The 144179-nt window shown below is 42.5% G+C and overlaps 1 protein-coding gene across 3 annotated transcripts; it reads right to left on the bottom strand.

The window, feature by feature from the left end:
* Window positions 1-24052: 24052 nt before the first annotated feature.
* Window positions 24053-75659, bottom strand: gnmt (glycine N-methyltransferase). Of its 3 annotated transcripts, none has more exons than XM_063040638.1 (6): window positions 75342-75659; window positions 48936-49063; window positions 46380-46493; window positions 45655-45797; window positions 39731-39841; window positions 24053-34621 (listed from the first exon to the last, which is right to left on the bottom strand). In XM_063040638.1, the coding sequence occupies exons 1-6, from the start codon at window positions 75545-75547 to the stop codon at window positions 34523-34525; spliced, it is 801 nt and encodes a 266-aa protein (XP_062896708.1). In that variant the 5' UTR covers window positions 75548-75659; the 3' UTR covers window positions 24053-34522. The 3 variants fall into 3 exon arrangements, with proteins under 3 accessions (XP_062896708.1, XP_062896709.1, XP_062896707.1); XM_063040637.1 differs by having other exon boundaries at window positions 24065-34621; window positions 39720-39841; window positions 75342-75657; XM_063040639.1 differs by lacking the exon at window positions 46380-46493 and having other exon boundaries at window positions 24060-34621; window positions 39720-39841.
* Between the last annotated feature and the right edge of the window lie 68520 nt (window positions 75660-144179).

Consider the following 144179-nt stretch of genomic DNA (forward strand, 5'->3'; position numbering starts at 1 on the left):
AAAGGAACAAATCCCCTTATCTTCTTCTCTCAGTCGAAGGTTCAGATGATCGTTTACGCAGTCATACTTGAGCCGTAAATCTTCCTTCCAAAGGCAAACCAACAATATGCAATAATGAACAACTCTCCTTGTCTTCTTTAATTAGTCCCTCAATGAAATATACAAATGACCTTCATAAATCTTCTTTCCAAAATGCCAATAATATACAGATAGCCGAACAACCTTTCAGATAGTTCATTCAGCAGCGGCGTCAGTAACAGCGGCGGGTATAGCCTGAACAAAATACAGTGCAACTTTTGGATCAAAGAAAGTACGAGGAGGAGAATTAGCAGGAAAAACTTTAAGTCTTGTTGGGTACCTCAAAGAGGGAAAGAGTTTTTATCATATGCCTGTTTCATTACCAGGGCAAATTTTGATCTTTGTTCCATTATCTCCCTTGGATAATCTTCGTAAAAACGGAGCTCAGACTCCATAAGTCTAAAAACTCTCTGTTTTCTTGCCTGTTGCATTATTTGATCTTTAATTTTAAAGTGATGAAAACAAACCAGAACAGATCTTGGTTTACTAGAATCCTTCAATTTCGAAGTAAACGCCCTGTGTGTCCTTTCTATAGCAGGCAGCTTTGATAAAATAGTAGGAAATAAAGTGTGGAAAGCTTACCCAAGTAAGCAGTTAAATCTCCATCTTTAGCTCCTTCTTGCAGCCCAACAATTGGTATATTCTTTCGGTGAGACCTAGTTTCCAGGTCTATAATCTTATTTTGATATCTTTCCAAATGAGTTGTAGCTTCAGACAACTTTTGCTTAATTATCTTCAATTTCTCTTCATGTGTAATAACTTGAGTTTCCAGGTCTTTAAGTTTTCCCAGAAATGACTTCATTTCATTACTATTCTTTTCCAGTTGGTCTTTAATTGATCCATTCTGATCCTTAATTGAATTCAGTGTCCGAACGATATCTTCAGCCCACGATGGCATTTCATCAGATCTTTACTTTTGCACCTTGCCTTTCCCATTACCTTTATCACTAGGTTCAGGTACATTCTTCCCTCTTCTCGTAGACATAGACATATTGTTCCCCCTCAAGAATCAGCAAATAAAAATTTTAAATTCAAAGTTTAAACTAGGGGGAGAGAAAAAAAACTAAGAGCAGCACAAAATTACTGCTACTCCATTTGCAGACAGGGGCAGTCTCGCAGATTGTCATCCATCATGTAATGCCATCCAGGCAGCATTTGATCAGTCCGAATTTCATTCCGCAGCACACCAATTACTCCAAACACATGTCCAAGGTCATCAAGAACTTCCTTCAGTAAAACAACAACAAGGAGTAGTACAACAGCTGCAATGTCCTCTACAGTGTTCTGACCTCTGGATCATCAAGGCTATCTAGTATTACCAGGATGGTCAGCAGCAAGCAAGACAGCCAAAGTCTGTAGAAGATCTGTCAAAAAGTTCTCCAAGATATTTGGAAAAGCCTATTAGTCTATTTTCCTGTAAAATTGCACAGAAGTGTACCGGAGAGAATTAATACAGTTTTAAAGGTTGTGTGTTGGTCACACCAAATATTTATAGGATAATCCCTCAAACTGAGCCCATCCTAATGTGTCCGCTCTGAATTGTCTCCAATAAAGTATTTGCTTCCTTTATATAGGCAGAACAAAGCTTCACCGTAGACTACGCTACCATGTCAGGAATCCTTTGCACAGGTACAGAATAAATCTCTCAGATAGAAGATCTCCAAGGTCATGCCTTCTTGTGCTACACTTCCTGACTGCAAGTGCTTCTCTCTTAGGACTGAATACAGCACGGCTAATCTCACATAAGGGGTTAAACAGGAAAGTCAATGTTTTGGTTCACAGGGCAGTGTAGCAGTTAGCACGATGACATCACAGCTTGGGGCGTCAGAGTTCAGAGTTCAATCCATTTGGCCCATCAAGTCCACTCTACCATTCCATCATGGCTGATTTATTATCCCTCTCGACCCCATTCTCCTGACTTCTCTCTGTAACCTTTGACATTCTGACTAACCAAGATCCTATCAATTTCAGAATTAAATATAATCAATAATTTGCTCTCCAGAGCAATACATGGCAATGAATTTCATGGATTCATCACCCTCTCACTAAATAGATTCCTTCTTAACTCTGTTGTAAATGGATATCCCTCTATTCTGAAGGTTTTCCCTTGGGTCCTAGACCTTTCCCACCATAGAAATCATCCTCTGCACATCCACTCTGTTTAGCTCATTCAATAGTCAATATATTTCAATGAGATTCCCTCTTATTCTTCTGACCTCTATTGAGTACAGGCCAGTGTCATCAAATGCTTCTCATATGTTAACCCTTTCATTCCTGGAATCATCCTTATTAACTTCTGGAATCATCTCCAATGGCAACATATCTTTTGTTAGATAAAGAGCCCAAAACTGCTCAAGTGCAGTCTGATCAAAACTCTATAAAGACTCAGCATCACATCCCTGCACTTATATTCTAGTCATCTCCAAATGAATACAAACCATTGCAGTTGCCTCCTTACCATCAATGCAAACTGCAAGTTAATCTTCAGGGAATCCTGCCTGAGCACTCTCAAGTTCCCTTGCACCTCTGATTTTTGGATTTACTCTCCATTTGGAAAAATGTCTTCTCATTTATTCCTTCTAACAAAGTGAATGGTCATACACTTCCCTATACTTTATATCATCTGCCAGTTCCTTGCCCTGTTGTGTTCTTTATATTCATACGTATCATGGGTTACTAATAAAGAACCATATTCTGGAAGAATAGAACTTATATTTAACAACAACCTCCATGTTTTTACAATACCATGTTTCTCGATCTTTCTGTCATTCGTGCGCACGCTCAGAACTCTCTCCAATCATGTTCTTACACGCCATATCACCACATCTTCCTTTCCTTAAAAAGAAAAACAATTAGCAACATTGACCGGAGCAAATGCATAATTTAGCATGTCTCTATTAGTCTCTCTGGGGGTTTATGAACATGAGTAGACCTTCTAAGTGGTTCACACAGTTCTTGTGTTTCGTTGTTCTTTCCATGTGCTGTCTGGTCTGCATCAGTTAACTGAAACTCTGAAGTTGGCTTTTTCATGAGGTCCTTGCAATTTCTTCTTAACGCTGCTCCTTCTTCTCTTTGAACCATGTATGATCTGGGTTGTACTTCAAGTACTGTAGCTTTCTGTGTCCACGTGCTCATTTTGTCTTGTATCCTTACTTCATCTTTTTGGTGCAGTTCAGGTAATGGATGAGAACATCTGTCAAAGTACATTTTCTGCTTTGCTCTGTATTCATCTTTCCATCTTTTCACTTGTTCACCTCCCTCTGTTCTCAGAAGGCTCTCATTTATTGGCAGATTGGATCTCAAACTGCATCTTATCAAGACTGAAAATCCACATTCAAATGGAGTACTGCGATAGGCTAACAAAGCTTTATAAAAATTACCTCAACTATCTTTTGCTTTGTGCATCAGTTTCTTGATCATTCCTACCGGCTTCTCAACTAATCCATTGAATTGAGGGGAAAATGGACTCAATGTTGTATGAGCAAAGCCCCATTCATGAGCAAAATGTCTCATGCATTCACCATTGAATTGTGGACTTCAGGTACACCATGTCTGGAAAAACTGATTTCATGCATGTAATTACATTCTCTGCTGTTGTTCTGCTCAAACCACACACTTCAGGATACAATGAGTAGTAATCTGTTACTAATAGATAATCTTTGTTGTCAGTTACAAAAACATCAACACCTACCTTCTGGTAAGGTCTCTGAGGACTAGGATGTGGATGCAATGGCTCCTTAGGGTTGTTATGTTGGTATTTAAAGCATATTTGACAAGAAGACACCAATTCTGCAATTTCTTGATTCTTCCTGGGCCAAAACATCACATACTTTCCATTTAAACAAAAGCGCCTCATAGCCATAAGAGAGGAATGTGCAGATCAGATGTCTTCAAAATGATATCTTTAATTCCAACAATACCAAATAGGGCAGTCAAAGGATTAGGCTTAAAATTTACTTTAAAGAATACAGCAAAAGTTTGAAATATTTCCTTCCAATATTTTCCAAAACTTGGACAAGTCCAAAACTTATAAATAAGTGAAGCTTCTCCATTGTTACACCTATCACAATAGGGAGATGTATCTCTATAAAAATGAGATAATTTATCCTTGGTCATATAAGCCCTATGAACCACTTTAAATTGTAGGAGGGAATGACCAGCACATAGCGATGAAGTATTAACCAATTTAAAAATCTCATTCCACGTTTCTTCTGAAATTGAGGATGCTGTTCCACCTAATCATGCTCAGTGGTTACGAGATGTTATGGCATGTCTAAATTTAGAAAAGATTCGTTGTTCAATTTCTGAATCTAACCAAGATTTTCAAAATTTTGTGGGGGCTGTTTTTAAATTATTTTCATAATCTTTGTCTTCTTGTTAAAGTACCGAAGTTGGTTAATAGTACATTTTACTATCTGATGAGTTTCTTTCTTCTTTTTTTTCCCAAACAGCTTCAGCTTTGGTAGTTGGTGTAGATCTTTTTTTTCTTAATAAAATTGTTTATATTCTAATATACAAGCTAACCTAATCCCTATGAATATAGAGTAAGGAGTTCATTAATGTGATTCAATATACTGTATCTGGTATTATTATATTTTGTCTTTTGTTTTATAATATGTATTCTCTTGAACTCTGTATTCTTCTATATATAGAAATCAAAATCGATAAAATATTGAAAAAGAGAACATCACTTACCTTCTGTTACATTTTTCAATACTTAGTTGGCCTTCATAAATTTTCCCAAGCATTTCTTTTCAGAAAGTTTTGGGAATCACAATTCTGCTACCTTTGTACAATATCCCATCCACAACAGAAAGTTCTCATCTGTGGTTCCAATATTCTTGTACTTCTGAGGTACTGTTATGTTTATAATCTGGCCATCCATCCATCACTACTTGTATTACCTAACTGAGAATTTTGTCCTTCTCTGTTTCAAGACGCAGCAGTTCCAACTTTTCGGGAGCAACAGGTACAGTCTCTATGATCCTATCAACAAATGCCTGAACATCAATTGCGTCCCTCTGACTGTCTTTTGTTGTTGGATCCACAGATCTGGAAAGTGTGTCAACCGTCTATATAAATTTTCCAGGTGTGTATGATACCTGCAATACATATCTTTGCAATTTGATCACCGTTTGCTGAATTTGCAAAGGACAGTCACTTAAAAGTTTGTGAAACAATGCAATCAGAGGCTTATAATCAGTTACAACGTCAATAGATTGCCCTGACACAAACTGATGAAATCTCTTGCAAGCAGTCATACTGCTGAGCAATTCTTTTTCAATTTGGGCAAACGCTGTTTCTGGATCAGATAATGAACGAGGTGCATGTGCCACTGGTGGCCGTTCCTGATCATGTTTCTGGAGTAATTCTGCCCCTAAGCCTGCTGAGATGCATCACATGAGATTTTGATGGGTCTCTCAGCATCATAGAATTTCAACACAGGTTCTTTAGTGAGCACTTTCTTGAGATTTTGCCATGCCTTCTCCTGTTCATGATTCCAGCTCCATTTGCTTCTCTTTTCTGTTAGCTGCCTCAATGGAGCAAGCTGTTCCGAAAGATTGGGTATGAATTTTCCCATGTAGGCTCCCAGGAACCTTTAAACATCCTTTTTACATTGCTGTCTTGGCATGTTCTCAATAGCAGAAACCTTCAATGTATCAGGACGCACACACTATTTGCTGATGGTATCACCCACAAAGGTAAGTTCAGTCACTCCTAGCTGACATTTGTCTTTATTCAACTTGAGGTTTGCCTTGCGTGTTGCCTCAAAGACTTGTCTGAGTCTGGCGTCATGCCCTTGTTCAGATGATCCCCAAACAAAAGTATCGTCCATGGAAGTATCCATGCCCTCAATGTGCTCATATAGCATGTGAATGGTTTATGGTACACTTCAGGAGCTGATGCAATTCCAAACGGAAGCCAAAGAAAACAGTATCTGGCAAAAAGAGTGTTAAAAGTAACAACTTTGAACTCAGTTCATCTAGTTTAAGTTGCCAGAATCCAGAGGATGCATCTAATTTACTAAAGTATTTTGCATTCGCAAACTGTGACATAATTTCTGCATGAGTAGGCAATTTGAAATGCTCTCTTTTACTGGCTCGATTCAAGTCTCTTGGATCTAAGCAGATCCTCAGTTTTCCATTTTTCTTATCAACAATGACAAGGGAATTGACCCATCAATTTTTTTTATGACTCCGAACCATTCTGTTCTGTCAAGCTCTGTTTTCAGTTGATGACCTAATGCAAAAGGCACTTTTCTACATGGCTGTACCACGGGTGGCACTGTGTTGTCAATTTTAATCGTGTGCTCTCCTGGAAGACAACCAAGCCCTTTTAACATGTCCTCATACTCTTTCATCAAATCACTGTATTCTGACTCTGTGTCACCATCCAGGTCTAGGTTTCACCAAATTCAGTCTCTCACAGGCAGATAAACCCAGTATTGACCATACATTCTTTGGCACCACCACAAATGAAAGCGTGTGCACAATATATTTGTGTGATATTTTTGCCACACGTGGTCCTTTAACTGGAATGTCTGCACCTGAATACCCAGTCACTTTTATATTTGTCTTATGTAACTTTGGTCTTAGCTTTAATGCATTAAACTCAGATTCTGCAAGAACATTTACTTGTGCTGTAGTATCAGGTTTAAACATAATATTGTTTTGGTTCACTTGCAATGGAATAGTCCAGTCATTGTTACTTAGTTTGTTTTCATAAAGCACATCTACGAGGAGCGATTGATAAGTTCATGGCCTAAGGTAGAAGGAGTCAATTTTAGAAAACCTAGCACATCTATTTTTCAACATAGTCCCCTCCTACATTTACACACTTAGTCCAGTGGTTGCGGAGCATGCGGATCCTTTCTTTGTAGAAGTTGGTGTTTGGACATCCTGAAGTGGGCCACAGCAGGGGTGATTGATAAGTTTGTTGCCTCAGGAGGGAGGAGATGAGTTATACGTTGCTTGTTACATGCACGTGCAGTTCAACTCTTTGAGCGATTATGCAGAAAGTTTGAACTTAATAACTCATCTCCTTCTACCTTAGGCCACGAGCTTATCAATCACCCCTGCTGTGGACTTCAACTTCTACAAAGAAAGGATCCATATGATCCACGACTGCTGGACTAAATGTGTAAATGTAGGAGGGGACTATATTGAAAAATAAACGTGCTAGGTTTTCTAAAATTGACTCCTTCTACCTTAAGCTACAAACTTATCAATCACCCCTCGTATATAAAACTCAAGTTCATTTTCAAGCATTGCATTTACTTGTTTTATTTTCTTTCTACTTCTGCAACTGCGTGAAAAATGATTACACTTACCGGAGTCATTGCACTTTTTCCCCATACACTGGACACTGTTTTGGCCGATGCTGCCACGTACAGTGATCACATAGCTTTTTTTTCTCAGATGGCGTCTTGCTCTCTGTCAGTTTTGTTGTCATTTTATTATTTTGTCTAATATGTTTGTGCTTCCTCACAGTGTCTATGTTGCAATTCTCAATGAAAAGTTCTTTAGTCTGTGACGTCACAGTTTCCGAAGCTTTGCAGAGCATCAAAGGTTTTGCCAAGTCTAAGTCTTGTTCTCTTAACAGTCTTTCTCTCAGACCATTATACAGAATGCCACAAACAACTCTGTCTTTAATGAGAGAGTCTTTCAGTTCTCCAAACTCACATGTTTTACTCTGGTGTCTCAGCTCAGTAACATATTGATCAACAGTTTCAGCAGCTCTCTGCATACATGTAAAACATCTGTGCCACTCGTACGTCACATTATGCTCTGGTATACAAAATGCTTCAAATTTGTCCATTATCGATTTTAACTTTAAATTATCTGCATTTTCAAAAATAAAATGATTATATACCTCAATTGCGTTGTCACCTATTACGTGGAGTAGAAGCGCAGCTTTCGTTTTTTCCAGTTTTCAATCCACAGCAATCACCGATAAATACAATTCAAAATATTGCTTAAATTTTCTCCAGTTCTCAGCTACATTCCCAGACAATTGAAGTGCTTAAGGAGGCTGCAAACCTTCCATTTGTAAAACTGCTAGCAAACACCAAAACAGTTCAAACTCTTTTTTCAGAAAATTATCTTCGATTCTCCCGTGTTAGGAAACGTATTATTCTTACAAACCAACTTCCGACACCATGTTGTGTTTTTTATATTCATACGTATCATGGGTTACTAATAAAGAACCATATTCTGGAAGAATGAACTTTTATTTAACAACAACCACCACGTTTTTACAATACCATGTTTCTCGATCTTTCTATCATTCCTGCGCATGCTCAGAACTCTCTCCAATCACGTTCTTACACGTCATATCACCACATGCCCATTCTCCTAATCTGTCCAATTCCTTCTGCAGACTCCCTGCTACCTCATCACTACCTGCCCGTCCTCCTTTCATTCTATGATTTGCAAACTTGGCCATAAAGCCATCAATTCCCTCATCCAACCTGTTGACATATGATGTGAAAATATGCCTAGTCCTGGTGAATTATAGATCATTACATTTTCCAGTTTCCAAAGCAAATAATCCTTAGTATTAGCAATGACAATTGCTTCTGCCACCTGATACTCTCGCATTTCTGGCATTCTGCTAGTGTCTTCCAGAGTGAAGACAAATGCAAAGTATTTAGTAGGTATGTCTGCTATTTCTTCATTATCCAATACGACTTCTCCAGAGTAATTTTCCAACGGTCCAATATCCATTTTCACCTTTTTTTCCCTCTTTATACATCTGAAAATAACTTTGGTATCCTATTTGTTATTTTTGGCTAGCTTAACTTTATATTTCATCTTTCTCTCCTTATGGTATTTATAGTTGCCTTTGATTGGTTTTTAAAAGCTTTCTAATTCTCCAAACTTTCACTAATTTTGTGCTAAATTATAGGGCCTAAGTTTTGAATTTATTCTATCTCTGACTTCCCTTGGCACCTTCAGTTGCAACATCCTTTCTTCAGAATGCTTCTTGTTCGTGATGCACCTTCTGAATTTCCACAAGAAACACCTGGTATTGCTGTTCCGCCATCAGCCATGCCAGTGTCCATTTCAAATTAACTTCTGCTACCTCGTAACTGATGCCTCTGTGATTCTGTTTACTCCAATGTATTCCTGATATACCTGGATTTATCTTCTTCCACTCAAACTGCAGGGTAAATTCTATCAAATTATGATCTCTGCCTCCCAAGGGTTCCATTGCCTTTAATCCCTAATCAAATCTGGTTTGTTACACATCACCTAATCCCGAATTGCCTTTCTCCCAATGGGTTAAATTATAAGATGCTCTAACAAACCATCTTGTAGGCATTCTACAAATTCCATCTCTTTGTATCCAGCACCAAACTAATGTTTCCAATTTAAACGACATATTCAAACCCCGTGTCATAGCATTGCCCTTATTACATACCTTTATATTTCCATTTGAAATTTATATTCCACATCTTGAAATTTATATTCCACATCCTGACTACTGTTTTGGGGCCTGTGTACAAGTCCCATTAATGTCTTTTAACACTTCCACTTTGTTTTCTCTCCTGCACACAAATTTTTGCCAAATCCTTCTGTATATTTAGTGGAGTCACCCAGGTCAGAGATCCCTGCATATAGAAGATCTTCTCTTCCTTACTTCAGTTCCGGAGTCAGTTCGCAGACTAATCATCATCTGCAACCAGCTTGTGTTGGCATTGAGACAAAGCCATGCTTTTCCATAACAGCCCTGACTGATTTAACATTCTCTTCATTTCTTTCTGCTCCACACAATTCTGATTACTTACCTCAGCTCCTCTCATCCAGATACCCTTCTGATGAGCTGAACACGCTGGCGGTCAGGTTCTGGAGGGGATTAGACATGTAACAAATAATTGAGTGAAACAGACTGGGAAAGTCAATTAAAATATCAGTCTATGTTAACTGCATTATCCATCAATAACTGGGGGAGATCTTGGTCATCAGGTGACGTCATACAGAGTTTTGAGAGAAACATTGACAAATTCCTTTCCTCCTACAGATGCTACTTCACCTGCTGTGGTACTTCAGTATGCAGTTCACATGAGTTCTCTGATGCAGAATCATCCTGTGAAAAAAAGAAACTAGGAAAACTAAGAGGTATTGTGCTTTTAAGTTCATGAGGCAAAGCAGTAATGAAACATTTATAAATTCAAAGGATACATCACAGTGAAGTCAAGGAAGGCATTTGGAGTGCTGGTGTTTTACTGGCACAGCTTCAAAAGACATGGGTTTGCAGAACCTAGCTATTCTCTGCCCCACTGCTCAGTGGATTGAGGCTGAAATTCAGAGACAAACTTTACGTGTGTGCTGCTGTTGAATATGCATGGAATTTTAATACTGGAACATAATGTGTTCAGCAAATCAATCTCTTGCCAAATCTTTTGAAACTAATCTACAGACACCTCATATCACTGTACTCCAGGTTAGCAAATTCAACCCATCCACAAAGATGTTTTTTTTTAATCCAGTGCCCTTTAATTCAGGCAGAGATGTTCGATGCTGGAGGAAAGGACAGCTGAAATGTTATGGAAATGCTTTTTAGTTGCATTCCTGTGATGGACCTTTTGGAATTAACTCTCTGTGTGACGATTCCATTCGTGTAAGATATCCCAACAGATATCAGAAAGGTATTAAGACCACAAGACCATAAAGTATAGGAGCAGGATTAGGTTATTTTCCCCATCAAGTCTGCTCCACCATTTCATTACAGCTGATCCCATTTCCCTCGGCCTCAATCTCCTGTCTTCTCCCTGTATCCCTTCATGCCCTGATCAATCAAGAATCTATCAACCTCTGCCTTAAAGATACATATAGTCTTGGCCTCCACAGCTGCCTGTGGCAAAGAATTAAACAGATTCACCACTCTCTAGCTGGTTATTCCTCCTTATCTCCATTCTAAATGGACGTCCCTCTATTCTGATGGTATGTTTCTGTTCTTAGACTTCCCCTAACATAGGAAACATACTCTCCACATATATTCTATCGAGGCTTTTCAACATTTGATAGGTATCAGTGAGGTCTTCTCTCATTCTTCTGAATTCCACTGAGTAGACCCCAGTGTCGTAAAACACTTCTCACTTCTTCAGCATTTCAATCCCAGAATAATTATTGTGAATCTCCTTTGAATGCTCCCCAATGTCAGCACGTCATTGCTTAGGTAAGGGAACCAAAACTGCTCACAATACTCTAAGCAAGTTCTCTGTAGACTCTCTAGTTCCTCAAAGCTACCTGCCCTTGCACCTACCTTTGCATCGTCTGCAAACCTGGCCACAAACCAATCAATTCCATGATCCAAATCACTGAGATATAAAATAAAAAGTAGTCCCAACATGGACCTTTTGGAACACCTCTAGCCACCAGCAGCCAACCAGTAAATATCCCCTTTATTCCCACTCTACTTCCTGCCAATCAGTCAATGCTCTATTCATATTAGTATCTTTCCTGTAATACTATGGTCTCTTAACTTGTTAAGCAAACACGTGTGGTACCTTGTCAAAGGCCTTCTGAAAATCCATATACACAACACCCACTGATTCTCCTTTTTTCTATCCTGCTTGTTATTTCTTCAAAGAATTCCAACAGATATGTCAGGCAAAATTTTCCCTTAAGGAAACCATGCTGACTACAGCCTATTTTATCATGTGCCTCCAGGTAACCCAAAACTACGTCCATAATAATCGACTCCAACATCTTCCCAACCACTGAGTTCAGACTAACTGGCCTATAATTTCCTTTCTCCTGCCTCTCTCCCTCCTTGAAGAGTGGAATGACATTTGCAATTTTCCAGGCTTGCAGAACCATGCCAGAATCAATTCATTTTTAAAAGATCATTACCAATGGCTACACAATCTCACCAGCCACCTCAGAGTGGAGACCATCTGGTCCAGGGAACTGATTTAGTTGTTGACATGAAACGTGGAATAGGCTGTTCTGGCCCTTTGACACAAACTGAATAGCAATTCCACAAATTAATCCTAGCCTATTCGTGGGACAATTAACATGCTGAGCTTTGGACATTAGAGCACCCGGAAGAAACCCACAGGGTCACGGGGAGAAGGTACATATTCCTTACGGGCAGCAATGGGAACTGAACCCAAATCACTGATACTGTGAAGCATTGCGTAACCACTCCACTACCATGCTGTTACCTCACACCTTTCAGTTCCTCAATCTTCATCTCACTAGCAATCGCAACAACACTCACTTCGGCCCAGAGTGAAGACTGTTGCAAAAAATTTCGGGATCCTCTTTAATATTACTGGTCAGCTTACCTTTTCCTTCAGTAGATCTTTTTTAGTTGCCTTCTTTTGGCTTTTCAGAGCTTCCCAATCGTCTAACTTCCCACTAGTTTTTGCTGTTACATTCCCCCACTTTTGCTTTTCTCTTAGCGTGGACTTCTTGTGTCAGCCAAGTTTGTAAGACGAAATTGCAGCACAGTTGTAGATCGATAGGTATGATGTTGTAAGGTAGTGGAAGGTTTGTTAATGCTGCACATTGGGGTTTAAGGTAGAGTTGTCGGGGGGTGGGAACCAGAGTGCCAGAATAGTTAGTGAAGCAGTTCGGGGGCAGATGTTGGTAAGACCTCAGACAAAGTTAGGAATCAAAAGATTGACCCTGGTACAACAAAATAAAATTTTCTGGAAGTAATTCAGAAGGCACATGGGTAAATTAAACCCAAAGATAATATGTTAGAAAGCTCCACCAGTTGAGGGACGAATGTGAGGTTTACTTATCATTTTAGAAAAAGAGAACTTGGGAAAAATGTGGTCTGCGAGAACGAGGCATGACCGACACAGAAGCGATCAAGTGAAAGAAATGTAGCAAACTACCAGAAACTCAGGATATAAACTGATAAAAGTGGAATTAGTAGTTAGTATCTCTACCCTACTTACTGGAAATCCTCAGGGTGAAATAATTTCTGTGTGAAATATGTTCAGTAGTGTTGTAACTGAGAAATGTTTTGAAATGTCAATATGGTATTGAGTTATATTGAAATAGAATGTGTATTGCGGATTGTAATTCTGTTGTTTATAGGAGGGGATTTTTATATAAGTTCTGTGAATCGACTTTCTCTCAATGATCCACTACTTCATTTAACGAAATAAGATGGTGGGGCACCCAACATCGAAGAGGCAGCATAAGAATAAAATGTTTCAGGACACAGAGGACTTAATACTGTTGGATGCATGGGTTTATTTTTCATTTGAAGGATCTGAATTTGATTTTCTAGAACTGGTTATTTTTGCAAAGACTTTGATAAGTGACTAAGTGAGATTTACTTTGTTTAAAAGTTGTGATGTTTAAGAATTTGTTGTGAAAGGGGTTAAGGGGTTAAGTTGTGTGTGTGTATAAAACTACCAGTGTTTTAAGTAACTAGGGTTAAATAAAAAGGAAAAGTTAGACTGTAATGTTTAAATAGGGAATGACACTATATCTAAATAGTTAGAGAAATTGGAGTACAGTACTAAAGATTAAACCAACAAATCTCACTGATTCTAACTGAACAGGAATTTGGTTTTTGTTTGAAATTTGATATTGGGAACTTAAGACAGAATGTTGGAAATTTGAATTGTTCTTACTCATGTAAATATTTTTTAATTTTTTTTATATAAACAAACTTACCAACAGAAGTGTGTGTTTTCCAATAACTGCCTCCTTCCCATACCTAGAACTTCTGATGTCCTATTAGCACCAAGTGTAGCACTATGTAATTTGATTTTCACATAAGGAGTGCGGTGACCAGTTAATGATACAAGCCAAGCGCAGGTCTTCCCAAAGAGGAAGAAGTATTTGAAAGGAAAAAATGACACAGCCATAAGCAATAAGAGAAATCAAAGCCAACATGAAAGTCAAAGAGCATATAATAGAGCAAAAATTAGTGGAAAGTCAGAGAATTGGGAAGTTTTTAAAATCCAACAGCTGGCAACTGAAAAAGATATTAATATGGTAAGAATGGAATAAAAAAGTAAGCTAGCTAATAATATTATAGAGGCAAATCAGAAGTTCCTATATATATAGTGTCAAAGAGAGGTGAGAGTGAATATCACACCGCTAGAAGACAATGTAGAAGAGCGAGTAGTGGCAGACAATGAAATAGCGAATGAACTGAGTGAGAATATTACATCAGTCTTCTCTGTGGAAGACACAAACAGTATGGTGGAAGACAACAGGAATTCTGCAGATGCTGGAAATTCAAGCAACACACATCAAAGTTGCTGGTGAACGCAGCAGGCCAGGCAGCATCTGTAGGAAGAGGTGCAGTCGACGTTTCAGGCCGAGACCCTTCGTCAGGACTAACTGAAGGACATGTCAGAATGGGAATGGGATGTGGAATTAAAATGTGTGGCCACTGGGAGATCCTGCTTTCTCTGGCGGACAGAGCGTAGATGTTCAGCAAAGCGGTCTCCCAGTCTGCGTCGGGTCTCGCCAATATATAAAAGGCCACATAGGGAGCACCGGACGCAGTATATCACCCCAGTCGACTCACAGGTGAAGTGTTGGCTCACCTGGAAGGACTGTTTGGGGCCCTGAATGGTGGTAAGGGAGGAAGTGTAAGGGCATGTGTAGCACTTGTTCCGCTTACACGGATAGGTGCCAGGAGGGAGATCAGTGGGGAGGGATGGGGGGGACGAATGGACAAGGGAGTTGCGTAGGGAGCGATCCCTGCGGAATGCAGAGGGGGGGGGGAGGGAAAGATGTGCTTAGTGGTGGGATCCCGTTGGAGGTGGCGGAAGTTACGGAGAATAATATGTTGGACCCGGAGGCTGGTGGGGTGGTAGGTGAGGACCAGGGGAACCCTATTCCTAGTGGGGTGGCGGGAGGATGGAGTGAGAGCAGATGTACGTGAAATGGGGGAGATGCGTTTAAGAGCAGAGTTGATAGTGGAGGAAGGGAAGCCCCTTTCTTTAAAAAAGGAAGACATCTCCCTCGTCCTGGAATGAAAAGCCTCATCCTGAGAGCAGATGCGGCGGAGACGGAGGAATTGCGAGAAGGGGGTGGCGTTTTTGCAAGAGACGGTGAGAAGAGGAATAGTCCAGATAGCTGTGAGAGTCAGTAGGCTTATAGTAGAATGGTACACAGTATGGTGGAAGTTCTAGGTGTCTGGTGCATGAAGTGTGTGAAGTTATCCTAACTGGGGAAAAGGCTCTTGAGAAACGAAAAGCTCTGAAGGTAGATAAGTCACCTGGTGCAGTTGGTGTACACCCTAAAGTTTGAAAGAGGTGGCTGAAAGAGATGGTAGAGGCATCCGTAATGATCTTTCAAGAATCACTAGATACCGGAATGGTTCCGGAAGACTGAAAAATTGCCAATGTCACTCCGTTCTTCAAGATGGGAGAGAAGCAGAATAAAGGAAGATATTGACCAGTTAGTCTGTCCTCAGTGGCTGGAAAGATGTTGAAGTTGATTACTAAGGATGTTGCCTCAGGGTAACTGGAGGCATATGATACAATAGACCGTAATCAACATGATTTCGTCAAGGGAAAATCTTGCCTGACGAATTTGATGCAATTCTTTGAATAAGTAACAAGCAGGATAGACAAAGGAGAATCAGTTGAAGTTATGGCCTTGGATATTCCGAAAGCCTTTGACAAGGTGCCACACATGAGGTTGCTTTACAAGCTACGAGCTCATGGTATTACAGGAAAGTTTCTAGCATAGATAATGTAGTGGCTAATTGGCAGGAGGCAAAGAGTGGAAATTAAGGCAGCCTTTTCTGACTAGCTGCCAGTGGCTAGTGTTCTGCAGGTGTCTGTGTTGGGGCTGATTACTTTTACATTATATGTCAATGATTTGGATGATGGAATTGATGGCTTTGTTGCAAAGTTTTTTGACGATATGAAGACAGTTTTGAGGAAATTGGGACCCTATAGAGGACTTATACAGATTAGGAGAATGGGGAACAAAATGACAGATGGAACAGTAATATTGTGAATTATATGATCATGCACTTTGGTAGAATAAATGAAAGGGTTGCCTATTTTCCAAACGGAGAGAAAAACAGGGTGCAAGTAGACCTGGGAATCCTTCTGCAGTATTCCCAAATGGTTAATTTGCAGGTTGAGTCTGTGGTGAGGAAGGCAAATGCAATTTTAGCATTTCAAGAGGACCAAAATATAAAAGCAAGGTTGTAATTTTGAAACTTTATGAAGTACTGGTGAGGCCTCACTTTAAGTATTGTGAACAGGTTGGGGCCCCTTATCTTAGGAAGGATGTGCTGAACTGGAGAGGGTTCAAAGGAGGTTCATGAAAATGATTGCAGGATTTAATGGCTTAACATATGAAGTGTGTTTGATGGCTCTGGGCCTGTATTTACTACGATTCAGAAGATAAGGGTGACCTCATTGAAACCTCTTGAATGGTGTAAGGCCTTGAAAGAGTGCATGTGGAGATGACGTCTCCTGCGGTGGGAGAGTCTAAGACCAGAGGTCACAGCCTCAGAATAGAGGGGTGTCCTTTTAGAACGGAGATGAGAAGGAATTACTTTAGCCAGAGAGTGGTGAATCTGTGGATTTCTTTGCCACAGGCAGCTGCGGAAGCCAAGTCTTTTTGCTTATCTAAGGCAGAAGTTGATAGATTCTTGATTGGTCAGGACATGAAGGGATACAGGGAGCAGGCAGTTGGGGCTGAGAGGAAAATTGCATCAGCCATGATGAAATGGCAGAGCAGACTTGATGGGCCGAATGGATTGATTCTGTTCCTGTATCTTATGTTGTTATGGTATTATGGAACAATGAGTAATGAAGCCACGGCAAGAGCACGGGTCACTGTTGAATCTCTCCGGGATCAGAAGATGGGGTGAATCTACAGGGCGACGGACAGGTTCACCTGTGTGATTCTGTCTCCCTCGTAAAGACAGATGGTGCATGTGGACCTGGAGTTTGTGTATCTCCAGATTTGTCTTGAAGCTTTCTCACTGTGGTGAGAGACATAGGTGAAGACAGTTAAGACTGATGTGGTGGAGTATTTGAGACTAGACGCAAGACATGATACAAGACTGAGATGAGGACAGGGTTCTAAACTAGAGGCAGATGAAAATTTAAAGTAGAGTTAGTGACTGAACACCAAACCTCAACTCAGGTGCTTGTTAAATATTAAAATCATGGAGCCAAAACATGGCCTCCAATTAGAGGGGCAGGCCTGAGTCTTTAATGGTACCACACCCGAATTCCATATACTGGAGCATCAGAACGTCTCAATCCTGGAAGCTGGCACAGTCGGGTGCGTAACGTAACAAAATATTGAGACGAATTTCCATACTAGTGATATCATTCCAGAGCCATTGCTGTTTGAGTAAAGTTAACCCCAGTGTAAAGTTATTCATCATCCAGTGCCCTGCAGACAAATGAAAGGACAGTTGACGTAATGACGGCCTCCACAGCTGACTGTGGCAATGAATTCCACAGATTCCTCGCTCTCTGCTGAAAGAAATTCCTCCTCATCTCCACTCTAAAAGGGCAGTTGTTTTCCAGTGGAAATATTGTTTAGTTCCATATCTGTCATAGACTGAGTGGAATGAGCTCTCTGTGTTGAATCTAGTGATGTCTGACAACTGAGTCAATTCCTTTGGCCAAACCAGACCAATTATATCCAGTCACTAAACTCCTCAATGGACTTTTTTTGACTCTCTTAGCTCATAAATGTAAACTTAGAAACTGCTGATATTGGAAATCTGAATTTCAACTGCAAAGTTTGTGCAAACACTGAGCAGGCAGGTGGTATTTGTGGAAAGGGAAAATATCAGAATGATTCGGATAAATGACCATTCGTGAGGGTTGGTAAGAGAGGAAAAAAAGAAACAGCTTTAATTAGCAGAGAAGGTGGAATGGGGTATGGTTTGGACATGGAGAATATCGGTGAAAGGGTGAGACCATGTGGAGTGGATTTACAGGAATATTTAGAGAGTTAGTATCCTTACACATCTCCATTACGTGTTGCTTATGACAGGGATGTTGGGACATATCCAAAAGGTTTAGCTGTATGAATCAGGACAGAGAAACTGAGCTAATATCATAGATGGATGACACACAGCAGAATGGCCAGTCATAATACAGAGAGGAAATGAGTTGTTTGATGCTGGAGAATTCAGTGTTGAGTCCAGAAGGCTGCTTCATGCTTTCTTTGATTCAGATCCTACATAACTGATAGCAGCTCTTACAGCAAAGCTCAACAAAGAAGGAAAGTGTGACAAATACCTTTTTCACCACGCTCCCTGTGTCTCCATTTTCATTGGATAATGGGTGTATTCCCATTGGTTCCTCTGTTTGACAACACTGTTCAGAGCCCTGTGGATCTGGTTGTTGATTTTTGTTTGATGAGTTGGGTCATGATTTTTCCAACACCCAGAGTCTTTTGCCATGTCCTCAACTAGAATAAAACTAGAGAAAGCTGAAAATACTCAACAGGTCAGGCAGCATCTGTGCAGAGAAGCAAATTAATTTTTCAAGTCACTGAAATTTTATCAGTGCTGCACCCATAACTCATCGCCCCCTGATCTGTGCAGTGAATGACCTGCCTATACAAAGCTATTATTGTAAATGGCTCTTTCTCCACAGATACCATCATTCCCATCTCTGCACCTTGGGCAATTTATATCCCATTGGAAAATGACATTATAAAACCAGAATTCACATTTTTTATTTCATTGCCACTTGAGGTCCAAAGTCCAACTGAATCAAGAATTCCATTACTTTGTGTAGACATTGATTCTTCATTCAGAATTTAAGAGATGAGATTTGTTGGCATTTATACTGTTGAAGAACTTGCCCATTGTCTTTCTGACATTCCTAAACTCAGGTGCTGTCAGTCTGTGGTGAAAGGGCTAGTCAGGATGGACGGGGAGTATGACCATCATTATCATAGTCAAGAATTAGATGGTTCAAATCTCATAAACTTCACTACCACTTCTGAGGATATTGACACTCTCCACACTGACTGGTTCAGATGGAGCTCTGTATGTGGCCGACATACAATATCACCTGACATCTTCCATGGTAAGGAATCTAAAACTTCCCAGTCAGGTAGCTGGTCGTTCCTCTCTCAGATTGTCCCAATGAACCCCACTTACTGATGCCAAAATTTCCTGGATCTTGTTTGCAGGGAGCATAATTAATATACATAGCTAATATACACATCCCACTGTGAACAATAGTCACTCTCCTCTCTGTCCCACAGTGAACGTTACTCTCCCCTCTGTCCTCACAGAACAAAGTTACTCTCCCCTCTGTTCCTCACTGAACAACGTACTCTCCCTTGTGGCCCTCACTGAACAACATCACTCTCCGCTCTGTCCCCCACTGAATAACATTACTCTTCCCTCTGTCCCTCACTGAACAAGGATACTCTCCCCTCTGTCGAGGAATATAAAGAATGTAAAAAGAATCTTAAGAAAGAAATTAGAAAAGCTAAAAGAAGATACAAGGCTGCTTTGGCAAGTAAGGTGAAAATAAACCCTAAGGGTTTCTACAGTTATATTAATAGCAAAAGGATATTGAGGGATAAAATTGGTCCCTTAGAGAATTAGAGTGGCCGTCTATGTGCGGAGCCAAAAGAGATTTTGAACAATTTCTTTTCTTCAGTATTCACTAAGGAGAAGGATATTGAATTGTGTAAGGTAAAGGAAACAAGAAGGGTAGTTATGGAAAGTATGACGATTAAAGAAGAGGAAGTACTGGCGCTTTTAAGGAATATAAAAGTGGATAAGTCTCTGGGTCCGGACAGGATATTCCCTAGGACCTTGAGGGAAGTTAGTGTGGAAATACCAGGGACTCTGACAGAAATATTTCAAATGTCATTGGAAACAGGGATGGTGCCAGAGGATTAACGTATTGCTCATATGGTTCCATTGTTTAAAAAGGGTTCTAAGAGTAAACCGAGCAATTATCCGCCTGTGAGTTTTACATCAGTGGTGGGTAAATTGATGGAAAGTATTCTTAGAGATGGTATATATAATTATCTGGATAGACAGGGTCTGATTAGGAACAGTCAACATGGATTTGTACGTGGAAGGTCATGTTTGACAAATCTTATTGAATTTTTTGATGAGGTTACTAGGAAAGCTGACGAGGGTAAAGCATGGATGTTGTCTATATGGACTTCGGTAAGGCCTTTGACAAGGTTCCACACAGAAGTTTGGTTAGGAAGGTTCAATCATTAAGCATTAACATTGAAGTTGTAAGATGGATTCAGCAGTGGCTGGATGGGAGATGCCAGAAAGTAGTGGTGGATAACTGTTTGTCATATTGGAGGACGGTGTTTAGCGGTGTGCCTCAGGGATCTGTACTGGGTCCAATGTTGTTTGTCATATATATTAATGATCTGGATGATGGGGTGATAAATTGGATTTGTAAGTATGCAGATGATACTAAGATAGGTGGTGGTGTGGATAATGAAATAGGTTTTCAAAGCTTGCAGAGAGATTTAGGCCAGTTAGATGAGTGGGCTGAAAGATGGCAGATGGAGTTTAATGCTGAAAAATGTGAGGTGCTACATTTTGGTAGGTCTAATCAAAATAGGACATACATGGTAAATGGTAGGGCATTGAAGAATGCAGTAGAACAGAGGGATCTGGGAATAATGGTGCATAGTTCCCTGAAGGTGGAATCTCATGTGGATAGGGTGGTGAAGAAAGCTTTTGGTATGCTGGCCTTTATAACTCAGAGCATTGAGTATAGGAGTTGGGATGTAATGCTGAAATTGTACAAGGCATTGGTGAGGCCAAATTTGGAGTATTGTGTACAGTTCTGGTCACCGAATTATAGGAAAGATGTCAATAAAATTGAGAGAGTACAGAGTAGATTTACTAAAATGTTGCCTGCGTTTCATCTCCTAAGTTATAGAGAAAGGTTGAACAAGTTAGGTCTTTATTCTTTGGAGCGTGGAAGGTTGAGGTGGGACTTGATAGAGATATTTAAAATTATGACGGGGATAGATAGAGTTGACGTGGATAGGCTTTTTCCATTGAGAGTGGGGTAGATTCCAACAAGAGGACATGAGTTGAGAGTTAAAGGGCAAAAGTTTAGGGGTAACATGAGGGGAAACTTCTTCACTCAGAGATTGGTAGCTGTGTGGAATGAGCTTACAGCAGAAGTGGTTAAGGCAGGTTCGATGTTGTCGTTTGAAGTTAAATTAGATAGATATATGGACAGGAAAGGAATGGAGGGTTATGGGCTTACTGCAGGTCGGTGGGACTAGGTGAGAGTGAGGGTTTGGCATGGACTAGAAGGGCCGAGATGGCCTGTTTCCGTGCTGTAATTGTTATATGGTTATATGTTATATGTCTGAGCAATTGCAGTGCTTGACCAGATATTTCTTGAATGCCGTCAGTGACTCAGCACCCACAGTTCTCTCAGACAGTGTAAACATTGTCCCTCCAAGGGAAAACAGACCAAGACTTTTCAGCTCCCCTCGTAATTGAACACTAATCCCAGGCAACATCCTGGTGAACATCCTTTACGCCCTCTCCATCTTCATTATATCTTTCCTACAGTGTTTCCTACAGTTTTTCTCCACTTTCAATCTATCATTGTTCCCAGTTTCCATTAGCTCCATCAAGATTCAACAACCAACCAATGTTCCCTCATTGTCTCCTTCAGTAGTTTGAAGGGATTTCTCCATTCTGAGCTAGTTGATCAGACCTCTTGTCCCAGGCAATTGCTGCCTATGTCTGGCACTTCCCCAAGCTACTGCAGGAGGTGCAACAGATGTCCTTTCAACTCATCCCTTCCCACCACCCAAGGACCCAAACAGCCTTTCCACATACGGCAGTAATTCACTTGCACGTCTCCCAATCTAGAGTATTACATTCAGTGTTGACTATATGGTCTCCACTGCACTGCAGCAACCAAACGGAGATTGGGTGCCGACTCTATGAAGAACATGTGCAAAGGATTCCTGACATGAGTCCTACACTTAGTAAATTCCAAACAGAGGGCAGAGGTCACACACAGGAGGGAGGCCGTGAATGTTGTAACCATGAAGTTCATTTGTCCAAGAGGAGGATGATGAGGGTAGATGTAAAAAAGGACAGAGAGTGAAATGTGAATTCAGAGCCTCCCAATGTGAAGCAGCCTTTGTTTTTCAGTGTCTGGGGTTGTCTGTGTTCTAAGCCCAGCAGGGGTGATGAAAGGAGCTCCCTTTCAACCTGAGAGATTTGAAGAGTGTTCTTTAGTAAAGTTAACATTAAAATTGTTTAAAATTTATTCCAATTTGTCACAGCATATTTGAGAGGTCAGACAATAGCTACGAGCAACTTGTCAATGAATTCAAATGGAGTTGGAAAATAACCGATGTCCATTTGACAGCAGTGGTGTTTGCATCTTATGGTACAACACTTGTGGGCTTGTGCTACTTGGATTTCTCAGAAATGAAACAGAATTTCTTTCCTAGACAACCTGTTACATTTACCGTTATGAAACAGAGAGATGTGCTAAACTCTGCTCCTAATTTTATACATTCTCTCACTTGCAATAACATATCTGTGGTATCATTATTGATTAAACCAAGCTCCAGAGTGATTTACACACATTGGATTTAACTCTGTCTGAATGCAACTTTTGAGATTTTGAGAATCGCCAGAGTTCTGGGTATAAACACAACCCTCTAGTGGTGGTTACCAGTTCCTACCATCCAACCAATGAACCAAAAGCCTGCAATGCTGGGAGCTCACAAATCACTCACGATTACCAGTGAAATTAGTATCAATGTGAGGTTTCCTTGCCCATTCAATGTTTTTTTATTTTACATTTACAGTTAACTCAGTTGTACATGTGTGTGGGCTTCTGGGAGACAGGGAATAATCACTCACGGAATCACCCCTTTCCTCTAATCCTGCTCTAAACAATTTGTGCACAGTCTAAGATTGTGATAGTTCTCAGATATTGTTACAGCGCACTCAATCTTTGCACTAGTACAGATTCTAGTCAGACCCACGAGTGTTGTATGATAAAATGTGTGTTTACCTCAATCACACGGAGCAGAACAGATAAAGATGATGTGGAAAGCGCTGACTTTCTGTTAAATGATGGGTGCACAGAGCACTTGGGATGTGGTGGATGAAACCCCGGAGAGGAACAGATCTGGACTGTAGACCTCACTATGAGCTTGTTAGTCTCTAAAATACAAAAGGAAATGTTGCAATTTCAAGGATCCAAATTTTTGCATCAATAGCCATGATCAGACTGCTCAAAAACAGTTTTAAAAAAAGAGTAACCAGTATCCAGGAACACATGCAATGTCCTGTCCTCTGGAATATAGAAGGGTGATACACTGGATGCTGAAGGCCAAACACCTCATTGACTGGAGGAGTCTGTTCATGGGCCTTTGTTCCTGTTCTTGGGGATCTGGTAAACATTTGTCTTCTGAGGCTTTGTCTGTCTTCTGCTTTCCAACCTGCTGGGAATGTATTCTCACAGTGAAATAAAGAGGGTGATGCACCACTACACTCGGTCTCTGGGTTGATTCTTACTCAGAAACGGAACTGGTCTCTGTTCACAACGGGTCTCACAGTTGGCTCGGTGGACACTTAGGAAAGTACATGATCTATTGGCCTTTCTTGCAAGATGCTTGGAATACAAAGTAGCCTGTCCACAACAACCTGTTCAGTAGTCCATTCTAGCTACATTGTAACATGCAACTGCTGAAACAAGCAATGGGTTTCACATGGATACCACTTGCAGATACTTGAAATCTAAATCAAAAACATACTGCTGGAAATATTCTGCATGTCAGTCCACATCTGTGATTAAACACCCCAGCTGTTTAATCTATGTTTTGTTCTAGATTTTTATTTTGCCTTTTGCATTTGTGTGTCAGTAGAAAAGAGCAAATGTTAGATTTCCAAATATTCATTTATCAAAAATTAAATGTTAGAGAAATTTTTGTTCTCCACTAAAGAAAATAATATTAAGTAATAGACTACTTTTGAAATAAAAACTTAATTGCTTTGCAGGTATATAGCCCAGTGCATGATTAAACAAAGATAACAAATAGGTGCTAATGATCAATGACCTAATGAGTAGAATGAATTAAAATGATCAACTTAAACAGAAATGGATGTAGAAGAACTCCAAGGTCATGCCATCTGTGCTCCACTTCCAGTCTGCAAGTGCTTCTCTCTTAGGACTGAAGGCAGCAGGGCTAATTTTACAGAGTTAAATGGAAAGTCAATACAGCAATTTTGTTTGCAAAATAGTGTAGAGGTTAGCACAACACTTTTACAGCTTGGGATGTCAGAGTTCAATCCCTGCACCCATTGTAAGGAGTCAGTGTGGAATGCATGAGTTTTCTCCCACAGTCCAAAGCAGATCAGGTAGGTTATTGTAAATTTTCCTGTAATTAGTTAGGATTGGTGTTGTCAGGGGTTGCTGGGTAGTGAGGCTCAAAGGGCCAGAAGAGGCTATTCTGTGCTGTATCTCTAAAAAAAAACATCTGGATTAAAGAAAGGTCCTGAAAGAGATGTTGACTATTGGTTTCCTGCCAAAGATGCTGCTTGACCCACCAAGGCTTCTCCAGCAGTTTATTATTCAGTTTTAAGTTCCAAATTATGCAGTCTCTTGTGTCCCCCCACAAAAAGAGTACTGGAAACCCTGAACTCACCTCAAAGGGCTGGATCTTTTTCTTTCAAACAAATTCAAGAATGGAACTTTGTTGGATGAGGAACATTGAAGGATGACAGATCAATAGAGTTCTGGAAAATATCAATCATGCACCAGCTTCCAGAGCAGGGAGTGAACGGTCAACTTCTGTCTTGTTGTTCCTGATTCAATAATGTAACAATTCAAAACAACCATGGAAATGGTGCACTTTGACACCTTGTTCATTACTAATCTTCACTGAAAGTGCATGCTGGTTAATCTCAACTGTGAACGTGACTGTGCACATCTCTGATGCTCACTATGATCAGTTCCTCACACTAATCTTAGTGTGGAAAATGTCACCAACACGGGGCATTGGAGTGAGTCTCTGAAAAACAAAAGCTAGTATACTTTTGCTACAATCATGAGAAAATCTACATATGCTGGAAGTCCAAAGCAAAATGCTGGAGGAACTCAATACGGCAGGCAGCATCTATGGAAGAGTAAACAGCAGACATTTCAGGCTGAGACCTTTCCTCAGGACTGGAAAGGAAGGTGGAGGTTGGGGGGGGGGAATACTTGAATAATAAATATTAGCATTTGCTACCATCACCTGTGCTTAACAATGAGGGGTTGTGTGGTTGTCCGTGCACAGTAATTGGATTAAATTGAATTGGTCGAGATGTCAATGAATGGAATCTGCTCCGTGTGGCTTCTCCAATTACACCCTCTCATATTGCATTGGCACAAAGAATCAAACTGAGACACAAGATAATGCAGACCTAGAGCAAAGCTCTGCAGGTAGAGCAGTATTTGTCACCGAGATAGGAGTGGGAGTTATTCTTCTAGGTTGAAGCCAAAGGTCCACTGGTCTGTGTCTACTAGTAATATTATCTATCTTTCCTCTCTACCCTTAGACCTCATATAGAGTTTTAACCCAAAATGCTGACAATTCCTTTCCCCCCAGAGATGCTGCTCAGCTTGCTGAGTTCCTCCAGCAAATTGTTACAATGAATTGAATTTCCACCTTCTGTATCATTAAATGGTTACTTATAATAGAAATAAATTAATAGATGCTGCCAGGGGAAGTGTTTGAGGCAGACACAGAAACAACTTTTAAAAGAGAGACATGTTCCTGGATAGGAAAGGTTCAGAAGGTTATTGGCCAAATGCTGTCTAATGGAATGAGCTTGGATGGTGCATCTTTCTGAGCATGGACCAGTTGGAATGAAGGTCTGGCTACTGTGCTGTGTAGTGCCATGAGTCTCTGCTGCCGGAACTGCTGAGTAGTTCCAACACTTTCTGTCTTATCACAGATTTCCAATAACTGTGGTTATTTTGAGTTTCATAATCATCGACTATTGTACCTGACCATAAGGAGCCTGTTGAAACGTGGCTCCTCAAGGCTCTGCTGTTCCCCCAAACTTTTACTCTGACGTTCTCATAGAGGTACAGCATGGAAAATAGCCACACAGCCCACAACATCCACACTGACTACTTATCCCTCAGTAATCTCAATTTTTATTCTCCTAATATTCCTCTCAACCCCAATTTCTACCAGCTACCTACACACTCATGGTAATTTAAAGTGCTCTAGTAACCAACCAAGAAATCGTAGCACCTGCAGATAGCCCACATTGTCGCAGGAAGTATATACAAACTCCACACAGACAGCACCTGAGATCAGGATTGAACCCACATCTCTGGTTGTGCAGGACAGTGTACAATGTACAGCCCTAGTTTCTGCCTTCACAGGCCTAGACAGATGCCTCCTGAAGAGTGCCAGTATTAAATGATAGACATGGATAAACTTTTCAGTATAGCACAGCAATTTTAATAGACTCCTTTATGAAGCTTCCTTCATTATATTCTATGGTTACTAGTCCTCTTCAGGTTACAACAGGGTTCTGCTCCTGTAACCATGACTGGAGGGAGGTGAAAGAGAACAAGCTGATCAGTGATAATTGAAACCAGGTAAGAGGGAAGGTGGGCGGATGGGGGAGGGTGGATGATGTAAGGAGCTCAGCTGGGAGGTGAAAGATGGAGGGGGTAAAGAGCTGAAGGAGGAATCTCTGATAGGACAGTGGACCAGGAGAAGAAGGGAAGGAGGAGGGGACACCAGAGGGAGGTGATGGGCGCTGAGAAACAAAGGGCTAAGAGGGGAACCAGAAGGGGAAATATAGAAATGTAGAAAGGGAGAGGGGAAGGGGGAAAATACCAGAGCTGTTAGAGAAATCAATGTTCATGCCATTGGTTTGGTGGGTACCCACAAATATGAAGTGTTACTCCTCCAATCTGAGTGTGGCCTCATCGTGACCATAGTGGAGGCTATGGACCAACAGAAAATCAAACTAATATGGGTGGCCCACCTTTTGTAGCAGATAGAACAAAGGTGTTCAAAATGACCAGCGGTCCACATGAGGTCGTCCGATGTAGGGAGGCCACACCAGGAGCACTGGATAGAGTAGATGACCCAAACAGACTTTCAGGTAAAGTGTTGCCTCACCAGGAAGGGCTGTTTGCACCCCTGAATGGCAGTGAGGGAGGTGCTGGGCAGGTGTTGCACAATAGGTGCCAGGAGGATGATCAGTGGGGAGGAGCAACTGGACAAGGGAGACATAGAGACAGTGATCCCTGCAGAAACCAGAGAGTGGGGAGTGGTGGAAGAAAGATGTGTTTAGCTGTACAATCCTGCTGAAGATGGTGGGGGTTACAGAGATGGTGCCTTGGATACAGAGGCTCGTGGGGTGATGGGCAAGGACAAGGGAGACGTATCTTTGTTACAGGGGCAGGAGGATGGAGTGAGGACAGATGTGCAGGAAATGGAGGAGATGTGGGTAGGGCAGATAGTGGTGGTGGAAGGGAAACCCCATTGTTTGAAGGAGGTTCTAAGGTGTTCTGGAATAGACAGCCTCATCTTCCCGGAACCATAAGTCATATCATGGAATAATGACTCAGTTGCAACACAGTATAGAGATGGATGAATGGAAAGGACAAAGATCGTATTGGGATTAAGCTGCTCTGTGAATTTAGTTCAATTACACTGGACAACAAAGATTTTGCTTCCTCAATACTTTTGGGTGTATCTATGAATTTTGGGCTGCTAATCATGAAAATCATGATATTTTCCTGTCATGCACCTTTTAAAAAAAAGCTACATGTAAAATTGTTATTTTAATTCATAATTGAAGTCAGAATAACTGATGTCAAGATTAAGGAAGACAATTTTGCTGGTCCACAAATCAAACAGGTCATTAATGACAGGCAATTCAAAGAACTTCTGGTGGGACTAGAGAAAAATCACTTGAAAGACATTGAAGGATGGTGTTGAAAATTTTCTTGGGAACTACAGAGCATCAAACTGAATGCAGCTACAAGCTTACAAAAATCATGAAGTGCAAACATGCCACTAAAGATTTATTTCTGCATTCCCACTTAGACTTCTTCCCTACAAATCTTGGCGCTGTCAGTGACAAGCATGGTGAAAGTTTTCACCAGGACATTGCGATCATGGAGAAACGGTATCAGGACAACTGGAATGCATCAATGCTGGCTGATTAATGTTTTATGCTCAAGAAGCCTCAGACACTCAGTACAAATGAAAATCATCAAAACTTATTTACATTAGTTGAACAGTTGCAATCAGCACTGTTATGCAACTAAATGCATTATATTCAATAAAAGTTAATTTTTTGTTTCTCCAAATTCCTACATGATACAAGTAGTCTGAATTTATATTTATGTTCAGCTTCAAGCAGTCCATGACAAACTACGAAAAAAATTGAGGAAGCAACACCTTAAAAATGTCATCTGGTGTTATTTAACCTGGTGCTTTAGATAGCTAGTGCAATCCATCACAGCAAATACTGTGGGGGAGGGGAGTGCTTCAGCCCATCATTTTCTGGATGCATTGATACATGTCAATGTAAAGAGGAAATTACATTACAGAGCACTTTATTGCATTGAAGCACATGGAATAATGTAACACAGAATCAATCTGTTCATCCCAATCACTCTTTACTGGTCCAGTTGCTCCACTCAGACCTCCTCCCCACCTTCCCCAGTGATCAGCACAACCCTCTGGATGAGGGATATCGTAAACAAATTCAATAGCACAATGTGGAGGCCAAAAAGCCCTTGTTCCCCTCAGCACATCTCAGTAGAGGTTAGAGGTGGGTTGTTTAGGAGAGGGGACTTGAGTTGGAAGATAGGTCAACCAGCTCACAGCTTACTGGGGATGCATCTCATGCCAATGAGATCCAGGTCCTGATTATTGTTAAAGTTGAAAGTTCTCCCTTTGTCTTCACAGTTATATCAGTAGTTTCCAGCACATCACAAAGCACTTCTTAAGCACAATCAAATGTCATCAACAAATCCAGTCACTTACAGCCCCACATAAAAGCAATGTGATAAAACATCTTTTTCAGTTCAGCTGAAGGATGATTATTGGCCAAAACACTATGGGAAACAAATTGCTCTTTATCAGGTAATTCCATTAAGCTTCCTCTTACATTGGCTGAGAGCAGTAGTTTCCTCAACTGGAAGACAGAACCTGACAGTGCAGCCCTGAGCAATCAGCCCAAATGAGGTGTCTTTCTATATGTCAAGGCTGAATATTGGTAAGAATTCAAATGACCTCAACCCGGTATCCAGAAAATCTATTCTGCTTGCTTACTTTGGATCTATATCCCCAGCCTTAAGGATTGCTTCAGAGAAAAGGAAATCATAAAAACTTATAAAATGAGTGTATTCTTCCCAATTTTCTTCTTATCTATTAAAATTATTATGAGGCAAACTCCTCATGCAAAAGCTGTATGAGCATTCGCTCCGCTGCACAGGTGAAGCATGCAGATCTCTACATTGCACTACGTACTGTCTGACAACAAAGAAAGTTTGAAGATCTGTCCAGCCATCAGGTTACTTACTGAAGACTATTAGTATCATTGACAACCAGTCTGTGCTCATAAACACTGCACAGAAAACAGCACCTGGGCTTCCAAATCCATACCCACCAACAACCATCCAATGCACTAATCTGGCATTAACCCTATTTTGTTACAGAACTACGCAGAGGTCTAAAGAGAAGCTGAGGCTTGCTGCTGAAGAAAAGCACACTTGTCGGAAAAACAGCACCAAGATAGCACCGGAGGACAGCGCCTTCAAGCGCAGTCGATGCAGCCAAGCCTGTCACTCCCATCTGGGCCTCTACAGCCACAACAGATGCTGCTCTAATAAAGACTGAAGCAAGAACTTCCAGGTGCAGATCCATGGTCTTGCGAAACTAACGGATGCCACCACCACCATTGAGTTGCACAGTACAGGAACAGGCCCTTTGCTGACCATGCTGACTTTTATGCCCTTTACACAAATTCCATTCACCCATATTAACTGTAATTGTTCCCAATTTCTCATCAACTCCCTTCAGATTTTGCCACTCACCTGCACAGTCGGGGTAACTTACAGTGGCCCATCAACCTACCAATCCCCACATCAAAATAAGCTGCAGAAAGTTGCAAAGTTAGTCAGCTCTGTCATGGGCTCTAGCCTCTGTAGTATCCAGGACACCTTCAAGGAGTGATGCCTCCATCACCCAGGTCATGCTTTGTTCTCATTGCTACCATCAGGAAGGAGGTAGAAATCTGAAGGCACACACTCAATGATATAGGAACAGCTTCTTCCCCTCTGCCATCTGATTTCTGAATGGACATTGAACCATGAATATTGCAGCACTTTTTTATTTCTATTTTGTACTACTTATTTAATGTAAAGTATTCATAGTTACTGCAATTCATGTTCTCCCCCATGTATTACATTGTACTGCTGCTGCAAAGACAAAAAAATTTCACAACATATGCCAGTGATATTAAACCCAATTCTGATCCTGATCTTTGGGAAATAGGAGGAATTTAGGCTTCCCACAAGTTCTCTATAAATTCATGAAGGACATGCAAACTCTGCAGAGTCTGCCCCAGAGGGCAGGACTGAACCCAAACCTCTGCCAAGTGGGGCAGCTGGTGGAGCCAGTCTCACAGTGCCAAAGATTCAGTGACTGTCATAAGTGGTTTATCACCCCAATGTGCAGGGGAAACAACCTCTTCCCACTATGGTTAATGAGGGGAGGGGGTGGAACCGCATATACGACAGGTTGGGAGAGATTTGTCAGCATTCAGCTTACAGGGCAAGGGCAGCTTTGATCAACAACTGTGCCAGCCAATCCCCAACAAAGACCTGGATGCAAGTCAGAGTTCAGGACCAGGTTCCTACTTCAGAGAACCCACAACATAAAGTTAATATCAATTAGCTTCCAAGATTCTATAAATCAAGCCTACGATCTTCAGTGACATTACTCAAAAACCAATCTCTCCAGTTCATCTCACACAAACAATAACCAGTTCAAAGAAAGCAGTGCAACACTGTTTCAGAACCCTGACCAGGTTGAACCTTGGTTTGATATATTCAGCATTCCATTTCTCTGCTTACTGCTTCCATGTAATTATGTGTGACAATGATCTGTATGGATAATATACAAAACAAGATTTCTCACTGTACCCCAGTGCATATGACAATAATAAACCAGGTACCAATTCCACTGTTGTCCCGCATTAGACTGCCACCTAGTGGTGAAACACCATTTAAAAAGAAGCAACACACATCAAAGTTGCTGGTGAACACAGCAGGCCAGGCAGCATCTCTAGGAAGAGGTACAGTCGACATTTCGGGCTGAGACCCTTCGTCAGGACTAACTGAAGTAAGAGCTAGTAAGAGATTTGAAAGTGGGAGGGGAGGGGAGATCCAAAATGATAGGAGAAGACAGGAGGGGGAGGGATGGAGCCAAGAGCTGGACAGGTGATAGGCAAAAGGGGATACGAGAGGATCATGGGACAGGAGGTCCAAGGAGAAAGAAAAGGGGGGGGGGGGGAGAAACCCAGAGGATGGGCAAGGGGTATAGTCAGAGGGACTGAGGGAGAAAAAGGACAGAGAAAGAATGTGTATATATAAAAAAAATAACAGAAGGGGTACAAGGGGGAGGTGGGGCATTAGTGGAAGTTAGAGAAGTCAATGTTTATGCCATCAGGTTGGAGGCTACCCAGACGAAATATAAGGTGTTGTTCCTCCAGCCTGAGTGTGGATTCATCTTTACAGTAGAGGAGGCTGTGGATAGACATATCAGAATGGGAATGGGATGTGGAATTAAAATGTGTGGCCACTGGGAGATCCTGCTTTCTCTAGCGGACAGAGCGTAGGTGTTCAACAAAACGATCTCCCAGTCTGTGTCGGGTCTCGCCAATATATAGAAGGCCACAGCGGGAGCACCGGATGCAGTATATCACCCCAGCCGACTCACAGGTGAAGTGTCACCTCACCTGGAAGGACTGTCTGGGGCCCTGAATGGTGGTAAGGGAGGAAGTGTAAGGGCATGTCTAGCACTTGTTCCACTTACAAGGATAAGTGCCAGGAGGGAGATCAGTGGGGAGGGATGGTGGGGGGGGGGGGGAGAATGAATGGACAAGGGAGTCATGTAGGGAGCAAACCCTGCAGAAAGCAGAGACGGGGGGGGGGAAGAGAAGAAGAGAAGGGAAAAATGTGCTTAGTGGTGGGATCCTGTTGGAGGTGGCGGAAGTTACGGAGAATAATATGTTGGACCCGGAGGCTGGTGGGGTGGTAGGTGAGAACCAGGGGAACCCTATTCCTAGTGGGATGGCGGGAGGATGGAGTGAGAGTAGATGTGCGTGAAATGGGGGAGATGCATTTGAGAGCAGAGTTGATGGTGGAGGAAGGGAAGCTCCTTTCTTTAAAAAAAAGGACATCTCCCTTGTCCTGGAATGAAAAGCCTCATCCTGAGAGCAGATGTGGCAGAGATGGAGGAATTGTGAGAAGGGGATAGCATTTTTGCAAGAGACAGGGTGGGAAGAGGAATAGTACTGATAGCTGTGAGAGTCAGTAGGCTTATAGTAGACATCAGTGGATAAGCTGTCTCCAGAGATAGAGACAGAAGGATCTAGAAAGGGGAGGGAGGTATTGGAAATGGACCAGGTAAACTTGAGGGCAGGGTGAAAGTTGGAGGCAAAGTTAATGAAGTCAACGAGCTCAGCATGCAGGAAGCAGCACCAATGCAGTCGTCGATGTAGCGAAGGAAAAGTGGGGGACAGATATCGGAATAGGTGTGTTAAAAAGGGTCAGCAGGCATCTCAACAGATCTGAGAAAAATACTAAACCAGGATTGTACACAGAAAGAATAAAGATGTAAATCTAATGGGAGGTGGTGAGCCAAAGTGGCAAAGGACTAACTGAACTCTAATCTCAGTAAGATATTTGCTCAGCATGGTCACAGAGAGTAAAACTCAAATGATTGAGCACACTCTAGACTTTGTTGGTGTGGACTAGCAGATTTTGAAGACCATTAGAGAGTGGGGGAGATTCAAACAAGAGGACATGAGTTGAGAGTTAGGAGGCAAAAGTTTCTAAGGGTAACATGAAGGGGAACTTCTTTATTCAGAGAGTGGTAGCTGTGTGGAACAAGCTTCCAGCAGAAGTGGTTGAGGCAGGTTCGATGTTGTCATTTAAAGTAAAACTGGATAGCTATATGGACTGGAAAGGAATGGAGAATTATGGGCTGTGTGCAAGTCGGTGGATCTAGGTGAGAGTAAGAGTTCAGCACGGACTAGAAGGGCCGAGATGGCCTGTTTCCGTGCTGTAATCGTTATATGGTTATATTAGATATTAATCCTGGTAGTACTCTCACTTTTTTTGGCCATGTTACACAGTTGGTGAGTTTAAAGAGGGCAGTAAGTTTACAAGAACTCAGGACCCTGTCTCCAGCTACAAATTTGCCAACTTTTTGGAATTACTAAATGACAATAAAAGGGGACTGCATGTCCTCATAATCTAATCTAAATCTAAAACATCCAAATCATGGCGTTCAGCACTCTATTAGCTGGTGGCACACTCCCAGCCCACCGTTCAGAGTTCAATCCCGGCTGCACCCATCCCCAGTCACAATCACATTCCAGATGAATGAATGAACCAGGAGCCCAACCATCAGGATTTCCAAATAACTGGATTATTGGAGTCTAACCGGGGGGGGGGGGTTAAGAAATCTCTGGAATTGTTTAACGGTCAGGTGCTGAGAAGAAAATTTGATTTTGTCTGACTAGATTGAGAAGGCCTATTGGCATTCGTTCACTGGGTTGCTCTGATAAGACAGGTTGGAATTGTTTCTCTCCCTCATCTTGCTGAGAGCACTCCACAATCAATCGGCTCTTGGAACACACCCAACATCATACACACCCAACACCAAGCTTGTGAACAAAAGCTGAAGCAGCTGTTCTCCATATCTGACAAATGTACTAGCCATAGCTTATGGGTTCAGATTGTCAGGCCCACCCTACCACACCTCCCCTATTATTGCCAGGTTAAGGTGATTGATTGGGTGGGGAGTGTGGCCCCTGATAAGTAGGCAAAAGTGGCTGGTGTTCTGATGACAAACTTCATCCTGTCAGCCCATTACTGGGGCAGTACCAATATCAACACATAAAATTACAACTTTTACTAATTACAGAATCATTACATTAGGTCTTCTTTCTATGATCAAGTCAATTAAAGGCACAAAGCTATTTCCTGTTACAGTAATCATCTTTGTAGTTTCCCCCCCCAATACATTTTATTTGTCCATTGTTCCTCCATGCATTTGCCTCTTCTGTTGCTATTTGCTCTGTAACCTTGCTTTTTTTTTGTGTCCCAGCTTTCCCAGATTTGAAGCCGTGGTCTTTGTTGACTCAGCCGATCCTCTTCACTACATGGATGAAATAACATGGAACATTGCCTTGGTCAGGTGGGTGAGGCTTAAAGTCACCGTACAGGGTGTGCTGGCATTTTCCATGGAAGGCATCCTTCAGGAGCTTGGTGAACGCATCTACACGGTGTGGGTAGTAGGAGAGCCGGAAGGTGCTGAGGGAGAGAAGGAGAACACAGGTTTGTGAGTAATTGAAGAAATCAACACTATACGGCAGAGTTTGAGTCCAAGTCCAAGTGTGAGGGATGAAGTAGGCATCTCAAAAGGAACAGCACACAACATGCTGGAGGAACTCAGCAGGCCAGGTAGCATCTGTGGAAAAAGTATAGTTGATGTTTCAGGCCGAGACCCTTCGGCAGGACAGGAGAAAAGAAGCTGAGTAGTAGATTTAAAAGGTGGGGGGGGGGGGAGAGAAGAGAGGAGCACAAGGTGATAGGTGAAACTGGGAGGAGGAGGGATGAAGTAAAGAGCTGGGAAGTTGATTGGTAAGAGATTCAAGGCTGGAGAAGGGGGAGTCTAATAGGATAGAACAGAAGGCCATGGAAGAAAAGGTGGGAGGATCACCAGAGAGGCAATGGGCAGGCAAACAGGTAAGTTGAGACAGGGAAAAGGAGATGGGCAATAGTGAAAGGGGCTGGGGCATTACAGGAAGTTTGAGAAATCAATATTCATGCCATCAGGTTGGAGGCTACCGAGATGGAATATAAGCTGTTGTTCCTCCAGCCTGAGTTGCAAAAATCTCTCAAAAGGAGAGTCCAGAATGCAGAGGAACACTGGGAGTCCACATTGGTGGAACTGGAACAGGAGGACTTCTCTGTTGTCAGGGAAAGATGCTCTTGACTTAACTTAGAAGACTGAGATGAAATTATTTAGTGTGATGGGACCACTAGGACACAGAGCAATGGACAACACTGGTACACTGTATTTAAAAAAAAAAAATGGTGAACTTGCAGAATTCATTGCCACAATGAACTGCAGAGGCCAAGTCATTGGGTGTTTTTAAGGTAGACATTGATAGGTTCTTCCTTGGTAAGGGGGTGAGAGATTACAGGGAGAAGGCAGAAGAATAGAGCTGAGAGAAAAATAAAATAACAACCATGTTTGAATGGTGGAGAACATTCAAAAGGGCCAAATGGGCACTTCTACACTTCTGGTCTTGTGTTCAGTGGTCATTACTAATACAAAGACAGACAGAGTTTGGAAGACAGTGTGAGTGACATTTAACCACAGGCAGCTTCCTGCTGGGCATGGCTGGCAGATAAACACTTCAGGTTGGATAGCCTAGGCAGGTAGAAAAAGACGAGGAACATTATAGAGGAATGATAACTAATTGGAGTTGAAAGCCACCGAGTTAGTAGTATGCACTGTGGAAAGTGACTGCAATGTGTACGTGATTCAGTAATTCCAGCAATCCCATGAATGATGTCAAAGTACCCATGGATTTTAGCTCAGTACACTGTGGCTAAAGTACAGCAAATGTGGCTGAAGTGTGAGCAATGCATAGGCAAAGAATTTCTAACCTTCAAAGAGACAGCAGCAAAAATAAATCAAACATCCATGAAAAAACAAAATGCAAGTCAATATTCAATTCCAATTGGAAAACGTTATCCAGGAGCACCAAATAAAAAGCCGAAAGAAATGAGCTGATCAGACAGCATTCATAGAGGGGAAATGGACAGTCACCATTTCTGATCAAGACCCTTCATCAGGCCCAGAAAGAAAGGGGTGAAATTTTAAAAAGGTGGAGAGAAGGGGTGGAGCAGGGTTGGCAGGTGATAGGAGGATCAGGTGAGGAAGTAATTAGCAGGTGAGGGCTGATAAAGGAAGGATGCAAGAAGCTAAGAGGTGATAGGTAGAAGTGACAAAGGGCTAAAGAAGATGGAATCTGATAGGCGAAGACAGTGGACCAAAGAATAAAGGGAAGGAGGTGACAAGGTAAACCAATGGGAGTAATGCATAGAGGATGAAAAATCAAGAGGGCAGGAGATGGAAAGAGACCGAGTGATGGGGGTTCTGGGGATAGAGAAAATAGGACAGGGGTGAGATTAGTGGAAGTTAGAGAAATCGATGTTCATGCTGTTGGTCTGGAGATTACCAAGGCGTAATATGAGGTGCTGTTGCTCTAACCTGTGTCTAGTGTCACTTTCGCAGTAGAATAAGGCATGGGTAAACATGTTAGTGTGGGAATTGGAAGAGGAGTTGAAATGGTTGGCCACCAGGAGATTCTGCATCGTATGGCAGATGAAGCCAAGATGCTCGACAAAGCAATTCTTCCAATGTGTGCTGGGCCTCACTGACATAGAGAAGGCAGCGGTGGAATGACTAGATGCAATAAGTGACCCCGATGGATTCAGATGTGCAGTGCTGCTTCACCCGAAATGATTATTTACAACCCTGAAAGATGCCGAGGGAGATGGTGCAAGGGCAGGTATAACTGTTGTTGCAGTGACTGGGGGGGGGGCGGAATCAGCGTGCAGGTGAATTATGGAGAGCAGAAAGGGAAGGAAAACACTTGCTGGTGTGAGATGGTGAAAGTTGCAGAGAAAGTCATGTGAGATATGGAGGTTCTTGGGGTGGGGGGGGCTAAATGAAGACTGGATGAACTCCAGCCCTGTTGTGTCTGGCAAGGGTAGAATTGAGGGAACAGAAGCTATGTGAGTGAGAGCTACATTGCATAGAAGGGAATGATGGGAAGAGGTGTATCTGAGGTAGCTGTGGAGTCAGTGGGTTTTGTAGCAGATTACAGCAGATAATGTGTCTCCTGAGATGGAGACAAAGAGATCAAAAAAATGTCAGAGATACACCAAGTGAATTTGAGGGTAGGGTTGAGCTCCACAGAAGGGCAGGCAGGAAATAGCACCAATGCGGTTGTCAATGCAGCAGAGAAAGTGTTGGGGAGTGTTACTAGTGTAGGCTTGGCAGATGCATTGTTCAACATAGCCAACGAAAAAGGCAGGTTTAGATGGGGCCTTGTGAGTGCCCACGATTATACCTTTGGTCCGGAGAAACTGGAAATAACCAAAAGAGAAGCTTTTGAGGGTGTGCCAGTTTTGCCAGATGGAGGATGGTGGTGGAGAGGAACTGGTTGAATCTGTTATCCATAAAGAAGCAAAGAGGCCTGAGGCCTTCCCGATGGGGGATGGAACTATACAGGGACTGGGCATTCATGGTAAAAATGAAGCGGTTGGGGCTAGGGAACAGAAAGTTTTTGAAGTGATGAAGAATATCTGAAGTGTCACAAATGTGGGTAGACAGAGACCAAATCAAGGGAGACAAGATGGAGTCAATATGCATTTGGTATGAAAGGAGCAGACAGAAGCAATGTGCCTACTGGGGAAGTTTGATCTGTGAAACTTAAGTAGAAGGTACAATTGGGCAGTGCAGGGTTGGGAAGCAAAGGCATTGGAAGTGGAAGAGGGAGATCTTTGGGCCCTGTTTAAGAGGCAAGGAAGAAGAGATGTCCTGGAGCCTCTGCAAGGTAGAGGTCAGTCTGCCCTTGACCGTAGGTTTGATGCTGAGGCTGGGATTGGTGCAGAAAGAGTGGAGGACAATGCATTCAAAAGGGGGTGAGTTTGGAGAAAGTGAGGGGAGTAGTGGAGTTAAGACAGTTATGTCCCATTGGCAGTTAGAGATGAAAAGATCCAGATGATAGCATTTGGGAATATGCTGGAAACAATGCATGTTCTTAACTACTATATCTAAGTTTGGGGGCTTTCAATTAAGAACATGTGTGAACCACAATTATGTGTAGTCATTTTTAAAAACTATAGAGCAAGATATGTGCAATCAGTTATATGAAATTTACTAGGGAGGTGACCTACTGGGATCAGTGTTAGATGTAGACAGTGGCAGATGTTTAATTTAGTTGACAGTTTGTTATTGCAGAGCACATAGTTTAAACACCTGTTGATTTATGAATGGTGAATACCTGAACTGGGACAGAATTAGCTATTAGTATAATTTCACATATATTACTAATAGTAATATGAGAATAATTGTTATTGTAGGAAAACAGAATGCAATGTACCATATATACTCTTAGTGGCCACTTTATTAGTACAACAGTGGAACCCATTCTGTTCTTCTCCTGAAGCCCATCCATGTCACGGTTTGATGCTCCGTGCACTCAGAGATGCTCGTCTGCGCAACGTTATTGTAACACATGGTTACTTCAATTAGTGTTGTCTTCCAGTCACCATTTTCTGTAAACTCGAGACTATTGTTCATGGAAATGCCAGGAGATCAACAGTTTCTGAAATACTCAAACCAGCCTGTCTGGCACCAACAATCATAGCACCATCAATGTGATGGATAACATTTCTTCTCCATTTTGATGGTTGGTCTGAATAACGACTGAACTTCCTGACTACATTGGCATGCTTTTATGTATTGAGTTGCTGCCACATGATTGGCTGATTAAATATTTGCATTAATGAGCAGCTGTTATAGTGTCCCTAATAACATGGCCACTGAGTGTATATTTAAGAATTATGTGTGGTGTCACCTTTGATACAGTTTTGCTTCAAACATTATCGTCATGTGAATGCTGTTTGTCTTTGGTCACATATTTGTTTAATGACTCACGCCTTGTCCTACCCACCAATGTAAACAAGCAGCCCATGGATACCACAAAAAAGCTTTGAGTTAACCAGTCACAGCAGTGAAGTTAAGGTGGAGGCCAGGCAGATACAACGGAATTGCAATCAGGTTGAAGGAGGTACCACCACCAAAGGTATGGAATCCATCATGCATCAAGAACAGAAAGGATGGAGAGATGATCAGTCACTGGTTGTTTGTCCATTCTCATTCAGGCTCTGGGCAAGACGCCAACTATAGCAGTCCTGAGGCCTGGCAGAGGGGTGGAGTGCAGACCTTAAACTGATCACCTCCGAGGTAAAACGGTGAGGGGCAGCGGGGAGGAAAATTGCATCAGTGTCATTTAGGAGCCAGCCAAAGCACTGAATGTTGGCATTGGATGCAGGGAGAAATAAAGAGCTCAATCTTTCACTCAGTCTTCCGTTAGTTTCACAGACAGATACATCATTGACTTTCTGCAAAGTTTCTGCGAGCCAATAGACATGCTTCACTCTCAGTGAAAATATGACATGCAAACCAAGAATTGTCCATTGATCAGTGAGCCAAGAATAGAAAAGAATGCTGAACTGCAGCATATCATTGGATTAATATGACGTGCATTCTCAAAACTGAATTTTAATGTTTATTATCCACTCCTGTTCCCCTGCACATTCCTACCTCACGTCTACCTGCTTTTCCTGCTCCTTATTTGGGACATGAACAGTGTAATCCAATGTCACCATGTGAGGCTTGTTGTTTACATAGAGCACAGAGGTGCTAATGTCTCTGGTCAGGTCACTCTGGAAGACAAAAATTGCAGGGTTTCCCATATTAAAATGGCGATTGCATTTCAGAAGAATGGTAGTTTCTAATAGTGATGCACGGGTAATGATTCTTTCTCCACACGCTAAGAGAGTCAGGAATGGAGGAAGATTTGAATGTAGTGTTAAATCGTTGAGTTTATTCAAATCATTTGCACATGTAGAAGTACAATGAAAAACTTACTTGCAGCAGCATCACAGGCAATAGGGAGCTTGAAGGGAAGAACATACAAGGTAGTACAGAGCAGGTGGAGGAAGTGGGGCATCATATTGCCCTTGCATTGTCAGTAAGGACTTGATGTGTTGAATGGGCTTATTCCGTATTGAAACCACTCAATAATATAATTTGTGAAGCTGAGGTCAAGGGAACAATGGAAGTGAATTCTATCAGTGCACTGTGCCTTGGGCTTGGATTTACCCTTTCTTGGGTTGACAAGAATTCACAAAATGGGCTGAAAAGATGCCTGGCGTGGCAATAGGGTGACTTCCTACTGAGGAAATGCCTGCACAGTCGCCGATATGGCTGTGTGTCAGTGTGGCTACCAGCAAATTCCCACCAGCACCTATCATGCAAGATCATTGTTCCAAAGGGGTTGCGATCAATTGCTTGTAGTCCAGGGCCTGAGTAAGGACAGACATGACTCAACCCCCCCCCCCAACACATACTGTGGGATGGACTCCTTGTCTAAGCCCAAGGCAATTGATCACTTGAAGAATGATCCGCCACTAATTTCTATCACACCTCCTCTCTGCTTTAACTCCATCCATCTATTTTGACTCTAGCTCTGAATACTTTTCTCTGCAACATTCAGAGTCAAATAAACTCTTCTCGGGCTTCAAGCTGGGTACAGGTATTGATTATAACCGACACCTCAGTGACAAACTCTCCCATCTTCTTCAGGGATCATACCTGTACCCAGCTTGAAGCCTGAGAAGAGTGTATTTATCATATACGCCAGGAAAGCACAGTCTTTTTTCACTCATAAGCTTGTTTGTGTTGCTCATGAGTAAACTGAGAAACAAGGCTCAACTCTCCCCTCAGAAGATATGAAAGCTCATAAGCAAGAACAGACTCCAGAATAGCTTCAATGCTGCCATTACCAGACTTTTGAACAGACCTCAACTTCTCATAAAATGAAGATGATTTCTTGATCTCCCAATCTATTGTGTAAAGAGCACTAGACTATGTCTTTCTGCACGTTCTCTGTGACTGTAACATTATATTCTAAATTCTTTTTTATAATTTCACAAATCAGAATACACTCCTCCTAGCAGGCACAGATGCTCCATCCACATATCCCAGTCCCTCTTCCACTGCGACACTATCATTGTCATTCACCCTGCAGATGGTGCAGAGCAGATAATCTTGCTGATGCACAGTGCCAGTGACATGGGTCTTTGACAAACCTCATGACAAGGTTGTGGTCCTCTTGGAGGGTCAATATAAATTTAAAATTATATACATTTTTTGATCCTCCAAGAGGACCACAGCCTTGTCATAGGGATTGGAGACTTGCGTGCCTCAGTGGCCCAGAGAGTATATTGGCTGGAGTCAGGGCTTTATGCTTTGGCTCTTGGTAGGGTCACCCATGCCAAACAGATCAAAGGGTAGAGGCCAGACTAAGAGTGGTCCACCAGTCCTCCAGGTTCGGGGTTCAGCTCAGGGCTAACAACACTGACTGGTAAAACAAAATTGTTACAGAAACAGCAATGAAGAATCCTTCAACGTCTGAGTGTGATGGTATTCCTGAGTCTCCACCAGGGACTTGCATGAATGACAGCAGTGAAAGCTGAAAGGAAGCTTGTGACATGATGGAAGCCCTGATGACTGCCACAGGTAGAGGACCTTCATTGCTGCCCTAAACACCAATGGCATAAGAGGCAATAAGTCTATGCACTTTGATAATAAGTCTACTTTGAACTTTGAAGCATGTGAAAGAGAGTAGCTTGCTGCAAGGGAAAGGAGTAACGGGACTACCGGGATTGCTCTAAAAGCCAGCATTTAATCGATGGACATAACGTCTTCTTTCTGTGGTACACCCAAAAAAAGCTTTCAAAGTAAAAATGATCAAGGTAAATTTATTTCAAAGTACATATTTGCCACTATATACAACTCTGAGGTTCATTTCTTTACAGACAAAGAGGTATATTTAGTAGTGTACGTAGTCCCACAGAACGTGGCAGTGTTTCACTGGCACTATCTTCCAGCACCACCCAACCCCCACTCCCATCCCGACCTTCAAGCATCAAGTCTCTAAAGTAGGGTAATGGATTGTAACAAATTTAACCTTCATCCACCCACTGAGAGAAAGAAATCTAAGGAGGCTGGCCATTTGCAAGGGACTGGAGTTTGTTAAGTACTGCACCTCAGATGGGTGAGATCATCATGCAATGGTGGACAGAGCAGTCACCCACCCCAAAGTCACTCTGCCACAACTGTAGTCTAGAACTACAGTTCCAATACAATACAGTACTAATACAATTCCTTTGTCATCACTACATCTCAGTTGATTTAATCAACTGCAGTCACCAGTTTTGCCACTCCATCACCACCCAACCCCCACTCCCATCCCGACCTTCAAGCATCAAGTCTCTAAAGTAGGGTAATGGATTGTAACAAATTTAACCTTCATCCACCCACTGAGAGAAAGAAATCTAAGGAGGCTGGCCATTTGCAAGGGACTGGAGTTTGTTAAGTACTGCACCTCAGATGGGTGAGATCATCATGCAATGGTGGACAGAGCAGTCACCCACCCCAAAGTCACTCTGCCACAACTGTAGTCTAGAACTACAGTTCCAATACAATACAGTACTAATACAATTCCTTTGTCATCACTACATCTCAGTTGATTTAATCAACTGCAGTCACCAGTTTTGCCACTCCATCACCATTTTGACATCTTAGCCTGCAGCTTTCAAACAAAAGTAACCAAATTTGTCTTTGCAAGGTAGCTAAAGAGATCATCTACTCCCCCGTCCCTCGAGTATCGTTATCCTGAGCAGGAGGAGGAGGTGGTGGTGGTGAGAGCAGATTGGAGAAAGAGAATAATAATGTTGATGCTGATGATGGCCTTGATAATGATGTAGATTATGATGATGAGGTTATTTTGATGATGATGCTGCTGCTCATAATGGCCTTGATAATGATGTAGACTGTTATGATCATGCTGATGATGAACCTAGAGACACCCTGCAGCATCAGAGACTGGTACTGTGAGCAATGAGCAGTTAGGTTAAAGGAGTGTGAGAAAGAGTCCAGTCACAAACAGGCTGAAGTCTGGCACTGGACCAAGGTGAACTGTTGCAGGGCTCAATGGAAGGGAAGTTTAGGCACCTGTAATGCCCCAGAATGATCGGATGAAAATTTCTTTTGGTGACAATGATACAGTTACAAGGAGAGAGACATGTTTTCTCCCTTGGAGTGTAGGAGGCTGAGAAGTGACCTTAGAGGTATACAAAATCACAAGGGGCTTACACAAGTTGCGGTCACATGTCTCTTTTCCTAGGGGTCGTCGTCTGAACCCTTAGCGCCTAGGTGGCACATGGGGCCTCCTAGGGGAAGGGGAACTTAAAGCTGGAAGGCATCGATTTCCGGTGAGGGAGGAAAAGTGCAAAAGTATCTTTGGATCATTTCACATTTAATGGTGGTAGGTGTATAGAATAGGCTGCCAGAGGAAGTGACAGAGGTAGGTAATATTGTAAAACACTTAAACCATTTTTGGACAGATACTGATCTAAGGAAGTGTTAGTGAGATACGAGCTAAATGCAGGCATATGGGGCTACTAACTCAGTCAGACAGCTGGGTCAGCATGGATGTGTTGAGTCAGGGACTGTATAAATCTATGACTACGACTCCCTTCTCCCAATATGCAACTTGGGGTGTTGGGAGATAAGTCACTCTCTACAAGATACCCAGCCTCTCACTCGCTCTTACAGCTGCACAATTGATACAGTTGGTCCAGGCGAGTTTCAGGTGAATGACCACTGCCAGGATGTTGGTAGAGATCTTGGTGATACTAATGCCACTGAATATAAAGGGCAAGTGGTTAGTCTCTCTGCTCTTGAGGAACATCACTGAGTAACTTAAATATTACCTTCTGCACATCCACATGGCTGCATGTCATTTCTGTAACAATTTTTCTGGGACCTGAAATTATCATAAGGCCGGACCAATATGGCCCAAGTTCTCCCAGTGTGACATTCTCTGACACACGGATCTCAAAGTCCACACTGAAATGTGTGGGCATTGTCACTGGAATCAGAACATTACTTTTCTGCAAATATGAGAAAATCTGCAGATGCTGGAAATTCAAGCAACACACACAAAATGCTGGTGGAACGCAGCAGCAGGCCAGGCAGCATCTATAGGAAGTAGTACAGCTGATATTTTGGGTCGAGACCCTTCGTCAGGATTACTTTTCTGCTATCTGTCCTGTAACTGATTTGGAAGTGTACCATCTTTACCATGGGCATTTCCATTGAGAATGCATTCTTATTTCTGGCTCCAAGACTTCAAATTCTGATGAGACAGATCCTAACCCATCCCCTTCCCTCAGTACACTCCTGAATTGAGTTTGATCGTTAGGACATAGTCCAGTGATCCAAAGAGATAAAATCCAACAATGCAAAGAGACAGAGGAGTGTCACAGTGACGTGTTGTAACTAGCAGAGCTGCTGCCTCCATGCTGGGGACCATTCGATCCTGATCTCAGATGCTGTGTGAAAATTGCAGGTTCTCCTTGTGTCCAGTGGTTTGTCTTGGGCTTTCCTCCCACATCCAAACCATGGAAGGGTTGTCAAGTTAAATCGATCACTATAGCTTGTAGATGTGTAGATAAGCAGCAGAATCAGAGGCGAATACATGAAGAGCTGTGGCTTTGGTTCACATGTAATGTTTGTTACACTACTCGTCCACTCAATGGGACCCCTGTTCTTTCGCTTCCTTTGATTCACTGGGGCCCCAGTTCTCACATTCCCTCTAACACCACAGGACCCCACTTACTATGCTCCATGCTCCTGCCCACTTTCAACTCATTATGGCCAGGGTTCCCAACCATTTTTTAAATGCCATGGAAACCTACCATTTACGGAGGAATCAATGAACTCCAGGTTGGGACCCCTGCACTATAGCTTCCGTTCCAACACTCTCGTTACCTGGTTTACTGGAAAATCTATCATACTTTAAAAGCAAAAAAAATAGTAAAATAATGTAAAGATATTCATAGAAATAACATGTAGAGTTTTACTACGTTGCTTGAATTTTAACTCCCCATTTGCTGTGATGGGATTTCTCTGATTATTAACATAGCACCTTAACCACTACATTGCCAAGTCTACAGCGTATTGGAAAGAATACAATATGTTCAAAAAGTGCCCACAGAATGAAATTGGATAACTTGAGGCCATCAAGATGATTCGGGATATTTAATTAACAATAATTAACAGCTGATTAGTTTTAAGGACAAAAGTAGTATCTGAATGAGTTTATTGAACTCTGAGGAAAATAAAATAGATCAAGGAAGGATTAGTGTAAAAATGGGTGCTTAATGGTCAGTCTGGACTCACTGGGCTGAAGGGGCTGTTTCTGTGTTGAACCCTAGTGATTTTAGTTCCAGAATAGTAGTGGCTTCACCTATGCTTACTCTTAGAGGGGACATGGAGCTACCATTGTATTATACAGATACAACTGCCAAATGTTACCAGAAACTTAAAAAAAAAAATCCAAAACAATTTTGGATTGAACACACTCAGAAAAAGTCAATTGTTACATGCTCCAATTCTACTGATGTACCTTGTAGTAAATATTTTTGCCTTTCGGAGCCTGGCCGGTTTCCAGGATGGTATCGTAGTTCCGATGGTCAATGATTAATATTCCACCTGGTTTCACCATACTGGCAATATTACTTAGAGCCAACTTCTGATCACTCTGGTCACCTGCAGCAGTTCAAGAAAATAACAACGGTTCCAACTCGACATGTGCAGGTTAGCAAAGGGATGGTTATAAGGAGCAATGGGATGGGATGTGCTAGGAAGTAAGATCCCAGACAGCACCCACATCATCCATTTCCGCTTTTAAATTCAATGGGATTAGTGGCTGAAAATCAACTTCGGTACAAAGGCTTGTTTTCTCACATAAAAAGAGACATGATGTGTAAAACCGAGACCAAGCATCACCAGTGACGGACTTCCAGGGTTTAGCCCATCGTCCTAGCTATGTACTTTTCCAAATGCATTTAAATGTTGTTAACCTGTTCCTGATGCATCTTTCTTCATCTCTTTCCAAATCACTCTCTGATCCATCAGTGATACTTCCTCAATCCCCGCTAAAAGCTTCCTGACCCATCCCTCTCTAATGCTCTTCAATTTCTCCTCTGACTTCATTTTGACTGCAAATACCTCCTGACTCCTCCAAGTGGCATATCCTGTTCCGAAGTTCTCACATTTCTAGTCTCACATTAAAACCTGCCACCAAATCTTTGGCCACACAAGAATCAGAGAAGTCACATTAAATTTTACCTTTGAGGTCTGGCAAATGTGCAAATGAATTCCCCAAACAAATCACGGCATCAAACCCATCACCTGGTTTTGGGATGTCCAAGGGCAAGGTCAGCCAATTGGCTTCTTCGATTACTGTGAAGCAAAGCATGCTGGTTAATGGGCTGAAGGATTGGGGACCATCAGAACCAAGTCACATAAGGGCAAGACCCGTAAGTGGTCAATGTGTCTTGTCTTCTCAAACAAACATCACAAGAGAAGAATGATCAATTAACTTACAAAAACAAAACTGGATTGCTTTTGCAGAGAAAAAAAATCTCAGTCAATGAGATAATTCAAATTTAAAAATAAAGGAGAATGCTGGAAGTACTCAGCAATATCCACAGAATGAGAAGCAGAGCTAAGGCTTCAGGTCAACACTTCCATCGGAATTGAGAAAAGTTAGAAATCAAACTGGTTTCAAATTGCTGAGAACAGGAAGTGGCTGGAGAGAGCTAAGTAAATGGCTGCATTAGGAGGCAGAGCTAGAAGGACTGACACAAGAGTCCACTTCTGAAGAATGGCCATCAACTTGAAATACTAACTCTGTTTCTCTCATCACTGATGCTACAGAACTTGCTAATTATTTCAGCTTTTCTCTCTCAGATTTTTTTGATTTGCTTTTCAATCTGATAATTTGGTTTACTTTGCATTGTTGCTACAGTGATAACTATGACCAGGATACCATATTACAGTCATATTGGAAGGACTGACCACAAAAGTCCAACAAGTCTCTTTGAATATTCATGGTAAATGGGAAGGCAGACTACATTACATTCATATAAAGTTACCAAGAACAAAAAGTAAAGCACATTCGTAATAGCGCACATTTAAGATAACTGGCAAACCCTATAATATAACTGAAGTACTTAATGCTATTAATATTTGAGATATGTGGAGAAGGAAGTTTCAGTCAAAGCAGACAAATACCAATTGGATAAAATTTTCAAGGGAGAAAACATTTGCTGGGACATGGCGAAGGAGCAGGGGTGTCAGTCTACCTGAATTCATTTCTGAAAAACTAATGGATAAAGTCATCTCTACTTTGTGGTATACGCTCCTGTACAGACCATAGTGGCCTAGTTGGTGCTATTCAGAGCAAGCAATTGTCCATTATTCTATTAGAGACTATCCAAACCTTTGATTAGATCCCCATTTGCAATCACTCCCAGGAGCCTATTATTCTATGTATAAACCATCTGAACTCCTCAATTAGATTCCAGTTTGTAATCACTCCCAGGAGTTCATTATTCTAAGTATGAACCCCTCCTCCGAACTCCTCAATTAGATCTTAATCTGTGTCACTCATGCATCCATAAACCACCTGAAGCCCTGCATTAGATCCCAGTCTCCAATTACATTCAGACGTTCAGTTTTTGATGAATTTCTGGACATCACTGGATGGGCCAGCATCTATTGCCCCTCCATATGTGCCCCACAGAAGGTGGTAAGGAGTTGCTTCTTCTCTATGTACTGCCAATGGTCCTACAATGCTTTGGGTAGAGTTCACTAACATTACTTTTCCACATGATAACAGTGTACAGCGCTTACATACAGGAGAGCCTAAAAATCAGATTAGGCAATGAGGAATGAGTGAAATAGAAGACTCCCAAGTGCTTGGGAAGGGCCTCCTCCAACACAAGTGAGTATCTAAACACTTAATCTTGATACTCAATGCTATTACCATTGCTGAGCATCCAAGCTCCAATCATCTGGCAACCAGAAACTCAGCTGGATCAGACACATTAATACTGTAGCTATGAAAGATGGGTTTCTAGTAGTAACTTACCTCCAGACAGCCCCAAGGTATGAGGCTGGAGTGTGATGGAATAATTTAATTGTATTCAGACGAGTGCAACTCCAACAACTTTCATTACATTCAAAACCATCCAGACCACATGATTGACACCCCATCCACCACCCTAAATATTCATTTTTCTCACCACTGGTGCATGGTGGTGGCAGTGTGTATGATCTGCAAAACTGCACTGCATTCATTCATCCAGGCTACTGTGAAAACACCTCCCGAACCTGTGACCTCTACCACCAAGAAAGATAAGGACAACTGATGCATTGGAACACCGCTAACTGCAGGTTCTTTCCAGGTTGCTGATTTGGACATATATCATTGGGCTACATGCTGGAACTCCTCCTCCCACTAAGATGACCATCAAGCTGGTCACATTTGACCTGTATCCCTCTATACCTTTCCTATTCATAGATTTGTCCAAATGTCTTTAAAATAGTGTTATTGTTATTGCCGCAGCCATTTTCTCTGGAGCTTATTCTATATATGCATGAAGAAAATGTCCCTTAGGTCCTTTTTAAAAATTTTCTTCTCTCACTGTAAACCTATGCCTTCTGGTTTTATATTCCCTTTGCCTAGAGCAAAAAAGCATGGAGATTCATCTCACCTTCGTCCCTTATGACTTTATACACTTCTATAACATCACTCTTCAGACTCCTAAATTCCAGGGAATTAAGTGCTCAAGTGCTCCTTGTCCTTCCTGTGATAGAGCTTCTTTGCAAAATATTTACCCCAATTATCAAATGCTGCTTCTTTCCGTCGGTTCCATCGCTCTTTCAAGGCATATTTCAGCATCTTGTCACTGGCATCTGAACTCACGAGGGTGAAGCCCTCCTCCAGTAGCATAATGGAATCCACTCTGTCAAGGTAAAGAATAAAGAGATTAGAGGGGCCCATTCTCTGTGGCAAAAGGCCAAGAATAACCCTGGCATGGATGAATAGGCTTTTTAGAAAGACAAACACTAGACTGACTTTTTGAGAGCAGGTACCAATCCTTAACCCAACGAAGCACACTAGAGGGTTTAAACAGGGTCCTTCGTAAACTTCAGAACATCCTGTGAGACTGAAAAATTGGAATGAAGTTCCAGTGTTTTCAGAAAAGTAGCACACAGCAGGATTCCACCAAATGCAGATTATACGTTTCAATAAACTAATACAAAGATAGGTGGAGCAGGAGATACTGTTGAGGAAGCAGGAAATCTGTATAGGGACTGAGACAGATTATGAGAATTTGCAAAGGAGTGGCATAAGCTCATGCACTTTAGTAGAAGAAATAAATACATAAATTATTTTCCAAATGAGGAGAGAATTCAGAAATCAGAGGTGCAAAGGGACTTGAGAGTCCTTCTGCAGTAGTATTCCCTAAAGGTGAACTTGTAGGTTGATTTGGTAGTAAGAAAGGCAAATGTAATGTTAGTGTTCATATCAAGAGGACTAGAATACAAAAGCAAAGATGAATAATTGATACAAAATTCATCCAGTTTTATATCAGTGTTCGGGCAATACAGACAACTCCTGGTCTTTATATAGACAATCATACTGTGTTTGGCATCAATGATCCTTAATCTTCGTAATACTTAATGTGTAGTCAATGGATTAAATTGCCTCTTCCTGTGCTATAACAGTCCAGAAACTATACTAGGTTCTTGTCAGTCAGTAGCCATAAATGTGGCCTCTTGGGACAGGTCATAAATGGGGAAATACTACATCAGATAGGTTTGAAAAGAAGTAGGTCTTTTACTTCAGTAAGAATAATCAAAAGGTGGATTCTAGAGAGAGACCTAGGTGTTCTACTGCATGAAACACAACAAAGTTATCAGGCAAGCAGGTCCAACAAGCAGCAGAGAAAGCAAATAGCATGTTGCCCTTTATAGCAAAGAAGCTGGTGTTGTTGCAGATACATAGGGTGCTGATGGGGTATTAGAGTATTTAGATGTAGAGGGTATTAGGAAGGATATACTGGTTTTTGAGAAAGGATATACTGGCATTAGAAGTGGTGTAGAGAAGGTTCACCATATAAAATAAACATATAATATTATGAAAGGGATAGATAAGAGAGGAAAGAAAGTTGTTCCCACTGGTAGATGAAACTAGAACTAAGGAACATAGCCTCAAGATTCAGGGGAGTAAAATTAGGATGGAGATGAGGAGGAACTGCATTTCCCAAAGAGTGGTGAATCTGTGGAATTCTCTGCCCAATGAAGCAGTGGAGGCTACCTCAGTAAATATATTTAAGACAAGGTTGGATAGATTTTTGCATAGTAGGGGAATTAAGGGTTTTGGGGGAAAAGGCAGGTGGAGATGAGTCCATGGTCAGATCAACCATGAGCTTATTGAATGGTGGAGTAGGCTCGATGGGCCAGATGGCCTACTCCAGCTCCTATTTCTTATGTTTGTAGGAGGCCGAGCCTGCAGTTCTGTGCACAAATTGGTTCCCAAACTTATAATTAAGGATATAGTAATAGTAGAGGCAATCCTAAGGAAATTCACTTGGCTGATACAAGTAAAAGTATCGCCCTTTCAAGAGCAGCCAGATAGTTTGGGTCTCCACTTGCAGAAGTTTAGAGGAGTGAGAAATGGTCAAATATCTTTATGGTGGATGTTCAGATCTTCCTACTTAGTGGGAGAATCAGAAACAAGGGAATTTGGCTGCAATAAAAGGGGCCAGTTATTTAAAACAGAAGTTCACACAAATTTCTTCTCTCAGGGAGTAGAGTGTCTCCAGAACCCTCTGCTGCCGAAGGTGGAGAAAGTCAAATCATTAGATATATTTAGTGTTTAGATAAATAGATATTTTGGGGAGGACTTCCGGGTCACCAAGAGAATGGCAGCGTAGGAAAAGGTCTCTCGACAAAAAAAAACGTAAACTGCCCCAAAGTTGAAATTAGACAAATATTTAGTATTGTATAACTATATCAATAAAAGGGGCAAGGATGGAGTCTAAGTACAAGAATTAAAAGTCCACTCAGAAGGCTGATAAATATAAAAAGACGCAGCAAGACGAGGGGCCTAGCTCCCCCACGGCTAGCCAGGACAGAGATAATGTGGAAGAATCAGTGAATCTGACTAATTCTTAGAGAGATTTGTGATTTCCAACAAGCTATCAACAAACAACTGGAAGATATTAAAGGAGAAATAGGAAAAACTAATCTGAGGTTAGATGAAGCCAAAGCGAGGACTGTAGGGACTGAGGAGAGGCTGCAAAATGCAGAGGAAGTGATAGCAGAAATGCTAAAGCTACAAGAGCAGCTCCAGTGGAAGCTAATAGACCAAGAAGGCCGCTCAAGAAGGGAAAATGTGAGGGTCTATGGATTTCCCGAAGGAGCTGAAGGTAAACCCAGACTGGTGATTCCCTTCATGGAGAAGCTGCTCAGAGAGAACTTTGAAATACCAGACACGAAAGACCTACAGATAGAAAGGGCCCACCGCACATTGGCACCACAACCCCCGGCAGATGCCCAGTCCAGATCAATTTTATTCAAATTTCTCAGTTACAGAAAGAAGGAAGAAGTGCTTAAACCGGCATGGTAAAAGAAGGACTTTATATGGAACAACTGTAAAAATCAGTTTAGACCACGATTACACACCAGGGATCTTTGTCAGATGGAAGGAATACATGGAAACACGGAGGGTCCTGAAGGAAAACAACATCAGATTTCAGACCCTGTATCCAGCTCGGCTAAGAGTCTTTTACGATGAAGGGACAAAAACCTACGCTACAGTGGAAGAGGCAACGTTGGATCTGGCGGTTCGGGGACTACCCATAAAAGTTATCACCCAACCAGAGTCGTTACTGGAGAAGATTCGGCAGTGGACATAGCAGCCAGTGCGGCAAGGATGCTCCACTCGAACCAGAGTGTCAAGCCACAAGGGAAAGCTGCAAGTATTCAGACACGAATGTACAGCGAGTGTAGAATAATTGAGAAATGTCTGAAAAGAGTAAATCGTACTTAAAGGTAAAATGAAAGCTGATAGTTAAAAATAATCTAGACGGAATAACTTGAATGATAGCAATATGGTCGAGACATAAAAAGGAGAGAATTCTCTGACTGTTCACACTGTGGAGGGCCCTCTAACACAGACTAGAGATAGGGGTTATCCCTCTGAACTGAGGCGGATCAGTGCTCAGGCCTCACTATTGGAAGTCGGGAAAAATTTTCAAATGTTCTATGTTCAAAAATGCCTAGGGTTTGGTTTTATGTTCTAGTTTACTGTTGAGAAGGGATTGCTTACTGTTGGTTTAGAAAAGGATAGTGTTTTTTTTTTCCTATGAGAGAAAACTGAAAATTGAACTGGTAAAAATAATTTCTTATAATGTAAATGGGGTTTTGAAACCAAATAAGAGAAATATTATGTCTAAATTGAAAAAAGTGAGGGCACAAACAGCTTTCCTTCAAGAAACACACGAGCCAATCCGAGCATGCAAAATTAAAAACGAGCTTTAAGCATGTATTTTATTCATCATATAATTTGGGCCACAAAAGAGTAGCTACTTTAATATCAAGTGCTTTTAATTATGAACATATCTCAGAGACTAAAGACAAGGATGGATGATTTGAAAAAGTTACAGCAAGAATAGAAGGTACTGAAGTAACATTGTTGAATGTTTATGCTCCACCAGGTTGTGAATGAATGGTCATTCTATAGACACATTTTTGACCTAATGGTCAGTTCTCAAGGGGTAGTAATCTGTGGAGGGGATTTTAATATTAGGTTAAACCCTGCATTAGATTATTCAAGAACAGTTATTCAGAATAAACCTCTGACTAGGAAAGTGAATTCATTGATGGAGGAGCTGGGAATTATAGATGTGTGGAGGGAATTACACCCCACTAGTAAAGACTATACGCATTATTCTTTCCCTCGTTCAGCTTATTCAAGGATAGACTTTTTTTTAAAATATTTAACATAGATAGATTCAGGATAAAAGAGTGTAATATTGCAACAATTGATCTGTCGGACCATAGTCCAGTCTCTATGTCTCTAATTCTGGAAAGGAAAATGAGGAAAACACTATGGAGGTTAAATTAACATATACTCAATAACCCAAAAGTAATGGAGAAATTAAGGGGAGAAATCAAAAAATAATTAGACCATAATGATATGGGAGAAACATCACCAGTGATCTTATGGGATACATTGAAAGCTGTACTGAGAGGGAAAATTATTTCCATTACTACTCACATGAAAAAATTCAATGCACAAAAATTAGCAGACCTTCAAGGAAAATTAAAACAACTTAAAGTTGTAGATAGCAACAAAATTAATTCTAATTTAAAACAGGAAATTAAGAAAGTGCAAAGTGAAATTGATGATATATACACATTGGAAACTCAAAGAAACTTTCTTTACCTGAGACAAAAGAATTATGAAGGAGGAGGAAAATCTTAAACAAGCAGACAATACAATTCATAAAATAAAGAATCCAAAAACAAAGCTTGTGAAGAATACAATGGGGAAAGTTCAGGAGAGTTTTGAAACATATTATCGAGAGCTGTACTCTCAACCCCGGGCCTCCAATGAGCCCTATGTAGACACTTTCCTGAATTCTTTAGATCTACCCAAGCTCACAGATTTACAAAATGAATGCCTATTAGAACCAGTAACTGCCAAAGAACTGAATGCGGCCATCTCTAGATTAAAGGCCAGAAAGTCTCCAGGCTCTGATGGGTTTACCTCAGAGTGGTACAAATCGCTGAAGTCACAGTTAGTTCCATTATTACTCAACACCTTTAATTGGATCTTACAGAGAGGAGAAATTTCACCTTCCTGGAGAGAGGTGATTATCTCAGTTATTCCTAAAGAGGGTAAAGATAAACTAGATTGTGGTAATTACCGGCCAATCAGTGTTCTTAATTTGGATTACAAATTATTTATATCTATATTAGCTCGTAGAATGGAAAAACTTCTAACTGGCCTCATCCACTTAGACCAGACTGGATTCATTCAGCAAAGACAAACTTAGGACAATATAAGGAGAACTTTACACATACTAGAACAGGTTATTAAGAATGGGACAGACACAATGGTAGTGGGATTAGATGCTGAGAAAGCTTTTGATTCAGTTAGTTGGGTATTCTTATACAGAGTGTTAGGAAGATTCAGCTTTCAAGAAAAGTTTATTAAAGTAATCCAGACTTTATATGACAGCCCTACAGCTCAAATTAAGTTAAATGGGGACCTCTCTTGACTCTTTTATTTTAGAGAGAGGAACTAGACAGGGATGCCCAATTTCTCCTCTCCTTTTTGCACTATATATTGAACCTCTTGCTCAACTAATAAGACAGAGCGAAATTGTAAAAGGGATTAAGGTGGCGCTACTCGCAGATGACATTTTAGTCTATTTGAGGGAACCAGAAAAATCATTTATAGGATTGTTTACACTGTTGGATGAGTTCGGGAAAATATCAGGTTATAAGAATAATGTAAAGAAAACGCAGGTTTTGTCCTTAAATTATACAGCATCCAAAAAACTGCAGGATACATCTGATCTTAAGTGGGGAAGCCAAATCATTAAAATATTTATGAATAACCCTGCCAAAAGATCTTTCAACATTGTCACAGGTAAATTATAGGCCATTAATTTCAGAGATAAAAGTAGATATACATAGGTGGAACCTTATCCCCTTTATAAGTTTAAATTCAAGAATAAATACCATAAAAATGAATATGCTCCCTCGGTTACTTTACCTTTTCCAGACTTTACCTGTGGAGGTGGATGATAATCATTTCGGGGAATGGGTCAAATGGATTTCCCGCTTTATCTGGCAAGGAAAGAAACCTGGAATCCGATTTAACACCTTACAGTTAGGAAAGGAAGGAGGAAGTATGGCACTTCCTTGTTTGAGAAATTGTTTTTATGCTTCACAGATAACCCCTCAGTTAAACTGGTGCAATAGGGAATAAGGCTAGATGGAAGGAGATAGAATTTGGATTGATTGACAGTTTTCCTCTACAGGCCTCAATAGCGAACAAAGGATTGATGGCCTGATTGGAAAAGACTAAAAACAGCTGGATAAATCTCACATTAAAAGTATAGCAGAAGGTGACTAATTCATGTGGAATCAATAACATGTTAAAACTTTTCAGATGGTGTGCTTATGATACCAAATTTCTTCCCAGCAGAGGTAATAAAAGATTTGAACTGTGGATAAAGAAAGGTCTTACAACCTCTCTCTCATTTACACATAAGAATGTATTACAAAGTTTTCAATCCCTGCAGGACAAACATGGCCTAGAATACAATGACTTTTTTTTGGTACCTTCAAGTATGACACTATGTTAACTAGAATTGTAGATATACAGACTTATCAACAGTAGAACTATTCAGGATTCTGAATTCAACTTACAGTTCAATACCAAGTAAATCAATTTCTCAATTATATAATGCCCTCTCTCATGCCAAAAATGAAAACACATCGTATATTAAAGAGAAGTGGGAGAAAGAAGTGGGGTTGGTACTTTCAGAGGAGGCTTGGGGGAAGATATGCAGCTTCCAGTGGTATTTGACTAACTCTTTGATTTGGAGAGAACATTGTTAGAAAAATATTACAAGATACTTCAAGACCCCATACCAGGAAAAATATAAAGACACAAACGTGGAGTGTTGGAGAAGGTGTGGCTCCAAGGAGGCAAATTATTTCCATATTTTTTGGGATTGCCCTAAATTAAGTTTATATTGGGAAGATATTCACAGATCATTAGTTAAGGTATTCAAGACTCAGATACCTCTGTACCTTGAGACTCTCTACTTAGGGCATGTATTGTTTTTGGAACAGATGAAAGATATAAAGCTGCTGCGGGCCCTTTTAGCGGCAATTAAGAAGTCAATCACCAGAAAGTGGTTAAATCCATCATCTACATTTGAAGATTGGCAGGAAATCAGTTTGGAAATACTTAAAATGGAAAAGATGACCTACTCAGAATTCAAAAGGAAAAATTTTATCAAATTTAGAATAAATGGATTGAATTTATAACCCCAGAGCGAGCAGACTTTAGGTGATTCTACTAATGGTTTATACTGTTTGTCTCACCAACATAGTAATAGTGTTAACGTAAGCACCCTTAGCTCGAATGTTTACTGTTCTTTTTTTTGGAAAATGTGGAATTAACACAAGTAAAGATCTGGGGAAATTTTGGACCAGAAAGAAACGGACCAGAAGAGATACATGGAAATTAGTATTCAACCACTATTATTAATATTTTTATAACTATTATTTAGTTTAATAGAGTGGAATCACAATTGCACATAAACATCTATTTGAGTGCCTAATTATTTTCTATATTATATCAATGTGCACTTGTGAATGTACAAATTAATATAGATTTACTCACATAAAAAATGGAAAAGGTTATATGTAAAAAAAAAGTGTATTACTTGTGAATACCTTATCCAAATAAAAATAAAATTTAAAAAAAAATGATAAATAGATATTTTGAAAGATCATGGAATTGATGGTTATTAGGAACTAAAAAAGAAAGAAGTTTTGGCAAGCATGGAACAGCCATAAATGGCAGGCAAGCTTGAAAGGTCTGGTAGCCTACTCTTGCTCTAATTTTCTTGTGCTTTTGACTTACCAACAAAACTAGCAAGTTCACACTAGAGTGTGAAGAAAAGTAGACACATTGAGTCAGCAACCCAGCTCGAGTCCTTGGACAAGCCCAGCACTCCCATATCCACACAAAGTGGCTACATTGTTAATACATCATGACACTTAGGGAATTTGGATCTTTCATGAGCAGGTGCCTTATGTCTTGCTCCTAATCAATTCATATTTTTCCATTTAGTTAAATGAAAAAATGGGTGCTAGAGAAGCACAAAGTCCCACACAGGCACACCTAGAATAGGCCAGTCACTAGCAAACCTCTTTGCTCATCCTCCGATAAATGACACGCATATCCTGATGGAGGGTCTCAGCCTGAAATTGTCAACAGCTTATTCCTGTCAATGGATGCGAGTTCCTCCGGCATTTTGTGTGTGTTACTCTGGATTTCCAGCATCTGCAGAACCCCATGTGTTTAGGCACAAGACCATTTATTGTCTGTCTATTGAACTACTCAATGGGCTGCCTCAAGAATGGTCTGGAGTCATCACGGTTGGAATCTAATGTAGCCCAGACCCAGGCGAGATCCCAGCAAACATCCTTCCCTAAGGAGCAGGAGTCAAACAGTATTCGGTGACTATCCATCTGAACCAGCATTTAATCCACCAAGGCTATAGGTCAAGTGCTGGTAAATAGGATTGGTATAGACAGGGATTTCATGGTCAAGATAAATTTGTTGCACCCAAGAGCTTGTTTCTGTACTATAGACAGTATGACTCTCAAACAATTTTTGCACTTTAGTGAGAGGTTGGTTTTGTACTATTTCCAAATTCAATTTACGTTCCCAGATCACCATGCTGCGACATGGCTTTGTTTCTGTTTTTTATTAGCCCAATGCCCCACGAAAGCACCTTCATACTTGCCATTGCCCCTTAGGCACAATATACACATTGCAGAGTAGGGGGTGAGAGAACAATGTGCATGCATAGACATCAGATCTATATATAGTGCTAAGGGGAGAGGGGGTCATGCTTTAAAATAAGTAGATCCATAGATAACACTTTCTTCCCTTTAGATTAATGCAATATAAATTGTATATGTACAAAACATTCAATTCCTCTTTCATAAACCCATATTCCAAATAAACATGCTTTCACAATAACAGTCCATAACTAACTTCACAGTTCTAAAGTTTCAGTCTCTGGGTGGTGCACTGTTCCTTTCAGGATAACAACTCTGGAGCTGTGGAGAGGCATCAGGTTTGGGAGGTGTCTTGGCATCGAATATGTTCTCATCGTGCCTCTGGTGGAGTGGCATCAGGCTTGGTAGACAATGTTCTTGATTTCTCATGTAATGTTGCTGTGACACGATCATCACTGAGAGGCAAGTCCGATGACTGTACTGTGTTCATCTTGTTCAATGCAATTGACTCAGGTGTGTTTTTCGGTTTTGCGTCCAGAAACTAGTCCACATCACGTCTCCATGTCTGATCTCCAAAATCCACTTTGTACATCAGTTGTCCAGTTCTTATAGCTATCCTACCAGGTATCCACTTGTCTTCTCGGTAATCACACACTAGGACTTCCTGTCCAATCTCGAAGCTCCTTGTTAATTCACTTGGCAACTGGCGGAACTATTTATTCCACACTTCCCTCAGTAGATCTGGTTCCAGGAAGTCAATGCGAGATCTCAGATTCCTGCTCATGAACAGCACTGCAGGTGTTTGATTTGTCATCACATGAACAGAGTTTGATACACAAAAAGGAAATTGTCCACCTTCTGCTGTAGAGAAATGTACTCCATGTCCACTGCTTTAGTGGACTTCTTGAAGGTTTGGATAAACCTTGCAGCTAGCCCATTCATTACTGGGCAGTGAGGAACTGACTGGAATGTCAGCTATTTTTCTTCATGAACAGTTGGAATTTTTCTGACGTGTATTGTGGTCTGTTGCCACTCGCTATTTGTTCTGATAAGCCATTTCTGGTGAAGGTAGTCCTCAGAGCGGAGACAGTCTTTGCTGAGGTGGTTGAGTTCATTGGTATAACCTCTGGCCACTTCAAATGAGCATCCACAGCAATCAGAAACATGGAGTCCATGAATGGTCCAGCAAAGTCAGTATGTACTTGATGATGGCAACTCCCCTGGGTGTTACAGTGCCTGTGGGGGTGCATCTTGAACTTTCTGGCATCCCAAACAGCTTTTGGCCAAGGCTTCAACCTGTATACCTATTCCTGACCACTACACATAGCTCCAAGACTCTTCATCTTGACTGCAGTCAGGTGTCCTTCATGCAGATTTTCTAACACTCAGCTGTGCAGTTCAGAAGAAACCACAAGATCCACATGTCAGCATTCTTTGACATCCAGACAGTTGGTTTCGTCTTGCTGAGAGCTCTGGAAACATACGGCTTTCATGAGCTGGCCATCCTTGCACGGCAATTTCATAGATTTTAGCATTCCTTGCTTCCCTTTATATTTCGGAATTTGTTACCGGCAACTGGTCCACCAAAGCTGTGTGGAACACTTCTGCTGGGTCACAGTATGAAGACTTCTCTTCTTCAGTTGCCGATAGTGGAAGCCAACAGCATTGCTGTGTTGTTTACTCTATATCATAACAATGGGCTCCTGGGAATAGTGCCCAGCATTGTAGCTGGGTAGCAGTCATCACCAGGACTGAAAATGGACACAAGGGGCTGGGGATCTGTCTCCAGTGTAAACTTTTGTCTACAGAGGTAGTGGTGGAACTTCTTTATTCCCCATACTAGGCTAAGGGCTTCTGTGCCTAGATACATTCTGCATGCATTAATGATCTTGAAGCAAATGCAATCAGAGGTTCAGGTCCATCCTTCAAAATGTGTGACAAAATGACTCCAATGCCACAAGGGGACGCATCACACACCAGTCTGATGGGCAGGGATGGGTCATAATGGGTGAGCAGTTCATCGGATACTTTTAGTCTGTTTCCTTGAATGTTTTTTCACAACTTTCTCACCATTCCCTCTTTGCTCCTGTCTGTAACAGTGTGTTCAATGGGTGCAGCGCTGTCGCAATGTTTGGGAGAATCCAGTGGTGGTAGTTTACCAAGCCCAAGTATGACCCGAGTTGCAACACATTTTCCAGTTTGGGTGACATAATCTTCTCTTGTGACTTATGAAAGCCATGTGTGTCAATTACATGGCCACAATATGAGATTTCATTCTTGAAAAACTCACATTTCGCTCTTTGCACACAGACCATACTCGCTCAGCCTGGTCAGCACTTAACCAAGGGCCTGGAGGTGCTCTTCATCATTTTTGCCAGTCATGATGATGTCACCGAGGTACCATTGTGTTCCTCGGATATCTTGCAACACTTGGTCCGTTGCTCTTTGCCAAATTGCTGGAACTGATGCGATGCTAAAGACAAGACAATAATACTGGAACAGTCCCTTGTGAGTGTTGATTGTGAGGAACTTCCTGTTTGACACCACAATCTCCATTTGAAAATAGGCTTGTGGCAAGTCAATCCTCGAAAAGCTCTCTCTGCTTGCCAAAAGTGCAAACACGTCTTCTATTCGTGGCAGGGGATACTGTTCAGTATGCAGCACTGGCTTGATTCTCACCTTGAAATCTCCACATAGGCAAACAGCTCCAGCCTTCCCTTTCTCGATCACCAGGATAATGGGTGTAGCCATTCAGCCAGTACAGCATCCACTTCAGAATGCAAGTGCTTCAAGGAATCTTGGTGATACTGATTCATTCAGTTCAATTCTGGCCTTCATGCCTTTGAGATTCCCAGTCACCTTCTCAATCAATTAGCATTAAGCAGTGTGCCAGTCTCTGGTTAATTCTATTACTTGGGCTGCTGTTGCCTGTTGAAGCCACACACAGCTTTGAACGAATGCCAGTCTAGTTGGATTTATCTCAACCATTCACATCCGAAAAGTGCTTGCTCTCCACAGGTCAATACATAAAATTCTAACTGCTGTGTTTGGCCTCCATGTGTCAATTTTCAGTTTGTCTTTGGGTGATCTGCTTCAATAATACTTCGCAGTTGCAGGCATGACCACACAATGTAACAGTTTCTTCCCCCAAGCTTTCAGATTCCTCAATACCCAGAGCCTGGACTGACACCAACCTACTGCCCTCTACTGTGCCTATTGCCTTATTTATTATTTATTGCAATGCCTGCACTGTCTTGTGCACTTTATGCAGTTCTGGGTAGGTCTCTAGTCTAGTGTAGATTTTGTGTTGTTTTACATAGTTCAGTGTAGTTTTTGTATTGTTTCATGTAGCACCATGGTCCTGAAAAATATCATCTTGTATTTACTGTGTACTGTACCAGCAGTTATGGTCGAAATGACAATAAAAAGTGATTTGACAGTTCACCTTTGTCAGACTGTTGTCTGATTCTGTTTTACAATCTTATATTTTACATTCTGTTAACTTTAAGCACTTGTTTAGTTTTGTGTTTGAGACTTTTCACTGGGCTGTGCTTTTTGTCTGGCTTGCACATTCTCTCTATGTGACCTTACCCGCAGACTTTTTCTTTGAACCAACAGTCATTTGCATCGTGGAAGGATTTGACACATCGTTAATACCTTTGGCTTTTTGCACATCGCTAATATCTTCGGCTTTATTCAGGGATAATTTGTGCATTTCACATTCTAACCTCCTTTTCTGCAGTTCTGCTTCATTGCATCCTTTGGTGCAGTCTCTAATGATATTGCAATGGTCAATACTCATTCTAATGTTAGGTCTCTTTTAGACAGTGGCCACATTTGAGTGCATTGACTATACATGCCACGTACAGGCCTGTCCCTTAATGCATCAGAAAGTCCATCTCTAAAGGCACAGTACTCGAAAAGTTTGCGCAGTTCTGCAATATATTCAGAAATGCTTTCATCTTTTGACTGGTTCCTTTTGTAAAGTCGAAATTTCAGTTATTGCTAGCGGTTTAAGGCCCAAGTGATTTTGTGCAATTGTAACAATTTCATCGAACGTCTTGTTTGCTGGCTTTTCAGGGGTTACTAGGTTGTGTAAGGGACCGTATGCCCTCGCACCCATTAAGCTAAGAATTGCGGATAGTTTCTTTTGCTCCTCCACATCGTTCGCATTACAATACAGTTCAACCATTTCGATATACAACGCTCAGCTTTCATTAGCGCTATCAATTTCATCAACTTTTCTGACTGAAGCCATTTTCATGATATTTTGACTTTAAATTCAGGTGTCTTTCACCTTTACTCACAGGTCCTTCGGCTCTCTCGTGCTGTTTAACTCTCACTGTTTCATCCCGTAAATGTCAGTGCAGTTTGCGATATTTTCTGACGTTCAGGTTCGTACTTATTGTCATTTTGTTGTGACTATACAATGCTTTCCAAATGCTTCTTTCATCTTCTGAGTAATACAATCAGTAGCCTTTTCAGGGTGCCTTTTACGGAACTGTTCCTGCAATCTTGATGGTTTCATGGCTTAATTAGTCAGTATTATAAATAAGTGTTGTCACTGATCTGATAGGTACAGAATAAAACCATACTCTAAGTATGTAACATTGTATTGATGCACTTTCTGTAGTTTCTATTTCTTAGCAGGATTAGAATTCAAGGCGTCACTGCCTTCAGACTCAGATCTCATTTATCCCTCATTAATGGGGCTTAATTAAAATAAAAATTAACAAACGGGGAATGCCTATCCGATGTTGACAACAGTAGCGAGTTGACACCAGTGGAACGATGATAGCGGCACGCAAAAGGAACAGCCAGGCGAAGATGATCACAACAGTGAAAATTACATCGACAAGGGTTCAGGTTGGAATCTGAATGTTAGTCGGGATAGAGCTGGTGTGTGGCAAGCTACCTTTATACCATTCCAATTAGCGTAATTGACCAAATATGTTTGGTCTCATAATCCCTAAAGATGGTTCTTGACTGCACATATGAAGCCAAGGCTGCTTTGAACACAAGAGGAAACCTTGGGGTCAGCAGGTTCACTGATTTGCTCTATTTCACTTTTTGGTTCCAGCCAGCACTGTATCGTTGCACGGCCTGTTTTCCGTAGATCTGTACAGAAAGTTGAGAGGGTGTACTTGACTTACCAACTGTTAAATTGCATGAACTCATTCCGTGCCGTGAGTCAAGGGGAACTGTTTGGCACTCTGGTTGCTAATTTACGCATCCCCAATAATGTCTGTTTGGTTGGTAAAGTCAGATGAGATTGCCGAGTTTCAGACGCGTTGTGACAACGAGTGCTCACCGCCTGCAGAGCTGTGATTCTTCCTGGGTTCCAGTGCCTCATCCTTTTTTATTTGTTCTACCAATAGTCACGTCTCGTGCCTCACGTTAGAGTGCTGCTTACCACCTCCCCCCTAACAACGACTGCTATTTCCCCAAACGCCCCCTTAGGACACAGAACCGCCCCCATTGGAAATCACTGCTCTAGGTCAAGGCCTTTAGGTGACTAGCAATAATATAATTGGTACAATCTGATTAGGCCAAACTCTCTCTGAATTAATATTATGAGAACTGGACTGAATTTGTCTTTTGATGGTGGTTACCCAACTGAGATTATCTGTCATGATGTCCACTTCAAGCCCTCTTATTTGGAGTGCAGTGCAATAATATTGACTCCAAACAAAGATTGCTAAATTAAGGCCATTAGACTGGAGCTGTGACCAGCTGCTCTCTGAGACCCAAGGCTGTTATAGGAAGTTGCAGAGCTAGTCAGTGAAGATTCTATGTGTAAACTCCACACAACTTGTTTGACTTTCTGTGCTTCATGTTTATCAGTTTGCAGACACCAGTAGATTCTGTTAAAGATAAGACCACAAGATATAGGAGCAAAATTAGGCCACTCAGCCCATCGAGCGTGCTCTGCCATTCCATCATGGCAGATCCTAGATTCCACTCAATCCCATAACACCTGTCTTCTTGCCATATCCCTTAATGCCCTGACTGATTAGGAAACTATCAACTTCCACCTTAAATATATCCACGGACTTGACCTCCATCGTGATCTGTGGCAGAGCATTCAACAGATTCACCACTCTCTAAAATACCTCCTCACTTCTATTCTAAAAGGTTTTGAGGCTGTGCCTTCCTAGTTCTGATACCTCCACCACAGGAAGCATTCTCTCCGCATCCACCATATTGAGTCCTTCCAACATTTCAATGAGATCCCCCTGCATTCTTCTAAATTCCAGTGAATACAGGCCCAAAGCCACCAAACACTCCTATGTTAACCCCTTCTTTCTCAGAATCATCCTTGTTAACCTCCTCTGGACTCTCTCCTGTGGTCCAATATCAACCTTTACCTCGCTTTCACTCGTTACATAACTGAAAAAACTTTTAGCATCCCACTTTACATCATTGGCTAGTTTGCCCTCAGATTTCTTTTCCTTCTTACAGCTTTTTTAGTTGCCTTTTGTAGGGTTTTCTCACTTTTGCTACCTTGTATGCCCTTTCCTTGGCTTTTATGCAGTCTCAACTTCCCTTGTCAGCCATGATGCCCACCCCAGCCATTTGAGAACTGCTACTTCTGTGGGACATATCTATTCTGTGCTTTGTGAACTATTCCCAGAAATGTCAACCTTCTCTGCTCTGCTGTCATACCAGCCAGTAAGAGTTGACACTTCCAAGCATGGGAAAGAAGCTGTGAGCAGCCACATAATAGACAGTGACTTTGAGAGGTCCATTTCTCATGCGCAAGTAAAACAACCATGGTACATCACAGTTCCAGAAACACAGGTTAAATCTGACCTCAGGTTGCTGCCCTTGTGGAGTCTGCACATTCTCCCAGTGGCCACTTGGGGTTTCATCAAGTGCTGTAGTTTCCTCCCAAATCCCAAAGACAAGCGAGTTTGTCGGTTAATTGTGATATGATTAACACAATTAGTATAAATATGTGGTTGACGGTCATGCTGTTTAACACCAGAAAAATGACACAGTGGTTAACAGCATGAGAAGCCTCCTTATACATGCAAGACTGAGAATTTATCCCATATGCACTTAAGCCTAATGAAATCCACTGTGGTATGTAATGACATCTGACACCAACAGCTCAGGACCCAAGCCTTTTTATAGTTTCTTTGGAACTAACTTTCAATTTTATCCCACCTCCTCCACCCATGTCATTTTCGAAATAACTGACAAATATATTTACACACAGCTCAGAGGGTATGGCCTGATTGAGTTCCAGCACTTCCCCAAATAGCCATTTACATGAATTCACTTAAGATCAGGCGTGGCCAACCTTTTACATTCCATGCGTCAAATTTTTCAGGCACGAGTTCAGATGTGATTTTTTCATGCATGAATTCTATATTAACATATTTTTACAAGAATTGAATGGGGGTACAAGAGTTGTATGGCACATCTGAACTCTTGAGTGAAAAAACTGACGCATGGAATGTAAAAGGTTGGCCACACCTGACTTAGAATAACAGAGCTGGACAAATTACAGAGCTCTAAAACTCAGCGCCAAGAAAGAACCACATTCTGTTTTGGGCTGTGATTATTCTCCCAATCTAAGCAAAGTAACTCAAATTCTCTGACATATGAACTTACCCCTGATTGTACCTCAAACAAATGCATCATAGCAAACACATAAAATACTTGCATTTATATGGTGCCTGTATGACCTCAAGATATTGAAATCATCATCGTAGAATCATATAGACCCTTCAGCCCATCATGTTTATGTTGACCTTATCTAGCAAGACCAATTCTATTTGCTTTGCTTATTTAAGTGAATGTCTTAGTGCCTCTTAAATTATAGTAATTACATCTTATTCTGCTACCATCTCTGGCCACATGCTCTAGATATCAACCACTGCATATGAAAAACCTTGCTCTTTAATCCTCTGTAAAACTCCCTCCCCTCAAACATGTGTCCTCTTGGTTATGATGCTCCTACCATGGGAGAAAGATTTTAACAATTCACCCTATCTATGCCCCTCACAAGCTTGTATATTATCAGGACACTCCTCAGCCTCTTTTGCACTAGGGGCAAAAGCCAAGTCTATCCAATGGCCCCACCATACCTAGATCTCTAATGGAGCGAACATCCTGGTGATTCTTCTCTGCACTCTCACCAGCTCTCACAATATTAAAGAACCTTTGAAGCCCAATCAATACTAACATTTACAGAATACATCTAATGGTTTATTGAAGAAACACTGAAATAGATAGAAGCCTATGGCACATGGGCACTCAAAAATATGGCAATTCCTTCAACCTCACTGGCTCTAAATCCTGAAACTCCTGGCCCAACCATGTACCTCCACCACGATCAAGGGTAATTGGGGATGGACAGTAACACCGGCTACAATGAAGATATTTTAAAATTCATTGTTTTTTTCTTGATTCAGCAAGGGGTATTTGTGTATTATTCACAAATGAGTCATTGTATTCATTAAACAACAAAAATCACTTTATTAGAGTTTAAGAGGTGGAGTTGGACGTGCAGCAAGCAATACAAGGAAAAGAAATGGTTAATGAAGGAGCAGTACAGAAGACAAAGTGTACATATCATTCATTGAATAAGCCGATCTGCAGAATGCCAAAGGGAACCATAGATCCAAAACCTTCCATGCAGCTTTCTCTCTCTCCTTCTCTCTTCTCACCCTCTCAATGCACTTGTACCTAATCTTCTCTAACTATTAGCTCTGGCACTGGCCGAGTTTAAGGGGAAGCTCTTTTTTTGCAAAATAGAAAGTACCCCTTTTTATACGCTTGAAGATCTCTTCAAAGCATGAAAATAACTAGTACTTTCCCTTAATAAGTCGCCATTTGATACCTGCAGCTGTACAATGACATCACCTTCTCTAGACAAACATGTATTCATCATTATCTACTCTCAAGGCTATAGACTTTAACTCCCTTAACTTTCTCAAAACAATCCCTCTACAAGCTAACATCATTCTGTCCCAAGAAGCAGTGTAGAAAAGATTCACTCGAATGGTTCCAGGAATGAGGAACTTCGGCACCAAGATTAATCTGGAGATGCTGGGGTTGTTGTTCTTGGTGCTGGAAAAATTGAGCCATATACTACAGTACCAAGACCTTTATCCCACCATGTCCACATTGATCACCAAGTAACCATCTATACTCATCCTATTAGACTGATAAGATATAGAAACATAGAAACATAGAAAATAGGTGCAGGAGTAGGCCATTCGGCCCTTCGAGCCTGCACCGCCATTTATTATGATCATGGCTGATCATCCAACTCAGAACCCAGCCTTCCCTCCATACCCCGTGACCCCTGTAGCCACAAGGGCCATATCTAACTTCCTTTTAAACATAGCTAATGAACTGGCCTCAACAGTTTGCTGTGGCAGAGAATTCCACAGATTCACCACTCTCTGTGTGAAGAAGTTTTTCCTAACCTCGGTCCTAAAAGGCTTCCCCTCTATCCTCAAACTGTGACCCCTCGTTCTAGACCTCCCCAACATCGGGAACAATCTTCCCGCATCTAGCCTGTCCAATCCCTTTAGGATCTTATACGTTTCAATCAGATCCCCCCTCAATCTTCTAAATTCCAACGAGTACAAGCCCAGTTCATCCAGTCTTTCTTCATATGAAAGACCTGCCATCCCAGGAATCAATCTGGTGAACCTTCTTTGTACTCCCTCTATGGCAAGGATGTCTTTCCTCAGATTAGGGGACCAAAACTGCACACAATACTCCAGGTGTGGTCTCACCAAGGCCTTGTACAACTGCAGTAGTACCTCCCTGCTCCTGTACTCGAATCCTCTCGCTATAAATGCCAGCATACCGTTCGCCTTTTTCACCGCCTGCTGTACCTGCATGCCCACTTTCAATGACTGGTGTATAATGACACCCAGGTCTCGTTGCACCTCCCCTTTTCCTAATCGGCCACCATTCAGATAATAATCTGTTTTCCTATTTTTGCCACCAAAGTGGATAACTTCACATTTATCCACATTAAATTGCATCTGCCATGAGTTTGCCCACTCACCCAACCTATCCAAGTCACCCTGCATCCTCTTAGCATCCTCCTCACTGCTAACACTGCCACCCAGCTTCGTGTCATCCGCAAACTTGGAGATGCTGCATTTAATTCCCTCATCCAAGTCATTAATATATATTGTAAACAACTGGGGTCCCAGCACTGAGCCTTGCGGTATAGAACAGGTTTGAGTGTGGAAAATCATGTCCGACACATTTGATGGAGGTTTTTGAATAGGTAATTAAGATAATGAAAAGATTAAAAATTATGAGTGGTAAACATTGTCTACAAGGACAATAAGGCCTTTGACAAGGTCGTCCATGGTAGGATAGCCTGAAAGGTTAGATCATATGGATCCACAATAAGCTAGTCAACTGGATACAAAATTGGTTCAGTTGAAGGAGTCAGAGAAACATAGTAGAGGGTTATTTTTCAGACTGGAGGTCTGTGACCAGTGGTGTGCTGCAGAGATCAGTGCTGGGTTCACTGTTGTTTGCCATTGAGATTAATAATCAAGTTCAAGTTTAGTTATCATGCACCCATACGTGAATATGGCCAACTGAAAAACAGTGTTCCTCTGGGTTGAAGGTGCAGAACCCAATACCAACAGTCATTCCAGTCATTTGTAATACCAGGCATATACAGCACATACAAGATAGCAGGAAAGATGTCCTGTAAATTGACATCCAAGACAATCAGTCACTGTTAGACTGTACACTGCTGTCATGCACTGACTCTGACACTTTTCTATAGCAAGCATCAACACTGTCCGCACCACATCCAACTCCACCTCTTAAAGAGCAACTCGCTGATAGGATAGACCTGCTGCGCTTGGAATTCTTAAAGTCCATTATTATCTTGCAATTGTAAAAAAAGCCAAAAGCACCTTAATCCCAAGGACACAGCCTGGAAGACGAGCGCAACTTCAGAGTGCCGGATTTCCGTGATTCTGGAGACGGGCCGATTCTAGGCCAGTGTCCCTGACTGAGGTGTCGCGGGAAGACATGGAACATTGGAGGCACTGGGTTAGTTGCCATGGGCTGTGTGTCCAGAAACCTGAGCGTTTTTGGTGCCGACTCTCTGGGTGTAGAGCATGAAAAAGCGATGCAATAGACTTCTAACATCGTAAATCAGCAAGTTCTTTGTTATGTCTCCCCTCTCACTGTGAAACAGGGACATCTCTTTTTCCCTTATTAGGGAAAGAGCGAGCCTGTCAAGTAACCTGGTGAACGAATAGGCGTTGGGTTACTGAAAGTCTGTCTTTATTGATGCTTTGCTGCATGCTTGAGTGCTCGGTGCAGGGTGCTGATACTTTTTGCTGGTGGGGGTGGTGCGGGGAAGATCATTGCTTTGCTGCTGCTTGTGTGTCGGAGGGGGGAGCGAGGGGAGGGCTTTGGGTTCGAACGTCTTAACTATCATTCATTCTTTGGGGCACTCCTCTGTTTTTGTGGATGTTTGTGAAGAAAAGGAATTTCAGGATGTATATTGTATACATTTCTCTAACATTAAATGTACCTATTGAACCCTGGTGAGGCCACTGCATCTGAGTGTGTTGCCAGCTTACCAGAGTTGGATGACATTGTTGTTAATGTGGTTAGTGAGTATATGGATGACACCGAAATTTATGGTGTAGTGGATGGTGAAGAAAGTTAACTAAGATCACAGCATAATCAAGATGAGCTGGGGAAGTGGGTCAAAGAACACCAGAATGAATTTCAATCGGACATTTTTTGAGGTGTAAAAGGTCAGGCTCTGGAGAGACCTATAGAATAACAAGGAACTAAGGGTACAAGACAAGATATAGATCGGGTGGTGAAGGCAGCATTTGGCATGCTTGCCTTCTTCAGTCAGGGCAATTAGGACTTCATGTTATAAGCGTAACAGCCATTAGTGAAACCCGACTTGGTGGGCTGTGTGTTGTTCTGGTCACCTGGCTATAGGAAGGATGTCAAAACAGGACCGGGGGGGGGGCAGGGGGGGAGAAAAGGAGACAGAGACAGAGACAGAGACTACAAGACTGTTACTGGGAATGAGGTATACGGACAGCCTGCTTAGGGTGGAACTTTATTTACCTGGTGGGCAGGAAGCTGAAGAATGACCTGACAGAGGTTTACAAAATCTGAAGGCTGCAGATAAGGTGAATGGTTGTATTCTTTCTCTTGGGTACACAATTCTCAAACTAGAGGACATAGATTTAAGGTGAGAAGAGAAGCAGTAAACAAAAAAGATCCAACCTTTTCAGAAGGTGGTGGGTTTATCAAATGAGCTACCAGAGGAAACTGCAGTGGAAGGTACAGTTACACTTTCATTTGGACAGGTACATGATAGGAAAGGGTTAGAAGGATATGGGCCAAATGGGACCAGCTCAGATAAGACATCTTGGTTGGCATAGGAGATCAGCCCAAAGGGCCTGTGTCCGTGCTGCATAACTATGATTTTCTGGGTGTTGCATGCTGGGGAATGTAATGGTGGTATGGTGAGAGGGCGGCACTGAAGGCTGTGCCTATTTGAATTTGAAAAGCTCCCCAGAGAACATTCCTGGAGCTGAAAGACTCCAGTTCCAAGATGTTTGTGCTTGACCAATGCTCTGCAAAATACATTTTGCAAAATAGCAAATAGCCTTTGCAATGTTAACATACCACAGTCTATAAAAAAGTTAATTATTTAATCACTTCAAATCTCACAATCTCTTAAATGCATTAGGAGGAAAATAGCTTGAAAAGAACCATTCTAATCAGCTGACCTTTCTCAGAATGGCATTGATTTTTTTTCCCTGAAATTATTCCAGATAAACACTCAAAGGTTGGTAATTGCATCTCCTTGTGTTTGTTTACAAGCTGTGATCAAGGAAAACATCTGTAATCACTGCTTGGAAGCATAGTGCTAGCCATGCCTCCAGCAGTGACCAATCACATTCAGCCTTTACTGAGGCTCAGAGTTAGTGCTCCCCAGTCTTGGCCAATGTCACTATCAAACATCAAGCTTCTGATGACTTCAGACATCTCCTGACAAGTCATGACCCACAGTAGAAATCATTTGCAATGGTCTAGAGCAGGGGTTCTCAACCTGGGGTCCAGGGACCCCTTGGTTTATCGTAGGGGTCCATAGCATAAACCAGGTTGCAAACCCCTGGTCTACAGTCTCACTTAGGAGGCCCTAAAACATATTTGTTTAGCTCGTGCCCAATAGTAGCTGTTAAGAGTAATCTGAAATGATCGGAGGTTTGAGCCCTTAAATAATTATGATCTCAAATTCACTGTCTAAAAAAAAAATGATAGAAGCATGTTACCAAGGGCATAGAAAAAAAATCAGGAAATGCCAGGAAAAAAACTCAGGACGTCAGGCAACAGGTGCAGAAAGAGAACCATTTGAAGGATTACCCCACCCAAATTGTTGATTCTATTTCTTCCCACAGGTGCAGCCTGACCTTTGAGATTTTTTTTCAGCATTTTCTGTTTTTGCTTCAGATTTCCAGCATCTGCAACTGTTATGGGGCACAGGGGTTAGAGGGGATTTGATGGGTATTCTTTTTCAAGGGATGACTGCCATCTGGAACACATTGCCCATGAGGATAGTCAAGGCATTCATATCGTTTGTCTAGAGGAGCACTTGAAACAAAAGCATATGGAGTTATAGAAGTACAGTAAATGGGATTAGTGTAGATGTGTACCTGATAGTGAACATCAACATGGCATGGTTCTGTGCTATATGACTAAGATTTTGCAGAAACGTTCAAAAGGGAAGTAGATATATAAACTGTGCAGGCAGATAAAGGACAGACTTGAATTATCAAGAGTTTGGTTAAACTAGGTTTTTGTTTTATAGGAGAAAATGAGGCTGATAAGTGACACGATAGAGGTATATAAAGATAGAACAGGCATAGATGCTGTCAATAGCTACAGTCTGCTTTCTATGCTGGGGTGTCGAAAACTAGAGGACAGTTTGAAGGGAGTACGAGTAGTAAATATTTCACTCAAAGGATAGTTGGTATCTGGAATGAGCTGCCAGAGGAGGAGGTGGAGGCAGAAACAGTAACAATTTTTTGAAGGCACATCTTGAATGGAAGATTCAATGGAGGGATAAGGAAATAATGAAGTCAACTGAAATTAGTGTAGTGGGCATGAGGGTTGGCACAGATGTGGTGGTGTGCCAAAGAGCCTTATTTCTAAGCTGTACAAATCTTTGGCTCTGTAAGGTACATGACGCATTTTAAGCCGCTTTCAAAAAATTAATTACAGGCAGCATAGACCAAATGGGCAGCTCTGTGTTGCGTGGAACGATATGACATCGTTGCCTGCAGTCAGATTTTCCCTATCAGTTCCATAAATATAGCCCCAATACCTACTGAAAATATGATCCAACTCAGTACAGTAGAAGAAATAGGCATCTGGAACCCAAGAGACACGATATTTGTTAAGAAGGCATACAGCCCACTGGCCTTCGTCAACCGTGGGATTGAGTTTAACAGCAGAGAGGTAATGTTGCAGCTATATAGGACCCTGGTCAGACCCCACTTAAGAGTACTGTGCTCAGTTCTGGTCACCTCATTATAGGAAAGATTTGGAAACTATAGAAAGGATGCAGAAGAGAGTTACAAGGATGTTGCCTGGATTGGGGAGCATGCCTTATGAGAATAGGTTGATTGAACTCGGCCTTTTCTCCTTGGAGCGGCAGAGGATGAGAGGTGACCTGATAGAGATGTACAAGATGATGAGAGGCGTTGATCGTCATGGATAGTCAAAGGCTTTTCCCAGGGCTGAAATGGCTGACACAAGGGGGCACAGTTTTAAGGTGCTTGGAAGTAGGTACAGAGATGTCAGGGGTAAGTTGTTGTTGTTGTTGCTGCTGTTTTTTTTTTAAAAAAAATGCAGAGTGATGAGTGCGTGGAATGGGCTGCTGGTGACGGTGGTGGAGGCAGATACGATAGGGTGTTTTAAGAGACTCCTGGATAGGTGCATGGAGCTTAGAAAAAGAGAGCGCTATGGGTAACCCTAGGTAACTTCTAAAGTACATGTTTGGTAAGGCATTGTGGGCTGAAGGGCCTGTATTGTGCTGTAGGTTTTCTGTGTTTCTATGTACCTAAACCTTGGAATAGTTCAAGAAAAACAGCAGTAACTCAACACAGAAATGATTTACGGTAAAAGAATTCAGATGCAGAAATCTGAAAGTGAAGGCTGAGATTAGGGAGAGAAACAAAGAGGCAAAGAACAAGAAAACAGATAGAATTTGGTACATGGATAGTTAAGGCTTAGATCAGGGGTTCCCAACCTTTTTTATGCCATGGATCAATACCATTAAGCAAGGGATAGTCCAAATGCAGGCAAAAGAAGCCAGCTTAGATAGGAATTTTGATCAGCATAGACCAATTGAAATACACCTTATAGGATTTTCAGTCATATGTGCTAAGTGTGCAAACCAAATTTCGAAAGCAACATTTAATGTCGACACAGAGTTCAAGAGGTGGGACAGCTGGTGGAGCTGCTGCTTCACTGCTCCGGTAGCCCAGGTTCCATCCTAACCCCAGGTGCTTTGTGTGCGAGTTGGCATGTTCTGCTTGATCATGCGGGTTCCTCCAGGTGCACTGCTTTCCACCCATGTCCCAAAGGTGTGTGGGCTGGATGTTGATTGGCCAGTAGCCTGTACGTGAATGGTAGGATCCGAGTTTGATGGCATTATGGGATGAACGGAGAATAAAACAACAACTTTTCATTTTGACTGACTTTGTACCTGAATTACTACATTTTGGAATATTCTGCAAATCAGACAGTAGCTGCAGAGAAGAAACAAAAACTGAGCCAATATTTCAGTCTCTGCCTCTACCAACTTTTCTGGCTGAAACTAAATCTTCCTCAGATCCCCTCCAAAACTCTTAGTCCTCACCTTCAACTTACACCCTCTGGTCTTGGGCACTTCTGCTGTAGGGAAAGGTTTCTTACCATCTACTTTTTATATGCTTCCCATACTTTTACACTACTATCATATTCTTCCACCCAACTCTCCTCATGTTCCAGTCCAAGGAAAACAAAAGCGAACACTTTCTCCTCATAAATGGAACTTATTAAAAATTGCAAGCAAATTCCTCACCTGCACCATCTCCAGCACAACCACATCCCTCCTATCATGTGGAGACCAGGACAGTGTACAATATTCCAAATCTGCCCAAAATAATGGTTTATAAATCTGTATCAGGACCTACCAAATTGCTCAGTATTTCAGATTTCAAGCACCCGCAGTATTTAGGTTCTGCATTTTTGCAACTACTCATTCCTGGGGCTAGGGGGAAATGTCCCATGCAAATCAACAGAACAGTCTTCAGAATAATGGAAGATGATCCACACAACCTTCAGGTCTTTCCTCAGTTTGGAGGCTGTGCCCTCTAGTTCTGGATACCCCACTAGAGGAAACCTACTCTCCACATCCATCTTATCTAGTCCTTTCAACATTTGGTAGGTCTCCAATGAGGTCCCCACGTATTCTTATAAATTCCAGTGAGTACAGGGCCAAAGCTGCCAAACGCTCCCCCTATATCAACCCTTTCGTTCCTGGAACCATCCTTATGAACCTCCTCTGGACTCTGTCCAATAACACATCCTTCCTGAGATAAAGGGCCCAAAACTGTTGGCAATACTCCAAGTACAGCCTGACTAGTGTCTTATAAATCTTCGGCATTATCCTCTTTTTATATTCTATTCCCCTTGAAATAAATGCCGACATTGCATATGTCTTCTTTACCACAGACTCAACCTGTGAATTAACCTTCTGGGAGTCTTGCACAGGAACTTTTCCCCGCTGACGTTTGAAATTTCTTTAGGTAATAGTCAGCACTATTGTTCCTTTTACCAAAAATGCATTATCATACATTTCCCAACACTATTTTATTTGCCACGTTTCTTGCCCATTCTCCCAATTCGTATAAATCCTGCTACAATCGCATTGCTTCCTTATCCCTTCACTATTTTCCTTTCCAAATGTCTATGAAACTTTATGGGTATTACCTCTAACCGCAGGCGGCTAACCACAAATTACCTACCGAACAGCTGTGTGTAGCGCGCGGTGATTGCATCATGAAACACTTGCTGGCAAATTCGCCAAGTAATCATATGCACCGTCTCAACCAACTAGATGGCACCCCCCGACCCCCAGTTTTTAACCTAGCCAGGAGCTGGTACTCTAGAGAAGTGCCTTGCCCGACTGCTTTTAACTTATTTTTAAATACAAGAACCTGTTCTTAAATAACAACTATGGAGTCATAGGCTGGTCACGGCAATAAACTCTATACGGTGAGCACCACGCGACCTTTCTTTTGCGCGCTTAAAGTAATCCACATTTAATTTGTTAAAAAGCACAACAGGGGTGTCCAAGGCCACAGGGAACAATCTTATTTTAGAACTCACGCTGCAGTGTGTGAAAATTCCCCGAGCGAGCGCGGTGAAATAAGTTTCAACATAATCAATAGGCGATTTGCTTCAGTTTACGTGTAATAAGAAACTGTACGGTGCTGTTGGCAAAACACAGAGACCCAGCTCTTCAAAGGAGCAACAAAGCACATAATACAACCCCGCATAGGAAAACCACGACTTTTAAAGCACCAAAGGTAAATACAATTTGCGTTCGTTTGTAATTTTGATTTGATGCAATACCCCTACCCGGTGCCGCAAGCCACGTCCAGGATTCGCTGACATTTGTGTTGGCGCAGAAGCTGCACAACCGCGTTCCTGTACTCGTCAGTCCTACTCTGGGTGTCTCCAATATACAGCTGCCAAACCTTGGCTGCTTTGCCGTCAGCGTACTGGTCTGGCAAACCAACCGCCGCCACCCCGAGCGACCGGGTCCGGTATACGCTGTCCACCATCTCAATAGACAGGATGGAACACGTGCGAACCTCTCTTCTAACCAGAGCAGAACCCTTCGTTTCCCTGCAGTCAATGACTTGTCCTAAACTTATTCCCCCAACTACAAAACTTTCCTGGAACTTTAACAACCAATCGCTGACTTCAGATCTGTCCACACCTCCGCCTCCTTGTTTGCGTCGCAATACGGATCACCACGCCCATTAAAGAATGCTCAAGGGAAGATCCCGCCTCCGCATAGCGTTGATGGATTCTCTGAGGTCTTTCTTAGTTACCATTAGCCATTGCACGTCAGCCTTGGCTTCCCCTACCATCCTCTCCAAAAAATGAAAATACCTGTACAGGGGTATGTTTGTTAAAAGATCCCAAAAAGAGCGAGGACTGGTGTCTTTAAAACTAATTCAGTAAAACGATAATCCTGGAAATATTCAGTGGATCAAACAGTATCAACAGGGAAACAAGTTATGTTAACATTTTTAGATTGACATTTAGATGACAGGATCAAAATAAGATACTTACAGAGAAAAGGACACAAAAATGGACAAAAATATGCCCAAAGCCCAAGTGAGTGAAATGAAGCGGTTCAAATATAAAAAAAAACTCTGCAGATACTGGAAATCTAAGTAACATACACAAAATACAGAAGGAACTCTGCAAGCTAGGCAGCATCGATAGAAAAGCATTAAAACTGGGTGTTTTGGGTGGAAACTCGTCGCCAGGACTGTCCTAATGAAGGGTCTCAGTCTGAAATGCCGCCTGTTTACTCTTTTCCTGAGATGTTGTCTGGCCTGCTTCCTTCAGCATTTGTGTGTGTGTGTTGGCTGAATTGAAGAGGTTGCATTCAATTAGGAAGCTCACTCCTTTAACGCCATTATCAGGTCACTTTCTACCCTGAGCCAGCAATCTTTCAATTGCACCAACTTTTAGTTGCATGAGCTTATTATTTTTCAATGTACCAAATTACATCAAAAAGCTTTGATTTGCATGATATCCAGTCATACATAAATACACCAAGGTAGTACAATTAAAAACATAATGAAGAATACAGTATTAACAGTTACAGAAAAGTGCAGTGCAGGTAGACAAATAAAGTGAAAAGGTCTTCATGAGGTAGATGGGGAGATTCCTAGTGTAGGAACGATCCATTCAGGATTCTGATAACGGTGGGATAGACACTATTCTCAAGCCTGGTGGGAACTATTCTCAATATTTGACACCTCTTGCCTGATGGGAGAGGAGAAAAGAGAGAACGACAGGGAGTTGGAAGGGTCCTTGATTATGTTGGCTGCTTTCCTGAGGCAGTGGAAAGTGTTGACAATGGAGGATAAATGATGCCCTCTATTGTCTGTATGTATGTCTAAATGATGGACTGGGGCAGTGTCCATAAATATGTAATTTCTTGTAGTTTTGTGCAGAGCAGTTGTCATGCCGAGCTGTGATGCATCTAGATAGCCAGAAATGATTCCTGTTCCTACGTCTCTAACAGACTAGCATTTTTTTAGATTATGAGGACTCTCAGTCCTCATTTACTGTCATTTAGAAATGCATGCATTAAAAATGATACCATGTTCCTCCAGAAAGATATCACAGAAACACAGGACAAAACAAAACTAAAACTGACAAAACCACATAATTATAACATATAGTTACAACAGTGAAAAGCAATACTGTAATTTGATAAAGAGCAGACCATGGGCACGGTTAAAAAAAAGTCTCAAGTCCCGATAGCCCCATCATCTCATGCAGACGGAGAAACTCTCCCTGCCATGAATTCCAAGCGCCGCAAACTTGTCGATGCATTGGAAGCACTCAACCGCAGCCGACTCTGAGTCCATCCGGAAATTTCGAGCCTCTGACCGGCCCTCTGACACCAAGCACTGAGCACCATCTTCTGCCGAGCGCTTTGACCCCGCCCCGGCCACCGAGCAACAAGCAAAGCCGAGGACTCGGGGCCTTCCCCTCCGGAGACTCTGGATCACACAGTAACAGCGGCAGCGAAGCAGGCATTTCAGAAGTTTCACCAGATGTTCCTCCGTGCTCTCACGTCTGTCTCCATCAAATCAGGATCGTGCACGGCATCCTACTTGACAGATAACAGATACCATTCACCAGAGTGGCCACTGCAAGCTGCGTTGCGCCGCCATCTTCTCCTCTGGCATTTGCAAAGGGGTAATGGGAACTGAGAGCCACCAGAGTTGATGGGAGGTAAGGGGAAGGAAGTAGTAGGGGGAAGCTGTGAAAATCAAGAAAGGAAGCAATAAGATAGTCTTCCATCCAGCCCTCTGTTTGACAGTGTCCTGTCTGCCAGGCCACTTATATTCTGTGAATTTTGCCTGCTGTCCAAACTCATGGTTGTACAGAAATAGAGGTTGGAAACAGGCCATTTGACCCAACATATCTGCATCAACCATTGGCCACATACATGCACTATTCCTACATTAATCTCAATTTTTATTCTCCCCATATTCATATTAACTCCGCCAGATTTTACCACTCTCCACTAGGGGCTTTTTACAGCGGCAGTAGTATCCAGGATGTCTTCAAAAAGTGATGACTCAAAAGATAGCATCCGGCATGAAGGACCCCCACCACCCAGGGCATGCCACGTTCTCATTACTACCATCAGGAAGGAAGTACAGTGACTTGAAGGCACATACTCAACGATTCAGGAACAGTTTCTTCCCCTCCGCCATCCTATTTCTGAACGGATATTGAACCATGAACACTACCTCACTACTTTTTTTTATTTTTGTACAATTTATTTAACAACTATTATATATATATATATATACACACACTTACTTTTATCTCTATTATTTTGTATTTCATTGTACTGCTGCCACAAAGATGACACATTTCACAGCATATGCTAGTGATATTAAACCTGATTCTGATTCTGATTCCTAATAAACCTATCCTCTGGGATGTGAGACAAATCTAGATTCCTGGAGGTTACAAGGAGAATGTGCAAATGCTATGCAGGCAGCACTGGACTGAGTCAGTGTCTGTGGTGCTGCGAGGCAGCAGTTTCACCAGCTGCACCACTGTACTGCCCTGTCAGCTGTGAGCAGCAATGAAGACAGGGTTTGAGAAGTTTTCATTGGAAAAGTACTTCACTGCTTTCCAATCCTATATCTTGGCTCTTTAAAAAACCTGAATGTTGGTAGACCCCCTGGCATCACGAAACTATCTTGTGAATGACACTAAGACAGCCACAGCCATAAAATTGCTGAGGCCATGCATTTGTCCCATCTTGTCATATAATGAAACTACTGAGTAGTTATTCAAATGGATAAAAGTTCAAAGTAAATGTATTATCAAAGTACATATATGCCTCCATTTTCTTGTGGGCATTCACAGTAACTACAAAGAAGCACAATAGAATCTCTGAAAAATCTGCACATGATTAAGATGGACAAACAACCACTGTGCAAACACAAAAAGAGAAAGAAAACAAAACAATAATAATAAATAAATAATCAATTAATAAAGAGAACGTGAGTTGTAGAGTCCTTGAAAGTGAGCCATAGGTTGTGAAATGGGTTCAGTGTTGGGATCAGTGAAGTTATCCTCTCTGGTATAAGAGTCAACAATGCTGAGGGGAAAGAACTGTGCTGAACCTGATGGTGTGGAACCTGAGACTCCTGCACCTGTGTAGATTTGATGGGCCGATTAGTCTTCTTCTGTGTTATTTAATTCTATTTAATTAAAAAGTAAAGTCTGCTGCTGGACACTTCAATCCTTAGAAAAGTGCTCAGCCCACCCCTTTCTTTCAGTAGGCAACATCTTCTGCTTGTATTTCAAGCTTCTTTTGTGTATTACATAGCGGTTAAGTTACTTGAATCACATCTTGGGCTATTAAACTACTGACAATTTCTAATCCCACCTTGGCAAACTTAAGCAGAGAAATACAGAATTTCTTTAAAATATCTGTTATGAGTAATGGTAATCATGAAATGATGAGATTGTCTTAAAAACTCATCAAGACCAGTGATATACTTCAAGAACACAGCATAAGAAAATGGCAACAGGAGGTGGTAACCTGGCCCTTCACGTCTGCCCACCATTCAATATGATCATGGCTGATCTACACCAGGCTAGATCATTTTTACCTGGTCTGGCATAGGTATGACTCTGGACCCACAACAATATGGTACCCACAGTTTAAATGTACAGCTCTTCAATTTAAATGAATAAATATTATAAACAATCCACAAACTCATTCTCCTCAGTTTTTCATCTCTTCCTTTATAGATATCCAATATTACAGAATTATATAATTGTACCATACTGAAGAAGCCATTAGGCCAACTTAGCCTGTGCCAGCACTTTGGAAAACAATTCCAATTAATCCCATAGTCCTCTCTAATATTCATTTGTAAACGTCTCCTAACTCCAGCCCTACTCCTCTCTCCTACCTGTCACAACCTGCCTGTCACCTTACACCCCTCCTCAAGTCAATCTCCCTTCTCATCACTACACTGGCTATCTCCTCTGCACCCTCAGTTCTGTTGCAAGACTTTGACATCAAATTTTGACAATGCCTCTTCTTCCACGCATGCTGTTCAACTTGTAGAGTTGCTCCAGCAGGTTGTTTATCACTCCCATAATCCTGCTTTTTACCCCAGTTCTATATTTTCCAAGTATTCTCTCCCTGATTTCCTCAATGCATAAATGAGGAAAATTATAGCAATTCAAGGATCTATTCACATGTCTGACCAGGAGGCATATTTTCCAATCCAAAATGCTGCCTAAACTGAAGAGATTGCTAGCTCTTTTCATAGAGCAGTTCAAATTAAATCTCATTATTTTGGTCCTGAAGTTGGATGGACTAGATAGAGAAGTGCCAATGGCCTGACATCTGGTCACTCCTCAATCAAGGAGTCCTGCATGCAAGTGGGATGTGCAGACAGTGGTAAGATTCTGAAATGCAATTAGATTCTGGTTTATGGGCCGAATGTGAGCTGGAGCGAATGTAGGTGTCCAGATGACCTCTAGTCAGGAACATGAGTAGGTTGTAGCTGGGACTACAGTGCTTGTATATTCCCTACTCCCTTTATCATGCTACTGTGTCATATATGTATATATAAAATATAAGTATGTTTGGGTTTAATATGAGTAACAATTGATGATCTGGAAAACATACTCTCCTGAGGGTGTCAAATTATCATAGCTGGTCCAGAGCAGGACCATGTGGAACCTATTGTCAATGCTTGCTGAAGTGGAGTTGATCATGTGGAATACAAGGTGGTGCATGGGACTATTAGCCTTGTAAATAATACGTATGCACAAAGAATGGAAAATATGTGGTCAATTTTGCAGCGATGATAGATGTAATGTGTCCTTGAACATCATGGGACTAGTTTAGCTCATGGGCCAAAATCAATAATTTTTCATGGAAAATATTTACCATGTTAATTATTTGCTCTGTTCAGTGCCTTGACCTTTGCTTCATACCATGCCACAATTTTGGTTGTTCTCCCCATCAGGTATTTGTGGTTGTCTGTCTGAGGTTCAAACTATGAGTAGATTGTATTCTGGATCCCTGCTCATTATGTACAAAGGGGCAGAGTTCATTCTTAATCATATGCAAAGATGCTTCCAAAGTTTGTATCCATTGAGTGTCTGAGTGATTCTTCATCATTTTCATGGATAGAGCTTAGGCTCATCCCTCATCTACGCAATAATTGCATATTGAATTTGGTACGATCAGACACTGATCTATCAGGAGGTTGTTTTGTAAATGCTAATACAAACCCTATATAGCATATACTCACAACACACACAAAATGCTAGAGGAACTCAGTGGGCCAGGCAGTATCTATCGAAAAAATGGAAGGGTCCTGCCGAAGGGTCTCGGCCCAAAACGTCGACTGTACTTTTTTCCATAGAAGCTGCCTGGCCTGCTGAGTTCCTCCAGCATTTTGTGTGTGTTGCTTGGATTTCCAGCATCTGCTGATTTTCTCTTGTTTGTGATTGGATGGCATATGCTCATTTTCATTTACAAGATTAGTTTCCAATGGGCTCACATTACTTTTGGCCGCTCTCTTTGAACTAATTTCATTGTAGTTATTTCATGGTTTGTTGATAACCCTTCTGAGTTTCTTTTAAAATTCCCTTGCAGTAGCTGTTATTTAACCTATCTGGTTCTATCTTCCACATTCACTGGGTCCATTGACTGTTTTCTTTTGCCTTTTAGGTCTCTTTTTATTTAAAAAAAATTACTTCCTTCAGCATCTGAGAAGATTTTGCTGGTCCACACGGATTTTTTTGAACTTCTACCAATGCACAATAGAAAGTACCTTGAAGGGTTGCACCTCAACCTGAAATGGCAACAGCTCTGCTGTGGACAGACAGAACCTGCAGAAAATGGTAAACACTGCCCAGTCACAAGCTCACCACTTCCCACCACTCAGTCTATCTTTACAATGTCATGGTATCATTCATTGAATGGGCAGTGTGCCTGCCATGAAGTCCATTGCCTTTTCTTTCTTCTACCTTCCGAGAGGAGATAGAGGAGCTTGAAAGTCCAGTGACAGACTTAAGAGCAACTTCTTCCTATTGCTATCAGACTTCTGAACCAACCATCTCTTTTGTGCCCCTCCAGGTGATGCTGTCACTTTCACTGACTCTTAGTTCAATCTCTGTTATCAATTTCTTTATTGTCACTTTAGCATTTCTTTTTGCACCACTGCAGATTGCACATCATCACTGCATTGTTTTGCATGCATTGTTGCATTTATTATGAACGTGTAAACTGTAAATCCTGTAGGCTTCATGCAATCAAGGAACATCATTAGCGCCTGGTTTAAATGACACAAGCTAATTTGAATTTGCATTTGCTTCATCGTTTTCCCCAAGAATTACTTTGGCTTTGACCTAGAAATAAAAACAGATATGCTGCGGATGCTCATCAAATCAAGCAGCATCTATGGCTAGAGAAGCAGGATTAACTCTTCAGGTAAATTACTTTTAACCATCCACTGATATTGTCTGATTTGCATATGGCTACGACAGGTTTTTCTTATTTCTTTATCATTTTGATTAGCTTAATTTAATTTTGACGACCGACTTTACACTAAAAGTTTCCTCAAGTTTTTCCTTAAATTCTGTCAAAATGGGAAAAACAAATTGTCGCTCAGCTGTTGTTTCTCCCCCCAAAAAAAACTTTATTCATGAAACTTTCAAATAATCAATACGGTACGTTTAAATAGTGGCATTCCCAGTGCAGTCCGCGTCCATCCTTCTGGGTGTCATGGTGGTACAAACTGGAAGAGCTGCTGCCAAAAGAGACAAACTGCTGAAGGAATTCGATAGCTCAGGCAGCATCTGTGGAGGGAAATGGACAGTCGATACTTCAAGTCAGGACTTCATCTGTACTGAAAGATAGAGAGGAGATCCTAACTATGAAGAGGTGAGGCTAAAGTGTGAGCACAAGGTAACAAGCAAAAGGTGATAGGCAGATGGGGAAGGAAAAGGTGGAAATAGCGATAGAGGCTGGGAGGTGGGAGGTGATAAGTGGAGTTGACAAAGTGCTGTGGATGTGACCCAGGTTTAATTCTCTATTGTTATCTGTGTGGCGTTTGCACATTCGCCCTGTGACTATACGGGTTTCCCACAGGTGCTTCAGCTTTCCCCTGCATTGAAAATATAGGCTAGATGGTTGGTTAATTGGCTGTATAAAGATTCCCCAAAGTGCAGGTGAGTGATAGAATCTGCGGGTGGGGGGTATCTGTTTGTCAATGAGGAGTCAGTGAGTCACATGGCCTGCTTCTAGATTCTATGATACATTAACATGATAATTACTTTTCTTTAATATCCATTCATGGCCAGGCAGACTTGGGGTTCTTTTTATGCCAGAGTAGTGAAACTGTGAAATGCATGGCCACAGATGACTGTGGATGCAAAGTCATTGCGTATATTCAAGGCAGAGGCTGACTGACTCTCGATTAATCATGGCATGAAGGAATTCAGGGAGAAGGCAGGAGATTGGTGCTGAGAGAACAAATGGATCAGCCACGACCAAATGGCAGAGCTGACGTGATGGGCCAAATTACCTAATTCTGCCCCTAGATCTTATGGTCTTAAACATGGGTTTCTACCTAAGAGAGTGTAATGACAGGAGAACCATAAATCATGGCTTTTCCCCTATAGTCTTTGTTTCAGTGTGTACTTCAGCCTGTGAGCTTGGTCCTTGAGCAAACCACCCAGAAGTCTTCCATTTGGGGTCCATCCATCACTGTGCAATAATATAAGGTCAAGTAACTGTGGTCTTATCAATACCCTCTTGTCAAACTTCCATTTATAATTAATGTTTGTAGAGCACAGAAATCTGTCTTAAGAAGTTGATCATATCAATTAAATTTATAAAATCTGTAAGTACATTATACAATTGTACTCAATATCAACATTCAGAATACAAAACAAGTCATTGCACTTATTTATCAGATTAACATGATATTTGCATGTTTCATCTGCTGCCATAAAGAAGAAGATACAGAAGCCTTAGGATCCACACCACAAGGTTCAGTAACAGTTATTACCTGTCAACCATCAGGCTCATGAGAGCCTGTGGGGATAACTTCACTCAACTTGCCCCATTACTGAACTGTTCCCACAACCTATGGACTACTTTCAAGGACTCTTCATCTCATATTCTCCATATTTATTGCTTATTTATTTATTATTATTTTTTGCATTTGCACAGTTTGTTATCTTTTGTACATTGATTGTCTGTACTGTTGGGTGCAGTCTTTCATTGATTCTATTATGTTTCTTGGATTTACTGAGTATTCCTGCAAGAAAACGACTCTCGGGTTTGTATATGGTGACAGATAATAAACTTACTTTGAACTTTGAATTTTGATATTCTTCCAGCAACTGTTGGTATTTGACTCTGCCTGTGTCCTTGGAACCGCCTGCAGAGCTCAGAACCCTGTGTTACACAGCTGTTTGGGTTGAATCATTACAAAGTCCACTCCATAACTCTCTAGACATTCTCGGCAGATGCACATTCCAGAAGGAGATGGATCACTGTCCTGTCCTCCTGAGGTAGCCACTCACTTTCTAAATCTGAACAAATTCCATGCTTGTAGAGGGAGGGAAAATTGTTTCATTAGTGATCCCTTTTAGCTCATGGTTTTATACATCATTCGTGGCACTTGCTTTCCTCAGTGAAAAGGATGAAAACAAATGGAGAGTAACACACTGAAAATGATGGAGGAACCCATTCATCAAGACTAAAAAAAGTAATGGAAATCCCTCTTCAACTTAGGAGTGGAACTGTACTGTGTAATTCATCTGCATTGTAACAGAGGGCAATGGCTTTGAGTCATCCTTATTGACTGCGAGATCAAGGCGTGTGACACCCTTGAGAATGTTTAATGCTAGAACACAAAGCCAAATATCTCTCCTGTGAAAGTATTCAATAATCAGAACAGAAAGCAAGTCCTTATTTCTAATTTATACCCACCCATTAGAAACGAAAGGACCTGAAGTGTTGACAGCACTTCTCTCTCCATAGAAGCTATATAACCTGCAGCATTTGTTGGGGAATATGAAATTGTGATACAGAAGAATCAGAGTAGTGCTCTTCTTTGACAGTTTTTCTGGGTCAAGGTAGGTGTATCTCCATTCTAGCATTTTGAGGAATGAAGGATACAGATACATATATAATTTGTTAACACAGAGTAGGCTGCTATCATACTTACTTGCTATCCATTATGCTGCTGATGTTTAGGAAAGCAATGAAGGTGCTCCAACTCTGACAGTGTTCACAGCTTCCTTCATCATGTCAGTAGCTTCCTTTCAGTTTTCACCACTGTCAGTCATACAATTCCCAGGTGGGGACTCACATTCAGATGCAGAAGGAATCTTCATTGCTGTTTCCATAGCAATTTTGTTTTACCAGTCAGGGTTGTTAGCTCTGTGCTGAACCCCTGCAGCTGCAGCACCAGTGGACCACTCTTCATTTGGCCTCTACCATTCGACCTGCTTGGCATGGGTGACCCTACCAAGAATCAAAGCATAAAGCCCTAACTCCCAGTCAATATAGCTGTCCGGGTCATTGAGGCACGCAAGCCTCCAAACCCTACAACAAGGTGTGGTCTCTTGAAGGGGTACCTACCATTGTCCTGATAAAGCAGTCTTGGCTCGATGCCAAGAAAGTTCAAGATGATGGGAGATCAGGCCTTGAACGAACTAACACACACACGCACGCACACAAGAATGGCTGGATGTTGATTGTCAGTGATCCTGGTGAGATCATCCCTGCCAGGAGATCTGTTGTCATCTAAATGAGACAGCAGACAGGTCCTGAACACCTTATCCAAGCGGATCACCTCCAAAATTGAAGCACTCTTTCAGAAATTCAGCAAATGAAAAGAAGTCTTTAAGAAAACATTTCACACCTTAAAACAAAATCAGATAAATAGTTAGCTACTTCATTCACCACAGGCTGCAGGAAGTTCAGGTTGTTTTTAATGAGCCAGCAAACAAAGTAGGACAATAACCTGTAACTTTCTGCAGAAAGGTATGTAAATCAGTATTTAGTACAAAAACTTTGGAGTTTGCATCTTCTCCTTGTGACTGCATATAATTCTTCTGTATTTCATTCTACATCAAGACTTTTGGGTTAGTTGCTTAAATTGGCCCCTGTATATTACCTGAGCAATATTCTGGAGGTAGAATGAACTGAGATAACTGTAGGATTTGTGTGAGTGAGTGGTTGATAATCAGCTTGGATTTGATGTACCGATAATCCAACATCATCAGATTTATATCATTTAAGCAGTACATTAGTAGAATATTTAAGATGTGGGATTCTAGTTAATTTTCCCACGGATCCTTTGCTGTGTATTTCAGCCCAGATGTTCCTGTCCTAAGGCATTGATACATAAGTCCATAAGATATAGGAGCAGAATTAGGCCATTCCAACCATCAAGTCTGACCATCATGACTGATCCATTTCCCACTCTGTCCCAATCTCCTGTCTCCTCCCCATGACCTTCATGCCCTGATTAATCAAGAACCTCTTAATCTCCATTTTAAATATACTCAATGTCCTGTGGCAACAAATTCCACAGATTCCCCACTCTCTGACTGAAGAAATTTCTCCTCATCTCTGTTCTAAAGCCACATCCCTCTATTCCAAGGCTGTGCCCCCAGTCCTAGATTTCTCCACCATAGGAAACATCCTCTCCACATCCACTTTATCGAGGCTTTTCACATTCAATAGGTTTCAATGCGATCTCCCCTCATTCTTACAAGTTCCAGTGTGCACAGGCCCAGGGCTATCAATCGCTCCTCATGTGATAACCCTTTCATTCTCCGAATCATTCTCGTGAATCTCCTCTAAACCCTCTCCAATGTCAAAACATCCTTTCTTAAATAAAGGGCCCAGCACGATTTTCTCAATATCTGGAGTTGCCTATCCCGGGGCTGACTGAAGAGTTCATGTGAGCCAAGGTGAGGCTTGAGGTGACTCTCTTGGAATCTTGTGACAGTGTTGTACAGGATAACACACCCAGGAATATAACAGGGAGAAAGTGGTGTCGAGCAGAGTCAGTAAAACAGGCAAAAGCAGCACTCAGGTTTGCAGACATGCTGGGCCAGATGCAAGAGGGAGCCTTGGCACAGGCTCAAATAGGCCCATTTGGCAAAAGGCGACAACACAAAAGCAAAGATGAGCTATGGTGGTGGAGGAAGTACAGCGACAGAAGGAGCAGAAGAGGTACGCAAGAACAGTGTCTCAGGCAAAATTGGGACAGTGGACAAGGTGGTAAAACATTGAGAAAAGAAAATTCAGCCAGAACGACTCATGAGAAAAGGAAGGAAGAAAGATTAGCTTCCTTATGAGAGCTGTTTATGATATTCTCCCAACACCCAAAAATCTGAAATAATGGCTCAGTGAAAACCCAGCTTGTCCACTCTGTGGAAGAACAGCAAACCTCAAGCCATCCTCTCATCTTGCAAAATAAGCCTCACTCAAGGAAGATACACATGGAGGCACAACTAGGCCCTCAGATGCTTGGCATCCGTTCTGGAGAAGCAAATGCTGAATAACAACTCTAAGCCCCACATGACTGGAAGAACCACCATCTCCTTTGTCCGGCAAGGACAGACAGTGCCACCCTCACTGACACCGTTGGTGTCAGGCATACTGGAGCCTGCTTGTGACTGGAACGTAGCTGTCAACCTTGAAAAAAGGCTAATATTTCCCCCAAAGTTAGCCACTACAACCCTCAGACCAGACTCGGTCTTGTGTTCCAGCAGCCTGAAGGCTGTAGTAATCTCAGAGCTCACGGTGCCCTGTGAAGAGGGGATATCAGGGGTAAGCTTTTCACTCAGAGAGTGGTGAGTGTGTGGAATAGGCTGCCAGCAACAGTGGTGGAGGCGGATATGATAGGGTCTTCCAAGAGACTCCTGGACAGATATATGGAGCTCAGAAAAATAGGGGGCTATGGGTAATCCTAGGTAATTTCTCAGGTAAGGACGTGTTTGGCACAGCTTTGTGGGCCGAAGGGCCTGTATTGTCCTGCAAGCTTTCTACGTTTCTATGTACTTCCATGGTCAGATTACTGAAGGCAGTCCGAGGCCAGGGCTAGTGGTAAGCTGTAAAAGAACTCTCGGAGGCAGCCGAATGAAGCAACCACTAGAAGAGGAGTGATGGCACCTGGGCCTTAAAATGACCCATGGGTGGCCAGGTGTGAAGGGGGCTGCACCTGGGACACTGGGTCGCGCTGTTGAGCCCTTTGGAGATGCAGTGGGCTCAAACTGACGAAAACATCTAAGAAGAGGTTGCCCACCTGATGACCACTGGGAAACATCTGCCACCCACACACCCCACCTCCAGATCTCTATGTTATGACCCAAGTTAAGATCTGCTTATCAAAGGGATTGAAATATCTAGTCCTGTGAGCTCGAACTACCTGCATATTGAAATCCTCCCCATGGCTGTTGTAACATTGCCCTTTTGACATGCCTTTTCTATCTCCCATTGTAATTTGTAGTCCACATGTGCAATGAAAAACTAAGAACTGATTCTACAACCTGTGAATTCACTTTGAACCTCATGCAGTTTTACAAGAGAAAACCTAAAAAGCTGAAGCTCATCCAGAGCAGAACCTAGACAACAGTCGGAATTACGTTTATTGACGTCCTTTTTCCTATTCAATTCCAATGGGAATGCTGAGAGCACATTGTTGTGATGTGCTTTCACCCACGGGGAATGTGCCATGGTTCGATCTACAACAGCGTCAGTCTGGGGCATGCTGCATGCTTCCGTGTTTGACCTTGGAGGCTCTCCGTGAATGAGCAGAAGGAATCCTGCAATTTCAGCAGATTCTATTCTTTTGTGGTCGCTTTCCATCAATAGGCTCATTTAATTCCAGCCACTATTTTGGACACTTTGTACAGAAATCAGTTTCCAGCCCATCAGATCACTTCTGTGAAGGTATCAGTCAAACCGACTCATGGAAACCTTTGGAAGTGACAGGGAGTTTGAAAGAGCCAGCCTTGTGAAGAATGGAAATCCTACTACAGGGAGTTAGGGAAGGCATGCAGATGATTTGCAGTGGGAGTGAAAGGTTGTTGCGAGGGAATATTCAGAAAATTAAAGAGAAAAGACAAGGCAAAATTGCAGAATAGTTTAATAGGCAATGGTAAACAGTCTCACTGGAAAACACCAAGCATGCAAATAAATCCAGGGTGAGTCAGAGCTAAGAAAAATGGTACAAGAACAAAACTGATAGATTTTATGTGACTGTATGCTCATAGTAAGATAGGTGAATCAATGGCATAGCTACAGTAAATGTCTGATCATCTGCCATTTGACTGTTTGGAAATCCTGAAGTTTCAGTATTTGCCCAACTGGCTGCTCCCTTTTCCTTTCACTGGATTCTCATTCTCTCACTTCCTTCCACACACCGGACTCCCAGTTCTTACACTCTTTTTCACTCACTGGGATCTTAGTTCCCATGATTCCATTCTCCAACTCCAGTTCTTTCAGGCACTTCCCACCCACAAGGCCCCAGGTTCCCAAAATCCTTTTAAGCATACCTGGTGCTCAAGAAAGTATATTACAATGTCATGTAACTTCTTGAAATGTGTAATTAAGAGTCTGTTGGCATATTATTAATACCATCCAAGAATTTTCCAGTCGGGAGCACCGAAATCCTGAACATGCTGGATGAATGGAAAGTTGCTGTAAATTGAGTGATATGGGTTTAAATCAGGACAGTGGTGTCGAGTTAGAAGATCAGTGAGATGTTATTGAATGATGATGCAACAACAATGGGCTTAATAGTTTACTCCTGTTACAAAGATTAGATAAATTTTAGTTTATTCTTGAAAAGTAAAATCAACTGAAAACTGTTGCATATAATTAGAAACAGGACTGCAAGTACCAATAATTGCATACAAAGTTATTTACCAGTTATTCTCAGTGAAAAGTAAGGCTTTGAGGTATGTTGCTGAACAGGAAGATCTAGTATACAGTGGCATGCAAAAGTTTGGGCACTCCTGTTCAAAATTCCTGTTACTGTGAATAGCTAAGCGAGTAAAAGATGAACTAATTTCCAAAAGGCATAAAGTTAAAGATGACACATTTCTTTAATAATTTATACAAGAAAACTTTTTTTATTTCCATCTTTTACAGTTTCAAAATAACTAAAAAGGAAAATGGCCCGAAGCAACGGTTAGGTCACCCTGCATGGCAGTATTTAGCAACACCCCCTTTGGTAAGTATCACAGCTTGTAAACGCTTTCTGTAGCCAGCTAAGTCTTTCAGTTCTTGTTTGGGGGATTTTCGCCCATTCTTCCTAGCAAAAGGCTTCTACTTCTGTGAGATTTTTGGGCCATTTTGCATGCACTGCTCTTTTGAGGTCTATCCACTGTTACGTACCCCGTAACTGGGTTGCCAAACCAGCAGAAATGGAACGCTCGTTGGAGTCTGTGATTACTCGGAACTAATAAAGTTTTATTAAAGAAATAAGTAATACAGTACACTAATCGCAAGGATATAAATGTACCAGGTTAGCAATGATAATACACACATGTACACACAAATAGGGTAATAGGAATCAGCCAAGCTCTATCGCAGTCTAGGGGTAAAATGATCAGTCTTAAGTGAAGCAGAGTTCAGTTCAGTTTAGTGCAGTTCGAAGTAATCACTGTTGTTGTATCGTTGGGGGGAGAGAGAGAGAGAGAGAGAGTGAGAGATGCAGTTGGTTTCGGGCAGACCTTTTGATGTCTTCTGATCCCGCTGTGGTCACCGACTGTGACCCCTCCGTTCCGGATACGATCATTCTTCCGCGGTGAACACGGCACCCAGGCAAGGGCGGACACACACCCCAGGTTCCCACCGATCGTACCTTTACACCCTGTGAGCCTCTGACCGATTTCCCGCGAACCGGTCCTCCAAACTCCCACCAACTTGTGGGGGCACACTGCTCTTTCCAGGGTCTCGTGGCATCACGTGCCTTAGCAAACCTGCTCTTTTTATTCCCTGCTGGGGTATCACGTGTCCATCAAACTTCAAATAGTTCAGGTTCAAAGCAAACGGTCTGTCAATATCTGAATTGTGTTTCTTTCTCGTTAATCTCTCTCTCTTCTCTCTTATTAGCATTTTGAATGTTTCTTCATTGTCTTCCATTATCTCTCTCATTAGCATCATCCGTCCGGTAGCTCTGCTTGGCGTCACACATGACACCACAGATTCTCGATGATGTTTAGGTCAGGGGACTGCAAGGGCCATGGCAAAACCTTCAGCTTGCGCCTCTTGAGGGAGTCCATTGTGGATTTTGAGGTGTGCTTAGGATCATTATGCTGTTGTAGAAGCCATTCTCTTTTCATCTTCCGCTTTTTTACAGACGGTGTGATGTTTGCTTCCAGAATTTGCTGGTATTTAATTCAATTCATTCTTCCCTCTACCAGTAAATGTTCCCCGTGCCACTGGCTGCAACACAAGCCCAAAGCATGATCGATTCACCCTCGTGCTTAACAGTTGGAGAGGTGTTCTTTTCATGAAATTCTGCATCCTTTTTTCTCCAAACATACCTTTGCTCATTGCGGCCAAAAACTTCTATTCAAAAAGTTCAGAAGAACATCTGAACAAGCCTGATGCATTTTGGAAACAATTCCTGTGGACTGATGAAATTAAAATAGAACTTTTTGGCTGCTTTGGGCTTGTGTTGCAGCCAGTGGCATGGGGAATGTTTACTGGTAGAGGGAAGAATGAATTCAGTTAAATGCCAGCAAATTCTGGAAGCAAACATCACACCGCCTGTAAAAAAGCCGAAGATGAAAAGAGGATGGCTTCTACAACAGGATAATGAACCTAAACACACTTCAAAATCCACACTGGACTACCTCAAGAGGTTCAAGCTGAAGGTTTTGCCATGGGCCTCACAGTCCCCTGACGTAAACATCATCGAAAATCTGTGGATAGACCTCAAAAGAGCAGTGCATGCAAGACAACCCAAGAATCTCTCAGAACTAGAAGTCTTTTCCAAGGAAGAATGGGCAAAAATCCCCCAAACAAGAACTGAAAGACTTAGCTGCCTACAAAAAGTGTTTACAAGCTGCAATACTTGCCAAAGGGGGTGTTACTAAGTACTGCCTTGCAGGGTGGCCAAACTTTTGCTTTGGGCCCTTTTCCCTTTTTGTTATTTTGAAACTGTAAAAGATGGAAATAAAGAAGTTTTCTTGTTTAAAATATTAAAGAAATGTGTCATCTTTAGCTTTATGCCTTTTGGAAATTAGTTCATCTTTTACTCGCTTAGCTATTCACAGTAACAGAAGTTTTTAACAGGGGTGCCCAAACTTTTGCATCCCACTGTATGTTCCCAGAAAGTGATGTCTCAGGTAGACAGAAAGAGTGGCAAAGAAGGGATTTGGCACGTTGGTCTTCATCAATCAGGGCACGGAGTATGGAAATTGGGATGTCATGAAGTAATTGTACGAGGCATTAGTGAGGCTGCACATAGTGTGTTGCATTCCATTTTGGTCAATTTGCTGTTGGAAACTTGCCATTAAGCTGGAAAGAGTGCAGAAAAGATTTTTGAAAATGTTGCCAGATTTGAGGGCTTGAGTTTAAGAGAGAGCTTGGCAAGAAAGGACTTTAGTTCTTATAGAATGGGTAAATGTGTACAGTTTATTTTCCCAGGGCTAGGGAATCAGGAACAAGAAGCCATAACTGTAAGGTGAGAGGGAAAAGATTTAACAGGAACCTGAGGGGTAACATTTTCACATAGAATACAGTACATATATGGAACAAGCTGGAGGACTAAGTGGTTGATGTAGGTGGGCATAATAACCATATTTTGAAAAACAATTGGACAAGTACATGGATAGAAAAGTTTAGAAAGATCTGGAACAAACACAAGCAAATGCGACTAGCTTAGATGGGCATCTTAGAAACATACATAGAAACAGAAATCCACAGCATATTACAGGCTCTTTGTCCCACAGTGACTATAGTCCCATAGCCGACTATGTAACCTATTCTAGAAACTGTCTAGAATTTCCCTTTCACATAACCCTCTATTTTTCTAAGGTCCATTTACCTATCTAAGAGTTTCTTAAAAGACCTTATTGTATCCGCCTCTACCACCTTCGCTGGCATTGCATTCCATGCACCCACCACATCTTAGTCAGGTGAGTTGTACTGAAGGACTTGTTCCCATGATTTATGACTCTATGGCTCTACCTTCTATTTGTGATATCCCCATTGTAATGAGTGGAATCCTGATTCTTGCCTAGTCTCTAATCTGGTAGAGTATTGTTCAGTCCATGTGCTGAGGACCTCAGCCAGTTGGTACTCTACAGCTAGAGCCTACGTGGAGTCCAGCGCACAATGCAAAGCTGAATTCCTGCCTCTCCTTGTCTTTCTCAATTGAGCCCTCCCCAAACACCCAAGAGTCAAGCAGCATTTCCTGGGAGTCATTTTGTAATCCTTGACCTCAACCTGGATGAAAAATCTGTTGGACAGAAGGATTTGAGTTTGAAGTCTGTAATACTGTAGCAAAACAAAATAAAAGTCCACATCATCAGTGAATCATACAAATATTTGCTATCTACGTAAAACTGCTACATCAGTCGGTGTCAATAATGATTGTGTTCCAAAATGCAATGACATCCTGAGGTTAATGTGCCCTCTTATTTGTTATGTGGCCTCTACATTTGGTGCTTGCTGACAGAATGTTCATATCTTTGAACGGGGCTAGCACAGCGGCACTACTGTCAGAGCTGCTGCCTTGCACCTCCGGTGACCCAAGTTCAATCCCAACCTCAGACACTGTCAAATTCTCACTGATCCTCCAAGGTGCTCTTGTTTCCTCCCATGTTCCAGAGGCGTGCAGTTTGGTGGTTTAGCTAGCTGCTGTAAATGACCCCAAACATAGTTGGGAGTTCATGGAATATGAGAAAGGAAAGGACAAGGGACAAGGTCTGACTAAGGCCAAGTGACTTTCTTCTGTATCTTGAAGAACTTTAAGAAATGAGAAATTATGCAAGACAAAATACGGTTTGCGGATTGCATTCCCAGTTAAAATTATAGAGTCACAGAATTCTACAGCAACTTACAACCCAATTCTTCTATGCCAAGTAAATCCTACTTTCCTGTATTTGGTTTGCATCCCTTTTACCCTTTCCCATTCCTGTACTTGTCTAAATGTCTTCTATACATAGTAATTATGTAACGACCTCTACCACTTCCTCCGGCAGTTTTTTCCATATACCAAGCACCTTCTGTGTGAAAAACTTGTCCATCAGGTCTCCTTTAATTTTTTCCCCATCCCCTTAAACGTATAACTACATTGAAGTACTCCACTTGACAGGGGTCCCTACCTATACTTTACGCAGAGTGCTGTGGCTTTAGTGTGTTCCATCTTTTGCATACAGCACAGAAACAGACCATCTCAGAAATTTTTAGGTGTCCTTGAAATGCTTGGAAGAGTGAGATGGTGCAGAGCAGTTGCTCCAGGTTTGAGTTTGCTAACAGACAGATCTCAGCAAGAATCACTCACATAGGGACAGTCTTCAGTGTTGACCTCTTCCTTCTCATGCTCCACTTTCCCATGTAGTCATTGGTGGAATGTGTTGTTCTGTGATTAAACTGGAAATACTGCAGAAAAGGTTTATGAGGACGAGAAAGCCTGAATAATAGGGAAAGATTGGACAGGCTGGGTCTTTGTTAACTGAAGCGCTGGAGAAAGAGGGCTGGCCTTATAGAGTTTTATAGAATGAGGGGCATAGAGACGGTGGATGGGGGCACTCTTTTCCTCAGAATAGGCTAGTCCAAAACTAGGAGCCTGCATACAGGGTGAAAGGGGAAACATTTAAATTGGACCTCAGGGGCGACTTTCATGCAGAAATCGGTGAGTACATGGATTAAGCTGAGAGAAGAAGTAGCTGGGCAGGTACAGGAGTGTCATTTAAGAAGCACTTAGATAGGTACGTAGAGGAGTGGAGCTTAGAGGGATATGGGCTGAACGCAGGAAATTGGGACTAGACAGGTGGGAGCAATGATTGGCATGGACTTAGTGAAGCAAGGAGCCTATGTCTGTGCTGTATTGCTCTATGATTCTATGACTCTATGATCCCAGAGAAGTCAATAAGCAGGGGATCATTGACCTATAGAGCATGGAAACAAGTTCATGTCAATGATTAGTCTCCCATGAGATTGATGGCATAAATATGGCACCTCTTTATGAGAGAGCCGTACCATTTAGACCATAAGACATGGGAACAGATTTAGGCTATTTGACCCATTGACTCAGTCATGGCTAATCCCACTCCTAAATAGTTCCTGCTATGCTACATTTGCTGGCAACAACGGGACCCAGATGATTGCTCCTCACTCAGAAATAGTTCCATCCCAGTTATATTCAGTGGCTTTGTTGCCCAATTTCTCCCCCTTCCTTTTGTCAGAGGGTAAACCTGGCTAGTTCTGTTGATTCAGTAGGGGTGTGGTTAAAATGAGCCTGTATGGGTGGTGAACATACTGTACAGCTCATGTTTGCTATCTGACATTAGTATTATCAATAATGTCTTCTACTGTTATAGAATGTCAGACAACACATTTAGGCAAGATGTGGAACTAGCCACCAAAATGATTCCTTGTACAGATAACTGCTATAGCAGCTGATTTCATAACAAACCTTGCATTATAGAAAGTTGTGTTATGGCTGAGCTATAACCAATAGGGTACATGTAAAGCAAACAATTTTCCTAATCCATTGTTCATATTATAACCAGCACATGATGATAGCAGAACTACCTGGGTAATGGTTCAAAGTTCAAAATATATTAATTGTCAAAGTACATCTTCTACCTGAAACTTTGAGATATGTCTTCTTGCAGGTAGCCAGAAAAGAGGCACAATGGAACCATCAAAAACATACACACACAATGAAGTCTGTCATACACCCAATGTGCAAGCAATAAAGAAATAAACAAATAACATACAAACCATTAACCACCGGGCCCCTGAAAACAAGTCCACAGCCATCAAGCCTTCACATAATGAAGGCTCACAAATTTTGTGAGCCATTTCAGAACTTATGAGGGATGTGGGCGAAATGCAAGCAAATGGGACTCACTCAAGTAGAGGTATTAATCAGCATTCATGAGCTAAACCAAAGGGCATGTTCCTGTGTTATATAACTCTGCGACACTACAATTCTATTTCAGCTGCTGACCTTAGCTTTAGTTGTTAGAATGTGCATTGCAAAAATTCAAAGTTCAAAGGTCAAAGTCAATTTATTTTCAAAGTACATATATGTCTCCACATACAACCCTGTGATTCATTTCCCTGTGGGCATACTCAGGAAATCGATAGAAGAGTAACTGACACAGGATCAATGAAAGATAAACTAGAGAGCAGAAGAAAACAAACTATGGAACTGCAAATATAAGTAAATAGCAATAAATAATGAGAACATGAGATAAGGAGTCCTTAAAGTGAAATCACTGGCTGTGGGAACATTTCAATGATAGGGCAAGTTGTGTCAAGAGCATGATGGTCGAGGGGTAAATACTGTTCTTGACCCTAGTGCTGTGAGCCCTGGGGCTCTTATATCCTTTACCTGATGGCAGCAGTGAGAAGAGAACTCGGCCTAGTTAGTGGGGATCTGTGATGCTCTCCTACGACAATGTTTCATGTAGATGTGCTCAATGGTTGGGAGGGCTTTACCCATTATATACTGAATCCTTTTGTAGTCTTCATTAGCCAAAAGTACACATGGCTTTTCGGATATTCAGAAGTTGTTCCATACAACTTGGTAAATTTAGAGACTTGTTTCCAGATTGCCCTATGTCATACTTGGAGGCCATTTTGATTCTCAAGTCCATGCCGACTCACAGGGCAATCCCCCACTGTTTTTCCCTGTAGCCTATTTTCCTCATATTCACATCAACTCTCCCATGTAGTGCTATTGAAAATAAATATTGGGAGATAGGATCATACTGGTTGGAAACATCCCCCAGAAAGGAAAAATTGGGTCTTACCTAACACAGGGGGCATCTAGATGGGATTGTTGCGGAACCTGATGGTCAACATGAGTGAGGAGTTCTCAGAGCTTAACGGGCCATAGCTTCTGAATTCCTGTCTCTGTTCAAGCAGGATTTCTGCTTCCTCCTTCCTAAGGTGATTAGTAGGGCCAGATAAAAAGGCTTGTGATGCGCAACATGAAAATTAGCCCTTTAAATGTCAGGAAAGCATATTGAGTTGACATCCAATTTTGACTTGTCATAGAGGGAGTAACATATCATGGAAACAGGGTCTTTGGCTCAATTCGTCCATGCCAACAAAGATGCACATCTAAACTAATCCCATTTGCCTGCTATTGGCCCATATCTCTCTAAATCTTTCCTATCCATGTACCAGGACTTAGCATAACCCATGTTTGTATTGTTACGTACCCCGTAACTGGGTTGCCAAACCAGCAGAAATGGATCACTCAGTTGGGGTCTGGAGTACTAGAACTAAGAAAGTTTTATTAAAGAAACAAGCAACACAGTAATCGAAAGGATAATAAATGCAACAGTTCAGTGATGATAAACACACATGTGCACAGCATTAAGATAACAGCATCAATCAAGCTCTATCGTTGTCTAGGGGTAAATGACCAATTTCAAAATGACTCAAAGTTCAGTCCAGTTCAGTTCGCAGTAATCGTTGCCATGGCGATGGACAAGGTGGGGGAAGAGAGACATAGAATAGGAACAACTGATCATTCAGAACGGCTTCACTCACAGACCAGCGGGATGGCTCACAAACAGCATTTGGGCGGGTCCTTGGTGATGTCACCTGAGGTCACCGACTGTGACCCCTCCTCCAGATGCGGTCGATCCTCTGCAGTGAACCCGGCACCCAGGCAAGGGCGGACACACACCGGGTTCCCGCTGATCGTACCTTTCCACCCTGGTCGTTGTCTGGCACTTCTCACCCACTCGTGAGAAGCGTACCGCTTCCAGGGTCTCGTTACCTCGGGTGGCGTGTGTGTCTGTCTTAGCGAACCTGTCCCTTTTTATCCCCCTGCTGGGGTATCGCCTGTCCATCACTTCAAACAGTTCAGGGCTCAAAGGGGGGAGCAGCTCCAAACAGCTCTTCCTCCCACATCCCTTCATTACACATCTCCAGACGCTGCTCCATTGTTCCTTATCTCTCCTTCCCCTGAGGGCAGGTGGCAGACCAACTGCTGATGCCACTGATGCTAGCCCAGGCCAGCAAACATCTTAATTTTATGTGTATTCTCGTAACAGTATGTAGTCTAGGAGGAGGCCATTTTTAGTTCTTCAGTCTATGCCAGCACACAAAGAAATCGAACTTCCCCATGAAAACTATTCACCCCAAAATCCAATTAACTATGCTCAGTTTCCACCAATCACCTACACATCAGGGGCAATTTGCAGAGGCCTCTTGACCCACCCACTCACAGATCTTTTGGATGTGGGAGGAAACTAGATGAAACCTACATGGGCACAGAGAGAACATGCAAGCTCCAAGTAGACATCATTAGAGGTCAAAATCAAACTTGGTTGTTATGCCAGATGAGTTGTTGATTATCCCTAAATTTCAACATGGATTCTGAAGTGACTTAGTAATCTATTCTGGACTTATTGATGTACCTGTAGTTGGTGCCGCGTCTTCTCGCATCATCATTGCAAGGGTCTTCTATCTGTAAGACATCCATCTACAAAGAATAGGGATGGTAATCTAGCTGTGCACTTGGGACCTGATGCAGTGCCATGGGTCTCGGTTAATGAGGAGTTTAAAAAGAAGATGGAGTGGCCTGGACTCTCCCTGTTCAGAGAAGATTGCAGTTGTGATGTGGGAAGTGCTCCACTGTCTTCGGACTCCGCCCCTTGAAGCCGACACATGGGAGGTTTAAGCTGGTTAATAAACACCACTGCATTCTCAAAATTGTCAGTGTGACAACACTTCAGTGCAAGGAAATGGTAAATACATAGGGTGGATACTGAGAAACTGTTCTCCATAACAAAGACACACCTATAACCAGAAGTCATTGGCCCATAGTGAGGAGTAAGAGGAAATACAAGGAAAATGTATTCACTCAGAGGGTAGTTGGAATTTAGAATGCACAATCTGAAAAGATGGTGGGGGGTGGGTACTCTGACAACATTTAAAAAGTATCTGGGCAAACGGTTGAATCGCCAAGACATAGAAGGCTATGGATCAAGTGCTGGTAATAGGTAGGTGCTTGATGGGTAGCATTGATAGGATGGGCTGAAGGGCTTATTGCAGTGCTGAGTGACTCAATGACCATGACTCTAAGATCCACCACATACTGCAGGTCATTCTGGTTGTGTTGAGGCTTTATGGAACACAGGCTGGATCACAAAGCACCTTTGGTTACCATACTTTCAGAAGGAAGTGTTGTCACTGATGATAAAATAAGTAACTAAACTAACTGGGCCCAAAACACACGCATTCTTATGACTCAAACATGCTTTTTATTTTACTTGCACACAAAGAGATCAGCATGGCCCCTGTCACCCACACTTTTCTGCTATTTTTATACAGAATTGGCTTTATCAGTTAGAGTGTATGTTTGAATCCCTTACTTGCAAGACCAATCGCCATTCACTATAGCGAAATTAAAAGCTAAATAAAACTTCAAACTGGCAAAAAATGACATTTTGCAGTTAGTAAAGCAACTGTCACTTTGTCAGTGAGTATGTGTTACATCCTTCCATTGTTTCTGTCTCATCTCTCTCCAGCACCCCCTTTTGAGGTAAGGGTTGCTATATTTTAGGAAGACCTTTCTGGAAACTGTCTCACTACGAAGATCTCACTCAGCTGGCTTCAGTATACACTGTCGCAGTTACACCAGCCTATCTCCTCTGTAATAAGAAGAGGTGTCTCCAGCAGTCTTACTTCAAAGGTTTCATTTGACTACAACTGTCTCAGGCCATCCATGCTTGGATGGTGCCTTTAACCCTTGCCTTACCACAACTTCCACAGGCATGAAGGTCCCAGAGAGCATGGAGAAAAAAAAAGATCAGTGGAATCATAGAGACACATGAGATCATGAGATTGCCGACCCTGATTCAAGATTTTGACCTGAAATTGTTGGAGGGATGAGGGATTTTAGCTGCAAGAATAGATTAAGATGACTGGGATTATTCTTCTTGGTGCAAAGAGATTCAAGAGGCACTGTGTTAGGGATATACAAGTGGTTGGTTGGACTACATCACAAGATGCCGCAGAAGGTCACAGCCCTCCCCAGTGTGAATGATATCTTTAAAAGCAGTGGTTCAAGAAGGCGACATTTATCATTCGGGACCCTCAATATCTGGGTTATGCCTTTTCTCATCACGGCTCAGGAAGTACAGGAGCCTGAAGATCCACACTTATTCCCCTTATTCCCCTCTGCCGTCAGATTTCTGAATTGTTCATGAACACTACCTCTCTATTTCTCTTTTGCAGTATTTATATATAAAGAGAGCAGTTCACAGATGCCTTCAAGGCCACAATGGAGAACTACTTGGGTGACAGTACCTCCACTGACTCCAGTAGCTGCAACTTGGTAATACCATCTACAGCTCAGCCACAACTGCATTTGGGAAAAAGCACAAGAACGCACACAGGTACGAAGCACACTGAGAAGGGTTTCCGCCTGAAACATCGACTGTACTTTTAATCCATAGATGCTGCCTGGCCTGCTGAGCTCCTCCAGTATTTTGTGTGTGTGTTGCTCGGATTTCCAGCATCTGCAGATTTTCTCTTGACTGCCGCATCTCTCTCCTTTGTACTGTGGGGAAATATTGGCATGACTTCAGAGCCTTGCATCCAGAGTCTACCCAGAGTCCCAGTGTGGGTTCAGAACATGCAGATCTGCAGTGGACATGATCTTCTCACTTGTGCCAGCTGCAGGAGAAGTGTTGAGAGCAGCAAAAGCCACTGTATACAGCCTTCATTGATCTGACCAAGGCATTTGACCTCATCAGCAGAATCGGACTCTTCAAACTCCTGCTGAAGATAGGTTCCCCCCACCCCCAAAACTGCATAGCATCATATCATCCTTCCACAAGGACAAGCACAGCACTGTCTGCTTCAGCGGATCAACTTCTAATGCCTTTCCAATGAGCAGCAGTTATGACACCAATCTTCTTCTCTATGCTCCTTCTCTATGCTATCACAGACTGCACTGTAGGCATCTACCTTTGCACAGAGCTGATAGCAAGCTGTTCAACAACACTTGCTTGCACTCTGAGACCAAAGTTAGGACAGCCCTCGCCTGCGAAATGCTGTTTGCAGATGATGCAGCATTGGCGTCACACACGGTGAAGGTAGGCTCCAGCAACTGATTGACCACTTTGTCTATGCATGCAAGGAATTTGGGTTAACCATCAAGATGATGAAGACAAGCATCATGGCCCAGGGTGCAGAATCTCCGCCAAACTTCACCATTGATGGTTGCTCTTCTGATGTAGTCGAGTACTTCACCTGTGTAGGGTCAACCACTACCAGCTCCCTGTCCCTCGAAGCAGAGGTGAACAGCAGGATTGCCAGAGCTGCAGATGTCATGTCCAGACTGAACAAGAGAGTGTGAAACAACAGACAGCTGACAAAGAAGACCAAACTCTGTGCGTACCAGGCATGTGTGGTCAGCACACTCCTCTACGCCAAGAGAAAGAAAACCCCAAGGCATTCTACAAGTATGTGAAGAGCAACAGGATGAGCCCTGTGAGAATAGAAGCAGTCACGAACAATAGTGGAAACATGTGCATGGAGTCAGAGGAGATAGCGGATGTACTTAATGAATAATTTGCTTCGCTATTCACCAGTAATAAGGACCTTGGCAATTGTAGGGATGAATTACGGTGGACTGAAATGCTTGAGCACATAGAAATTTAGAAAGAGGATGTGCTGGAGCTTTATAAAGGTATTAAGTTAGATATGTCACCAGAACCAGACAAGATATACCCCAGGCTACTGTGGGAAGTGAGGAAAGAGATTGCTGAGACTCTGAAAATCTTTGCATCATTTATAAGGACGGGAGAAGTACCAGAAGATTGGAAGGTTCCAAATGTTGTTCGCTTGTTCAAGAAAGGGAGTAGAAATAACCCAGGAAATTATAGACCAGTGAGTCTTACTTCAGTGGTGGGCAAGTTGTAGGAGAAGATCCTGAGAGGCAGGATTTATGAGCATTTGGAGTGTCATAATCTGATTAAGGATAGTCAACATGGCTTTGTCAAGGGCAGGTTGTACCTTACGAGCCTAATCAAATTCTTTGAGGATGTAACAAAACACATTGATGAAGGTAGAGCAGTAGATGTAGTGTATATGGATTTCAGTAAGACATTTGATAAGGTTCTCCATGCAAGGCTTATTCAGAAAGTAAGGAAGCATAGGATCCAAGGAGACCTTGCTTTGTTGATCCAGAATTGACTTGTCCATAGAAGGGAAGCGGGGGTTGTAGATGGTTCATATTCTCCATGGAGGCCGATGACCAGTGGTGGTCCACAGGGATCTATTTTGTGAGCCCGCCTCTTTGTGATTTTTATAATTGATCTGGATGAGGAAGTAGAAGGGTGGGTTAGTAAGTTTGCTGATGACACAAAAATTGGGGTGTTGTGGATAGTCTGGAGGGCTGTCAAAGGTTATAGTGGGATAATGATAGGATGAGAACTGGGCTGAAAAGTCTCAGACGGAGTTCAACCCAGATAAGTGTGAAGTGGTTCATTTTGGTAGGTCAAATTTGAAGACAGAATATAATATTAATAGTAAGACTCTTGGCAGTGTGGAGGATCAGCGAGATCTTGGGGTCCATGTCCACAGGACACTCAAAGCTGTTGCGCAGGTTGACAGTGTTGTTAAGATATAAGAAAGCATATGGTGCGATGGCCTTCATCAATCTTGGGATTGAGTTCAAGAGCTGTGTGGTAATGTTACAGCTTTGTAAGACCTTAGTTAGACGCCACTTGGAGTACTGTGTTCAGTTATGGTTACCTCACTACAGGAGAGGATATGGATGCTATAGAGAGAGTTAAAGTCTGTCCCGAGCCATAAGCATCAGGCCGGTGCTTATGCTGGTTTCCGTGGCATGAAGCGACTGAGAGTACGAGACTCCCCACTAGGTAGGACACCAGTCTATCACGAGGTTAAAATGCCAGTACCCATTTTCAGCTGGGTGGACTGGAGCAGTGTGTGGTTAAGTGCCTTGCTCAAGGACACAACACGCTGCCTCGGCTGGGGCTCGAACTCACAACCTTCAGATTGCTAGTCCACCGCCTTAACCACTTGGCCACGCGCCACACTATAGAGACAGTGCAGAGGAGACTTATAAGGATGTTGCCGGGATTGGAGAGTGTGCCTTATGAGAATAGGTTGAGTGAGCTTGGTCTTTTCTCCTTGGAAGTTTGGAGGATGAGAGGTGACCTGATAGAGGTGTATAAGATGATGAGAGGCATTGATTGTGTGGATAGTCAGAGGCTACTTCCCAGGGCTGAAATGGCTAACACGAGGGGGTATAGTTTCAAGGTGCTTGGAAGTAGGCACAAGGGGGATGTCAGAGGTAAGTTTTTCACACAGAGAGTGGTGGGTGCGTGGAATGCACTGCTAGCAAAGGTGGTAGAGGCAGAAACAATAGGAATAGGGTCTCTTAGATAGGTACATGGAGCTTAGAAAAATAGAGAGTTATAAAGTAGGGATATTCAAAGCAGTTTCTAGAGTAGGTTACATGGTAACCTACGTGGTAACAACATTGTGCGCTGAAGGACCTGTAATGTGCTGTAGATTTCTATGTTCTATGTTCATGCTAAGAAAAATGGCTAAACTCATTCTGCCTACATTGCCTCAGGCACAACTTGCTCATCTCCTGGTGGGACAGAGTCACCAACACAGAGGTTCTCCTGCAGACTGACACCTCCAGCATCCACGCACTATTCAGCCGCAGAAGCCTCAGATGGTTGGGCCATGTCCAGCGGTTGGACCGGGGACGCACTCCCGAGGACATGCAGCACGGTGAGCTGTAACGGGGGTTACCGCCCCCGAGGAAGACCATGCCTCCGCTACAGGGATGTCTGCAAGCGTGACATTCAATCTCAAAACATGGGAGGATACAGTTGAAGACCAGCCAGCATGGAGGGCTGCAGTCAAAAGCGATGTAGAACGTGCTGAGATAGCAAGGACCAACAAGCGAGCCAGAAGGAAAGCCAGAGTTGTATCAGCCAGAGCACCTTCCTCCTTCATCTGCAGCCACTCTGAAAGAGACCGGCACTCCAGAGTGGGTTTGTACAGCCCCTCTAGAAAATGCAAATAACCCCAAGGCTACAACCTCAAGAACCATCAGAAAAAGTGTCCCACCATCGTCTCTCGATACATACAGTTACTGAAGATGACGATGATGTAAGTATTGATTTATTTATTATTGTAACCTAATTATTTTTAATGTCTTGCACTATACTGAAGCAATAAGATGACAAATTTAACAATGTAGGTCAGAGTTAAGGATCCTGATTCTGATGCAGCCTCCACAGTACTCTGAGGTTGAGAATAGCAGAGGTTTACCATCTCCTGCAAGAGGAAGCTGGTCAGTACCTCTAGTTGAACTCCGCCTTTTTGTGTGTTTCCCCCTAGCTTTCAGTCTGTGGTTGTGTATTTCCACGTGCTTCTGCTCTACTCCAGCCCCTGTATTACTGAGTCCTCTGCCTCTCACCTGTTCCTCATTATTACCTGGATTGCTGCCACCTGTGTCTCATTGTGCTCCACCTATTGTCTGCCTCTCTGTTTATTGCCCAGGGTATTTCAGTCCTGTGTTTTCACCTGTTTGTTGCTAGATTGTGCCAATGAGTTTTCCTGAGCCTTTCCAGCATTTGTATCTGTACTCTTTCTGTCTGAATATTGACTCTGTCTGTTTCCTGATTCTGGTTTTTGGACTTCTCTGGCTGTTTCAATCTCTTCCTGAACTTTGATGCTGAATTTGTTTGCACCTTGGGATTTGCTACACAATTAAAATCACTTTGTATACAGTACTGGGTCTGTGACTGGATCCCTGTTCTAGTGTCCTGACAGTACGGTCTGGCCATAATGGATCCAGCAGACCCTAGTTGTCTGAGAGCTGCCCTAGAACAGCAGGGAGAAATGCTGGTGAGACTCCAGAACTAGCTGGAGTCTGTGTTCAGGGTAGCAGAGTCGCTTTCTGCTGATGTAGCTAATCTTGGGGCCCAGACTCAATCACTCCAGCTGCCCTAGAGTGTCCATCAACTTTCTGTGACTACATCTTCCACCCTGCCCTCCATGTCCTTGCATCCTCCTCCTGTCCAAGAGCCCGGTCTGCCTCCTCCAGAGAAGTACTTGGGTGAGCCCGATACCTGCCACTCTTTTCTTTCCCAGCACACCCTTATTTTTGAATTACAACCAACAACATTTCCGACTGATTGAGCCAGGGTAGCCTACGTCATCACCCAGCTGTCCAACCGAGCTGGAGAATGGGGAACAACTGTCTGGGAGACAGGCTTCCCTTTCTGTGGTAGTTGTCAGTTATTTTCTGAGGAAAGTCCCGGGCCACTCCCCTGCTGCCTCATTGTCTGTATGATTGCACCATTGACCTCTTGCCTGGCACATCTCCCCCAAGGAGCTGCCTGTATTCCCTGGTCCATACCTGAAACGGAAGAGATGAATAAGTACATTCAAGAGCCCCTGGCTGCAGGCATCATCCGGCCATCTTCCTCCCCTGCTGGTGCCGTTTCTTTTCTTTCTTGAAAAGAAGGACGGCTCCTTGCGTCCATGCATTGATTACCGGGGACTGAATGAAGTCACTGTTAAGAACCGCTACCCTCGTCTGCTCATGACTTTGGCACTTGAGCTACTGCAAGAAGCCTCAGTTTTCACCAAGCTTGATCTCCGTATCACCTTGTCTGCATCCGCGAAGGGGACGAGTGGAAGATGGCCTTCAACACCACCTCAGGCTATTACTAGTATCTGGTCATGCTGTTCGATCTCACCAATGCCCCTGCCATCTTCCAAGCCCTGGTAAATGATGTTCTCAGGGACATGCTGAACCAACTTGTTTTTGTGTATCTCGATGACATTTCACTTTTTTTGTCTAAGTCCCTTGCTGAACACACAGGCCATGTCTGCAGAGTTCTCCAGCGCCTTCTTGAGAACCAGCTCTTTGTGAAGGCAGAGAAATGTGAGTTTCATCGCAATACAGTCTCCTTCCTGGGTTACGTAATTTCAGACAGTTCCATTCAGATGGACCAACAGAAGGTCAAGGCAGTGGTCAAATGGCCCTAACCTTTGACTCGTCGGGAGTTGCAACGCTTCTTGGGCTTCGCTGACTTCTATTGCCGCTTCATCAGAAGTAACAGTACACTGGCTGCACCACTCGCTGCTCTTACCTCATAGGCTGTCAGATTCTACTGGTCCCCTGCAGCTGAAAAAGCATTCTCTGACCTGAAGGAACATTTCACCTCTGCCCCCATCCTGATTCAACCCGACACCCACTGGCAGTTCATTGTGTAGGTGGATGTGTCTGACACTGGTGTAGGAGCTGTTCTCTCTCAGCGCTTGGCCATGAATGAGAAGGTACACCCCTGCGCCTTTTTCTCTCACCGGCTCACTCCCACGGAGCGGAATTATGATGTCGGAAACGGGGAGCTGCTGGCTGTGAAGCCAGCTCTGGAGGAATGGAGGCATTGGCTGGAGGGAGCCAAGGTACCATTCTTAGTCTGGACTGATCACAAGAATCTGGAATATGTCCGTACTGCCAAACATCTTAACTCCTGTCAAGCTTGTTGGTCCCTATTTTTCTCAAGATTCAATTTTACTCTGTCTTTCTGCCCTGGTTCCAAGAATGGAAAACCTGATGCCCTCTCCCAAAGATTTCCCTCCTCTGGTACCCCTGAGGTACCCAATGCCATGCTCACTGTCTCGTGGGTGCAGCACAATGGGACATTGAATCCATTGTGCAAGCTGCTCAACAGAGCGAGGCAGCCCCTAGTCAATGCCCCACTAACCGTGTTTGTGTTCCCAGCTCTGTCCGCTCACAGGTATTGCAGTGGGCTCATTCTTCTAGATTACCCTGTCACCCTGGAACCGAGCGTACTCAGGCCTTCATCAGTCAGTGGTTCTGGTGGCCCTCCATGGGAGATGACATCCACAACTTTGTCTCAGCCTGCTCAGTCTGCTCAAGGCAAGCACTCTAACTGGTCACCTGCTGGTCTGTTACAACCCCTGTCTATCCCCAAGAGACCCTGATTTTGTCACCGGTCTTACCCCATCAGATGGTAATACCACCATTCTCACAGTAGTTGATCATTTTTCCAAGTCTGTACACTTCATTCCTTTACCTAAGCTCCCCTCTGTCAAAGAAACAGCTAAATTTCTCGCACTGTATTTTCTTTAATTACATGGTTTACCTGTAGATGCTGTGTCAGACAGGGGCTCTCAATTGACATTCAACTTCTGGAGGGCAATCTGTAACCTTCTGGGTGCCTCTGAGTCTGTTTTCAGGATTCCACCCACAGACCAATGGCCAGACCTAGTGGGCCAACAAACAGCTGGAGACTGTATTGTGGTATCTGGTCTCCCATAACCCCTCCGCTGGAGTCAGCAACTACCCTGGGCCGAGTGCACCATAAACTCTCATCTGTACTCATCCACTGGTTTGTCCCCTTTTAAGTGCTGCCTTGGCTACCAGCCTCCACTGTTACCTGCCCAGGAGGAGGTTGGCATTCCATCTGCTGAGGCATTCATCCGCCGTTGTCAGCGGATGTGGAGGCACACTTGGTCTGCCCTTCTCCATGCCTCTGCTAGGATAAAGTGTCAAGCTGACCGCCATCACTCCAAGGTCCCATATTATCGACAGGGACAGCGTATGTGGCTTTTAAACCTTAAAGGTGGATTCTTGCAAGCTCGCCCCTCACTTCATCGGCCCCTTTCCCATTGCTAAAGTCATCAGCCCTGCTGCCGTCCATCTCAAGCTCCCCTCCGCTCTCTGCCGCATTCATCCCACCTTCCATGTGTCCCGCATCAAGCCTTTCATGAGCCACCCCGTGTCCTGTCCCAAATCCGCCGCCCCCCATGGCTCATCGATGGGTCAGAGGCCTTCATGATGCGTTTACTGCTGGACGTTCATCGCCGGGGCCGTGGCTTCCAGTACCTTGTGGACTGGAAGGGCTATGGTCCTGAGGAGAGGTGCTTGGTCCCTGCCTGTAACATCCTGGACCCCTCTCTCATCAGGGACTTTCATCGCCAGCACCCAGCTCTACCTGCCATGGTGCCAGGACCCTGTATTACTGAGTACTCCACCTCTCACCTGTTTCTCATTGTTACCTGTATTGCTGCCACCTGTGTCTCATTGTGCTCCACCTATCATCTGCCTCTCTGTTTATTGCTCAGTGTATTTCCGACCTCTGTTTTCACCTTTTGGTCACCAGATTGTGCCAGTGAATTTTCCTGAGCCTTTCCAGCATTTGCAGCTGTACTCCATCCATCTAAATATCAACTCTGCCTGTTTCCCGATTCCGGGTTTTGGATTTCTCTGGATGTTTTGATCTCTGCCTGAACTTTGATACTGACTTTGTTTGCACCTTGGGATTTGTTACTCAAATGAAATCATTGTGTGCACAGTACTGGGTCTGCGATTGGGTTCCTGCACCAGCGTTCTGACAAAGCCGCAAAGTTCCTTCACAATTGCAATGAGCCACAGCACCACTGAAGCAAAGACAGAAACTTAGTCATTGGGTTATTAAGCTACAGTGGCTATAAAAATTATTCACCCCCACCCCCCCCACCTGGAAGTTTCTATGTCTTAATTGTTTTACAGCATTGAATCACAGTGGACTTAATTTGGCTTTTTTTTGACACTCATTAACAGAAAAAGATTCATCAGTCCCATTATTGACCCCTGTGAAACACTACTTGTCACCAGCAGCCAGCCAGAAATAGCTCCCTTTATTCCCACTCTGCCTCCTGCCAATCAGCCACTGTTTTATCTAGGCTAGAATCTTTCCTGTAGTACCATCGGCTTGTAGCTTGTTAAGTAGCCTCATGTGTGACACCATGTCAAAGGCCTTCTGAAAATTCATGTACGCAACATCAGCTGATTGTCCATTGTTTACCCTGCTTGTTATTTCTTCAAAGAATTTAACCAGACTTGTTCAAGGCAAGATTTTTCCTTGAGGAAACCATGCTGACTATGGCCGATTTTATCTTGTGTCCTGAACAACTTGTTCATCCTGAACAACCTGTTCATCCTGAACAATCACCTGCAATATCTTCCCAACCACTGAGGTCAAAGAAACTGATCTATAGTTTCCTTTCCTCTGCCTCTCTCCCTTCGTGAAGTGTGTAGTGACATTTGCAATTTTGCAATTTTCCAGTCTTCCAGAACCATTGCAGAAAACAGTAATTCTTGAAAGATCATTACTAATGGCTCCACAATCTCTTCAGCCATCTCTTTCAGAACACTAGGGTGTACACCATTTGGTCCAAGTGACTTGTCCACCTTCAGAGCTTTTAGTTTCCCAAGAGCCTTCTCTCTAGTTATGGTAACTTCACTCACTTATGCCCTCTGGCACTGGAAATTCCACCATATTGCTAGTGTCTCCCACAGTGAAGAGTGATGCAAACTATTTATTCAGTTTGCCTACTATTTTGTCATCACCCATTGCTGCCTCTCGAGCATCATTTTCTGGCTGTCCAATGTCCACTCTTGCCTCTCTTTCACACTTCACATATCTGAAGAAATGTTTGGTATCCTCTTTAATATTATTGGCTAGCTTACTTTCATATTCCATCTTTACCTTCTTAATGACTTTTTTTTTTAGTTGCCTGCTATTAGTTTTTAAAAGCTTCCCAATTCTCTAACTTCCTACTCATTTTTGCTCTATAACATGCCATCTCTTTGGTTTTTATGTTGGGTTTGACTTCTCTTGTTAGCCATAGTTGTGTCATCTTTCCTTTAGAATACTTCTTCCTCTTTGGGATATATAATATCCTGTGCCTTCCGAATTGCTTCCAGAAATTCTAGCCATTACCGTTCTGCCGTCATCCCTGCCAGTGTTTTTTTCCGATCAATTCTGACCGATTCCTCTCTCATGCCTCTGTAATTCCCTTTACTCCACTGTAATAATAATACATCTGACTTTATCTTCTCCTTCTCAAATTTCAGGATGAATTTGATCATATTACGATCACTTATCCCTAAGGGTCTTTTACCTTAAGATGGAAGGATGTGACATTGTGAAGTGCATGGTTAAGAGTTGATTCTTTTGGTGGAGAAGGATTTTCCAAACTTACAGGGAATCGGAAAGCAATTTTATGGACTACCCCAGTTAAAATAAAACCGAGAGGCTTAGAAGTACAATACGTGGTTTCCTGAAAGTGGTTTTGTAGGTAGACAGGGTGTTGAAGGTATTTGACACACTAGACTTCATCAGTCAGGGCACTGAATACAGAAGATGGGATGTTATTGAAGTACTGCATTCAGATTTAGTCTCCCTGAATAGAAAGATGCTATTAAGCTGCAAAGAGTGCATGGATTTACAAGCATGTTGCCAGAATTCAAGGGACTGAGTTTTGGAGAGAGGCTGAGGAGGTTGTGATTTATTTCATTGGAGCATCGGAGATTGAGGGTTAATCTTCTAGAGGTGTATAAAATAATGAGGAGCGTAGATGGGGTGGACGTGCAGTCTTTTCCCCAGTTGTAGACTGAAGAGTTGGAAGGCATGGGTTTAAAGTGAGAGGGGAAAGATTTGATAGGAGCCCGATGGGCAATTTTTTCACTCAGAGGGTGATACATAGATGGAATGAGCTCGCAGAGGCAGGTACTTACAGAGGCAGATCGTAACAGCATTTAAAAGGTACTTGGATAAGTATTGTACAAAGATTTATAGAGATATGGATCAAAATGCTGGCAAATCTTAGATGAGCATTTAGGTCAGTCTGACTGAGACGGACCGAAGAATCTGTTTCTGTGCTGTATGACTCTATGATTCCAACTCTATGATCAACGAGTTCCACAACCAAAATCAAACTCAAAGTAAAAGTCAAAATCTCACTTACTTTCATCTGTACAAGTGCATATGCACAGGTGTAAAGAAAAACTTCCTTGTAGCAGCGTCATGGACATGTAGCTTCAGAGAATCAGCATTTGCAAGAAATCTGGGTAAGAAAAAAAATTCCTTAGATTCAACTTTTTATCTTTTTTGTAATAACTTAAATCTGGCTTTTGAACTATCCATTAATAGGAAGATCTTCCCTCTGTTTACCCCATTCAAACATGTCAAGGAAATGATCTGCCTCCAAGAATTTTTTTCCATGAATACCAGATGAACTTTGCTGCCATCTAGTGTTGGAAGTGGAGTATATGAAGAGTTACTGAAAGAATTAGAATTTCGCAAGGAGAGGAACATCTCATTAGCAACAAACAACAGGAATTCTGCAGATGCTGGAAATTCAAGCAACACACATCAAAGTTGCTGGTGAATGCAGCAGGCCAGGCAGCATCTATAGGAAGAGGTCCAGTCGACGTTTCAGGCCGAGACCCTTCGTCAGGACTAACTGAAGGAAGAGTGAGTAAGGGATTTGAAAGCTGGAGGGGGAGGGGGAGATGCAAAATGATAGGAGAAGACAGGAGGGGGAGGGATGGAGCCGAGAGCTGGACAGGTGATAGGCAAAAGGGGATACGAGAGGATCATGGGACAGGAGGTCCGGGAAGAAAGACGGGGGAGGGGGTTGACCCAGAGGATGAGCAAGAGGTATATTCAGAGGGACAGAGGGAGAAAAAGGAGAGTGAGAGAAAGAATGTGTGCATAAAAAAGAGTAACAGATGGGGTACGAGGGGGAGGTGGGGCCTAGCGGAAGTTAGAGAAGTCAATGTTCATGCCATCAGGTTGGAGGCTACCCAGACGGAATATAAGGTGTTGTTCCTCCAACCTGAGTGTGGCTTCATCTTTACAGTAGAGGAGGCCGTGGATAGACATGTCAGAATGGGAATGGGATGTGGAATTAAAATGTGTGGCCACTGGGAGATCCTGCTTTCTCTGGCGGACAGAGCGTAGATGTTCAGCAAAGCGGTCTCCCAGTCTGCGTCGGGTCTCACCAATATATAAAAGGCCACATCGGGAGCACCGGACGCAGTATATCACCCCAGTCGACTCACAGGTGAAGTGATGCCTCACCTGGAAGGACTGTTTGGGGCCCTGAATGGTGGTAAGGGAGGAAGTGTAAGGGCATGTGTAGCACTTGTTCCGCTTACACGGATAAGTGCCAGGAGGGAGATCAGTGGGGAGGGATGGGGGGGACGAATGGACAAGGGAGTTGTGTAGGGAGCGATCCCTGCGGAATGCAGAGAGAGGGAGGGAGGGAAAGATATGCTTAGTGGTGGGATCCCGTTGGAGGTGGCGGAAGTTACGGAGAATAATATGTTGGACCCGGAGGCTGGTGGGGTGGTAGGTGAGGACCAGGGGAACCCTATTCCTAGTGGGGTGGTGGGAGGATGGAGTGAGAGCAGATGTACGTGAAATGGGGGAGATGCGCTTAAGAGCAGAGTTGATAGTGGAGGAAGGGAAGCCCCTTTCTTTAAAAAATGAAGACATCTCCCTCGTCCTAGAATGAAAAGCCTCATCCTGAGAGCAGATGCGGCGGAGACGGAGGAATTGCGAGAAGGGGATGGCGTTTTTGCAAGAGACAGGGTGAGAAGAGGAATAGTCCAGATAGCTGTGAGAGTCAGTAGGCTTATAGTAGACATCAGTGGATAAGCTGTCTCCAGAGACAGAGACAGAAAGATCTAGAAAGGGGAGGGAGGTGTCGGAAATGGACCAGGTAAACTTGAGGGCAGGGTGAAAGTTGGAGGCAAAGTTAATAAAGTCAACGAGTTCTGCATGCGTGCAGGAAGCAGCGCCAATGCAGTCGTCGATGTAGCGAAGGAAAAGTGGGGGACAGATACCAGAATAGGCACGGAACATAGATTGTTCCACAAACCCAACAAAAAGGCAGGCATAGCTAGGACCCATATGGGTGCCCATAGCTACACCTTTAGTTTGGAGGAAATGGGAGGAGCAAAAGGAGAAATTATTAAGAGTAAGGACTAATTCTGCTAGACGGAGCAGAGTGGTGGTAGAGGGGAACTGATTAGGTCTGGAATCCAAAAAGAAGCGTAGAGCTTTGAGACCTTCCTGATGGGGGATGGAAGTATATAGGGACTGGACATCCATGGTGAAAATAAAGCGGTGGGGGCCAGGGAACTTAAAATCATCGAAAAGTTTAAGAGCGTGAGAAGTGTCACGAACATAGGTCGGAAGGGATTGAACAAGGGGTAATAAAACAGTGTCGAGGTATGCAGAAACGAGTTCGGTGGGGCAGGAGCAAGCTGAGACAATAGGTCGGCCAGGACAGGCAGGTTTGTGGATCTTGGGTAGGAGGTAGAACATCTCATTAGGTCACTTTAGTCAAATGGAGCACGTGTACCAACAAAAGCTAATACTAGAACCACAGGTGAATTTCACATCCCACAGATATGCACTTGTCAAAACCAGACAAACTCAGAATTTAAAAAAAAAACACAATGCATATTGCCTCTTCTATGCTTCTGAGAAATAAGTATGACCCTGAAATTGAAATCTTACCTTGGCACATTCACTAAATGTGCAGCGTAGACATTATGTGTCATTTCTTAAATTTGGTGCCATTGACATAACTAGACTTACAGTAATGTGCAAAAGTGTTAGGCACATATATATAGCTAAGACTTTATCACAGTAATGTAGTAATTTTATGTATTGCCCTGTACTACTTCTGCAAAAAAGTTCAAAAATTCATGATGTATGTGAGCATAGATAAACCTGATTCTGATCTAGATTTCTATTGGGGTTTCAGGGTGGGAAAGGGCAGGGAGAGAGGAATCCTTCTTCGGAAAAGGGAGGAGGAGGGAGTGAGAAGCACCAGTGAGACATTCTGTAATGATAATAATCCAATGGTTTGGAATCAAATGACCTTGCCTGATGTCTCAGGGCTGGGTGTGTCTGCACCCACACCATCCCCTGCCCCTGGCACTCCTCTGCTATCTATCCCACGGTGCTTCACCCTTGCCATTCCCAGCAGTCTGTGCTCCTGCCAGGTTTATAAATCTGTTCTCTGCTTCACGCTGACAAATACAGTGCTGTACAAAAGTCTTAGGTTCACTATATATATATACACACACACACTCAAGACTTTTGCACGTACTTCAACTTCAAAAAATAATTTAATGTACCAAATTATACATTTCTGCCTGCCTCTTCCTTCACCCTATATTTGTTCAACATTACTCCCAGATGACCCAATATTCCTCCAATTAACAAGTGCAAAAAATTGAAACTAGTGCCTTCTTTCTCTGCACCAAACTCCCAGCAACTCTATTCCTTGTCCATCTAATCTTTTCCAATCCCCGACTACTGTTGCAATCTGAACCTGGTGATTCCAGATGAAACCTTTAGCCTTTAGTATTACAGAGTTCTCCTGACCAGCATCTGCAAATTTTCAGTACGTCTGATCTTCAACATCCATCTGTAACCTTGAAGCTTGCCATAAAAGAGAAAGATGCTGAACTGTAAAGCAGATATTTATTATACCTCTATGCAAACATAAATATCAGCTTGGCAGAAATTCATTCATTCAGCCTCTGGGCTTTCCTGATTAGACAAAGAACCGGTCCTATTTGTTTGAGATGTGAGCTGGATTACAGAAAGTTGTACTTGAGCGCAGTGGTGCGTGTTTTCAAGTTTTTGTATCTTCTGCACAATGTGGAGGAGGGAGGGGTGAAGACAGAATGTTCATTAGGGTGGGATCTTTGATTATGCTGGCTGTTTTTCTGAAGCAGAGGCGGAGTTCATGGAGAGGAGCATGGTAGCTGTGATAGACTGAGCTGTGTCCACAACTCTTTGCAATTTCTTGCAGTCTTGGGCAGAGCAGTTGCCAAAGCAAGCTGTTATGCTCCTGGATATAATGCTTTTAATGAAGCATCTATAGAAATCAGTGAGAGTTAATCAGGACATGCCAAATTTATTTAGCCTTCTGAGGAAATAAAGGTTGAAGTTTAGGTGACAAGGGAACAGGAAGCAAAGATTTTTGTGATTGTATGTGTCACAACCACGGATTCAGCAGCGCAGTAGATGCGGCAATTGCACTTGTGAATTTGCACTTGTCAGCTAATTGCTATTTAATGGTGATAGTATTTAACTCCACACTTGTCGCAGTGCTTGTTGAGAGTTGGACAGAGCATAGCAACGCTTAGCTTTTGTTTGCATTGGCCTTGTCTGAGAAACTGGACAGTTGAGTCAACTGACTCTGAAGACTCGCGGTATTCATTTAATAATTAGATGTTCTTTTCAGCTGCAGTGTAGGCTTTGTTTTCCATTTGAGAGTTTTAGTTAATGACCCTGTTTGACCTAATGTTTATTGTTTTATTTTCCCTTGAACACTGTTGGCATTAAAGTTTTGTGAGTTATCGACCCGCTTCAGTGTCTCTCACTCCGCACTTGGGTCATATCCGAACCGCGGTGACAGCAAGTCTCGACCACACACAAAGATGGACCCAACAGAGAGAGAGCAGCTAACTTTGGCCGTGAGATTCATTGGTCAGGTGGGAGACCAGCTACAAGCAATGGAATCTGTTCTCAGTGAAGTTATGGAGTCAATGGGGCAGATAATCTCATGCTGACAAGCCCAGTCTCACTTGGAGGATCAGGTATCGTCCCTAGCCGCAACTGTTCAACAGCTCACCGCAGACAATTAGACTCGGGTGTCTGCGATTTCCGCACTCACAGCTGCCATCCCATCAGCTGACAACCCGATTCCAACGCAATTCAGCAGCCTCAGGCCACCTCAGTCCCACTCCCAACATCTTGCAGGTCCTCATTTTCTGCTGCCCCGACAATCTCTGCTAATAACGCTCCCGCGCCCGGACCAGAGCTGACTCCCGCATTTGGATTCCCACAGACACCCGCGTCCATACAAGAACCGAGTATTCCACCTCCAGGCAGATATTCTGGTGATCCCGATGGCTGCAGAAATTTTATCACCCAATGCAAGCTGACATTCCAAGCCCAGCCTGGTTGTTTTGGTGATGATGCGCAAAAACTGGTGTACATGATCAATCTTCTTGATGGACCTCCACTCAGCCTGCTCATCGTTTTACAGGAGCAAGGGTACCCCACAGTTGTAGTCGGAGCGCTGCCAGCACCGCTTTAAGGAACAATTTGAAATAAACAAGCTAATTAATTAGGTGTCGCTCAGGGTGATTTGTGTATCTCAGAAACTGCTGATCCCCTGGGATTTTTATGCACAACGGACTCTGAAGTTTACAAAGAATAGTGCCAAAAACAAAGAAACATCCAGAGGGTTTGTTTTTGGCATTATTCTTTGTAAACTCCAGAGTCTGTTATGCATAAAAATCGCAGGCGATTCAGCAGTTTCTGAGATACACAAATCATCCTGGGCGGCACCTAATTAATTAGCTTGTTTATTTCGGCTTTTTCCTTAAAGCGGTGCTGACAGTGCTCCAGCTACCACTGCACCACTGCCCACAGCCCAGTCATTTCACCATTTCATGGCGAAGTTAAGGAGGGTTTTTGATCTTCCAGTACGTGGTCAGGGGGCGGTCCATGGACTCTTGGACCTGTGCCAAGGTAGAAGAACAGTGAGAGCCTATGCAGTTAAATTCCGTGCCCTTGCAGTAGAGATGGGTTGGAATGAGAGATCTTTATTCACTACCTTCCAGCGTGGACTGAACGCAGGGGTCCAGTGTGAGATCGCCGTCCGGGCTGAGTAGGATAGTCTGGATGACCCGATTATTTTGGCTATTCAAGTTGACGACAGGGTGACTGAGTGGCGCAGGGAAATAATGTTTCAAACTTCCTACGTGCCACCTGATCACCGTCGTTCCTCGCCCTCTCCCCCTCCCTCACCACCCAGTACCCAGACCACGGGGGAGCCTATGCAAGTGGGGCGCATGCGCCTGTCTCAGGAGGAACGAGATCGGCACCGGAGAACAGGTTTCCTGCCGTTACTGTGGTGATCCAGGACACTTCCGGGCGGCATATTCCAAGCGTCCCGTAAAAGAGAAAACCCATCAGCGGGGAGGGGAATCCTGACGGGTCGGCTCTCTCTTCAGTCAGCCTCCCCTCATTCTGTAATGCTCGCAGCTTCCTTGTTGTGGAGGTCTCAGACCCATGAACTTAAGGCATTTATCAATTCTGCTGCAGCCAGGAATCGCATGGACATCTCTCTCGCTCAAAGATGTGGAGTTCCAACTCAGGGATTAAGAGAAAAGATCAACATCAAGGCGCTGGACATTTGACCTCTGGGAGCCAGCAAGATCCATGTTTCCACCCACCCTCTCCAACAGATGCTCAAAGGCAACCATCAGGAAGAATTGTCTTTCTACATGGTTAATTCACCTGAACTACCACTAGTACTTGGTCTCCCCGGTTACCCCGACATAACCCACGGATCGATTGGTCTCTGAAGGTACTCCAACAGTGTGGACCGGCATGCCTGTCAATCTGTCTGGGTCCAGCTCCAGCTCTGTTCCATGAATCTTCTCCTGTGTCAGCTAAGGATGTGGACCTGTCTGGGATTCCGGCTGAATATGCGGATCTCCTTGAGGTTTTCAGTAAAAGAAAGGCCACCACCCTGCCCCCACACTGGCCATACGACTGTGCCATAGACCTCCCACCTGGCACTAGTTCTCCCCAGGGCCAGCTCTTTTCCCTCTCTCATCCTGAAACGGTGGCCATGGAGGAATACCTTAAGGAGGCATTCAGCATGGGGTTTATCCGTCCGCCAACCTCAACAGCAGGAGCGGGTTTCTTTTTTGTGAGCAAGAAACATGGCAAGATCTGTCCCTGCATGGATTATCAGCCCCTGAACAACATCACTGGGGAGAACCGCTGCCCTCTTCCCTTGCTGGCATCTGCATTTGAACATCTCCAGGGAGCCACCATATTTTCCAAAATTGATTTGCACAATGCTTATGGGTCTTTCTTTTGTTACATTTAAAATGGCGACTTTGTTATGTTAATCTGGGGAATGCGGCTTTGTTGTGCTTTAACGCTGAAGAAAGTTTGCGCTAGCAGTTTGTTTTACTTTAAATTGAGATAGCAGGGTTCTATTAGCCAATGGGTTGTTATGTATCGTTTTGTTTTCGGATACCATGCTGTATGATATGACTGTGGACTGAGTTTTGGCGGGGAGTCGGAGGAGAGACGAGGAGGACGGCGGACGTGCGAAGAGGCTCCGGTCGATCACTCAGGGTGGTCCCGAGCCGTGAGTCGACGGAATTCGGGTGGTCGTTTGAAGTCGAATTGAGCTCCAACGGTAGCGCGTGAAGAACTTGGACTTTGGACTTTGATAAGTGTTGGCGCCTTTTTTGTTCATTACTTTCCTCTCTGTATCAAATGTATATTAATGTCATAGAATTAGTAATATCTATAAAGTGTATTTGTTAAAATTTACTGGGTGTGCTGGCTGATGATTGATGTTGTGATTGATTCGGGCGGCGACCAACCCTGTGGGGAGTGTTGAGGCGGGTGCTGGGCTGGATTTCCCCTAGACATACACGAGCCAGTATAACAAAACGTTACACTTACAATCTGATTTGCACCATAGCCAGTATAACAGAACGTTACACTTACAATCTGATTTGCATAAGAGAAAGGGATGAGTGGAAAACTGTGTTCAACACCTCTAATGGACACTATGAATACCTGGTGATGTCTTTCGGTCTGGCCAATGCCCCTGGTGTATTCCAGGTCTTGGCTAACGATGTGCTCAGGGACATGTTGAACCAGTTTGTGTTTGCATATTTATATGACATCCTCATCTATTCCTGCTCTCATCAGGAGCATATCCAGCATGTTCGGTGAGTACTCGGATGCCTTCTTGAAAACGACCTGTATGCCAAGCCTGAAAAATGTGTATTCCATAAAGACTAGGTGTCATTTTTGGGCGATATACTTACCTCATCCAGTGTTCAAATGGACCCTGGTAAAGTTCAGGCAGTTGCAGAGTGGCCCAAACTGTCGACAGTCAAACGGGTACAGTGTTTCATGGGGTTTGCGAACTTTTATCACTGTTTCATCCGGAATATTGGCTCTATCGCTGTTCCAATTAATGCACTCACCAAGAAGACCTCAGCAGGATTCCATTGGACGGACGATGCCCGCTAAGTATTTTCAGAATTAAAGCAACGTTTTACCACTGCCCCATTGCTGCAACACCCAGACCCATCTCAGCCATTCATTGTCGAGGTGGATGCATCTGATGGAGGCATTGGAGCTGTTCTCTCTCCGTGCTCGTCTGCTGATAGCTGGCTACACCTTTGTGCCTTTCTTTCCCGTTGCACGACTCTGGCCGAGAGGAATTACGACGTTGGAACTGGGAGCTTCTGGCCATCAAGGAGGCCCTGGAGGAATGGCGACACTGGCTGGAGGGGGCAGAGCAACCATTTTTGGTCTGGACAGATCACAAGAACCTCTCCTATATTCAGGATGCTAAGAGACTCAACTCTCGTCAAGCCCGGTGGGCTCTCTTCTTCACGCGGTTCAATATCATCGTCACTTTTCATCCTGGCAGCAAGAATACAAAGGCCAATGCTCTCTCCCGACAATTCGATGGATTTGAGGACATTGCTGATCCAGAGCCCATTCTTCCTAGCTCGTGTATCGCTGCTCCGTTGATCTGGGGAATAGGGGCAGAAGTGAGGGCCACCCAACAATTAGATCCAGGCCCGGATGTGGGGGCTGTTTGTCTCTGCTGTGGTGCGTTCCAAAGCATTGGAATGGGTTCATTCCTCCCATCTGGTTGGACATCCGGGAATTCAATGGACTCAGGAGTTTATAAAAAGACAATTTTGGTGGCCATCTATGTCCCAGGATGTCTACGACTTTGTATCTGCCTGTCCCACCTGTGCTCGGAACAAGGCATCACGCCAGCGTCCTGCGGGTCTGTTACGTCCGCTGCCATTGCCCCTGGTCCCACCTCTCAGTAGATTTCATCACCGGTCTGCCCCCCTCTAATGGAAACACCAGCATTTTGGTCGTTGTGGATTGATTTTCCAAGGCTGCTCACTTCATTGCCCTCTCCAAGCTCCCATTGGCTTGTGAGACTGCCACACTCATGGTTCAACATGTGTTCATGCTCCATGGCCTTCCTCAAGACATTGTGTCTGATCGTGGACCACAGTTCACTTCCCGCTTTTGGAAGGCTTTCTGCTCTCTCGTAGCAGCCACAGCCAGCCTCTCGTCTGGCTTCCACCCCCAATCTAATGGCCAGACTGAGAGAGTGAACCAGGAGTTGGAGACAACCCTGCGCTGTTTTGCCTCTTCCAACCCCACATCCTGGAGCTCCTAATTAGTTTGGACAGAGATTGCCCACAATAACCTCCAATCCTCCTCCACCGGTATGTCTCCCTTTGAATGCCAGAAGGGATTCCAGCCCCTGCTCTTCCCTGATCAGATCTTTCTGCTGAACAGCTGATCCAGCGCTACAAGCGCACCTGGAGACGAGCCAGGGCTTCTCTGCTGCACGCCCAGAAACAGCGTTCCCGGCAGACTGATTGGCTCTGACAGGTAAGGCCATTAAAGCCCGGAGAGGAGGTCTGGTTGGCATCAAGGGATCTTCCACTGAAAGTCGAGAACCGGAAATTGGCACCGCGCTACGTGGGACCGTTTGTAGTGGAAAAGGCTGTCAACAAGGTGTCCTATAGATTGCGTCTACCAGTATCACTGAAGATCTACCCAGTCTTCCATGTTTCCCAGCTCAAGCCGGTTACTACCTCTCCCCTGGGCCCAGTCACCCCACCTCTCCCTCCTCCCCGCCTGGTAGATGGTTCCCTTATCTATACTGTGTGGCACCTCCTGGCATCTCACCGGGTACGTGGTAAGGTCCAGTACCTTGTGGACTTGGAACGGTATGGCCCAGAAGAGCGTACTTGGATCCCAGCGAAGGACATCTTGGACAAATCCCTGATCCGAGGCTTCCAGCAGACACAGGTCTGTGGCGCCTCAGAGACTGCGCCTAAAGAGGGGGGTCCCTGTCACAACCACGGATTCAGCAGCGTAGTAGATACGGCAATTGCGCTTGTGAATTTGCACTTGTCAGCTAATTGCTATTTAATGGTGATAGTATTTAACTGCATACTTGTCGTCGTAGTGCTTGTCGAGAGTTGGACAGAGCACAGCAACGACTCAGCAAAGTGAAAGACACTCTTCCACATCAGCCTGACTGTCATGTGGCTATCATAATGTTTCCATCATATTTTGACTGGTGTGTTGTATGTTCCTGTGCCGGTGGTGTAGGGCATCTTCACCGGACTTTGGAACAAGAGGGCCTGGGCTTGAATCCGGCCAGCTCCACTCGTTCCACTGCTGGGCTGAGCGTCAAGCTAGCAACTCGGCCTCATAAAGCAGACAAACACTAAAGACGTGGCATGGTTGCTGCCCGATGCACCAGACTGGTTCAGGGAGGATGTTCTATCTATCGTATGTTCCAGGAGCACAAGCTGATGAGTACAAATAAGTGAGGTATGAAGTATTCAAACAAACTCCAGCTGTTTTTGTTCATACTGTACAGTACTTGCCCTGATTTTTGCATTTAAAAACTAGGTTAAATCTTGCATATGTATTGGTTGAAATTGGGTTGTCTGGAGCTCTATTTTTTGCATTTCTTACATACAGTGCACAGTGTATGTGTGAAAATCTTCATAAATAAAGCATAGGTCATCTTTCATTTAATCAGGGGATGCAAATGGATCATGTCAGCAGAGAATATAAGTGCAAATCTCCGGAGGAAGAGGGGAATAATTTTACTCCATCTTGAAGACCAACTTTGTGTTTGACTGCATCAAGTCGTGCTTAAGAGCCAAGGATGCAAATCTTACGTCAGAAAGTGTCCTACCTAATACAATTAATGAGCTTTCAAATGACGTGAAAATTGTTGGCACCACAAATGATCTGTGGGAGGGGGGGTGGGTGAGATTAACAAGAGAAATTAAATTGAAAATAAAGCAATTCCTATCTCCAGCCCACCCCCGCCCAACAGATGCTGCTCAACCCACTGTGCAGATTGTTTGTTCCAGATTCCAGCATCTGCAGTCTCTTGTGTCTCCATAGAAACTGATAATAGTGTTAAATGAGGAGGCTACAAGATGACTTTGAGGTAAACAGGATGGACAGAGCAATAGCAGAGGGAATACTTTATTATACTTTATACTTTATTGTCACCAAACAATAGACACTAGAGCGTACAATCATCACAGCGATATTTGATTTTGCTCTTTATGCTCCCTAGAGTACAAATCGATAGTAAATATTACAAATTTAAATTATAAATCATAAATAGAAAAAAGAAAAGGGAAAGTAAGGTAGTGCAAAAAAACCAAGAAGCAGGTCCAGATATTTGGAGGGTACGGCCCAGATCTGGGTCAGGATCCGTTCAGCAGTCTTATCACAGTTGGAAAGAAGCTGTCCCCAAATCTGGCCATACGAGTCTTCAAGCTCCTGAGCCTTCTCCCAGAGGGAAGAGGGATGAAAAGTCTGTTGGCTGGGTGGGCCGTGTCCTTGATTATCCTGGCAGCACTGCTCCGACAGCGTGTGGTGTAAAGTGAGTCCAAGGATGGAAGATTGAATAATCCTGGGAGGACTAACTAGGGAAGAGTGTACACTATAAATGGTAGGGCCCTAGGGAGAATTGGGGATAACGGAACCTTTGTGTACAAATTTGAGGCTTCTTGAAAGGGGCAGAAGAGACACAAAAGAAGAATAAAAATGTATTGTGATAATTGCCTTCAGAATATAATACCTGGAAAATCTTGATACAATCTTATAAAGTACATTCAGCCAGAGCTGGAGTACTTAATATGTCCATTTCTGGTTACCACACTATAGGGAGAATGTGATTGCACTAGAGAAGGTACAGAAAAGATTCACCAAGATGTTGCTTAGGATGGAATGTTTCAGTTGCATAGAGAGACTGGATAAGCTGAGTTTCTTTTCCATGTTGCAGAGAAAGCAAAGGAGAACTTGAGAAAGGTGTATAAAATTACAAGGGACATAGATAGTATAGATAGAGAGGAAATTGTTGAATGATATATGGATAGGAGTGCAGGAAAATTTTCCCCAAATCATAGGTGCCTAAAACCAGAAATGATAGGTTCATGGTTAGAGGTAAATTTAAATTAAGAAGTTTTGTTGATATCACATGCTGAGGTACAGTAAAAAGCTTGTTTTGCATGAGATCATTTTCATTGTGTCAGTGTATTGAGGCTAAAAAATGGAACTGAGGTAAAAGTTTAAAATTATCTCAAAGAATGGCAGGGCTGACCCAAAGGACAGCTTCTTCTATGCTTCTCATAATAACTCCTAAAGATAGATAAAACTTTCAGCATCAGAGAGAGCTCATTATTGTTTACTAACATTTGCTGGAGTCAGACAACTGCATTTGTGATGGCATTAGGTTTGCTGACCCCGAAGTTCTAAACTCAGACAAAGACCTTAAACCCCATCGTATATGAATAGCCACGAGTACCGTCACTAAAGGAAGGGTATACTGTAACTACCCAATCTTCAAAGATGAGGTTACTTCCTTGTTTTTTTTCTCCACACTTAGTTTAGCCACTGTTCGAGCAGTGGATCTCCTCTTCTTACCAAGAAGATGCTTCTAGCTTATACAACATAGTTTATAGCACAGTTCATTTGTTTTCAGTGGTACACTTTTTAAACCCACACAACATTCTTAAAACACATTTAAAACTCATTGAGGATTTCAATCTTAAACACTTCCAAATTATGAACCATTTCAAAAACATAAGCATTTCCTAAACACAAAATATTTCTTAAACACAAATCATTTCCAAAACACAAACAGAACTCCTGTAAACCAAGAAACATACCAATGGGTTGCAGATGATGAATCGTTTGTTGCAAAAACCAAAGCTGGAGTAATGGATTATCTTTCACCCCATATTTCTTCCATTGTTTCATGGTGTTCTTTACCCCATTCCTAATTATCTTGAACTGCTCTTTACATTTATACCCTTTTCTTCCCACTTGGGTGACTTCACATGCATATGATATTTCCTCAGATATCCTTTTAATACAAATGATTCAAAAGCTTTTTTGGAGACATAGGCATCAACTATGGCTATAACTGCTGTGAAGCTAACTTCCCTGAGTACATAAAACTCCAACATTAATAGGTCAGTTATTGATATGTCAAATTACATTATCCATCTGTTTTGCAAGCTTCCTTGAACTAAGCAACTTGAGAGTCAGCTTGTCTGAAAGAGGCCGAATTAAACAGCTCATTGCTTTGTACTGCATCTCAAGCAGTAATAAAGTAGGTATAGCGAGGGAACATCTGCTTTTACAGACAGTGTCTGTTAAGCTGCTCTATAGACAATACTTGGTTTTAACTTCAAACCGATTAATGCTTTCCATTTGCATTTTAAGAACTGAAGTCTGACTCCCATTTATGACTGGAAACTAACAAAGCAATATTATTTGGAAGTTTATTTACATCTGTTTTTGATCTTACAAGTAGCAGATGCTGTGTTTAGAAAGCCAAGAATAGCAATCAATCAAGGGATCCACTAGCCAACGAGTGAATATTCATCACACATTTAAGCTTGAACCAAGGTTCTGTCCACAATATAAATTGGCTCAGCTCAAACTTTATCAAAAGCCAACTGTTGGTTATATAGTAGGAAATTCTGAAGCACGAGCTTAAGACCTCTGATAAGTATCCATACCCAATTAAGTTTTATTTAAGATCAGCTTTAAAGCATGACTATATTTCTCTGCTGAGCAGAATCCTTCCATGAGTTTGAGGATCAGTAAGTATACAGGTAACAGAATATCCCTCTAAAACTGTATCACTTTACATTCTCCAGACCACGTGCTACTTTTTGAAGATATGTTTAAGACTGAAGCAATGTTACCTTTTATTCTGTATTGATTTATGCAATATAGATATCACTAACATAATTGACATTTACAATCTTTTTTTTCTAAATGTCTCTGATTTGAATGGCTTGTATTTTAGAATTAACCATTTTGGTGTTTGTAGGGTTACACATTGGCCGGAGAGACCAAGGCAGATTTCCCTTCCTGAAGCATATTTCTGAACCAGATTGTTTCATGCTCACTATCATCAGTACTAGCTGTTTGCTTCCAAATTTGCTGAAGATTTGATTAGATTATTGTCACATACACTGAGGCACGAAAAAGCTCATGGAGCAAGCGGTATTTATATTAGTAAATATAGCATAAATAGACAACAAATGTAAAACAGCAGAATAATACAGAGACTGGAATGCGATCTGAATTACTGCAGAAATACTGAAGTGACAATGAAATAACAGAGAGGGAGTTAAGAATGTGAGCATTTGCCATGGTGGGTTTTAAACTCAAGCTTCTGAGTCAATGGTTTAAGCCTGTATAAACTAGTCTGGTAATGTAACCTTTATTCTGCCGTACCCTTTTCTCAGCAGTGGGTAGGATAAGTTCAGGCTCATGATTGCGAGACTGAAAGAGGGGATGTTGGAAATATTCAGTGGGCCAGGCAGCATTCATGGAGAAAGAAACAGCAATTTTCAGAAGTTAGTGTCCTATACTGAGTGTTAGCGGCTTTGAGAGATAAGCTAAAAGAAGAATTAGATGTTCCAAATTAATCTGCCATCATTCCTATATGAACACAAACCTTATTGGAATGGCAGTTTTTCCTAAGAAGTAAGGCACAAAAAGTCTCCTCTTTAATCACAAATACACTAGCAATATTAGCAAATTGGAGAATTAGACTCTGTTGACTATTTTTGCTATATTCCTATTTGATACCCAAACCTTCGGTTTTGACCACAGTAGTTCCTGATGGTGGATTTGTGTTGACTTAAACCTTACATGTGCAGACACAAGATTCACACTCACATGTGATTTATTAAATTCTATAAATTACAAGAAAATAATTAACAATGAGGCTGGGTTATCAGCATCTACATCTGTACTTCCAAGCTCTCCTTGGACAGTTTGTTCCTGCTGTGGTCTGTCTTTTCAGGCTATCTGATTGCACTTGGTTTAAATTCCTCTTGGTTACTAATCTGCTGTCCTCATGTTGAATATGTGTGACAACTCACAATTACCCTGCTCTCAAATCCTCACTCTGCTTTGCTAATTGGGCATACACACCTCCCCTCATCCCACTCCTCCAGCAGAGTTCTGATCTCCTTGACAATCACTCAGCCCCTGTCATTTCCACATAATAACAGTATGATTTTGAGCTGGCTCATCTTGGTTCACAAGTCTTGAAAGTTATATATGGGCAACTGAATATATTGATGGCTATTTTAACACTCTCTGTTCTGGAGCATTTGGGCAGGTAATTATACAGCTGAAGATCCTTATTACAGTTAACAGAACAGTAAGACATACTTGCTTTCCACACATCTCACAATTCTTTCACCTTTACCTCACTTAGCCAAGCTGTTCATCGTGGTCTTCAATGTTCTTCCACACAGTTTCAGAGGGGTTAACTGAGTCCAAAAAATTGGATTAATACATTAAAAAAACATTGAGCTGCTTGGGCACATTGAAGAAGAAAGGACAGTGATATTATTGACAGATAGGTGATTCTGAAGTGATTTGACAGACTGGATTAGAACAAAAACAAAAGTCAAATTGGAATTTGTTGCCATGCACAGATGTCATGTAAAGCTTACCTGCAGCAGCATCACAGGCACAGAGCATCAGGTAAGCAGCATTCACAGGAAACACACAAATTGTACACTATTTTTACAAAAAAGAACACAGTTAGGATAAAAAAAAACAAAATTAATTTTAGTGCAGAGATCAAAGCGTTGCTAAACTGCAGTGATTTGGTCCGTGCCAATTGCTTCAAGAAATGAACCATTAAAAGGAAGTAGCTGTTCTTGAATCTGGTGGTGTGGGACCTCTAGCTTCTGTGCCTCTTGCACAATGGTAGCTGTGAGATAGCAGCTTGGCCCGGATGGTGGGGATTTTAGATGATGGATGCTGCCTTCTTGAGGCAGCACCTCCTATAGACACTATTGATAGTGGGAGGTATGTGCTAGTGATGCAAGGGGCTGACTCCACTACAATCTGCCCCTTCATACGTTCCTATGCGTTCAGGTTGCCATAGCAGACCATGATGCATCCAGTCAGGATACTTTCAATGGTACATCAGTAGAAGTTTGTTACATTTCAATATTAAGAACATACCGATTGTCCTTAACCTCCTAAATAAAGGCGCAAGTTGCTTGTTTTGGATCCGTGTGATGGGTCCAGAATGGGCCATGCAATATGTTAATATCCAGTAACTTAAAGTTATTGATCCTATCCATTGCTGATTCCCCGATGTAGACTGATGATTGTTCCTCCCACCTCCTTCAATAGGTGCATTTAATGCCAGATAAATGTATACATTATACGTCCTGAAATTCTTTTTCCTTCTTCCCCTTCTTGAAAATTACTGATTCAGATTATTTTATTATCATGCACACCAGGATGCATTGAAGTTCCTTTTTTACATGAAGGTCACAGAGGGGGTCTTTGTGCGTTAAGCCTGCACCCTGAACCTGGTTTTCAGATGGGGCCCTGTCACCCTCTTAGTTACGCCTCAATTAGGGATATCGCACAATAAGAATCTCTTGCACACCAGGGGTGAGTTTCTAAAACAAGTGGGTTTATTCAGGTATTCAGGCCCTGTTGTAGTGTACACTGGGAAAAACTTCAAGTAATGGTCACTGATCCAAAGAACTTCCGCCAGCTTATAGTATTTGTGTTACAATTGCTGTGAGTGGATTTCTCAATTTCATTAGTTGCTCGCTCTTTCTTTGCACAACCTGATCTCTGCAGGGATTGCCTCTAACTGCATGACAGATGGGACTTTTCCTTCCTTTAACTGGCAGTTATTTCCTCCATTCTCCCTGCCAATGGATGCACTAATTTATGGTCTTGCCCTTCTGCTGTGACTCAACTTATCTCATGATCAGTTCTCTTGAACTTAGTTATGTTCCAATCCCCATTTATTTATGTCTGCTCCAGTTAGCTGTGACATGTAATATAAACATTTCTCTGATGCAAGTAGTACTCTGTTTCTTCTACATAACCTTTAAGCCTTTTATTTTTCTATTATCCCTTCCTAAGTTTTACTTAAGTTGACCATTTTACAAACTTTCCCAATTTTCTTATAATTCTGATATTTCTGCTTCAATGGCAATAATAAATAACACAGAGGGCCAGTGCAAGTGCTGCATGCTGGATTGATTTCAACATTTAAGAGAAGTTTGAATAGATACATGAATGGTAGGGGTAGGGAGGGCTATGCTCCTGCTGCAGGTAGATGGGAGTAATGAGTTTAAATGGTTCGGTCCAGGCAAGAGAGGAAGAAAGACCTGTTTCAATGCTGTACTTTTCTGTGACTTTTAACAATGAATACAATGACGAGCACAAAGCAATAGATGGTTGAAGGACTGTAGTGCAATGATGCCAAGATTGGGTACTGAGAGGACATTGCATCCAATTGTCACGTACCCCGTGACAGGTTAAAGAACCAGCAGAAGTGGAAAATACTTTGGAGTCCAGTATCACTATTAACTAATGGTATTTATTAGTAAATACGCAATACAGTAATATAAATGCAGATAAATCAAACAGGTTAGCAATGATTATATAGAAGTAAGTGTAGAAATATATGAAAACCAAGCTTCTTCAAATCTAGGGGTAAATAGATAGTCTTATGATGATGAATAAAGTTCAGTTCAGTTTGTGGTATTGAGTTGAGTAGTGATGGAGAGAGAGAGAGGGAGAGGTTTGAGTCTTCAGGTGATGCCGTCGATCTTTCCGTTGTCTTCCAAAATCCTTTAGAAGTCACCGACTGTGACCACAACAAAGGGGACCATTCTTCTGTAGTTGAATTATCAACCCAGGCGAGGGTTGGACACACAAATAACTCCGCCCCCCCCACCCTGTCACACCATTTTCACATTGTGAGAGCCACTGATCGATCCGCCTGATCGGTCCTCCAAAACCCACTTTTTCTGTGGGCACAACAAAGCTCATTCAGTGTCCAAAACCATGTGCTTCCAGATCTATCATCTGACCTTCTACTTATCTCCCTGTGCTGAATACCAACTGTCTCTCAAACAGCTCCTCCCTTCTCTTTCTGTGAGAATTTCCAAGCAGACAGTGTCCTTGTAGAAAGTATAAACATGCTGTGAGCAGTCTTCGCCTCTCTCTCTCTCTTTCTTTCTCTCTCTTTTTAACAAGGTGTTTGTGTTGGGCACCTCTCTCTCTCTCTCTCTTTTCAAAAGCACAGTTCATAGGGGTAATTCAGGACCCCATCACACAATGAGGTGTGCTAGAAGTAGTGGAACATGGATTTAGAATAATGATTTTGCCAGTTTAAGTTTAAGAGGAATCTTCTCTCTGATAGTCATGACTTTTCTGAATTCTCTAACCCAGGGAACTATGGAGGTGGAGTCAATGAATATATTCAAACTATTTTGAACTGAGGTGAGCCAAGTTATGTGAAGAGAGCATGGGAGTGGTATTGAGGCTTACAATGGCTCAGCCATCATCTTATTGAATATCAGAGCAGACTGAAGGGGCCAGTACACCTACTCTTTCCCCTCATGCTTAACTTTTATTTTTAATTTTTTTCTGACTGCCCTCATTAAACAATTAAATAGACAGCGCCAAAGCAAGGGTTACCTGTACAAACTTGGTCTTCACCCAAATACAGACATTCCCATTGTTCCCTCCACTCCTCCTTCTTTCAACACCCTAAAAGACAATTTGTCTTTTCTCCGCTGCATCAAATCCTACAATTACATTCTAACTACTATTCACAATTAAAATGTCAGGAAGGGAGTGTTCAAGACTACAATGAAATAAGACCTTTGCAGTCAAAATTCTAATGATTCCCAAGCCTCTGGAGGAAGATATGGCTGACCCCCTATTTTGACATTGTGACTTCTTGTGGAGCAGCATCCCTTCATCTACCTTGTCCAGCCCTGAATGAATACTGTTTATTTTAATAGAATCACCTCCCGCAAATTCCATGTCCATCCAGCCTAATTTCCCCTCGAAGGCCAAATCCGCCATCCCAGGAATCAATTTGCTTCGCCTTTGCTGCGCTCCTGATATTGTAAGGATTTCCTTCCGAAGGTTGACTTACCAAACCTAGACACAACATTCCAGGTGCAGTCCAACTCAGAGAGTTTCATTGTGGAAGCAGCGTCTCTGACCCACTGAACACACTGGCTATCAACCATTTATATTAACCTTACATTGATCACAGTTTTTAATCTCTCCACAACTCCCCTCCCCCAGATTCTACCACACACAGTGAGCAATTTACAGCAGCTAATTAAGCTGTCAACATGCATGTTTTTGGGATGTAGTAGGAAACTGGAGCATCAGAAAGAAACCAACATGGTCAAAGAGAGATTCCACACAGAGAGAACCAGAGGTCAAGATTGAACCTGGATCACTGGAGCCACAAGGCAATGGATCTACCAACTTCAACCCTGCTCTGCCTTTGAATGTGTGCTTAAGTGTACATGAGTGCAAATGGATGTCAGCACCTGAGGTTGTGCTTGAATGAGTTTGTTTGCCTATGTATATGTGTAATGTGTGTACTTTTCAGTGTGTGCAAGACAGTAGATGTAAGTGTAAGAGACTATGTACGAGAGTGTATGTGTTCCCTTGATTGAACACCTTTTTTGCAAAACAACTCTGTTCAGTTGAAAACAAACCCTGAACTTCTGGTAGACTGCCACTTTAATTCCCTGTCCTACTCTCAGTCTGACTTCTGTTCCTTCATCTCCATTATTGCTTCATTACCGCTGTATGTAAACTCGAGGATTAGCATCTCAGCTACAGACCGCAGGACTCAATAACTAACAATTTCAGGTTAACACCCATTTTTTTTCTCTCTCTCTCTCTCCCAATGGATGTGACTGCACCGCTGTTTCAACTATTTCAACTGTGTCTCAGAAAGGCAGCGTCCATTATTAAGGACCTCCAGCACACAGGGCATGACCGTTTTTCACTGTTACCATCAGGTAGGAGATACAGAAGCCTGAAGACACACACTCAGCGATTCAGGAACAGCTTCTTCCCCTCTGCTATCTGATTCCTAAATGGACATTGAAGCTTTGGACATTACCTCACTTTTTTTTTAATATACAGTATTTCTGTTTTTTGCACATTAAAAAAATCTATTCAATACACATAATTGATTTACTTGTTTATTTATTATTATGTTTTATTTTATTTATTTTTCCTCTCCCTGATAGATTATGTATTGCATTGAACTGTTGCTGCTAAGTTAACAAATTTCACATCACATGCCGGTGATAATAAATCTGATTCTGATTCTATTTCTTTTGTTTATTTTCTGTCCCTAGCTTCTTTTGTTTTAAGGGTAATTTTTGCCTGACTCCAGTCTATCACAGAAACTCCCTTTCTTCTCGCCATCTGTCCCATTCTCTGCAACTTACAACATGCCTGTTCTTTTTTTCCACACTTTTCCATTTCTGATGTTGAGTCCTTGACCTGAAGCATCAGTTCTGTTTTTAGGTGCTCCTGGTATTCTGCTTCCCCCCCCCCCCCCATCTGCAGTTTAGCTCTAATCCTCTAGCTGGAAGGCAGACCATAAAGGGAAGACACATGAAATCAGGGACTCTGCAATTCAATAGATTCATAGCTGCTCTGAAGTTATTTGGCAATTCCCCACCCTATCTTCATGGCTTTATTGATTAGAAACCTATCTCAACTAAAGTCAAGTTGAGTTTATTGTCATGTCCACATGTACAGTGAGGTACAGGTACAATGAAACTTACTTTACAGCAGAATCACAGGCACACATGACTGCATGGCAACGCACAGCTCCAGTGCCATCTTCTGATTCGCCAATGACACGACTGTTGTTGGACCAATCACAGATAGTGATGAATCACCTTACCAGAGTAAGATAAGTCACCCTGTTGAGTGGTGCAGTAAAAATGACCTCTTGTTCAACATCACCAAAACTAAAGAGCCAGATGTAGACTTCAAGGAAAGGAAAGAAGGGAAGATATGCACCTTTCTACATCAGAGATGGAGAGAATCACCAGCTTTAAATTTCTGGGCATTAACATATTGATGACCTGTCCTGAGCCCAACACTTTGATGCATTCATAATGGAAGTGTGCCAGTATCTTTATTTTCTAAGGAGGTTCAGCTTGTCATTAAACACTCAAACAAACTTCTAAAGATGTACCGTTCAAAGTATTCTGACTGGTTCCATCATGGTCTGGTACAGCAATTTGAATGCGTGCACAGGAACGTAAGAATCTGCAGAGAGTTGGTGGACTCTCATCGTGGGCACATCCCTCCCTACCATCAGCAGTATCTACAGGAGGCACTGCCTCAGGAAAGCATCTTCTATCGTCAAAGGTTCACATCATCCAAGCTATGCGATCTTCATTGGGTAGGAGGGACAGAAGCATGAAGTGCCACACCGCCAAATTTACTAACAGCCACTTCATTTCAAACCATTCAATTCTCAAACCAACTTGGAAAACCCCAGTCACTACAGTTCAGCAACTGATGACAATGTTGCACTAAAATTGACTTTGTTTCTTCTATTTTAATTGTGTTTGACTGTAAAAAATGTTTTTTTTTTGCTTTTTCTTGTGAATGCTGCTTATCTGATTCTATGTGCCTGAGATGCTGCTGCAAGTTTTTTCTTTGTACCTGTGCAGACATGTACTTGGGCAACCTTCACTTTGATGTAGGGACAAACAACACACAAAATATAAATTAAATATAAAATTATTGCTTTCTATGACAACACTGCAAAAGCAAGACTTCAGTGCAAAACAAAACTACACAACTGGAGGCCAGTCCATGAAAATCTCAATCTTAAACAAACCAAAGGATTCTGTGACGAATTGTTGTAAAGACTCACCACCCTGCAAGAGAAGACATTCTTTCACCTCTCCATCTTCTAGGGTGCCCCCTTATTCTAAGACCCTGCTCTTTTGTTCTGCATTCATCCATGAAAGGAAATATCCTGTCAACATTTTCCTGTCAAGTTTCTTCAAAATCTTACGTTTTCCAATAAGATTTCACCTACAATGAGTAGCGCTCCAACACTGCTTAATCCTTTCATGTAGGATAATTCCTCTATATCAGCCATCATTGTGAAATAACTTCTTTCCTTTAAGAGGGTGCTTGAATTTGTTCACAGTTCATTACAGTGATAGGGGTGGACAAATGGGTCTAGCTTAGATGGTTATCTTAGCCAGTTTGCACAGTTAGGTCAAATAGGCTGTTTGCATGCTATATGAATCTGTGACCCTGTCGTCTTTCTAGTGCCTTCTTGTTCTGCAATAAGACTTCGCTAGTTTTATGCCCAGAACCTTTTGAAATATAGGACAACTTTCCATTTTAATAGAATATAAAACAGGCCCTTCAGCCCAAAAATTGTGAGCCTAACTAATTAAGCTAAAGATGACAAATTACACTTATTTCTTTTGCCTGCAAATGGTCCATACCCCTCCATTCTCTGCATACGTATTCATGTTCCTATTATGAGCTAATTAAATGTGTCTATCTCATCGGCCTCCACTACTACCCCTGGCAGTGCATTTCAGAACCCACCACTCTGCATTAATAAAAAACTTGCCTGCAAATCTCTGAAACTTTTCACACTCTCACCTTAAATGTATGAGACATTTCCACCTTGGGAAAAGGATACCAGCTGTATATCTCTGCTTCTCATAATTTTATAAACTTATATCAGGTCTCTTCTCAGTTTCTGCCACTCGAGAGAAAACAACCCTTGTTTTTCCAACCTCTGCATATAGCAAATGCCTCTCATTCAGCAGCATCCTGGGGTAAACTTGTTCCTTGTCCACATCCCTCTTAAAATTGGATGGTCAGATCTGAACGTAATACACAGGATACAGCTTAACCAGAGTTTTATAAAACTGTAACATCACTTCCTGACTCTTGATCTCAATGCCTCATCTAATAAAAACAAGCCTGCCATATTCCTTCTTTACCACCATATTAACCTGTGCAGCCACTTTCAGACAACTGCGGTCTTGGAGCCCGAGATTTTTATGTACATCAACGCTCTTAATTGTCCTGCCACAAACTACGTACGTTCCTTTGACATTTGATCTCTCAAAATTCAAGATTGTCATTCTTCTTTATACAAGTATAAAATAGAATGAAATAATTGTTACTCTGGATCTGATACAGTATTAAAAAACACAATTAGAAAGAGCACAAGTACAATAAATAACGTAATTGAAGTCTCCTGAATTCATGAAGGGACCGTCTGGATGCTTGTTTTGCAGATAATGTAAAGCTCTCCCAGTGTGCCCTCAATGTTAGTATTTCGGGTGGGAGGACATGCAGATAGTGATACTGACTACTATTGTGCACATCTACAAGAGGCATTGTTGCAGTAAAGCAGCATCCATCATCCGGGACCCCGCCACCCAGGTCATGCTCTCATTCACTATTGCCATCAGGAAGAAGGTACAGGAGCCTCAGGACTCACGCCTCCAGGCTCAGGATCAGCTATTATTCCTCAACCATCGAGCCCTTGAATCAAAGGGGTTAACTTCACTCAATTTCACTTGACCCGTCACTGAAATTTCCGACAACCTAGGGACTCACTTTCAATGGCTCTTCATCTCATGTTCTCAAAATTTCTTGCTTATTTAATTATTTTTGTATTTACACAGTTTGTTGTCTTGTGCACACTGACTGAATGCCCATTAACTACAGTCTTTCATTGGTTCTTTGATGGTTAATTATACTGTTATGGATTTATTGAGAATGCCCACAAGAAAATAAATCTCAGGGTTGTATATGGTGACATATATGTACTTTTGATAATAAATTCACTCTGAACTATGAACAGTAAACTCCCTGAGCAGGCAAAGTCGATGGCATTCAACTAGATAATGTTTAATTGCTACTGACTGGCACTACAGAAGTGTCTGTGCAACCACCTAGTCAACGTACACACAGAGTCTACCTCAAAGTACAATACCTCACACTTGTCTGGAATAAATTCCATTTCTCATTCCTCCACCTATTTGCAATTGATCTATATCCTGCTGTATTCTTTGGCAATCGCCCTACACTATCCACAACTCCACTAATCTTTTGTGGCAGCTGAACACATTTTCATTGACATATATTACAAAGAACAGAGGCCCTAATACAGATCCCTGTGGAACATCACTAGTCATGGACCTTCTGCCAGAATGAATCTCATCAATCACTACCCTCTGTCTTCTATAGACAAGCCTATTCAGAACTCAAATGGCCATCACCATCCATGCCTCACATTTTATTCTTCCAAATGAGCTTACTATGACAGATGTTATCAAGTGCCTTACTAAAATTCATATAGTCTGCCCTACCCTCATTGACCACCTTTACTGCCTTCTTGAAATAATTAAATTAGAAAGGCATGACTTGTCCTGCACAAAGCCATTTTGATTGTCCCTAATTACACCATGCTCTTCTAAATGCTCATAAATCCTATCCCTAAGAATTCTCTCCAGTAGTTTCCCCATCGCTGGGATGAGACTCACTGACCTAGAGTTTACAAGATTATCCCCGTTTCCCTTCTTGAACAAAGAAACAACATCAGCAACTTGTCAGTCCTCCAGGACTTTGCCTGTCGCTAGAGGGGACACAAAGATAAATAGTAATATGCAAATTATGCCCCAGTAATCTAAGTTTTCTTATTAATCTGGAGTAAATCTCATCAAGCCCTGGGGACTTGTCCACGTTCATGTTTTTCCAGAGTACCTACACCACCTCTATCTTTATTTCAAACTGCCCTAGCACTTTTGCATGTTCTCACTGATCTCACTACCCTCCATGCCCTTCTCTCTGATGAACACTGGCACAAAGCACTCATTTAGGACCTCACCCACATCAACCACCTCCAGGCACATGTTCCCTCCTTTTTCCTTGAGTGATGCTATCCTCTCCCCAGTTATCCTCTTTCTCCTGATGTCTATGTAGAATGCCTAATAAAATATAATGCTGGACATACGTGGTAGGTCAGGCTACAATTGTAGGAAGAGAAATGAAGTTAATGCTTCATCAACATTCTGTGAGCCTTCTGTGTTTCATCCCATTTCATCCTTCAGTGCTGCAGCTTTCTGCAGTTGCTCCCAATTTAAATAACTCATTTTGCTTTTGATGTTCCATCCAATCTCCTGGCCTCTCCAGCTTAAACCCATCACAACAGCAGTAGGAAAACACTCTGCTGAGATCTCAGATCCAGTGCTGCCTGGGTTTAATCCATCAAGCCTGTCCATGTCCCATTCCCCCCACCAGCATTTCCAGTGCCCCAGCAATCAAATTCATCCTTCCTGTTCCCGTTCTTAACTCACCCATTCTCCTGGTATTTTCTCCTCTTCCTGTTCTCACAAGTGCATATGCCATTGGAAATAATCCTGAGTTTACTATCCTGAAAGCCCTCATTCTAATACATTGGCCAACTCCTGAAATTTGTCCTGTAAAATTTATCCCTTTTCTCTGACTTATGATGTCCACACTGATATATACCAGAAAAGACGCAAGAGCCCATGGATGCTGGAATCTGTGTTAAAAATGATTGAACCACTGAAGGTGCAAGAGATGGTTGATATTTCTGGGCTAAACCTTGCATCAAGACTGAAAATGGAGAAGGGAAATGGCCAGCGTATAGAGGTGAGAGGGAGGGGTGAGACAGGGCTAATAGATGATGGATTGAACCATATTGGGAGCTGTGGAATGATTGGCAGGTGGAGTCAGGTGGGGGGATTGTTGAGATAAAGGCTGGGAGGTCACAAGTAGAAGCATGAGAAAAAGAAGGTAGATATACAGAGAGATCTTGGGGTCCAAGCCTATAGCTCACTGAAAGTAATCATACAAGTTCATATGGTGGTAAGGAGTGGGAATGGCATGATTACCTTTATTAACTGAGGCATTGAGTTCAACTGTCAGGAAGTAATGTTGCACCTTTATAAAACACTTGTTAGGAAATATTTGGACATTTTTAATTCCAGTCACCCTTTTATAGGAAGGATGTAGAGGATACATAGAGGGCTTAGAAGAGATTTAAGAGTAAATAGTAAATAGTAATAGTCATGGAAATAATAAATAGTAATAGAATCATAATAGAAAAATAGTAATAAATAGTTAAATAGTAATATGCAAATTATGCCAGTAAATTATGAAATAAATCCAGGACCAGCCTATCGGCTCAGGGTGTCTGACCCTCCAAGGGAGAAGTTGTAAAGTTTGATGGCCACAGGCAGGAATGACTTCCTATGATGTTCTGTGCTGCATCTCGGCAGAATGAGTCTCTGGCTGAATGTACTCCTGTGCCCACCCAGTACATTATGTAGTGGATGGGAGACATTGACCAAGATGGCATGCAACTTGGACAGCATCCTCTTTTCAGACACCACCGTGAGAGAGTCCAGTTCCATCCCCACAACATCACTGGCCTTACAAATGAGTTTGTTGATTCTGTTGGTGTCTGCTACCCTCAGCCTGCTGCCCCAGCACACAACAGCAAACATGATAGCACTGGCCACCACAGACTCGTAGAACATCCTCAGCATTGTCTGGCAGATGTTAAAGGACCTCAGTCTCCTCAGGAAATAGAGACGGCTCTGACCCTTCTTGTAGACAGCCTCAGTGTTCTTTGACCAGTCCAGTTTATTGTCAATTCATATCCTCAGGTATTTGTAATCCTCCACCATGTCCACACTGACCCCCTGGATGGAAACAGGTGTCACCAGTACCTTAGCTCTCCTCAGGTCTACCATCAGCTCCTTAGTCTTTTTCACATTAAGCTGCAGATAATTCTGCTTACACCATGTGACAAAGTTTCCTAACGTAGCCCTGTACTCAACCTCATCTCCCTTGCTGATGCATCCAACTATGGCAGAGTCATCAGAAAACTTCTGAAGATGGCAAGACTTTGTGCAGTAGTTGAAGTCCGAGATGTAAATGGTGAAGAGAAAGGGAGACAAGACAGTCCCCTGTGGAGCCCCAGTGCTGCTGATCACTCTGTTGGACACACAGTGTTGCAGGCACACGTACTGTGGTCTGCCAGTCAGGTAATCAAGAATCCATGACACCAGGAAAGCATCCACCTGCAACGCTGTCAGCTTCTCCCCTAGCAGAGCAGGGCAGATGGTGTTGAACACACCGGAGAAGTCAAAAAACATGACCCTCATAGTGCTCGCTGGCTTGTCCAGGTGGGCGTAGACATGGTTCAGCAGGTAGATGATGGCATCCTCAACTCCTAGTCCGGGCTGGTAGGTGAACTGGAGGGGATCTAAGTGTGGCCTGACCATAGGCCGGAGCAGCTGCAGAACAAGACTCTCCAGGGTCTTCATGATGTGGGAGGTCAATGCCACCGGTCTGTAGTTATTGAGGCCGCTGGGGCACGGTGTCTTCGGCACAGGGACGAGACAGGGCGTCTTCCACAGCACAGGAACCCTCCGGAGCCTCAGGTTCATGTTGAATACATGGCGAAGTACTCCACATAGCTAAGGGGCACAGGCTTTGAGCACCCTGGTACTGACACCATCCGGTCCTGCAGATTTGTTTGGGTTGAGACGTTTCAGCTGTCTTCTCACCTGTTCAACTGTGAAGCCCACCGTGGTGGTTTCGTGTGGGGAAGGGGTGTAGTCATGAGAGCAGGGTGGGGGACTGTGAGGAGGGGTAGGAGGGAAGAGTGGAATATGTTTTGGTTGGGGGCTGACAACAGATGGCTCATGTGGGGGATGGGCAGGGGTCACAATGTCAAATCTGTTAAAGAACAGGTTAAGTTCGTTGGCCCTGTCCACACTGCCCTCAGCTCCTCTGTTGCTAGTTTGCCGGAACCCAGTGATGGTCCTCATCCCCCTCCAGACCTCTCTCATGTTGTTCTGCTGTTGTTTCCACTCAAGCTTCCTCCTGTACCTGTCTTTAGTCTCCCTGATCCTGGCTTTCAGGTCCCTCTGTATTGTCCTCAGCTCCTCCTTATTTCCATCTCTAAACACCCTCTTTATAGCATTCAGGATGTCTTTAATGTCCTTTGTCACCCATGGCTTGTTATTTGAGGGGAGCTCTAATAGGGCTTTATAAAATTATGAGACGCGTAGACAGAGAAGATAGTCGTATCTTTTTCCCAGGGTCAAAATGTTTAATTTTAGAGGACATGCATTTCAGGAGAGATGGGGAAAAGTTTAAGGGAGATGTGCAGAACAGGTACTTTTCATAGTAAATGACAGGTGCCGGGAATGCACTGCCAGGGACAGTAGTGGAGGCAGGCGCAAAAGAGGCATTTCAGATACTATACATAAATATGCAGAGATTGAACTGACCACATGCAGCAGAAAGGGTTAGTTTAATTAGCTGCCATTTGTTTAATTGGTTTGGCACAACATCGCAGACTGAAGGGCCCATTTTTGTGCTGTACTTTTCTATGATCTATATTCAATAGAAGGAAGGAGAAATGCTGGAGTTTCTGGATGCATTTCAGAAGGTGCAGCATAGATACACCCCAAAGACAAAGAAATATTCTAAAGGGAGGATGAGGCAACTATGGCTGATAAGGGAAATGAAAGACAGTGTAAAAATAAAGAGAGGGAATAAAATATAGCAAAAATTTGTGGGAAGTTAGCAGATTGGGAAGCTTTTAAAAATCAACAGAAGGCAACTAGCAGAGTCATGAGGAGAGAATAGATGAACTATGAAGGTAAGCTAGCCAACAATACTAAAGAGGATACCAAAAGTTTTTTTCAGGTATATAAAGAGTAAAAGAGAGGCAAGAGTGGATATTGGACAGTTGGAAAATGACGCTGGAAAAGTAGTAATGCTGGACAAAGAACTGGCAGATGAACTTAGTAAGTAGTTTGTATCTGTCTTCACTGTGGAAGACATGAGCAGTATGACAGAAATTCAGGAGTATCAGAGGGCAATGTAGTTGCTATTACTAAGGAGAAGGTGTTTAGGAAGCTGAAAGTTCAGAAGGTAGATAAGTCAATTGTACCAGATGGAGTAAACCCTCGGTTTCTGAAAGAGGTAGCTGAAGAGATTGTGAAGACATTAGTAATGATCTTTCAAGAATCACTAGTCTCTGGTATGGTTCTGGAAGATTGGAAAATTGCAAGTATCACTCTACTGTTTAAAAAGGGAGGGAAACTGTGAGTAGTGGTGTTCCACAGGGATCTGTATCGAGACCACTTCTTTTCACGTTATATGTCAACAACTTGGTTGATGGAATTGATAGTTTTGTAGTCAAGTTTCCAGACAATATAAAGATAGATGGAGGTCAGGTAGCGTTGAGGTAGCAGGGAGATGCAGAGGGACTTGGACAGGTTAAGAGAATGGGCAAAGAAGTGGCAGATGGAATATAGTATGAGGAAGTGTATGGTCACGCACTTTGGTAGAAGGAATAAAGGTAAAATTTTGTTATGTTTTGAAACTCCAAGACATAAAACTAATTGAAAGAAAAGTAAGGAGCCAGGAATAACTGTATACATTTAGCTTTGTTTACTTTTAGTGAGATGTGCCCATATGATGTTGTGGCGTGGTGAAGTATGCCATTCACATACTTTTACATATAACCTAAAATGCATTATGTAAACAACAAAGAATGCTTAATCAAACAATACATTTACAATATCACTTAAATATTACTGAAATATTAAATACGCATCAGATTCCCTAAAGGTTAACTTGTAGGTTGAGTCAATGGCAAATGCAATGTTAGCATTTATTTCAGGAAGACTAGAATATAAGAGCAAGGATATGATGCTGAGTCTTTATAGGGCATTGGTCAGACAGCACTTGGAGCATTATGAGCAGTTTTTGGCCCTTGACCTAAGAAAAGATGTGCTGGCATTGAAGGTGGTCCACAGAGGGTTCATGAAAATTCTCCCAGGAATGAAAGGGTTAATGTATGAGGATCATTTGGTGGCTCTGGGTTTGTACTCACTGGAGTTTAGAGGAATGAGGGGGAATATTGTTGAAACCTATCAAATATTGACAGGCCTAGACAGAATGAATGTAGAGAGGATGTTTCCTATATTGAGTGAGTCTAGGATCAGAGGGCACAGCCTTGGATTCAAGGGACTTCTATTTAGAACAGAGATGAGAAGGAATTTCTTCAGCTAGAGGATGGTGAGACTGTGGAATTCATTGTCACGGATGACTGTGGAGGACATGTCATTGAGTATATTTAAAATGAAAGTTGATTAGTTGCAACTTTACAGAACTCTGGTTAGGCCACATCGGGAGTATTGCATACAGTTATATTCACCTCACTATAGGAAGGATGTTGAGGATTTGGAGAGGGTCCTGAAGAAGTTTACCAGTATACCACCTGATTTGGAGGTCATGTGCTGTCATGAGAGATTGGACAAACATGGATTGTTTTCTCTGGAGCAGTGAAGGCTGAAGGGAGATCTAATAAAGGTTTATAAGATTATGAGAAGCATAAACAGAGTAGACAGGGAGTATCTTTTTCCCATGGTATAATACAAGGGGGCATGAATTGATGGTGAGAGGGGGGAAGTTCAAAGGGAATTTGAGGGTTAAGTTATTTTACTCAGAGCATGGTGGATGCTTGGAATGCTCTGCCTGGTATGGCTGTATGAGGAAAATATATTTGAGGCTTTTAAGAGACATTTAGATAGCCACATGAATATGAGGAAGATGGAGGGATATGTACATTGTGTAGGTAGGGGGGATTAGTTTATGGGGATTTTTTAATTTACTTTTCGGCTGGTTTGGCACAACATTTTGGGCTGAAGAGCCTGCTCTTGTGCTGTACTGTTCTGTGTTCTATGGTTTCTTGGTTAGTCAGGGCACCAAAGGTTATGGGGAAAAAGCAGAAGGATGGGGCCAAGAAGGATAAAAAAAAATGAGCCATGATGGAATGGCAGAGCATACTGGATGGGTCGAGTAGCCTAATTCTAATCCTATATCTTAAGGTGCTATGGTCTTATTGACTTTCACTCTCCTCTTTGAAGATGCTCATTAGGTGTTCAATGACATTCTTGAACTTTCCCCTAAGGAGGGTATGCCCCATTCCATTACCTCTTACAAAAGAATCCCCTATCACTATTGTTTGACCTTTCGTTCGATTGATCTCACAACTACCCAACCATAGATGACTCCCAACTGTTGCTATCCCTTTCTCTTCCTCCAGGTGGCACAGTTGCTGCAGTAAATTGGAATTTATGGAGACTGAGGTTTAACCATTTGATTGTCATGCAGGCATTCATATTCAACATCCCATTTACAATCCTTTCAAACCTTCAATAACTGGGGCTCCGTAATTCTATGAAGTGTATAGTTAGTGCAGTGAGGATGGCTCCAGGGGCTGTGTTGTGTTCTTTGTGAGATGTGGGAATTCTTGCAACCTCCCAGATAACCACGTCTGCACCAGGTGCACTGAGCTGCAGTTCCTTGGAGAATATAAGGAAGAAGAGCTACAGATTGATGACCTTTGACTCATACAGGAGACTGAGGAAATGAAAGATAGGAACCTCAGGGAGCAGTCACCTCTAGATTGCAGGAGTCAGGTACCTAGGTCAGTGATCCCCAACCTCTGGGCCACGAAGCACGCAGGGGTGCAGCGGTAGCCGGAGCGCACCCAGCATATCTTTAAGAAAAGAAGCTGAAATAAACAAGCTAATTAATTAGGTGCCGCCCAGAAGCCAGTCTTCATTAGAGGAACTGAGGTGGAAAGGATCAATAACTTTAAATTCTTCGGCATTAAGGATTGACGTTTCTCTCTCTGAAAAGTGTCAGAGGATCTGTCCTGGGACCAGCAAGTAACTATCATTACAAAGAAAGCACAGTAGCGCCTATACTTTATTAGAAGTTTGTGTAGATTCAACATGTCACCTCAATCCTGACAACCCTGTCTTTTCAGTCTGTCTGGGCTGGCGTTTAAATTGACCAAACAATGGAACAGCTAAAGGCTCCAGCGCCCTGGAAAGAGGAGTGAACATCACGTAGAGCAAGTGAAATCGGCAGTTGCCTCTGATCTGGGCCGACATTTACGTGCTGAGCTGCACCTAATTAATTAGCTTGTTTATTTCAGCTTTTTTCTTAAAAATCTGCCGGGTGCGCTCCGGCTACCGCTGCACCGCTGCATGCTTCGCGGACTAGAGATGGGGACGACTGACCTAGGTGACTGCCAGGAAAAGAAAGAGAAAATTACAGCACTGCAGAGTATACCTATGGCCATTCCCCTCAATATTAAGTATAAGGTTTTAGATATTGTTGAGGGAGGGAGTGGCCAACGGGGGGTGAGCTGCAGCAACCAGCTCTGTGGTACTGAGTATGGCTCTGTTTTGGATTGTGTCCACAGCTTTCCAAGGCGGGGGGAGGGGGGTGCGGGGTGAGCAGCCAGAAGTCTTGGTATATATTTTCACCAATAACATAGATAGGAAGAGGGAGGAGATCCTGAAGAGAAAATTTGGAGAGTTAAATGGAAAGCTGAAAAGTGGGATGTCCAGGTTAGTAATCTCTGGATTGTTGCCTGTGCCACATGCCAAAATAAGATGATTGAGCAAATGAGTGCATGACTGAGGAATTGGTGCAGGGGCCAGGGCTTCAGGTTTCTGGATCATTGGGATCTCATCTGGGGACAGAATGACATGTACAAAGAGGATGGATTACACTTGAACCCGAGGGGAACCAACATCTTGGAGGCATCCCAGGATTCTGAAAGAGGTGGCTGAAGAGATTATGGCAGTATTAGTAATGATCTTTCAAGAATCACTACATTCTGGCATAGTTCCAGAGGAATGGAAAATTGAAAATGTCACTCCATTCCTCAAGAAGGGAGGGAGACAGAAGAAAGGAAATTATAGGCCAGATAGCCTAACCTCAGTGTTAGAGAAGATGATGAAGTCAATTGTTAAGATTAATTTTTAAGGATACTTGGAGACACATGATAAAATATGCCAAGTCAGCATGGTTTTCCTTAAGGGAAAATCTTGCCTGACAACTCTGTTGGAATCCTTTAAGGAAATAACAAGCAGGATAGACAATGTGCCACATATGAGGCTGCTTAACAAG

Source organism: Mobula hypostoma, chromosome 2 (genome assembly GCF_963921235.1).
Source record: "Mobula hypostoma chromosome 2, sMobHyp1.1, whole genome shotgun sequence".
Classification (NCBI taxonomy): Eukaryota; Metazoa; Chordata; class Chondrichthyes; order Myliobatiformes; family Myliobatidae; genus Mobula; species Mobula hypostoma.

Excerpts from the sequence above, each read along its gene's own strand:
- gnmt (XM_063040637.1), bottom strand. The coding sequence starts at position 75,547 with ATGGTGGACAGCGTATACCGGACCCGGTCGCTCGGGGTGGCGGCGGTT. Across the intron at positions 45,798-46,379 it reads ACATTTGCCAGACCTCAAAG|GTGACCAGAGTGATCAGAAG; the intron begins GTAAAATTTAAT and ends GAACTGCTGCAG. Across the intron at positions 39,842-45,654 it reads GCAAAAATATTTACTACAAG|AGTGACCTGACCAGAGACAT; the intron begins GTACATCAGTAG and ends TTTGTCTTCCAG.